This window comes from Nomascus leucogenys, chromosome 10, assembly GCF_006542625.1.
Source record: "Nomascus leucogenys isolate Asia chromosome 10, Asia_NLE_v1, whole genome shotgun sequence".
NCBI lineage: Eukaryota > Metazoa > Chordata > Mammalia > Primates > Hylobatidae > Nomascus > Nomascus leucogenys.
The window spans coordinates 3894227-4011974 of record NC_044390.1 but is presented as its reverse complement, the minus strand read 5'-3'; the positions used below and the strand labels follow the sequence as shown (position 1 = coordinate 4011974).

At 46.2% G+C, this 117748-nt stretch overlaps 3 protein-coding genes across 14 annotated transcripts in view; all 3 read left to right on the top strand.

Annotated features, from left to right (window-relative positions):
- Positions 1–24726: 24726 nt before the first annotated feature.
- Positions 24727–37263, top strand: LOC100593082 (leukocyte immunoglobulin-like receptor subfamily A member 2). Its single transcript, XM_012500030.2, is given in 9 exon segments — positions 24727–24804; positions 24966–25001; positions 25191–25472; positions 25620–25922; positions 26149–26445; positions 26699–27001; positions 36871–36921; positions 37071–37178; positions 37181–37263. Coding segments are annotated over 9 exon segments (1497 nt in total). The 5' UTR covers positions 24727–24770.
- A 6486-nt stretch (positions 37264–43749) lies between these two features.
- LILRB1 (leukocyte immunoglobulin like receptor B1) lies at positions 43750–88046 on the top strand. Of its 12 annotated transcripts, none has more exons than XM_012500019.2 (15): positions 43750–43973; positions 44363–44444; positions 44606–44641; positions 44831–45112; positions 45260–45562; positions 45789–46085; positions 46339–46641; positions 83220–83270; positions 83561–83608; positions 84462–84578; positions 85139–85214; positions 85293–85330; positions 85590–85642; positions 86524–86682; positions 86762–88046. In XM_012500019.2, exons 1-15 carry the CDS (start codon positions 43971–43973, stop codon positions 86906–86908), a joined length of 1995 nt encoding a protein of 664 aa, XP_012355473.2. In that variant the 5' UTR covers positions 43750–43970; the 3' UTR covers positions 86909–88046. The 12 variants fall into 12 exon arrangements, 11 of the variants coding, with proteins under 11 accessions (XP_012355473.2, XP_012355472.2, XP_003281689.3 ...); XM_012500018.2 differs by having other exon boundaries at positions 83558–83608; positions 86527–86682; XM_012500020.2 differs by lacking the exon at positions 83561–83608 and adding an exon at positions 83796–83843 and having other exon boundaries at positions 43855–43973; positions 86527–86682.
- Positions 88047–113092: 25046 nt separating this feature from the next.
- Positions 113093–117748, top strand: part of LILRB4 (leukocyte immunoglobulin like receptor B4) — a 5248-nt gene continuing 592 nt past the window's right edge. The window contains 10 exon segments of the mRNA XM_012500023.2: positions 113093–113341; positions 113801–113836; positions 114020–114304; positions 114452–114751; positions 115064–115114; positions 115395–115445; positions 116056–116172; positions 116479–116554; positions 116637–116674; positions 116932–116987. Of these exon segments, the coding sequence (XP_012355477.2) occupies positions 113185–113341; positions 113801–113836; positions 114020–114304; positions 114452–114751; positions 115064–115114; positions 115395–115445; positions 116056–116172; positions 116479–116554; positions 116637–116674; positions 116932–116987 (1167 nt within the window). The 5' untranslated portion in view covers positions 113093–113184.

Here is a 117748-nt window from a genome sequence, read left to right as displayed (position 1 = left end):
GATGTGAGGGTGAATGGCAGGCACACTCCCGGCATGGCTATTTGCATGACGGCCCTACCCTTACTATTGCATATTCTACAGCTAGGTTGGTCCTGCAGCAATCTCGTTTTGATAAGCAGGATAAAAGTAAAAGACCAAAACCCATCTTCTCTCTGAGCCTCTGCACACAGGATGGTTATGCCACAGAGTCAACTGATGCTAAAGGGAAACTGTGAGAGCCAGAAATGATTTTAATTTTGCTTCCACACTATCCTCTCAAAAATAACAGAAAGTGAGCATTTTTTTTTTCTGGAGTCTCTCTCTGTCACCCAGGCTGGAGTACAGCGACACGATCTCAGCTCACTGCAACCTCCACCGCCCGGGTTCAAGCGATTCTCCTGCCTAAGCCTCTGGAGTAACTGAGATTACAGGCACCCACCACCACACCTGGCTACTTTTTGTATTTTTAGTAGAGACGGGGTTTCACCATGTTGGTCAGGCTGGTCTCGAACTCCTGACCTTGTGATCTGCCTGCCTCAGCCTCCCAAAGTGCTGGGATTACAGGCATGAACCATCAAGCCTGGCCAAAAGTGAGCATTTTTAAAAGTGATTTACAACCAATGATAAATGGGACCTGATATGATAATTCAAGTATTCCATGTTCCTACACTTCATAGTTAAGTGTAGCTTCAACATTTATCTGGTGGAAAAATGAATCAACCAAATTTCCACACATAACAGTGTTTTACTCTTCATTTTCCTTTGTACCAAGAAATATTATGTGCCCTGAGAAATTATAAATTTCATAATTATTTGGGATGAGAATTGTTCGCACTTTTTTTTTTCTTTTTTTTTTTTCTTTTTCTTTGAGACGGAGTCTGGCTCTGTCGCCCAGGCTGGAGTGCAGTGGTGGGATCTGGGCTCACTGCAAGCTCCACTTCCCGGGTTCACGACATTCTCCTGCCTCAGCCTCCCGAGTAGCTGGGACTACGGGTGCCTGCCACCACGCCCAGCTAATTTTTTGTATTTTTTAGTAGAGATGGGGTTTCACCGTGTTAGCCAGGATGGTCTCGATCTCCTGACCTCATGATCCACCCACCTCGGCTTCCCAAAGTGCTGGGATTACAGGCGTGAGCCACCAGATTTGGGAACATTTTGTAATGGCAGTGTGTCCCCAAATACCTTGCCTACAGTGAGTTATATTTTTAGAAATTACAGTGCCCATTACACACACACAGCTGTTCCTTCTCTGCACGCACAGGAAACCCGCAGAGACCCCTCCATAAACACCTCTGTATCTGCATGAAAGTGTAAAACCACATGAAAGCTGAGCTTCCTATTTACTAGTTGTGCATAGGGTTGAGTTTGTGTGTGTGCGTGCGTGTGCGTGTGTGTGTGCGTGCGTGTGTGCATGTGTGCGTGTGTGCGTGTGCGTGTGTGTGTCTTCTAGATATAGTCAGGTTCAACGGCATTATGCTAAATACTTGCCACTTTAATGAATAGTCATCCTCTTGGGGTTTCTGCGGGTCATTTGAATATGGAGACCCACTTCTACAGTATCTCTCCTAAGAATAACCTTTTAACAGGTTCTTAACATCGGCAGCAAAAATATTTTCAACAAATGTTCTCAAAAGCGCCTTAGACTCTGAAGACCTGAAAGGGTATGATGCATTCTTTCAGAGCTGTTGGGGAGATCCTTGGCAAACCTACTTTATACCATAAAGAGTCTCAAAAATAGCTAATTTTCCCATAAGCCCTGAGAGACAGTGAGCTGGGAAGTACCGAGGAGAGTCTGAGGTGTCTGTGAGGAGCCGCCTCCTCCAGTTTCAGGTCTTTGTTCCCTCCAGGAGGGGGCACGTGACTTCCTCCAGCGCCCTGGCCAGCAGCGCCAGGCTGGGCTCTCCCAGGCCAACTTCCCCCTGGGCCCCGTGAGCCGCTCCCAAGTGGGCCAGTACAGATGCTACGTGTGGTGCACACAACCTCTCCTCCGAGTGCTCGGCCCCCAGTGACCCCCTGGACATCCTGATCGCAGGTTGGAGCCCAGTGGGTTCAGACAAGTTCCCAAATTCTGTGCAGAGCTGTGTGAGTGTTTGTGGGGGCGTTTCTGTGTGTGCTTATGTGTGTGCGTTTGTATGTGTTTGGGTGTGTATATGTATGCATGTTTGTATTTTTGTGTCTGTGTATATATTTGTGTGTTTTTGTCTGTACCTGTTTGAATTTGTGTGTTTTTGTTTCTCTGTAGTTGTATTTGCATGCATGTGTGTGTATGTGGGGAGGTGTGTGAGTGTGTGTGAGTATATGTATGTGTGTGTGAGTGTTGTGTGTGCATGTGTGTATGTGTGTGAGATTGTATGAGTGTGTGTGCATGTTGTGTGTGCGTCTGTGTCTGAGATTGTGTGTGCATGTGTGTGTGCATGTGAGATTGTATGAGTTTGCATGTTGCATGTGCATGTGTGTGTGAGATTGTGTGTGAGTGTGCATGAGTGTATGTGAGTGTGTGAGATTGTATGAGTGTGTGTGCATGTTGTGTGTGCATGTGTATGTGTGTATGTGAGTGTGTGTGAGATTGTGTGTATGAGTGTGCATGTGCATGTGTGTGTATGTGTGTGTGCATGCATGTGTGTAGACGGCATAGCACAGATGGTCACGAGAGGCCTGGTTCTTCCGCCATGTCACCGTGTTGTTGGGGAAATGCTGAGTCGAGGGCTCTCCCACAGCCAGGAGCGGCATCTGAGATTCCGTAAAACCCTGCCCACCCGCTCTCTGCCCAGGGCCAGGCAGCCTGGGCTGTGGCAGGGCCAAGACCCTCGGATACACCCCCAGACTGCCTGGAAAAATGATGTCCACTGGCGGGAAGAGACAGACAAGGCTGACTCCACCTCATCCTGGGTGCTAGTGACGTAGCGCCCTGCAGCTTTAGCCCTTTAAAGGACATTGTGGTCCTGTGGCGGACGGGACGGCCCTACGCAGGACCACAGACCCTCTGCTCTCCCCTCACGGCAGACCTGCACCCTGTCCCTCAGAGTCAGGACGTGGGTGGGCGGGCATCTCTCAGTAGAGCCGGAGCTGCAGACATGGACACAGCAGAGACAGGAGCATCATCAAACTGACGACCAGAATGAGTGACCGAGGCAAAAGTCTCAATCAACGGAGGCTTATTATTATTATTATTTGAGATGGAGTTTTGCTGTAACTGCCCAGGCTGGAGTGTAACGGCACGATCTCGGCTCACTGCAACCTCCACCCCCACCTCAGCCTCCCAAGTAGCTGGGATTACAGGCATGCACCACCACACCTGGCTAATTTTGTATTTTAGTAGAAACGGGGTTTCTCCATGTTGGTCAGGCTGGTCTGGAACTCCCGACCTCACGGGATCCACCTGCCTCGGCCTCCCAAAGTGCTGGGATTACAGACGTGAGCCACAGCGCCCGGCCTCAATGGAGGCTCTATTAAACCAGCTTTAAGGCACAGCCGGGAAAAACGCAAGCCACAGACACATCTGTGTCTGCTTTTTCCGAACAGGCTTTCCGAAGATTTATTCTTTACTCATTTCCTTAAAGAAAGACAGGCATGGAGGCCGAGGGGCAGGTAGGTAGTGAGGTGAATGTTAACAGTTACTGCCCAGTAAATCTACCTTTTACCTAAGATAAGGTGCCTGTTTGAAGGGAAAAGGGGGTAAAGGAAAAATCAATTACGCAGACGTCTCTGGGTAGGTGGAGGAATGGCTGATCTCATCTTGTCTTTGTTCTGCGCCTGGGAAGATAAGCTAGTAATGGACATTATCAGTGTGGAATAAAACAGACCTGAGTTTTAGGAGCTAGACTTAGATTGCAGACCTGGAGGCCGGCAAGGAATTTCCTTATGAATGACGTGTGGGGGCCTCGGCGGATGCCTGTGGCCTCTTCCCCTGGGGGAGCTGGCTGATGCCAAATGCCAGCAACCGCTGTCCAACTGGAAGAGGGTGCTGCTGACTCAGCCTCCAGGCTGACCTCCCCTTTTACATTAGGAATTTAGGAGTCCTGAGGTTTTGTTCTATTTTTCCTTTACAAAATGTTTGGCCAGACGCAGGGCTCACACCTGTAATCCCAGTACTTTGGGAGGTCAAGGCGGATGGATCACCTGAGATCAGGAGTTCAAGACCAGCCTGGCCAACATGGCGAAACCCCATCCCTACTAAAAATACAAAAATTAGTTAGGCGCAGTGGCTCATGCCTGTAATCCCAGCACTTTGGGAGGTGAGGCGGGCGGATCACCTGAGGTCAGGAGTTCAAGACCAGCCTGGCCAACATGGTGAAACCTGTCCCTACTAAAAATACAAAAATCAGTCAGGCATGGTGGCTCATGCCTGTATGCCCAGCACTTTGGGAGGCTGAGGAGGGAGGATCACCTGAGGTCAGGAGTTCAAGACCAGCCTGGCCAACATGGTGAAACCCCATCTCTACTAAAAATTCAAAAATTAGCTGAGCCTGTTGGCAGGCACCTGTAATCCCAGCTACTTGGGAGGCTGAGACAGGAGAATCACTTGAACCTGAGAGGCGGGGGTTGCAGTGAGCCGAGATTGTACCAACGCACTCCAGCCTGGGCAGCAGAACAAGAGTCTGTCTCAGATAAAAAACAAAACAAAACAAAACAAAAAGCAAAACAAAACAAAAAAAACCCAAAACGTTATGAGCACCCATTATACCGAATCTTCTTAGCGGATCCTCACAGCATACCTTAGAGGTGGGGAGCAACCCAGCTTTTAAAGTTGAGATCGTTGAGCCTCCACCCACCGAGGTTGGACTCCCAGACTCAGCGTTTTGTGAAGGGTTGTGGTTACAATTCCAGCGCAGCCATGCACCTGGCTCCAAAGCCTGCACGGCCACAGCTGCAACATTCCCCTGCCCTGGCCACGTTTATAGACAGTGCTCCAAGTGAAGAGCGCCTACAGCCAGGGCCGAACCCCGTCGGGGCAGAGGCACTGTCGCTCCATCAGAGTTCACCAGCAGCAGCACCATGGACGCACTCTCCTTGCTGAAGTCCAGCCGTGTTCGTGGGCAGACGCTTCTCAGCTTGTGTGAGCCCTGGGGTCCCTGAGGTGGTTGTTCTGGAGCATTTAGTCCAGCTTCTCCCTTGTTCCTGGGGAATGGTTTACCCCATGCCCCAACTCTGTCATTCTGGAAGTTAGAAGTTTCTACTTCACACAGTTTAAAAAAAAATCTCTAAATATATAAACACCGTAACCCAATTTTTCTGGCAAAAACAAACAAGCAAACACACCCACAAACATCTTTCCAGACATGTAAGCAAAATCTGCAATTACACGCTCTTCTCGTGTTTAGGCGCTATAACCTTCTTCATTTCCTGCAGGTCCTTGGTCCTGTGCTTCTCTGGGGGGTGTCTTTCCAGCAGCCTCTCCTTATGATGTCCTGGGCCTCCTGTATCCACTTCTCTTTCAATAACCTTGTATCTCAGCTTAGGAATCAGAGTGGTCATTTTAATGTCTAACATGCATTTGTTTTTAATTTTTGAAAAGGTTTAATCACAAGTTAAAGAGCTGCTTAGTCAAATACATAATTATATTGTAGATCCATCCGTCCTCTCCTGGCAGATAATTTATCTCTACTAAATTGCACCAATAAATCTATCTACAGGTCTCATGGAACTTAGCTGGAAAACAGGAAAAATCATGGAATCTGACAATGTCAAATACGGCAGAGTTTGTGAATGGAGTCATTGACTTATCTATGTGCCTACCTATTTACCTGTATTCCTATGGATCTGTTCATCAGTTAATCTCTCTATCTGAAGGAGCCACAGGGAATGCCAACAGCCACCCAGGGCTGGAAAGAGCAAGGAAGGGTTCTCCCCAAGAGCCTCCAGAGAGAGCGCTGGCCCTGGCCCTGCCATCACCTTGATTTGTAGCTTCGCAACTCTGAGAGAATAAATTTATGTTGTCTTAAGCCACCCAATAATAATTTGTTATGACAGCCTAGAAAACTAATTGCTCATCTCCCCCAACCCCCACCCCCTCTCTCTGAATTCATACTTACGTAGTATATGTGTGTTTCTATATACACATGTGCCATGAATTTTGTTTGTTTGTTTGAGAGACAGAAAGAACTGAGTTTTGAGCCAGAGCTAAAGTGTGGTTTCAGATAAAACACCACCAGCTGGTATTTGCATGCCCTATTCTCTTCTAGAAATGCCGAAGTTTCTAGTTAACTGGTTTTATTTGTCAGGAGAACTAAGGGAATTGCAAATATTCAGCCTACAAACATTAGGTGGAGGACACATTTCATTTTTGTTCTGCAAAGAGGATCATGATGTTAACAATATTTATGTATTAGTTTGACAAGAGAGCATTGCATGTTCTGAATTGAATAATAGTCATGACCTGCAAAAGGCAGACAAATATGTTAAAATCATCCTATGATCGTAGAGTTTAGGATCTAAATGTGATGTGTTAGATGTGAGGGCTTGTACAGTGATGTGGCTCAAGGCAGATCTTCTGCACCTTCCATCCTCTGGGTGAGAAGGAGACGCTCGTCTTTCTAGATGGTGGGCACTTGTACAGTCTGCTGTGTGGTGACACTGCTCACCACATCCTGTGACTTTGTTTTCTCAGCTCCTGCCCCCTGCCCACCAGAAGCAGTGCCATGTCTACAAATCATCAGCCTCCTGGGGCTTGGTGAGTCCTGGAGGGGAAGCGAGGAGAGGGCTATGGTGGAATCTCTGAGCTTCTTCACAGCACGTGACCAGAATCCGTGGATCGAGGGCACATGGGAGCCTGGGTCCCACTGGGACACACCATCTCTGATGTGGTTTTCCTTCAGGATTCTGTCTGGGCCCAGAGGATCTGGGAACATGTGGGTGAGTCCTCTTCATTCCCGGGCTACTGTGTTGGCCAAACGTGATGGACTTCACCTGCAGCCATGGCACAGGGGCAGTGGAGTTGGGGCAGGTGCAGGTGACACTGACGAGCCCATGGTTCAGGTTTCTGGATATACAGGGAGAGACACATACCTTGTGGATCTCAGTTTCTTACTTTTCCCCGGAGATTCAACCTAGCTGATTCCTCAGGATAATCCCAGCTCTGTATTCACATAAAGGAGGCTAGGAATTTAAAAGGACCCCACAGAGCCCACCAAGGACCAGGACCCCACACCCATCTCCAACCTGTTCTTGACAAGGGATCCACAGCACATCCCCCTGGAAAGAGACAAGCACATCTCCCTCAGGAAAGAGACAGGGCAGCAGGCAGGGACCACCTGGAGCTTGAGCCACATTCTGATGTAGAACTTATGAAAGATCAAAGTTCGTATTTCACCTTAGTTTTAAATCAAGTGAATATTGATCTTCCTCTTGGATAATTTTTTGTCGTGATATAAAATTGTGTTTTGAGACAAACTTTGTTGAATATTTTATCAACACTCGAAGTAAAATGGAAGTCTCTGGAAGACCTGCCACATCCAGGTGGGGGTGGGCTGCGTCCCTGTCTCCCCACCAGGGAGCCCCGGGCATCAGGGACCTCTGCTTTGAGGGATGAACCTTGGAAAAATGTAAACAAAAAAGCCCCCAAGAACAATCGGAGACGGGGGGCGGGTGGCTCCACATGCCTCTCTCTAAGCTGTGCCTCCTCCCCCCAGGCGACCGCCTCCCCGTCAGCCTGGCTGAGCCCTGTGGTTCTCCTAGGAGGACATGTGACTCTTTCCTGTCACCCCCGTCTTCAGTTCGTCACAATCAAACTATTCACAAGAGTTGGGCTGTGTCCCTGAGTTCCAGACTGGCCTTTGGAGCAACTTCACTGTCAGCTTTGTGACCACAGCACACGCAGGGACCGACAGATGTTCCAGATCTTACACTCATAACCTCTCTGTGTGGTCAGCTCACAGCATTCTACTGGATATTGTGGTCACAGGTAGCAGATGTCCACCCCAGCCCATGCTCCTCCTGTGTCCAGACAGCCCTTTCCAGAGTCTGCACCCAGTGGATACCAACAGCCACTGCAGAATTCATCGTCAAGACCTCACCATGGGAAGAGGGCCCACTCTGAGAATTTAAAGAGGATGTATTTAATGGAGGGAGTTAGGCGCCCAGGTGAAGGGAGAATCGGGAAGCCAATAAGTTAGATGCGATCCCATTTGTCTACTTTGCTTTTGTTGTCTGTGCTTTTGGGGTCACCTCCAAATTATGATTGTCCAGACCAATGTCATGGAATTCTTTCCTCCATACTATATGTATTTATATTTTTAGGTTTTTTTTTGGAGACTAAGTCTCACTCTATTGCCCAGGCTGGAGTGCAGTGGCGTGATCTTGGCTCACTGCAACCTCCGCCTCCCAGGTTCAAGCGATTCTCGTGCCTCAGCCTCCCAAGTAGCCAGGATTACAGGTGCCCGCCACCACACCCAGCTAATTTTTGTATTTTTAGTAGAGATGGGATTTTGCCATGTTGGCCAGGCTGGTCTTGAACTCCTGATCTCAAGTGATCTGCCCACCTCGGCCTCCCAAAGTGCTGGGATTACAGGTGTGAGCCACGGCGCCTGGCCTTCTCTATACTTTACTTAGTAAATGTATACCTTTAAGCCTTACATTTAAGACTTTAATCCTTTCTGAGTTGATTTTTAGATTTGGTGCAAGATGAGGACCGAATTTCATTTCATTGTTCTGCCTGTGGAGATTTAGTTTTCCCAACACCATTTATTGAAGAAATTGTCCTTTCCTAATTATATACTCTTGACAGTCTTGCCAAAGATCAATTGTCTATAAATGTGTGGATTTATTTCTGGGCTATTTATCCTGTTCCATTCGTCTGTGTGTCTGTTTTATGCCATGACTATACTTTTGTTTTGCTTTGTTTTATTTTACTTTTTTTGAGAAATTATAATGGAATACCATTATGTTACACAATGATGTCAAGGTTTAAGTATACAGGGTGGAGTGAATGAGTCAAACTAATTAACATGTTTTGATTACTATGGATCTATAGTAGATTTTGAAGTCAAGTAGTGTGATGACTCTAGCTTTCTTTGTTTTTGCTCAGAACTGTTTGGCTAATTGGAGTCTTCTGCTGTATTATATAAATTTTAGATTTTTTTTCTAGATCTGTCAAAGATGCCGTTGAGATTTTGACAGGAATTGTATTGAATCTGTAGACCACTTTGAGTAGTATGGCTATTTAAAAAATATCAATTCTTCCAATCCAAGTACATGGGATTTCTTTACATTTACTTGTGTCTTCTTCAATTTCTTCCATCAATATCTTATAGCTTTCAGTGGGCAGATGTTTCACCTCCTTGGTTAAACTAATTTCTAAGTATTTTATTCTTTTTGATGTTTTTGTATGTAGAATCGGTTTGTTAATTTATTTTTTGTAAAGTGTGAAGAAACACAACTGTTTTTGTATGTTGATTGTGTGTCATGAAACTAACAGTGTTTTTTGTGAAACATTTAGAAACATATATATGTATATCTACATATATACTTCTATACATATATGCAATTTCTAAATATATGTATATATTTCGAATGTATATTTAAACTATATACATATTTTAAATGTATAAATATATACATATACATTTAGAAATATATATGTGTGTGTGTACATACATATATATATATATTTATCACCTACAAGCATACAATTTAATTTCTTTTTTTCCAATTCAGATAAATTAGATCTTGGGTAAAATTATCACTTTTTCCTTCTTTGTAGGCTTAAGCCTCCAAATTTTGGACACAGGAAGGGGAACATCACACACTGGGGCCTGTTGTGGGGTGGGGGTGACGGGGTAGGGATAGCATTAGGAGATATACCTAATGTTAAATGACGAGTTAATGGGTGCAGCACACCAACATGGCACATGTATACATATGTAACAAACCGTTCGCAGGTTGTGCACATGTATCCTAAAACTTAAAGTATAAAAAAAAAAGGGCCTCCTAATTATTCCTTGGCCTATTGCTTCTTGGTATTTTAAATTTAATTATACTTTAGTAATTTACATATAAGCTAAGAAGTAGTTTATTGGTGTTGAAAACAGATGTATATAGAGAGATTCTTTTTTGATCTATAAGATAATTTTATAAATTATTTTTATAGCCAGAATTTTCATATATTGGTCTTTACTAATCTTGTCGGATTCCAATAGTGTAGGTAACTTTTTGGTGCAGCTGCAGAAGAAGACTTTGCAAGAAATTTGCTTGACTTTAGAAAGTACAAGTGGACTAGTTGCTTCTTTTGTCCTGGAAAGTTCAGAACGATCTGGGCATTTCTGATACTCAGGTTCTTCCATCCACACATTTCATCCTATGCAACAAGGTTTTACATATCTCCCAAGAAACTTATTTTGACGTAGAAATATTCAACTATTTTGTGCGATAACTCAAGTTATCTTGCTGCTGGTAAAAAGACGTGGGTTCAAAATATATATATATATATATATTTTTTTTTTTTTTTTTTTTTTTTTTTTTTTTGAGACGGAGTCTGGCTCTGTCGCCCAGGCTGGAGTGCAGTGGCGCGATCTCAGCTCACTGCAAGCTCCGCCTCCCGGGTTCACGCCATTCTCCTGCCTCAGCCTCTCCGAGTAGCTGGATTACAGGCGCCTGCCACCACGCCCGGCTAATTTTTTTGTATTTTTAGTGGAGACGGGGTTTCACTGTTGTCTCGATCTCCTGACCTCGTGATCTGCCCGCCTCGGCCTCCCAAAGTGCTGGGATTACAAGCGTGAGCCACCGCACCCGGCCTCAAAAATATTTTGAATTTATTATGCTACAAATAATATGTGATATTAATGCACTTATAAATTAATTAGTTAGAGTAACTTTGTGTATCGTAAATAGAATATTTACCACTCAGAAAAAGGCTACACAACACATTAAAAAAATAGCATGATTTAGTACAAATGAATCTGGGAATAGTCTTTCAAATGAGTCATAATCAAGAATCCTACATTGAATACAACACAGTGCTTTTAACTGGTGCTTCATGTTCTTTTTGTTTCCAATGAAGTTGAATATATTTGGTTGTTTTAATTAAAAGCTTAAGTGTATTTTCTTCTAACTTATATTTAATGGATTAATTTTAGTTAATTGATTTTATGAAGACACTTGAAAGGTGAACTGAAGTGTATGGTGCAGATATAAAGCCAGTTAAGTCATTGGAAGCATTAACTTGGCTTTTATTGTTATTTCTCAGCCTGGAATTCTCTGAAGCATCTGGTAATATTGACCCTCTGAACTGCTTGATCATTACTCTTTTTCTTTTTTTTTGAGGCCGAGTCTTGCTCTGTCAGAGTGCAGTAGTGTGATCTTAGCTCACTGCAACCTGCACCTCCTGGGTTCAAGCAATTCTCTGCCTCAGTCGCCTGAGTAGCTGGGATTACAGGCCCCTGCCACTGCGCCTGGCTAATTTTTGTATTTTTAGCAGAGATGGGGTTTCACTGTCTTGGCCAGGCTGGTCTTGAACTCCTGACCTCGTGATCTACCCGCCTCGGCCTTCCAAAGTCCTGGGATTACAGGCATGCATGAGCCACCGCACCTGGCCCTGGTCATTACTCTTCTTTTTTTTTTGAGACGGAGTCTTACTCAGTTGCCAAGGCTGGAGTGCAGTGGCGCGATCTCGGCTCACTGCAAGCTCCGCCTCCCTGGTTCAGGCCATTCTCCTGCCTCAGCCTCCCGAGTAGCTGGGACTACAGGCGCCCACCACCACGCCCGGCTAATTTTTTTTGTATTTTTAGTACAGACAGGGTTTCACCGTGTTAGCCAGGATGGTCTCGATCTCCTGACCTCGTGATCCGCACATCTCTGCCTCCCAAAGTGCTGGGATTACAGGCGTGAGCCACCGCTCCCGGCCTGGTCATTACTGTTAACCAGTCATCAAGATAATAATGTTAGGAGGATGGTTTATATTATTATACATTTTTTATTTTTCTTCTATTTCTATCTCAAGATTTCTTCAGAAACTTTGCCATTAATGTTCATTGTTTCAAACATATGCTCCACCTTTGAGACAGCATTGTCGATTGAACTTCACTTTACTAAGAAATTCTTCACCAAAAACTCATCTATAAAACTGCCCAGTGGGAGTTTAGCACTTCTCCTGACTTATGAACGTTGCCAACTTGGTAGTGCCAAGAGATTTCAAAATTTTCACCCTAGAATACCAAGGTCAGGACATCTCTCCTACTTGCAGAAAAGATGAGCTGAACTGGACCTGATCTAGCCTTGGGCAGAGATATGCATGTGAATCTAGAGGGTTTTCCCTGAGACCATGGACCAGCAACGTCTCCCTTACTGCCTCTCACTTTGTGTGGCGATCCTCAGATTGTAACAATGAATTCAGCACTGGGTCTTGGACAGTTCCACTCTGGGATGCCCAGCTCTAAATCCAGCTATTGGCCTGTGAATGTGACATAAAATACGGTATTTATGGCCGGGCACAGTGGCTCACGCCTGTGATTCCAGCACTTTGAGAGGCTGAGGCAGGTGGATCACTTGAGGTCAGGAGTTTGAGACCAGCCTGGCCAACATGGCCAAACCTGATCTCTACTAAACATACAAAATTTAGCTGGACATGGTGACATGCGTCTATAGTCCCAGCTACTCGGGAGGCTGAGGCAGGAGAATGGCGTGAACCCGGGAGGCGGAGCTTGCAGTGAGCCAAGATCGCACCATTGCACTCATTCCAGCCTGGGCGACAGAGCAAGACTCCATCAAAAAAAAAAAAAAAAAAAGTCTTTTACAAGTTTGAAGCTATTTCTTATGGAGTTGTTATTTGTAAAACCATGACTGTAACCCACCTGACTTGGATCAAAGAGAAACGGAATCAATCCCAAGGCGTCCCCTCAATAGGGCACTGGGGAGCTGTGGATGTCATGGGGAAGTTCTCCTGACAGGTGACCCTCTGGGACACATAGCTATGTGGGGAGTTAGAAAAGAAAAAGAAAGACACTTGGGACATCATTAGTCATTAGCTTTCTTTGAGAAACAGCCAGAGAGAACTAGTATATTGTTATGCTTTTGTGTGTGTGTTTGTATTTTACATTTTAAAAATGAAAGAATACATGAAAACCTTTAAAACTGGGTACACTCAGCTACTTGGGAGGCTGAGGCAGGAGAATGGCTTAAACCCAGGAGGCAGAGGTTGCATTGAGCCGAGATCGCGCCATTGCACTCCAGCCTGGGTAACAGAGCAAGACTCCGTTTCAACAAAAATAAAACCAAAACCAGAACGAAAAACCACAACAAAACACTGGGTACTTGTGAGGGAGGGAGAAAACAGCAGAGGAGACGGGATGGAGCTAGACTAATCTCATTGTGCCTTGTTTGTTGTTTCAGTTTGGAAATAGACATATGTTTTCTTGAATAGATGTAGTGCCAAAATATTTTCACATACAATTTATAAACCTAAAGACAAAACCTAAGTAAAAAGAGTAATGAAACTAATCTTATACCAAATTAAGATTTTACTAAACAAAGGTGAATTATTTCCACTGAATTTTAAGCAAATTATTTAACTATATGTTTTATAAGTAATACATATTATACATCATTTTATATTATAGATTTTTAATGTTTTAAAATAATCAAATATGATATATAGATATATAATTATTACTGTAATAAAGAATTTTGACGATTACATATACCTCATTTTATATTATACATTTTTAAAATTTTAAAATAATCAAATAATATACAATATATGATTATTATAATAAATACTTTTGATGAGGTATAGTAAAATACATATATTATCGAAAATATTTAATCTTAAAATATATATAGATAGTCAAATGTTTTTTATTTCTGTTTGAGGAAATAGGTGAGTCCACATTAGGACAGAATGCATGAAATGAACTCAGAACCCCTTATTATACAAGAGAACAAAGGAGTCACAATTACCATCAAATTCATTTGAATTAAACAGAAGTGCAATCATGAAGGATCCCACTGACAAACAATGGAATATTTACAGCATCAAATAATATTTGAATGGATTGAAATAAATGAATATATATAAACCATATATGTTTACTAGTGCTGAAACAAAAGAAAATAAGCCAAACAAACAAAATACTTCATTTGCAGCACCAAATTACCACATTCCGAAAGTCGAAATAGAGGCAAGAACCAGTATCTCCCTTTTCTATCTGAAGTATTCCACAGGAAACATTCTTTTCTTTGTAGAAGATTTCTGCAGAAATTTTCAGACCATTTTTGGTCTGAATAATCTGCACAATCTGAATAATCTACAGATTATTCAGTGGGAATAATTCATCTTTGTTTAGTAAAACCTTAACTTGGTATAAGTTTCTTTATTTTTTACCTAGGTTTTGTCTTTAGGTTTATGAATTATATGTGAAAAAAAATTTTTTTTTTTGAGACAGAGTCTCACTCTGTTGCCCAGGCTGGAGTGCAGTGGTGTGATCTCGGCTCACTGCAAGCTCTGCCTCCTCCCAGGTTCACACCATTCTCCTGCCTCAGCTTCCTGAGTAGCTGGGACTACAGGCGCCCGCCACCAGGCCGGCTAATTTTTTGTATTTTTAGTAGGGACGGGGTTTCACTGTGTTAGCCAGGATGGTCTTGATCTCCTGACCTCGTGATCCGCCCACCTCGGCCTCCCAAAGTGCTGGGATTACAGGCGTGAGCCACCGCGCCTGGCCCCTGGAAGAAATACTATTAAAAAAAAAAGAAAGTGTGCTTAAGACCTGACAAAATGCAATAAACCACTATAGTGCATGGAGTGAGTCAATATCTTAAATAATTTGACCAACAAAATATGTGTGCATCAACAATGTATTTTACAACCAAATACTGACATTCCCAAATGTCCTGTACTGGTCAAAAAAAAAAAAAAAAGACAGAGAAAGAAAATTAATTATAATGTTAAAAATAGTTTTATCTAAGATTTTAAAATTACAGATAAAAATTGGTTATAGTAAACCAAAGAAAAAAACAGTCTACAAAATACTGTGAAGTATTTGATAGGTAGATATGTAAAGAAATAGATGCAGATCAGAGATAGAAATTTTGTTTGATCTTTGAATTCCAAAGATTAGAGACCAGGAGAATTATAGGTATAAAAAAATTAAGAACTTAGTATTTGAGTAAAAATTAATTCCAAAATGAGTTGGAGGAATATTTGTTAAATACATGGATTTAAATATTTTGACATTTAGTTTAAAAACTAAAACCAGTTTCTACAGGATGACATTTAGGCAAATAAAAATATTTATGTAACGGCATATAACCATATAAATTAATATCTAGTAGATTAAGCATATAGAAACAGGTACATATATTTTAAAACATGAGTTGAGGCAAATACTTAGTAAGCAATTTTAAAACATGAGCCATAGAACAATTAAAACATATTACAGTATTTCAAAGTAAAACTTATTTAAGACTAAAGACATATAATACGCAACTCAGAATATTAGAAACATTTTATATACCAAAATTGAAAAAAGGAGGCTGTCATTAATATTTTAAGTGCTCATTCTAAACAGTAAAATAAAATATCATTTGTTATCTAAGCAGGGAAGTTATGTAAACAAGGATTTCCGTGGGCAAGAAAAAAGCCTCACAAATATATGTTTTTCTCGAAGATTATCAACCAAATGCAAAATAAAATTTAAAAAAGATTTCTTTAAATTTGAAATCCATTTTTTGTTACATGTTTAATTTATGGTCATAGCATCACTGTACATAATTCTTCTTCTTCTTTTTTTTTTTTTTTTGATGGCGTCTTGCTCTGTCACCCAGGCTGGAGTACAGTGGCACAATCTTGGCTCACTGCAACCTCCACCTCCTGGGTTTAAGCAAATCTCCTGCCTCAGCCTCATGAGTAGCTGGGATTACAGGTACCCACCATCATGTTTGGCTAATTTTTGCATTTTTGTAGAGACGGGGTTTCACCATGTTGGCCAGGGTGGTCTTGAATTCCTGACCTCAGGTGATCCACCTGCCTTGGCCTCCCAAAGTGCTGGGATTACAAGCATGAGCTACCATGCCTGGCCCATAATTACTATTCTTCTTGCAACTTTGGATTTTTATGTCTGGGTGAAAATTAAATGAAGAGTAATGGTTCCTCAGTTTGAAATGAATGAATGTGAGATGAGAGTGAAACCTTTATATGATACTATGAAGTAGAAGATAGAGTATTTTAGCCATATTTAACTTGACATACTATTTTATAATTACCTAAAAATTTAGATGCATTGCAAAAACATTAGGATTTACCAAAACAAGAACAGTATTTTTATAATATTTTAACTGGTTTAATAATTAAAAAGTTGTTAAGCTACAACGGGATTTAACCATCATTAAAATTTGGAAAATACTAGAATCTTGGTAAAGTGTAGATTAGTTTAGAGAAATAGATGCTTTAGAAAATCAAAACCATTTCTGGAAGGCTATATAATAATGATAACAGTTTGGTCCCAGTGGACAGGGAGAAAAGTAGGAGAGCGAGCAATAAAACCATGCATTTTATGTCGCACATGCACACAAACCTATTCAAAATTTTCTTGGAAAGAAAATGTTTTGTGACAAGTATAAGAAATTTAGCAAATTTATAGTAGACATCGGTCAGCAAATCCAAACAAGAGAAAGAAAAGGGCTATGCATGAATCATAAAGGAAACATAAAACTAAATTTAAATTCCACTAAACTCAGTTGAGCAGCGGTGAGAACAACAAAATGATGGAAAATCATGGAGACAAGAAAATATCTGTGAGTCCTAGACAAGTTGGGATCATGGGTCTCATCTGCCCTTTAAGAACGGCAGTCATTCATGGGGAAATGAAAACCTCTGTTTCATCTCTTATCAAAGTGATTTGCAGAGAGGCACAGTAATAGGCTAAATGAGGCACATCTTACTTCCTGAGATCCTGGCAGGAAAATCCCCACCCCACGGCTCTTCTAGCTGGGATCTTAGCTGTCAGAACAGACTAAGTGCTCACTGTTTTAAGACTGAGTGGAGCAACAGCTTTAGAATGCTTGATCTTTAAATTCCAATGGATCTGGACCAGGTGCAAAGGTTTGGGGTGTAGCAAAGCACTTTTAAAGCTGGCTAAGAGTCAGAGATGCATTTAGACCTGAACACATTTATAGTCCCTGATTATCCCTGCTTCCTAAGCCTTAAAAACAGTCACTCACTTTAAAAGGAGAGATTCGGCTGGGCATGGTGGCTCACGCTTGTAATCCCAGCACTTTGGGAGGCCGAGGCGGGCGAATCACGAGGTCAGGAGATCGAGACCACGGTGAAACCCCGTCTCTACTAAAAATATAAAAAAATTAGCCGGGCGTGGTGGCGGGCGCCTGTAGTCCCAGCTACTCGGAGAGGCTGAGGCATGAGAATGGCGTGAACCCGGGAGGCGGAGCTTGCAGTGAGCCGAGATTGCGCCACTGAACTCCAGCCTGGGCGACAGAGCGAGACTCTGTCTCAAAAAAATAAAAAAAAAAATAAAAGGAGAGATTCTATTTGGTGAAGTGAGAGATAGAGTTTACCTTCTTTACACTGATTCCAGGATTTTCTATGGACATGAAATTATTGTTGCAATTAAGTGCGTGGTAATCCCCAGAACCCATGGGAAAGAGATGGAGGTGTATGGGTTTGCACTTACCACAGAAAGTTTCCGGAGACATATGCCATTGCCAACCAAAGCACAACACGCAACCACCACAGGTATTTTCAAATGTCCTAAGTTGCAGGTGTCATTAGACAGCAGGTGTGTAAGCAGGTGGCAAGAGCTGACACACTCTTAACCCTCATACAAGCAGCAGAGTGAAGACTGTGAGGCTTGGCATATTCACTCAGAGACAGTGTTTCAGATGGGGCTGTGGCAGAAGAGGAAAACAAGAGACACCAGGCAACTCTCGAGCGGGAAGGCTGGGGCAATTCTATGTCTCAGGAACCCTCAGAAAATATTATTACTTTAAGGGTTTTTTTAATGGTCCATGCTGACGCTAGGACTAAACAATACTTTTGTGTACACATCAAGTTTTTTATGATAAACACTCTAATTCTCTGAGAATATGGCTCTGTATCTAAAAAAATTCCTCTTACCAAATGCCATTTCTTGCTGAAGAAGTAGCCGTCATGGTCACAGTCTGAGCACCTGTGCAAAAGGGGACGTCTTGTCCCTGATACAAAGGTTTGGGACACCATGAGGTCGTCTCATTGCTGACAGGTAATTATTATATCATCTGCAAGTACAGTGACAGTGTTTGCATGGGGATTTGAGATGCTCTCGGAAAAACATTTTTGAAATGTTCAAATGACTGAGAGCTAATAGTAGTGATTAGATGCAATCAACTGAGAGAAAGAGAGCAAGAGACAGAAACAGAGATAGAGAGAGACAGAGAGAAAGAGAGACAAAAAAGATAAAGACAGTATGACAGAAACAGAGAGAGAAAGAAAGAGAAAGGAAGAAAGAGAAAGGAAGAAAGGAAGGAAGGAAGAAGGAAAGAAAGAAAGAAAAGGAAGGAAAGAAAGAAAGAAAAGAAAGAAAGAGAAAGAAAAAGAAAGAAAAAAGAAAGAGAAAGGAAGGAAGGAAGGAAGAAAGAAAAAGGAAAGAAAGAAAGAAAGAATGAAAGAAAAAGAAAGAAAGAAAGTAAGAAAAAAGAGGAAGAAAGAAAGAAAGAGAAAGAGGAAACATCTCTGAAATTCTTGGAGAAACCACACGGAAATAAGATATCAGATGAGGACCCTGATGTCTAAGAACTGAGAGAAAGGAGGAGGCAATGAGTCTGGATGTGTTTCTTTCCAACCTTGGGGTCTTGCCTCCTGAATGTTATTCTTTTTCTATTCTGAGAACTTTGTTCAAAAGGCTGCCTGGAAGGGAGAAGAAAAGAATCAAGTTGGAAAAAATTGTCTCCGTGAGAGAAATGAACTTGGCGGGAGTGGAGAAACTCTTATTCCCTGTTTCCATAGGCACATGTGAAGTATCTAATCTGTGTCAAACATGGTGTATGAGATGTCTCAGAATAAAGGACAGGAAAACTTGAAAAGAGCCTGCCTGTATTAAGTCAATACTGTAGTCAAGAAAAGTGGACATTACACACAATAAATAATAGAATATGCATTATGTTAAAAGATAATAAGTGCATTGTGAGAAGGAAAAGAAGTAATGTGCTCCACAGAATAGTAAAAAATTTTGCTAGCAGATTGTCTGGCAGACTGGAGCTGAAACTCTTCCCCAAGTCTTCAGGCTCTGCAGATTTTGGACTCACCAAGTGCCAACAATTACATGAACCCATTCCTAGATAGCAAGATAAGTAGATGTAGATATAGATATGTACATATGTACACATATTGGTTCTGTTTCTCTGGAGAACACTTACAAATACATAATTTGGTCATAGGAATGATTCTAGATGAACTGAATCTTAATACGTTTGTCTACTGCCTCTGAGGTTTATGGAACTGGCTCTCTGATTAGATTTAAAGACATTAAGACAATATAAGAGAAACAGATAGAGAGAGAAAGAAAGAGAAAGGAAGAAAGAGAAAGGAAGGAAGGAAAGGAAGGAAGGAAGGAAGGAAGGAAGAAAGAAAGAAAGAAAGAAAGAAAGAAAGAAAGAAAGAAAGAAAGAAAGAAAGTTCGTGATAGTCCATGGCATGATGTGGCATTAGGGGTACACCACTGTATGCTCCTAATCCTACACTTATAAGGGACGAGAATCTGGGTGGCCTTGCATACACCTTCGGAGATTGTTGTCAAACTAATAAATACAATAAGTTTGGCTGTTTTGTCATTGGATAAAGAGGTAAAGAAAAAGATGAGCCCAGAGATTAGAATTTCCAGTTCAAGCACCACTACATAAATATCTGAGGTTTGTATGTGTGCCCTGAAAGAGACTCTTATCATCTGTAGCTGTAGGGCTGAGATTGCTGAAAATCAAACCCAGAATCTCATACTTGAAGTGGCTGTATTACAATTCAAGTGGAGTCCCCAGCCTCACAGGGTATCTACTGTTCAAGTAATGCCATTGGTTAGGAATGGGTGAGATCTTGAAAGATGGAATGAGGATGTGTGTTAAGACCCTGATACAGCTGAGGATATCGAGCCCCTAACTTTGAATGAGCCTTCTTTGCCAATAGAAGCATCCTCTCTATCTGCAAGGGAGGAGATTAACCCTGTACTGTCTGAGGAAACAATTACTGGCCTCCCCTGAGGCAACTGCCATGCAAGGCTACGCTGATTCTCCTCAGGACACATCCTGACCAACCCTCTTTGCTTCTAGACCTATAACTAGATTCAAGTCTCGCAGGCCCTGAAAAGTGTGTTACAAAATGTGGCGCATGAGAAGTTGTGCTATACTCCAAAGTGATTTATTTTTTTTCTAATTTATCCATACAGAAGTCTGAGGAACACATGTCGGAGTGGATATTAAGGGTTTGGGATAATGGTGAAAAGAACATGAGTTGAGTCAGACCGAATTTATATATATAAGCTCACCAAACAGAGATTGCACATTTCATATTGTATCTTGGAGAACTAGAAATGGTTCTACCAGTTTGTCTGGTTGATTGGCTGAAACATGGAGCAAAAGCTGGCCTGCAGTAAATAAACTCAAAATGCCAGACATGCCTTGGTTTGCTGCAGAGGAATTAACTTAAAGGCTTAGGAAGACTGTAATGTTACCATGCATTTATCAAACCTAGTAACCCACACTAGAAGCAACAGAAGATGTATCTTTCAAGGAGCTCTGGCATCCTTGAGGAGCTCTGTGATTGCTCTTCTCTGGAAGCTGGAACCTACAGTGGAACTGCTGAATTTAAAAAAATCTAAATGTAATGAGAGTAATTTGGCCCCTACCTCTTGGCCCACAGAGAGATAGGGGCCAAGTAGAGGAACTCAACCACCAAAGGCAAGGTGGGTGTGGTTACCATGATGGACAGCAAAGTCAAACCAGCAATCGGAATAGTCCCACAGACTTATGGTGTTGGCTAGTTGATCATGGCATTCTAACAAGGGAGGTAGATAGGAAACCTACTAAATTCTCACTTGACCTGTATAAGCAGAAAATTTCTATGTCAAGTGAACAAAAGTCAACCCAAATCATAAAAGCAGGAGCCACAGTCTCTCAATCAATGGTTAGCATTGAGTCAGTTCACAGAGCCAGAATCCCCTGAATTAAAGGGAAGGCAGGGTCCCCATGAGGGCATTGTCCCTGGTACACTACCAAGAATGTATACTCTTAATCTTTCTCCTGGACTTTTATTAAAGGGACCTGTGGCCTTTTACAATGGCAATGGAGCATTGGGGAAAATAATCAGATAATTTGGGCACTACTGGAAATGGGGTATGAACTGACATTAATTCCAGGAGACCTGAAACGTCGCTGTGGCCCTCCAATCAGTGTAGTGGCTGCTAGAGGCAAGATGATTGGTGGAGTTTGAGCTCAATCTGTTCCATAGTGAATCCAGTGTATCCCTAAACCCACCCTGTGGCTGTATCCCTAGGTCCAGAAGGCAACATTGGAATAGACATATTCAACAACTATCACAACCCCCACAGTGGTTCCCTCACTTGTGGAGTGAGGGTTATTAGAGTGGGCCCAGTGGGAGCCACTAGAACTGCCTCTTCCCAGCTAAATTGTAAACCAAAAGCAGTCTTGCATTCCTGGAGGAATTCCATATATTAGAACCCCCATCAAGGACTTGAAGGGTGCAAAGACAGTGATTCCCACAACCTTGCCATTCACCTCTCCTATTTTGCCTCTACAGAAGATGCAGGAATCTTGGATAATGATATTAGATTATTGTAAGCTTAACCAGGTGATGATCCAATTGCAGATGTTGTAACAGATGTGGTTTTGTAGTTTGAGCAAATTAATACATCCCCTGATACCCAGTATTCAGCCATTGATGTGTTAAATATTTTTTTCTCCATCACTGTTAATAAGAACCATCAGGAACAGTTTCCTTTCATTTGGCAAGGGCATCAGTACACCTTCCCAGTCCTACCTCAGGGTCTGGGAAAGCACCTGGGGGTTGTGATCGGGGTCTCAGTGGCCTTCAGCTGGTGCTCTTCCTCCTCTTCTTTCTCCTCTGACACTGGCATCAGGGCCAACACAGGACATTGGGTGAGTAGGAAATTGGCAGGGAGACCCATGGGCTGACTGAAGGTGGGATCAGGGCACCACCAACCAGAGAGAATCCAGATGGGAAGGGTCAGCTCAGAAAAACGGCTCCAGCATTTCCCAGTGAGAGAATCTAGAAGGAAGAGAATAAATGTGAACATACATGAACGTACCTTATTCTTTTGGTTGCTTCAACTAACGACGTATTTAAAACATCTATGCAAGTGTGTTTTCAGCTTTCCTTCTTTTGTCTTGAGTTCTCTGTGCAGAGCAGGTGGTTCTCATGATCCCAAGGCTGAAGATCTGTCCTTCTTCACCCAGCTCAGAGGGAGGCTGATTTCCAAAGTCCTGTGGGGGCTGCGGAGTCAGAGAACAAGGACAGAGGCCCGTGGAGGAGGTAATTCTGCCTGAAGATCCCAGACGCCCACCTACCCCCACAGCCTCCTCACTGCCCCTCACACTCCCATGTCCTTCCCCAGGTCCAGCCCAGCTGCTGATGTCCAGGAAGAAAACTTCTGTGACAGGAAAAGGGGGACACCTGAGGGTGGAGATAGAAGCCCCGAAGTTTCAGTAGCAATGATAGCAGGGGAAAAGGCTGAGAAGGGCTTGGGACTCTTTTATATAATATATAAATTAATATAAAAATTAATTCCCCTTCACGATGTCTGTCTAATGCATTTGAACAACTGTCTATTTTTTCCTCATACAGTTGTCATTCCTGTGGGGCAGCTCTCCTCCCACGCACCTGGCCTTTCATAAAGAGTTTCTCCCACGGCTGTCCAGGCATCAGCCTGATGAAGGGGATTGTTGCCGCTGCTCCTGCCCCACTCTCCCAAACTTAGCGTCAGCTCAAGATTGTACCCAGCAGGGATGGGACCAATGCCAGCCTCACACTCACCTGTGGGGCAGAGCAGACGCCCATGTCTGACCACCGTGGGTTGAATCTGCTTCTCACACACAGGGGAGGGGCTGAGAGCTGACCATGGCCTCCAGTGAGTGAGCAGAGACCCCCCAGCGCCTGTCCACACACACAGGGGAGGGGGAGCCACAGCTTCCAGCCTCACCCAGAGCCCTGACCCCTCCCTGCCTGGGAGGACCTGGGGTTCCTCTTCTGTCCCACACGGAGGTGGGAACCTCCTCCTCCCTGATGAAGCTGGGTGGTCCCAGACACCTGTGGCCACTCAGCACTGAACTCTGCTCATTGAAGGGGATGCGTCTCCACGTGAGGAACTGTTCTTCCTCTTTCCGTGCCTGTGGCTGTGATGATCTGCATATTTCAGACGGATCACAAGGAGAATTTCACGGTATTTGGAGCCGATGTGGGCTCTTGAGTGGGGGCGTCAATCATCCTCCACTGTGGAGCCCAACACCAGGATCCTCTCCCGTCCCCGCCCTCCTGTCTGAACTGGTCTGGAAATTCACCCTGGCTGAGCCTCCCAAGTCCTGGGCACCACTGACCCCACAGCCACTGTGATGAGTGGGGTTCATGACAACAGGCTCAGAGGTGACATTCTTGTCCAAGGTCACATAAACCTGGATGATAATCAGGAATTGAATGCAGATCAGCTCCCCTCCCCCAGAATCAGATTACAGACCTAACAAATTGTTCTGAAAACCCTGAACATGGACGGAGGTGCTGAGGGAAGGCCAAGGACACAAGGGGCACTGAGGAGGCGGGACCGACTCAGAGGCTCATTCCCAGGGTTGGGGGTGGGTGATGTTGCGACAAAGAAAAAAGGGGAAGCACAGGAGAGGGACTGTTTGGTAGGAAGGAAACACACACTCTCGAAACAGAACAAGTATGTTTTATTATATTTATTCCCTGCATTTCCCCTTTTGAGACAGGGTCTCACTCTGTCACCGAGGCTGGAATGCCAAGGGGTGATCATAGCTCCCTGCAGCCTCCGCCTCCCAGGCCCAAGTGATCCTCCCACCTCAGCCTCCTGAGTAGCTGGGACTAGAGATGTGAGCTGCCATGCCTGGCTAATTTTTTGCTTTTTTTAATGGAGACAAGGTCTTGCTATGTTGCCCAGGACTATCTGAAGCTCCTGGCCTCAAGCCATCCTCCCGCCTCAGCCTCCCGAAGTGCTGAGATTCCAGGCTTGAGCCACCACGGTGGACCCTGCATTACTCCTCTGTACTCACTGCCACACGCAGCTCAGCCTGGACAGCACAGGCAGGTGTCAGGTGCGTCTCTGCTGATCTGAGCCTGCCTGCAGCATGGACCCGCGTCTCCCCTGAAGCATCTCCAGGGCTGGAGAGATGACTGCCATGGTAAGGACCCCACAACGCTGAGCTGATGGACGGCTGAAGTGGGGAGGGAGACCTTGGGGGAGGCTGTGAGAAGGAAGGAGAAGCCTCCGCTACCCTCATCAGGAAGGACAGACACAGGAGGCACCAGTTTTATTTGCTGCTACATACCGGCTCTCAGTGAGATGAAAACAAACCAGACAGACAATGGCTGGGGGTCAGGAAAGGGCCCATTACTGTCTGAAATGTCTGCAGAGGGCCCAGTGCCTGCCCCCACCTCAGCCCTAAAGGTATGAGAGTCAGGCTCCTGGGGAGGGCAGTTCCACTTCCTGTGTGGCTACAGATGACAACACCCCATTACAAGAAGGACCCAGCCCCCAATTGTCCACACCCTGTGTGTCTCTCTGTCCTGCCAGCACCGAGGGCTCATCCATCTGCAGAACAGGACAGTGGGAGGAGACGCCATGACCCCCATCCTCAGGGTCCTGATCTGTCTCAGTGAGATTTGAGGAGGGAGGGAGCTTCTAACCTAGGAGGGACCTCACCCCACAGCCAAACTCTGGTCCCTAAGGAGACCCCAGGGGCTCACAAAGATCCCAGGGAGGGGAGGACCTGCTCAGGCTTCAGGGGCGAATCCCTCACAGGGAACTCTCTTCCAGGGCTGAGTCTGGGCCGCAGGACCCACGTGCAGGCAGGTGAGTCTGTCCCCAGCTCTCCCAGGTCCCTCCTCCTCACTGGGGACAAGGGGCCACCTCTGTGCAGCTGGGGATGGGGAATAGCAGTTCTGGGCTGACTGATGGGGGCGTCTGGAGGGGCCTGCAGCCAAAAGCTGAGATCTGTTGGGTGGGAAATGACTTAGAATCTGACCTCTGATTTCCTTCCAGGGCCCCTCCCCAAGCCCACCCTCTGGGCTGAGCCAGGGTCTGTGATCAACCAGGGAAGTCCCGTGACCCTCAGGTGTCAGGGGAGCCTTCAGGCTGAGGAGTACCATCTATATAGGGAAAACAAATCAGCATCCTGGGTTAGATGGATACAAGAGCCTGGGAAGAAGGGCCAGTTCCCCATCCCATCCATCAACTTGGAACACGCAGGGCGGTATCGCTGTCAGTACTACAGCCACAATCACTCATCAGAGCCCAGTGACCCCCTGAAGTTGGTGGTGACAGGTGAGAGGACACTCAAAGGTCCCAGCCCCAGGCTCTGCCCTCAGGAAGGGGGTCGGCTCTCAGGGGCGTCTGCCTCTCACAACTCAACCCTGGGGATGATGTGGGAGGTGGGAGCCCCATTTAACACGGTGCCTCCTTCTCTCCTAGGAGCCCACAGCAAACCCACCCTCTCAGCCCTGCCCAGCCCTGTGGTGACCTCAGGAGGGAATGTGACCCTGCAGTGTGGCTCACAGGTGGCATTTGACCGCTTCATTCTGTGTAAGGAAGGAGAAGATGAACACCTACAACGGCTGAACTCCCATTCCCATGCCCGTGGGTGGTCCTGGGCCGTCTTCTCCGTGGGCCCCGTGAGCCCGAGTCGCAGGTGGTCGTACAGGTGCTATGCTTATGACTCGCGCTCTCCCTATGTGTGGTCTTCACCCAGTGATCTCCTGGAGCTCCTGGTCCCAGGTGAGACATTCACAGCATTGCCCGGAGTTCCCTGAGTCTCCAGGCAGGTGGGGAGAAGCCGCGTCTCAGGGCAGCTCCAGGGGGGATGATGTTGGGGCGAGAGGGCTCAGGGCTCCTGGGGCCAGAGACACAGGAAGATCAGCAGTGGTGAGGCCCCAGGGGAGAGGGAGGGTTTGTGGGGAAGCCTGAGGGTCGGCTCCTGGAAACCATGACCACCTTTTCCCAGGTGTTTCTAAGAAGACATCGCTCTCAGTTAAGCCAGGCCCTGTCGTGGCCCCTGGGGAGAGCCTGACCCTCCAGTGTGGCTCTGATGTCGGCTACGACAGATTTGTTCTGTATAAGGAGGGAGAACGTGACTTCCTCCAGTTCCTTGGCCGGCAGCCCCAGGCTGGGCTCTCCCAGGCCAACTTCACCCTGAGCCCTGCGAGCCGCTCCCACGGCGGCCAGTACAGATGCTACGGTGCACACAACCTCTCCTCCGAGTGGTCGGCCCCCAGTGACCCCCTGGACATCCTGATCACAGGTGAGGAGCCCAGCGGGTTCAGTCAGAGATCCAGGCTCTGCACAGGCCCAGCCAGGGGAGCCCAGGTGGTGATGGCCGGGATGAGGGGTGGGGTCCCAAGGGAGGGAGAGACAGACAGAGACAGGGGATGGGCAGGGAGGGGGAACTCAGAGAAAACAGAGACAGAGAGACTGAGGGCCCCAGAGAGAGGCCTGGGGAGGTGTCAGCTCAGAACAAGGTGGGGCAGCCCCTCACCCATCCTTCTTCTCTCTAGGACAGATCTATGACACGGTCTCCCTCTCGGTGCAGCCGGGCCCCACGGTGGCCTCAGGAGAGAAGGTGACCCTGCTGTGTCAATCATGGGGGCAGTTCCACACTTTTCTTCTGACCAAAGAGGGGACAGCCCATCCCCCACTGCGTCTGAGATCAGAGAACCAAGCTCAGCAGAACCAGGCTGAATTCCCCATGGCTCCTGTGACCTCAGCCCACGCGGGGACCTACAGATGCTACAGCTCGCTCAGCTCCAACCCCTACCTGCTGTCTCACCCCAGTGACCCCCTGGAGCTCGTGGTCTCAGGTGAGGGCCCTGACCCTGTCCTCTCTGAGCTCAAAGGCTCAGCTCAGGCCCTGCCCCAGGAGAGCTCTGGGACAACAATGAATGAGGGGAGTAAAGGGGGAGGGTCTGCAGGGGAGGGTCCAGCCCATGAGAGGGTGGAAATAGGCAGGGACCTCTCACCCCTGACTCCCACCCCTGAAGTCTCAGTAAAGAGCAGGGAGGGCTGGGAGGAGACAGGAGATGGCGGTGGGTGAACCTCAGAGATGAGATTAGACTGAGGGTGGAAGATGGAGGCCCCACCGCTCCCCTCCTGATGTCTCCACCTCAGAATCAGAGCCTCTGGGGCTCCCAACCCCTAAGTCCTGACCCCATGGGTGAAAAAACAGCCACTCCCAGCTCAAGAGACGTTTCTAGACTCGTCTCAATGCTACCTCCAATATTCAGGGTCTGACTTCCAGGGCAGCAGAGCAGAGGGTGGACAGTAAGGGTGTGGTCTGCATGGCTTCCTGGTGCTCCAGGGATGGGGCAGGTCTTCCCTCCATGGTGTTCAGAGGGGAGGGAGGTGTCTGAGGTTCAGCATTGATGAGTGGAGCAGCGGGGTCTTTCCCCCTCCCCGAGCAGGAGTCCCAGGAGCCGTCACCTCTCATGGGGAGCCAGGGTCAGGGGAGATCACAGGCAGGTGCTTGGTCTAGGAGCCAGGTGGGAGGAGCCCGGGGAGGTGGGGCTGGGTCTGTGATGGCTCAACCTCTCCTTGGGAGATGGAACTCCTGTAAAAGACCGTTCCCCTTGCACCCTGGACTCCCCATCTGAATAAGGGGGAGCTGCCTGGATGTGACCGCCCCAAAGCCCCTTCATTTCTGACCTTCTGGGGCATCTGGGATGTGGCTCATCCTAGACCTGCTCCCATCTGCAGCCCTCTCTGGCCCTCTCCTAACTCTCCCAATAACTGAGACTTGTAAGAATTAAAAAACCAGCGGAGATGGGGGCAGGTGCATGCAGTTTTACGCATCCCTCCTGGAATCTCAGCTTAGTAAGACAAAGCCACAATATTTTGGAAAAAACAAAAGTTTACAAAACCCCGCTGGTTGAGAGTCTCCCCTCTCTCGTGTACAAGAGAAAATTTCTCCAATTTTCTACCAAAATCAACACATGGCACAGCTCTGCAGGACCCCCAGCCCCTGACCTTGTCCTGCAGGATGTGTGATGAGTAGAGGAAGGAGAACAGGCTGGATCGGGAAGATTTGGGGTCCAGGCCTGACTTGGACACCGGGAAGATGCTGTGGCCGATGGAGGAGGAAGAGAGGCAGGCGAGATGGAGAGAGGACAGATGGACAGTCCATTGGCAGCTCTCATTTCTCATTTCCAAGAGCCCCTGAGTATGAGCCCCTCACCCACACCTGCGGGGTCCCTGGGCCATCTCAAGACAAGAGAGGAGGCTGTTCGGGCCTCGGTGGGATCTGACTATGACGAGGCTGGAGTCCACCCCAGATGTGCTCCTTTAGAGAGAAGCACCCCAGCTGTGGGTGCCGCTCACACGGCCCCTCCTGTGCTCACCTGGAGGCCTCTGTGCTCAGGGCACACCTGAGAATAAGGACGGGCCCTGCACCTACTCCCTGGATGAGTTAGGGAATTATTCACGGCGCGTCTCGTGTGTCACTCATGTCTACTCTGCGTTTTCTGTATGCATTTGTCCATTGTTACTTTTTTTCTAAAACTTTTAAAACAGTATTTGAATATATGAATTTAAAATTGTATGCATTTATTATTTAAAAATCCTTAATTATACTCCCCTTTAATTGAGTCTTGATTTAATTTATACATTCAATGTAGAAACAAATTTCTCATTAATATCAAGTCTTCCTCTTTTTTTTTATTATACTTTAGGTTTTAGGGTACATGTGCACAATGTGCAGGTTTGTTCCTCTTTTACACATTAAAAATGAAGATTTTCTTAATGAATTTAAAACACGTTTTAAAATTTTACTCCTAAGAATATTGTATGCTCATTTTAACTTAAAGAATTATTCAACATCTTTAACAATTGATAAGTGAAGTATTTGATTTCTTTATATATATATATTTTATTATTACAGTTTAAGTTCTAGGGTACATGTGCACAACGTGCAGGTTTGTTACGTAGGTATACAGGTGCCATGTTGGTTTGCTGCACCCATCAACTCGTCATTTACATTAAGTATTTCTCCTAATGCTATCCTTCTCCCAGCCCCCCATGCCCAGACTGGCCCTGGTGTGTGATGTTCCCTGCCCTGTGTCCATGTGTTCTCATTGTTCAACTCCCATTATGAGTGAGAACATGCGGTGTTTGGTTTTCTGTTCTTGTGACAGTTTGCTTAGAATGATGGTTTCCAGGTTCATCCATGTCCCTACAAAGGACATGAACTCATCCTTTTTTATGGCCGCATAGTATTCCATGGTGTTTATGTGCCACATTTTCTTAATCCAGTCCACTGATGGACAATTTGGGTTGGTTCCAAGTCTTTGCTATTGTGAATAGTGCCACAATAAACATACGTGTGCATGTGTCTTTATTGTAGAACGATTTATAACCCTTTGGGTATATGCCCAGTAATGGGATTGCTGGGTCAAATGGTATTTCTAGTTGTAGATTCTTGAGGAATCGCCACACTGTCTTCCACAACGGTCGAACTAATTTACACTCCCACCAACAGTGTAAAAGCTTTCCTATTTCCCCACATCCTCTCTAGCATCTGTCGTTTCCTGACTTTTTAACGATCGCCATTCTAACTGGTGTGAGATGGTATCTCACTGCTGTTTTGATTTGCATTTCTCTGATGACCAGTGATGATGAGCATTTTTGCATATGTCTGTTGCCTGCATAAATGTCTTCTCTTGAGAAGTGTCTGTTCATATCCTTTGCCCACTTTTTGATGTTTTTTTTTTGCAAATGTGTTTAAATTCTTTGTAGATTCTGAATATTAGCCCTTTGTCAAACAGGTAGATTGCAAAAATTTTCTCCCATTCTGTAGGTTGCCTGTTCACTCTGATGATAGTTTCTTTTGCTGTGCAGAAGCTCTTTAGTTTAATTAGGTCCCATTTGTCTATTTTGGCTTTTGTTGCCATTGCTTGTGGTATTTTAGTCATGAAATCTTTACCCATGCCTATGTCCTGAATGGTATTGCCTAGGTTTTCTTCTAGGGTTTTTATGGTGTTAGGTCTTACATTTAAGTCTTTAATCCATCTTGAGTTAATTATTGTATAGGGTGTAACGAAGGGATCCAGTTTCAGCTTTCTACATGTGGCTAGCCAGTTTTTCTAGCACTGTTTATTAAATAGGGAATTCTTTCCCCATTTCTTGTTTTTCTCAAGTTTGTAAGATCAGATGGTTGTAGATGTGTGGTTTTTTTTTGAGGGATCTGTTCTGTTCCACTGGTCTATGCATCTGTTTTGGTACCAGTACCGTGCTGCTTTGGTTACTGTAGCCTTGAAGGGTAGTTTGAAGTCAGGTAGCCCGATGCCTCCAGCTTTGTTCTTTTTGCTTAGGATTGTCGTGGCAATGCCAGCTCTTTTTTGGTTCCATACGAACTTTAAAATAGTTTTTTCCAATTATGTGAAGAAAGTCAGTGGTAGCTTGATGGGGATAGCATTGAATCTATAAATTCCTTTGGGCAGTGTGGCCATTTTCACAATATTGATTCTTCCTATCCATGAGCATGGAATGTTCTTCCATTTGTCTGTGTTCTCTTTTAATTCATTGAGCAGTGGTTTGTAGTTCTTGAAGAGGTCCTTCACATCCTTTGGAAGTTGGATTCCAAGGTATTTTACTCTTTTTTGTAGTAATTGCAAATGGGAGTTCACTCATGACTTGGCTCTCTGTTTGTCTATTATGGTGTATAGGAATGCTTGTAATTTTTGCACATTAATTTTGTATCCTGAGACTTTGCTGAAGTTGCTTATCAGCTTAAGGAGATTTTGGGCTGAGTCAATGGGGTTTTCTAAATATACAATCATGTCATCTGCAAACAGAGATAATTTGACTTTCTCTTTTCCTAATTGAATACACTTTATTTCTTTCTCTTGCCTGATTGCCCTAGCCAGAACTTCCAACACTATGTTGAATAGGAGTGGTGAGAGAGGAAATTCTTTTCTTGTGCCAGTTTTCAAAGGGAATGCTTCTTTGCCCATTCAGTATGATATTGGCTGTGGGTTTGCAATAAATCGCTGCTGTTTTTTTGAGATATGTTCCATCAGTACCGAGTTTATTGAGAGTTTTTAGCATGAAGGGCTGTTGAATTTTGTCAAAGGCCCTTTCTGCATCTATTAAGATAATCATGTGGTTTTTGTCATTGGTTCTGTTTATGTGATGGATTACATTTAGTGATTTGCGTATGTTGAACCAGCCTTGCATCCCAGGGATGAAGCCAACTTGATCGTGGTGGATAAGCTTTTTGATGTGCTGCTGGATTTGGTTTGCCAGTATTTTATTGAGGATTTTTGCATCAATGTTCATCAGGGATATTGACCTAAAATTCTCTTTTTTTGTTGTGTCTCTGTGAGGCTTTGGTCTCAGGATGATGCTAGCCTCATAAAATGAGTTAGGGAGGATTCCCTCTTTTTCCATTGATTGGAGTAGTTTCAGAGGGAGTGGTACCAGCTCCTCTTTGTACCTCTGGTAGAATTCGGCTGTGAATCCTTCTGGTCCTGGACTTTTTTTGGTTGGTAGGCTATTAATTATTGCCTTAATTTCAGAACCTGTTATTGGTTTATTCAGAGATTCAACTTCTTTCTGGTTTAGTCTTGGCAGGGTGTATCTGTCCAGGAATTTATCCATTTCTTCTAGATTTTCTAGTTTATTTTCGTAGAGGTGTTTACAGTATTCTCTGATGGTAGTTTGTATTTCTGTGGAATCAGTGGTGATATCCCCTTTATCATTTTTATTGCATCTATTTGATTCTTCTCTCTTTTCTTGTTTATTAGTCTTGCTAGTGGTCTATCAATTTCGTTGATCTTTTCAAAAAACCAGCTCCAGGATTCATTGATTTTTTTGAAGGGTTTTTTGTGTCTCTATTTCTTTCAGTTCTGCTCTGATCTTAGTTATGTCTTGCCTTCTGCTAGCTTTTGAATTTGTTTGCTCTTGCTTCTCTAGTTCTTTTAATTGTGACGTTAGGGTGTCGATTTTAGATCTTTCCTGCTTTCTCTTTTGGGCATTTAGTGCTATCAATTTCCCTCTACACACTGCTTTAAATGTGTCCCAGAGATTCTGTTATGTTGTGTCTTTGTTCTCATTGCTTCCAAATAGCATCTTTATTTCTGCCTTCGTTTCATTATTTACCCAGTAGTCATTCAGGAACAGGTTGGTCAGGTTCCATGTAGTTGTGTGGTTTTGAGTGAGTTTATTAATCCTGAGTTGTAATTTGATTGCACTGTGGTCTGAGAGACAGTTTGTTGTGATTTCTGTTCTTTTACATTTGCTGAGGAGCGGTTTACTATCAATTATGTGGTCAATTTTGGAATAAGTGCAAAGTGATGCTGAGAAGAATGTGTATTCTGTTAATTTGGGGTGTAGAGTTCAGTAGATGTCTATTAGGTCTGCTTGGTTCAGAGCTGAGTTCAAGTCCTGGATATCCTTGTTAACCTTATGTGTCGATCTAATGTTGACAGAAGGGTATTAAAGTCTCCCATTATTATTGTGTGGGAGTCTAAGTCTTTTTGTAGGTCTCTAAGGACTTGGTTTTTGAATCTGGGTGCTCCTGTATTGGGTGCATATATATTTAGGATAGTTAGCTCTTCTTGTTGAATTGATCCCTTTACCGTAATGTAGTGGCCTTCTTTGTCTCTTTTGATCTTTGTTGGTTTAAAGTCTGTATTATCAGAGACTAGGATTGCAACTCCTGCTTTTTTTTTTTTTTTTTTTTTTGCTTTCCATTTGCTTGGTAGATCTTCCTCTATCCCTTTATTCTGAGCCTATGTCTCTGCACATGAGATGGGTCTCCTGAATGCAGCACACTGATGGGTCTTGATTCTTTATCCAATTTGCCGGTCTGTGTCTTTTAATTGGGGCATTTAACCCATTTACATTTAAGGTTAATACTGCTATGTTTGAGTTTGATCATGTCATTATGATGTTAGCTGGTTATTTTGTCCATTAATTGATGCAGTTTCTTCATAGCATCAATGGTATTTACCATTTGGCATGTTTTTGCAGTGGCTGGTACTGATTGTTCCTTTCCATGTTTAGAGCTTCCTTCAGGAGCTCTTTTAAGGCAGGCCTGGTGGTGACAAAATCCCTCAGCATTTGCTTGGCTGTAAAGAATTTTATTTCTCCTTCACTGATGAAGCTTAGTTTGGCTTGATATGAGAGTCTGGGTTGAAAATTATTTTCTTTAAAAACGTTGAATATTGGCCTCCACTCTCTTCTGGCTTGTAGAGTTTCTGCCGAGAGATCCGCTGTTAGTCTGATGGGCTTTTCTTTTTGGGTAACCTGACCTTTCTCTCTGGCTGCCCTTAACCTTTTTTCCTTCATTCCAATCTTGGTGAATCTGATAACTTTGTGTCTTCGGGTTGCTCTTCTCAAGGAGTATGTTTGTGGTGTTCTCTGTATTTCCTGAATTTGAATGTTGGCCTGCCTTGGCATGTTAGGGACGTTCTCCTGGATAATATTCTGAAGAGTGTTTTCTAACTTGGTTCCATTCTCCTCGTCACTTTCCGGTACACCAGTCAAACACAAATTTGGTCTTTTCACATAGTCCCGTATTTCTTGGAGGCTTTGTTCATTTCTTTTCACTGTTTTTTCTCTAATCTTGTCTTCTTTTTTTTTTTTTTTTTTTGAGACAGAGTCTTGCTCTGTCACCCAGGCTGGAGTGCAGTGGCGCGATCTCGGCTCACTGCAAGCTCCACCTCCTGGGTTCACGCCATTCTCCTGCCTCAGCCTCTCTGAGTAGCTGGGACTACAGGCGCCCGCCACCGCGCCCGGCTAATTTTTTGTATTTTTTAGTAGAGACGGGGTTTCACCGTGGTCTCGATCTCCTGACCTCGTGATCCGCCCGCCTCGGCCTCCCAAAGTGCTGGGATTACAAGCGTGAGCCACCGCGCCCGGCCTTGTCTTCTTGCTTTGTTTCATTAATGTGATCTTCAATCACTGATATCCTTTCTTCCACCTGATTGAATCGGCTAGTGAAGCTTGTGCATGCATCACGAAGTTCTTGTGCCATGGTTTTCAGCTCCATCAGGTCATTTAAGGTCTTCTCTGCACTGTTTATTCTAGTTAGCCATTCATCTAACCTTTTTTCAAGGTTTTTTAGCTTCCCTGAGATGGGTTAGAACACGCTTCTTTAGCTTGAAGAAGTTTGTTATTACCGACCTTCTGAAGCCTACTTCTGTCAACTTGTCAAACTCATTCTTCACCCAGACTTGTTCCATTGCTGGTGAGGAGCTGGGATCCTTTGAAGGAGAAGAGGCACTCTGTTTTTGGAATTTTCAGGTTTTCTGCTCTGGTTTCTCCCCATCTTTGTGGTTTTATCTACCTTTGGTCTTTGATGTTGGTGACCTACAGATGGGGTTTTGGTGTGGATGTCCTTTTTGTTGATGTTGATGCTATTTCTTTCTGTTTGTTAGTTTTCCTTCTAAGAGTCAGACCCCTCAGCAGCAGGTCTGTTGGAGTTTGCTGGAGGTCCAGTCCAGCCAGACCTTATTTGCCTGGGTATCACCAGCAGAGGCTGCAGAACAGCAAATAGTGCTGCCTGATCCTTCCTCTTGAAGCTTCATCCCAGACGGGCACCCGCCTGTTTGAGATGTATGTTGGCCCCTACTGGGAGGTGTTTCCCAGTCAGGCTACAGGGGAGTCAGGGACCCACTTGAGGATGCAGTCTGCCCATTGTTGGAGTTTGAATGCCATGCTGAGAGAAGCACTGCTGTCTTCAGCACTGTCAGACAGGGACGTTTAAGTCTGCAGAAGCTGTCTGCTGTCTTTTGTTCTACTATGCCCTGCCCCCAGAGGTGGAATCTATAGAGGCAGTAGGCCTTGCTGAGCTGTGGTGGGCTCCAGCCACTTTGTGCTTCCAGGCCTCTTTGTTTACACTGTGAGCTACTCAAGCCTCAGCAATGGTGGATGCCCCTCCCTCCATCCAGCTGCAGCATCGCAGGTCGATCTCAGACTGCTGCACTAATAGTGAGCAAGGCTCTGTGGATGTGAGACCTGCCGAGCCAGGTATGGGAGGGTATCTCCTGGTCTGCCAGTTGCTAAGACTGTGGGAATAGTGCAGTAGCTGGTCAGGAGTGTACTGTTTCTCTGGATACAGTCTGTCACGGCTTCCCTTGGCTAGGAAAGGGAAATCCTCTGGCCCCTTGTGCTTCCCAGGTGAGGTGACACCCCATCCTGCTTCAGCTTGCCCTCCGTGGGCTGCAGCCACTGTCCAACCAGTCCCAATGAGATAAACCAGGTACCTTGGTTGGAAATGCAGAAATCACTTGTCATATGCGTCGATCTCGCTGGGAGCTGCAGATCTCGCCGGGAGCTGCATTCCTATTCGACCATCTTGGAAGTGACGCCTATGTTTTTTTTAAAGAAGAGATAGGTATCCATGAGAAAGTGACTGGCTTCATTATGTTCTTTTTATTTGTTATTCACCCACTAGAGAATGGCTCCTTTCTAATCACTCTTCAATGATCTCCTTTAATTTCTGGTAAAATTTATAGAAACCATAATGCATGGAAATTTTATTTCTTTATTTCTAAATTACATGCCAATATTTCTCAAATATTAACATGCATATACCTACATAATAAATACATATCTGAAGTTTTACATATATACACAGGTTCTGTACATTACACCTGATGTGTGTGGAGGTATATCTAAATACATTTTTATATGTATTCATCCATAGGCTTCATATATTTGACATGATAGGTCTTTACAGGTTTGTTATTGGTCTTCTCATCTAGATTCACACTTGCTAGAGCAGAAATATTCATTTATGAACATCAGCTAGCACCACCATTTAGCATATGCATATCTGTGTGTGTGTGTGGAGGGGGGTGTGTGCACCTGTATTGCGTTCTAGGGGTTACTGCCTGTATGAGGAATTAATTACCTAAGGATTAAACAGAAGATGAAACCCCAGGTGAAGTGGTTGAGGGCATGAAGGGGAGGCAGGCCCAGACTTTCACCCCTTTGTTCTCCTGACATTCAAGAGCTCCTGAGGTCCAACCCCTCCTCCATGGAGCCTGGGTCTTCAGCTGGTGGATACGTGAAACTCTCATCACTGGAGGCATTGGCTTCTGTGGTCCTGCACCTGCTCCTTGCAGCCTGTTAGGGCTCAGAGAGCACACAAGGTCCCAGGCTGTACAGACAGCACATAAGGTCACAGTTATTTCTGTACTGGGGACCACTTTCCTTATACATGCTGAGCTCCCGGGATGCAGGAAAACTCTCCCGAATCACTCAGGAGCCAAGCTTGGATTTATAGAACACAGGAAGTCTGAAATAATTCAATGAGGAGACTGGAGGGAACCCTGCTACAGCAGAGGAAGGGTTTATTGAGGAACTCTATAAAACTCATGTCGGGAGGCCGAGGCAGGCGGATCACGAGGTCAGGAGATCGAGACCACGGTGAAACCCCGTCTCTACTAAAAATACAAAAAATTAGCCGGGCGTGGTGGCGGGCACCTGTAGTCCCAGCTACTCGGAGAGGCTGAGGCAGGAGAATGGCGTGAGCCCGGGAGGCGGAGCTTGCAGTGAGCTGAGATTGTGCCACTGCACTCCAGCCTGGGTGACAGTGCGAGACTCCGTCTCAAAAAAACAACAACAACAACAACAAAAACTGATGTCAAGAGACACAGGGGAAAAGAAGAATGCAGAGCCCAGGAGTGAGGCTGGGCTCAGGGCTCTTCTCCACTGTTTTGATTCTCAGAAGCAGCTGAGACCCTCAGCCCATCACAAAACAAGACAGACTCCATGACTAGTGAGTGAGGAGATGCTCTCAGTGATGGGGCTGGCACAGAGGGTCAGGTCCTGTGAAGGGGAGGTGGGTGCCCTGGGTGGACATTCAAGGGTCCCGGGGTGATTCTGATCTGCCCTGACCTCTGTGACCTCTTTGTTCACCATCCCTAGGCCAACACCCCCAGGATTACACAGTGGAGAATCTCATCCGCATGGGCGTGGCTGGCTTGGTCCTGGTGGTCCTCGGGATTCTGCTATTTGAGGCTCAGCACAGCCAGAGAAGCCTCCAAGATGCAGTCGGGAGGTGAACAGCAGAAAGGACAATGCACCCTTCAGCGTGGTGGAGCCCCAGGGACAGATCTGATGATTCCAGGAGGCTCTGGAGGACAATCTAGGACCTACATTATTTGGACTGTCTGCTGGTCATTTCTAGAGACAGGAATCAATATTTGAGTGCAGGGAAACTGTCTGGGGTGATTCCTAGAAGATCAATAAACTGTGATATATTTTCTTATCTATGAATGTTGACTTTCCTTGCCTGGATCCCCTTTGTTTTCCCATCCCCAGACATGAGGCTACATCCCACATGGCAGCGTTGGGTCCACACCTCCACACACCTGTGTGCTCTGGTCCATGGCATGTGACACAGTCTTCCTTCTTCCTCATTGTCACACTCCTTGATGTCCCTTACTGAGTCCCCATCTCTTCAATTCAGAGATCCAAACCTGAACCACCAACTAAATCAACGACAGAAGATCAGATTCCAACCAGGAAAACATAAATCCACCCTGCTGCCCTGACACCCTCTCTGTACCCTACGAGCCCTTCTCTCTTTCTCAGATGCTATCTGTGTAATTTCTCCTGAAATATCACCACTTGGAATCATCACAATGGCATTTCAAGTGACACCACAGCTATGCTGATTCTGAAAAAGACATCTTTAAAATGCTGTAGTTAGTGGTATCTACCAATTTCTGTGACATCAATATTTTTTTCATGGCCCAAATCAAGGTGCCAATGGGTTCTCACTGAATGCAGGGTTAGGAAGCAAGGGACAGAACTGTCTTCACTAATGAGCACCAGGGACTTGTGGCACATCCCACTGAGAGCTCACCCATATACCTAGAGTCCTTTCTATTTCAGAGGCAATGATCACTTCTACTTCAGTGTTATGGCACGGGTCAAATGAAATTCTGACACTGTTATCCTAGCATATCCACAAAAGACAAACCTATTAGTATCTGATGTGAGAGATAACACGGCTCACTTAAAAATCCAAGTACATGCTGGGCGCGGTGGCTCATGCCTGTAATCCCAGCACTTTGAGAGGCCGAGGCAGGCGGATCATGAGGTCAGGAGATCGAGACCATCCTGGCTAACACGGTGAAACCCCGTCTCTACTAAATATACAAAAAAAATTGGCCGGGCGTGGTGGTGGGCGCCTGTAGTCCCAGCTACTCAAGAGGCTGAGGCAGGAGAATGGCATGAAACTGGGAGGCAGAGCTTGCAATGAACCGAGATTGAGACATTGCACTCCAGCCTGGGTGACAGAGCAAGACTCTGTCTCAAAAAAAAAAAAAAAAAATCCAAGTACAACTTAAGAAAAATGTTAATAGAACTATGCAGGTTTGAGGAAAGAAATTTTTTTGAGATGGAGTTTTGCTCTGTTGCCCAGGCTGGAGTGTAATGGTGCAATCTCGGCTCACTGTAACCTCCACTTCCCGGGTTCAAGCGATTCTCCTGCCTCTTGAGTAACTGGACTACAGGTGTGCACCACCATTCCCGGCTATTTTTTGTATTTTTAGTAGAGACGGGGGTCTCACCATGTTAGTGAGGCTGGTCTTGAACTCCTGATCTCAGGTTATCCACCCACCTCAGCCTCCCAAAGTGCTGGGATTACAGGTGTAAGCCACCGCGCCCAGCCGATGGAAAAATTCTTAAATGACTCGTCCTACCTTCTGCTGGTCCAGGCACTCCTTGGTTTGGGGCAGCATCCTGCCAATTTCTGCCTCCATCTTCTCAATGCTTACATCTACCTGGGTGCCTCTGTCTTCACACCCATTCTTCTGTGTGTGTCTCTTCTCTTCTTCAGATTATGACACCAGTCAGATCAGATTAGGACCCATCCTAATTCGTTATGATCCCTTGATCATGACTTAAACGCATTTGCAAAGACTCTATTTGCAACTATGTTCACATTTCTAGCTAATGGGGCTCAGGATTTCAACATGTATATTAGGGGAACAAGTCAATTTATAACAGTGTCTACAAGAAAAGTACGCATAGAAATACATTTAACCAAATACAAAAATTAGGTGGGCGTGGTGGTGCACGCCTGTGATCCCAGCTACTCAGGAGGCTGAGACAGGAGAATCGCTTCAACCCAGGAAGCAGCGGTTGCAGTGAGCTGAGATCTTGCCATTGCACTCCAGCCTGGGCAACAGAGTCAGACTCTGTCTCAAAGAAAGAGAAATACATTTAACCAAAGAGATGCAATATGTATACATTGACAATTTTAAAATACTGCTCAAAGAAATAACAAAAGACCTAAATGAGGAAAAAGTCATCCCAGTATTATAAATTAAGAGGCTTAAAATTAGTTATCTCCCTCTAGAGAACCTAGACGAATACACTCACTCCCTCTCCTTGTTCGGAGGTTCTCCTGGCTCTCAGCTTTTCTCCTCTGTGCTTTCCATGTCCCCGTGGTTCTCTGGTGAGCCCCGTCATGCTGTCTTAGAAGATCCACTTAGAATTTTGGTATTTACTCACCATTTTGATTCCTCTTAACGAGAGAGGCACACGCCAGCTGTTCCCATTCGTCCAACCTGAACCTGAGTCCCCGGTCATTTTTTCCACCACTTTTTAGTCCTGGGAAACTCAGTCCCAATGTGCTTGCCATTCATCTGAGAATAATTTTCATTTTCTCCAGTAGTTTTAAAATTACTTTGTATCTATTCTAGATATCGTTTGCTCTATCATAGTTAAGACATTAATGTTATTTATAAATCTGTGCACGTTAAACTCATGATCTTTCTTCATTTCTACAAAAATGTCAACTATTTCCTTTGCAAGTATTTACTGACTAACCTACTCCTTATTTCCTTCATTCTGAAAGTGTGACGCATAGAGATATATCTGTTTCCTCTTCTCACCACATTGCTTGTGTGCATTAATTATCTTTTCTATTTTTTTCATTTCTAGTTTTTCTCCGACGACTAATGAAAAATTTAATAAATATTCTACACCAATACAATGTTTATCATTTCAGCAGTGTCTGGTTCTTGATGAAAGTATTTCTAAATGTGTTAATGTAATTTACTATTTTTCACATCACAATAGCTTCCTAATTCATTTCTACAATTGCCTGTTTTTTCTCTAATGGACTCTTTGATTTTTATTCCTCTGGGGTGGGTTTTTCTCCCACACACCTGATCTTCCATACAAGGTTTCTCCCAGGGCTGACTCAGGAAGGAAAACTGATGAGGGGCATTTTTGTAGCCGCTCCTGCCCTGCGGTGTCCATGCTCCCAAGCTTAGAATCAGCTCTGTGTTATGCCCGGCATGGTGGAGCCCATGAGCCCCTCACATTCAAGTGCCAGGGATGCCCCGTCCAGCAGTGATTAAGCGAGACTGTGTCATGCACACCCGGGAAGGTGGCCCAGTGCTGAGTGTGGCCCCGGGTCACCAAGCTGAGCAATCCCAGATTCTGTCCACAAATACAGAAGAGAGGGAGCCACAGTCTCTCTAGGGTCCCATGGTTTCCTCCACTTTTTCCTTTGTTCTGAGAGAAAGACAAAGTGCCATGACTGCTCTGTGGGCTGGACAGATGCCTGTTTTCACCTGCAGGCTTGAACTCAAGCTGAGGTCTTGAGCATTCCCAGGTACTGATACAGCACCTTAGATTGTTTCTAGAAAACACTGAAAAATTAACCCTTTTGTTAATGATGTAGAAACAAGCCCTGCCCTGAACCAAACTCCTGAAATGCTCAGGTTAAACTTTGTAACTCAATCCCTTCACTGCAGGTACCCAGTAGGAAAGTCACATGAGCAAGGATGAAATGACTTTGGTCAAACTCAGACCCCACAGGGCCAGGAAGGCCTGAAGGAGAGGAGGCCCATGCTTCCAGGTCTCAGATAAGAACTTTTTCTAAGGACTTTAAAAAAAACCCCATAAGAAACTCTTCCATGTCTTTCACCCATCTCCTGCTTTGACAACGTTTATTACTAGATATTCTTTAGGACGTCAGGAATGCAGATAAGATGCTCTCAAGAGAACACTTGCCCAGCAACGGCTTCTCCTCCAATGGACTGACAGCAACTCTGGCTTTGAACCTCTGGAACCAGGGAACTCTGTTTCCAGGCAGCTCTGTCAGCTTCTCCCTTGCTGCTGATAAGTATTTCCTTTACCTCTCTATGTACAGAGAACTCTCTCTGCGGTGCTTTTCGTCTATTCTCACACCACAACAATCATCAACACAGGAGACTTGTAGGATCAGATGTGTGGGATTGTTTCCCAGACCCAGTAGTGAACAGCAGCTGGGTGTTCTCTATGTCAGCTCTGGCGCTGTCTACCCAGACACAGTCCCAGATCCCACAGATTGAAGGTTCAGTCCCCAAGACTGCCACCCCCCCACCATTCCCAAGTCCAGACCTCCAGAACTTCTGACTGACTGGCTTCAAGTTGGGGATCCCATGACTATCTCTTTGGGTTTGATTAATTTGCTGTAGCAGCTCACAGAACTCAGGGAGACACTGACATTTTCTGGTTGAATACAAAGCACACTGCAGAGGACACAGATGAAGAGACACATCAGAGGAGACATGGGGGAAGGGACCAGAGCATCTATACCCTCCCTGGGCATCGCCCTCCAGGAGCCTCCGCATGCTCAGCCACCCAGAAGCTCAGGAAACCCAGCCCTCTTGGGCTTTTAAGGGAGCTTCATGACGTCAGCATTTCCTCCCACAAGGAACAGGGTGAGACCATCTTCTGGGAGGGTCTTAAGATCCACCATCAGAAAGGCAGGGAACACTAGAGCCTTGCCTTGGGGCAGGTGAAGGAAGGGCAGGAGGAGGTCAGAGGCCTCCCCTGGGGCCCAACACAGCCAATGTTATAACAAAAGACTGTAACAAGTGCTATGGAGTTATGAGCCAGGAGCCGCGGGTGAAAACCAGTGTGTATCACAACATCGCACTTCCCTCTCTGGACGCACTGTGTCTTGCCATGCCATGCACTCCAGATCGTAATCCTTGCTTCTCATTCCCAAATACAGGCAAAATCCGGTGACTCTGGAGCAATGCAGCCTTGAATTCCCGGGGTCTCTTGTATGCACACTTTCTTCAACCAAACGGGGATTGTAACTATGGCATTTGTGGTATGTAAATCCTGTGTATAGGAATGGCAGACTTTCCCTATACATGGTCCAGTGGAGCCAGCTTCAGGGCTGGAGTACAGGCAGGTTTTGTGACATGTGGGCCATAGACTGGAACCAGTTCCCTTGTACACCAAGGAACAACTGTACTTAGAGATAATTTTCTGTAGATTTTTGTTTTGTTTTGTTATTTTAGGTGAAAGCATTGGATAGAACACCCAATGTCACCTTGTCTACCTCCAGGACATGCTGCAGGGCCCACTCTATGGAAGCCCCTCTAACAAATGCTCTATGAACACCCTGGTGTTTAGCGCTTCTTTTGTTGGAATCCCAGCAGCTCTGTCACTGGACGGTTTGGTGCACTCCCTTGAGGGAATTCCCGTGGGCTGCTTGGGGTCCACTCCAGCCTCAGGTGTAGCTGGAGGACGCAGCCTCCCACCTTGGTCTGGAGTCCTGAGCCACTCACTGTCATTGCAGATCCCGAGGTTCCTCTCCCGGCTCCACTCAGTGGTGGATCCTCCACCCTAATGAGCCCTTGATGGTCCCGGGACCCTGTGGCCTCTCACCTCCGGCCTCCGTTCTTTCTTACGGATCCATCTACATTGGGAACTTCCACACCTCTTTTTCTGCTCATGACCTTGATGCTCTGGGTATTTCAGAAATAGTACATGTACATCTATCCATTAGGGTCAGATGTGAGATCCAGAGTGGACACATCAACCACCTACGTAGACTGTGGAGTCCAACACCAAGATCCTCTCATGTCCCAAACACCTCAGGTCTTCCCCTGGTCTGGAAATCAAGCACAAATGAGCCCCTCCCAATGTTCGGCACCACTGACCCCACAACCACTGTCACGAGTGGGATTTGTGACAACAGTCAGCAAAGGAAGAATCGGAGCATCAGAGATGGTTCATTACCTCCCGAGGTCACGTAGGCAGTGGATGATAACCAGTCATCGAATAAATATCAACTCCCTCCCCGACTCCCCAAATCAAAGCTCAAACATAAGTCATTGTTCCCAAAACGTTGAACAGGGATTGAGGTGCAGAGGGACGGCCAAGGACGCAACGGGCACGAAGGAGGCAGGAAAGACTCAGAGGTTTGTTCCCAGTGGGGTGGGGGTGGACACTGTAGCAAAATATTTTAAAAAGGGGAAGTTGAGGCCAGGCGCAGTGGCTCACGCCTGTAATCCCAGCACTTTGGGAGGCCGAGGCGGGCGGATCACGAGGTCAGGAGATCGAGACCATCCTGGTTAACACGGTGAAACCCCGTCTCTACTAAAAATACAAAAAAAAATTAGCCGGGCGTGGTGGCGGGCGCCTGTAGTCCCAGCTACTCAGGAGACTGAGGCAGGAGAATGGCGTGAACCCGGGAGGTGGAGCTTGCAGTGAGCCGAGATCGCGCCACTGCCCTCCAGCCTGGGCGGCAGAGCGAGACTCCGTCTCAAAAAAAAAAAAAAAAAAAGGGGGAAGTTGAGAGGGGACTATTTGGTTGAAAGAAAACCCACAATCCAGTGTCAAGAAAGAAGTCAACTTTTCTTCCCCTATTTCCCTGCATTTCTCTTCTGTGCTCACTGCCACACGCAGCTCAGCCTGGACGGCACAGCCACATGCGAGATGCGTCTCTGCTGATCTGAGTCTCCCTGCAGCATGGACCTGGGTCTTCCCTGAAGCATCTCCAGGGCTGGAGGGACGACTGCCATGGTAAGGACCCTGCAATGCTGTGCTGTTGGATGGGCTAAAGGAGAGAGGGAGACCTTGGGGGAGGCTGTGAGAAGGAAGGAGAAGCCTCCGCTATCCTCATCAGGAACGACAGACAAAGGAGGCACCAGTTTTATTTGCTGCTACATCCCGGCTCTCAGTGGGATGAAAACAAACCAGACAGACAGTGGCTGGGGGTCAGGAAAGGGCCCATTACTGTCTGAAATGGTGCAGAGGGCCCAGTGCCTGCCCCCACCTCAGCCCTAAAGGAATGAGAGTCAGGCTCCTGGGAGGGCAGTTCCGCTTCCTGTGTGGCTACAGATGACAAAATCCCATGACAAGAAGGACCCAGCCCCCAATTGTCCACACCCTGTGTGTCTCTGTCCTGCCAGCACCGAGGGCTCATCCATCCGCAGAGCAGGGCAGTGGGAAGAGATGCCATGACCACCATCCTCATGGTCCTGATCTGTCTCGGTGAGATTTGAAGAGGGAGGGAGCTTCTAACCTAGGAGAGACCTCACCCCACCGCCAAACTCTGGTCCCTAAGGAGACCCTAGGGGCTCACAAAGATCCCAGGGAGGGGAGGACCTGCCCAGGCTTCAGGGGCGAATCCCTCACAGGGAACTCTCTTCCAGGGCTGAGTCTGGGCCCCAGGACCCACGTGCAGGCAGGTGAGTCTGTCCCCAGCTCTCCCAGGACCCTCCTCCTCACTGGGGACAAGGGGCCACCTCCGTGCAGCTGGGGATGGGGAATAGCAGTTCTGGGCTGACTGATGGGGGCGTCTGGAGGGTCCTGCGGCTGAGAGCTGAGATCTGTTGGGTGGGAAATGACTTAGAATCCGACCTCTGATTTCCTTCCAGAGACCCTCCCCAAGCCCACCCTCTGGGCTGAGCCAGGCTCTGTGATCACCCAGGGGAGTCCCCTGACCCTCAGGTGTCAGGGGGGCCTTAAAGCCCAGGAGTACCATCTATATAGGGAGAAAAAATTAGCATCCTGGATTACACGGATACAACCAGAGCTTGTGAAGAAGGGCCGGTTCCACATTCCATCCGTCACCTGGGAACACACAGGGCGGTATCGCTGTCAGTATCACAGCCACACTCAGTCAGAGCCCAGCGACCCCCTGGAGTTGGTGGTGACAGGTGAGAGGACACCCAGGGGTCCCAGCCCCAGGCTCTGCCCTCAGGAAGGGGGTCGGCTCTCAGGGGCATCTCCCTCTCACAGCCCAGCCCTTGGGATGATGTGGGAGGTGGGAGCCCCATTCAACACGGTGCCTCTTTCTCTCCTAGGAGTCTACAACAGACCCACCCTCTCAGCCCTGCCCAGCCCTGTGGTGACCTCAGGAGGGAATGTGACTCTCCAGTGTGTCTCACAGCTGGCATTTGACGGCTTCATTCTGTGTAAGGAAGGAGAAGATGAACACCCACAATGCCTGAACTCCCAGCCCCGTACCCGTGGGTGGTCCTGGGCCGTCTTCTCCGTGGGCCCCGTGAGCCCGAGTCGCAGGTGGTCGTACAGGTGCTATGGTTATGACTCGCGCTCTCCCTATGTGTGGTCTTCACCCAGTGATCTCCTGGAGCTCCTGGTCCCAGGTGAGACATTCACAGCATTGCCTGGAGTTCCCTGAGTCTCCAGGCAGGTGGGGAGGAGCCGCCTCTCAGGGCAGCTCCAGGGGGGATAATGTTGGGGCGAGAGGGCTCAGGGCTCCTGGGGCCAGAGACACAGGAAGATCAGCAGTGGTGAGGCCCTGGGGGAGAGGGAGGGTTTTTGGGGAAGCCTGAGGGTCGGCTCCTGGAAACCATGACCACCTTTTCCCAGGTGTTTCTAAGAAGCCATCACTTTCAGTGCAGCCGGGCCCTGTCATGGCCCCTGGGGAGGAGCTGACCCTCCAGTGTGGCTCTGATGTCGGCTACGACAGATTCGCTCTGTACAAGGAGGGAGAACGTGACTTCCTCCAGCGCCCTGGCCGGCAGCCCCAGGCTGGGCTCTCCCAGGCCAACTTCACCCTGAGCCCTGTGATCCGCTCCCATGGGGGCCAGTACAGATGCTCCGGTGCACACAACCTCTCCTCCGAGTGGTCGGCCCCCAGTGACCCCCTGGACATCCTGATCACAGGTGAGGAGCCCAGCGGATTCAGTCAGGGACCCAGGCTCTGCACAGGCCCTGCCAGGGAGCCCAGGTGGTGATGGCCGGGATGAGGGGTGGAGTCCCAAGGGAGGGACAGACAGACAGAGACAGGGGACGGGCGGGGAGGGGGAAACTCAGAGAAAACAGAGACAGAGAGATTGAGGGTCCCAGAGAGAGGCCTGGGGAGGTGTCAGCTCAGAACAAGGTGGGGCAGCCCCTCACCCATCCTTCTTCTCTCCAGGACAGATCCCTGACAGACCCTCCCTCTCAGTGCAGCCGGGCCCCACGGTGGCCTCAGGAGAGAATGTGACCCTGCTGTGTCAGTCACGGGGCCGGATGGACACTTTCCTTCTGACCAAGGATGGGGCAGCCCATCACCCGCTGCGTCTGAGATCAGAGCACCGAGCTCAGCAGCACCAGGCTGAATTCCCCATGAGTCCTGTGACCTCGGCCCACGCGGGGACCTACAGGTGCTACGGCTCACTCAGCTCCAAACCCTACCTGCTGACTCACCCCAGTGACCCCCTGGAGCTCGTGGTCTCAGGTGAGGGCCCTGACCCTGTCCTCTCTGAGCTCAAAGGCTCAGCTCAGGCCCTGCCCCCAGGAGAGCTCTGGACACTAAGAAAAGAGGGGAGTTGGCCGGGCGCAGTGTCTCACGCCTGTAATCCCAGCACTTTGGGAGGCCGAGTCGGGCGGATAACGAGGTAAGGAGATGGAGACCATCCTGGCTAACACGGTGAAACCCCGTCTCCACTAAAAAATAGAAAAAATTAGCTGGGCATGGTGGCAGGCACCTGTAGTCCCAGGTACTCGGGAGGCTGAGGCATAAGAATCGCTTGAACCCGGGAGGCGGAGCTTGCAGTGAGCCGAGATCCCACCACTGCACTCCAGCCTGGCGACAGAGGGAGATTCCGTCTCAAAAAAAAAAAGGAAAAGAAAAGAAAAGAGGGGTGTGAAGGGGGAGGGTCCACAGGGGAGGGTCGAGCCCATGAGAGGGTGGAAATAGACGGGACCTCCCACCCCTGCCTCCCACCCCTGAAGTCTCAGTAGGGTAAAGAACAGGGAGGGCTGGGAGGAGACAGGGGTGAACCTCAGAGGAGATGAGATTAGACTGAGGGTGGGAGACGGAGACCCCACCCCCTCCCCTCCTGATGTTTCCACCTCAGAATCAGAGCCTCTGGGGATCCCAACCTCTAAGTCCTGACCCCATGGGTGACAAAAACCCAGTCACTCCCACCATAGAGAAGTTTCTAGACTTGTCTCAATGCTATCTCCAATATTCAGGGTCTGATTTCCAGGGCAGCAGAGCAGAGGGTGGACAGTAAGGGTGTAGTCCGCGTGGCTTCCTGGGGCTCCAGGGATGGGGCAGGTGTTCCCTCCGTGGTGTTCAGAGGGGAGGGAGGTGTTTGAGGTTCAGCACTGATGAGTGGAGCAGCGGGGTCTTTCCCCCTCCCCGAGCAGGATTCCCAGGAGCCGTCACCTCTGGTTGAGACTCTCTGCTCTCTCATGTACAAAACAAAATCTCTCCAATTTTCTACCGATAGCAACACCCGGCACAGCTCTGCAGGACCCCCACACCCCGACCTTGTCCTGCGGGACGTGTGATGAGTAGAGGAAGGAGAACAGGCTGGGTTAGCAGGATTTGGGGTCCAGCCTGACTTGCACACGTGGAAGATGCTGGTGCTGATGGAGGAGGAACAGAGGCGGGCGAGTTGGAGAGAGGACAGACGGACAGTCCCTTGGCAGCTCTCATTTCTCATTTCCAAGAGCCCCTGAGGATGAGCCCCTCGCCCACCCCTGTAGAGTCCCTGGGCCATCTCAAGACAGGAGAGGAGGCCTTGGTGGGATCTGACTGTGATGAGGGTGAAGCCCACCCCGAGTAGAAATGAGTGATACACAATACGTGCTGTGAATAATTCCCTAACTTGCCAGCGAGCAAGTGCACGGCCCCTCAGTCTCAGGGGTGCTCTGAGCCTGAGCCCACCAGGTGAGCACAGGAGAGGCCCTGTGAGCGGCACCCACAGCTGGGGTGCTTCTCTCTAAAGGAGCACGTTTGGGGTGGACTCAACCCTCACCACCGTCAGATCCCACCAAGGCTCTGTGCTCAGGGCACCCTGAGGCTAAGGAGGGACCATGCACCTGCTCCCTGGACGAGTTTGGGAATTATTCACAGCGCGTCTCGTATGTCATTCATTTCTACTCCGTATTTTCTATACGCCTTTGTCCATTGTTGCTCTCTCCTTTACTAAAACTTTTAAAGCAATACTTCAATATATAAATTTATATTTTTTATTTCAATTATATGAACCTATTATTTAAAAATATTTAATTTTACTTCGCCTTTCATTGGGCCTTGATTTAATTTATATATGCAATGTAGACATCCATTTTTCATTAACCTCAAGTCTTCCTCCTGTACATGTTAAAAATGGAGGTTTCCTTAATGGAGTTCAGAAGTGTTTGGATGTTTCAAAGCACAACGGCCCGAGGGAAACTGACCGGGCGGCTCCCTGTGGCATGGGAAACCCGGGGGAGGTCAGCAGGGGCTACAGTGCAGCTCAGCCCTGGGCCTGGGTGGGTTCATGTCCAATCTTGTCCAATCACTGGATGATTCTAACATCTAACTAAACATCTTTTATATGAAAAAGTGCTTTAAATTGTTAATTTAGATTTAAATTAGAAGGGGGCAATTTGGTAGTGGGTTAATATGAAATAAAATGAATATACCCAAACCAGTAGCTTTCTCATGGTACTTATCTCTTGTTTTAAAAAATGTAAAGGAATCAAATACTTCACTTATAAATTGTTAAAGGTGTTGAATAATTCTTTAAATTAGAATGAATATAATTAAAAACATTTTTTTTGAGGTGGAGTTTTGCTCTTGTTGCCCAGTCTGGAGTGCAGTGGTGCGATCTTGGCTCACTGCAACCTCCATCTTCTGGTTTCAAGCACTTCTCCTGCCTCAACCTCCCAAGTAGGTAGGACTACAGGCACCCGCCACCACACCTGGCTAATTTTTGTATTTTTAGTAGAGACGGGGTTTCACCATGTTGGCCAGGCTGGTCTTGAACTCCTGACCTCGTGATCCGCCCGCCTCAGCCTCCCAAAATGCTGGGATTACAGGCCTGAGCCACTGTGCCTGGCCTGAATATAATTTTTTAAATGTCTACCCAGGACACCCACCTCTCCTTGACAGGGAGGTTATATAAGTTATACATAACCTTATATAGAATTTGTTATATAAGTTACCTCTGTTTTGATTCTCAGGAGCAGCTGAGACCCTCAGCCCACCACAAAACAAGTCCGACTCCAAGGCTGGTGAGTGAGGAGATGCTTGCGGTGATGACGCTGGGCACAGAGGGTCAGGTCCTGTCAAGGGGAGCTGGGTGTCCTGGGTAGACATTTTAAAAAATTACATTCATTCTAATTTAAAGAATTCTTCAACACCTTTAACGATTTGTAAGTATTTCATTCCTTTACATTTTTAAAATAAGAGATAACTATCCATGAGAAAGCTACTGCTTTGAGTATATTCATTGTATTTCATGCTGACTCACTACTAAATTGCTCTGTTCTAACTGCTTTTCAACGGATCTCCTCCAATTTACTAATACAACTTGTATAAACCATAAGACAATGGGAAATTTTACTTCTTTATTTCCAAATTATGTGCCAATATTTCTTACTTTAAATGTCAATATGTATGCAACTACATCTTAAATAAATGTCTGAAGCTTTACATATATACATATTTATGTGCGGTTATGTAAGATACATTTGAATATGTGTGTAAGTATATCCAAATTCATTTGATGTATGTTCATGCATATGCTTAATATATTTGATGTGGTAGGTGTTTACATGTTTGTTCCTGATCTAGATTCACCTAGATTCACCCTTCATAAAAACAAACACTGATTTATGAACCTTGAGTGACACCTCCATTTAGCATATATATATATTTGTATGTGTGTGTGAACGTGGGCACCTGTATCGCATCCTAGGTGTTACTGCCTATATGAGGAATTAGTTAACTAGAGATTAAATGGAAGATGAAACCCCAGGTGACCTGGCTGAGGCTGTGTGAAGCAGAAGCACCCCCAGACTTTCACCCCTTTGTGCTTCTGACACTGGGGAGCCCCTGAGGACCAACCTCTCATGCATGGAGCCTGGGTCCTCAGCTGCTGGATAAGTGAAACTCTCGTCTCCAGGGGAATTGGCTTATGTGCTCCTGTGTCCCTGGCTGCACAGACAGCACACAGGGCTCAGAGACTTCTGTATTCCCTTGCAGATCCTGAGCTCCCAGAGTGCAGGAAAACGCCCTCCCCAAATGCCTCAGGAGCAACGTCTGGATGTGCAGAACACAAGAAATCTGAAATAATTCAATAAGGAGACTGGAGGGAACCCAGCTACACAGGAAGGGGTTATTGAGGAGCTCCCTAGAACTCATGTCAGGAGACACAGGGGAAGATAAGAATGCGGAGCCCAGGGGAGAGGCTGGCTCAGGGCTCTTCCTCTCTGCTTTTATTCTCAGGAGCAGCTAACACCCTCAGCCCATCACAAAACAAGACGGGTGAGTGAGGAGATGCTCTCGTTTACGGCGCTGGGCACGAGGGTTGGGTCCTGTCGAGGGTAAGGAGGTGCCCTGGGTGGGCATCCAGGGGTCCTGGGTGAAGTTGATCTGCCCTGACCTCTGTGACCTCTTTGCCCACCATCCCCAGCCTCACACCCCCAGGATTACAGAGTGGAGAATCTCATCCGCATGGGCGTGGCTGGCTTGGTCCTGGTGGTCCTTGGGATTCTGCTATTTGAGGCTCGGCACAGCCAGAGAAGCCTCCGAGATGCAGCCAGGAGGTGAACAGGAGAGAGAAGAATGTACCCTTCAGAGTGGTGGAGCCTCAGGAACAGATCTGATGATGCCACGAGGTTCCGGGAGACAATTTAGGGCCGACGCTATCTGGACTGTCTGCCAATCGTTTTTAGAGGGAGGAATCAGTGTTGGATTGCAGAGACATTTTCTGGAGTGATCCATGGAGGACCATTAACATGTGATACCTTTCCTCTCTACTAATGTTGACTTCCGTTGGTTGGATCCTCTTCTTTTCCCACCCCCAGACATGAGGCTACACCCCACATGGCAGCGTTGGGTCCACACCTCTGCACACCTGTGTGCTCTGGTCCATGGTGTGTAACACAATCTTCTTTATTCCTCATTGCCACACTCCCTGGTGTGCTTTACTGAGCCTCCATCTCTTCAGTTCAGAGTTCCAAACATGCTTCAGTAACTAAATCAATGGGAGAGTATCAGATTTCAACCAGGAAAAGATAAATCCACCCTGATGCCCTGACACCCTCTCTGAACCCTATGAGCCCTTCCCTCCTTCTCAGATGCTACCTGTGCAGCTTCTCAGATCATTGTGTAACCATCACTGCCATCCTGTTTCGCACATTGTCATCACCCTACACCCATTCAGCAGCCACTCCCCATTCCCTCTTCCCTCCAGCACCTGCTAACCACGAGTGTGCTTTCTGTCTCTACGGATTTGCCTGAAACATTTCAATCTGCCTCTGACCTGTGAGCTTCTCACTTCGTGACTTCCTGCCTTTCCAGGCAGAACCAAAGTACACCATGTCAAAAGCAATGATAGGCATTTGCAGTGTGTTGGTGATCCACGAAAGGAAAATCAGGGAAGTAGGATAGAAATCCAGCTGCAGACAAGACCTCAGGTGGATGAATCTTGTCAAGCAGTTGAGCTGTTTCTTTCTACTCACCTATGACAGTCAGACAGAAGTATGCAAAATGACTGGGGCTGATTCTTTTCTGAATTGTCCCAAACAGCAAGAGGACTTGAGTCCTAGCATTAAAGAGTTCAACATGTCTAGGTCCAAGACCGCTGTTGTGTTTGAAGGATGTAAAACCCTGCTGCATAGGATAGAAGGTTTGGAGGGAGGATCCTGAGAAACATGAGGAGGGATCAAATAGTCCTGAACTTTCTAGGACAAAGGGAGTAGCTATTTACCATCTACCCTCTAGAATAAAGAAATCTTATCATTTGCCATCTACCCTCTAGAATAAAGAAATCTTATCATTGCCATCTACCATCTAGAATAAAGAAATCTTATCATTCCTCATCTACTCTCTAGAATAAAGAAATCTTATCATTCACCATCTACCCTCTAGAATAAAGAAATCTTATTAAGGACATTTTCAAAGCCTTAACAGAATGTGAATGATTTCAATATTATGTTTTACCTATACAGCGTCTTCCAAGTTCTAGTTTGGTTGTGCCAGGCCAAACATTTAAGCCAGATTTCGGCAAGATCAAGCGGGAGACTCTGGCGTCTGTCGCTGATTACCTTCCCGCCATACCCGGCCACCAGCCTTTCCCATGGACCCCCACGTGTGTCTCCTGACTCTCGGGTACGAATCCTGCGAACACACTGACCTCCGCCTTCTACATGACTGACCAGCACTATGAAATTTTCATAAATATGAATAGAAAATATACTGTCCCCACATTCCCTAAAATAAAACTGGGTCCTTGCCCATGGGCTTTTGCTGGATTATACTGAGAAAAGGCAGGTCTTAGAACACACGTTCCATAGACTCACATCTCAGAGAAGATTCGTTCCACAGGCTCAGAGGCCTGAACACACTGCTCCACTCTCGGGGCTCGGAGACACTCTGCATGTGGGTCTTCACCCCATCCGGGAGCCCTCATTCCTTCTTCCTCGGTTTTTCATACAGTGATTTTTCCCACTACTGCTGTCTACTTTCCTCTGCCAGAAATTCCTTGCTGGATCCATGGCAATCTCCTCAGGGCTCCTATTTCATAAAATGGAAATGGAATTCTTCATGTGCCTTAAAAAGGAAAATAATTATCCAAACAATATAAAACACAAACACCCATCTAGCAAAATATTTCTTAGTACATCATGAATTCAAATATATATCGCACAAAATGACTGAGGATTTTATATAGTTTGAGCAATATTGAGGTTTTCTCATAATATCTTTTTATTGTTAACCGCACACTAAATAACAATCGTGTCTGGGAATAAAATGTATAAGATAGCCTTTTAGAAAGATTTGGAGATTTTTCCTTCCTTGTCCAGTAAATACTTAACATTTTATGTGCAATGTATGCCATAAATATGGGCATTCCCCCCTTTGAGGTGTGTGTTCATTAATATACACACATATATACACCCACACACACATATATACTGTACAGTAGCATCTACACATACTATATATCCACACATAATGTATTTGCATGCAATATGTAAATATATACACACATAACACCTAGAGTAAGTGTATGTATACAATATATCAGAATATATATGTGAATTCTGTTTCCATACAAACTGTATAACATTTCTTTACACATCTACACACATATATACCGTGTGTGTATATATATAGTGCTTATGTACATAATAGGTAAATATATACACAAATTAACATATATATGTATACATACATATGATAATTTGCTTTTCTGTATACAAACCCTATAACATATGTAACTAGAAAGTTTACCATATGTATGTAATTCAGATTGAACATTAAGTTGTACACTCCTTCATTTTTTTCTTAACCTCTCAGTTCTTGGTAAATATTTCTTTGAATCGCCAAATATATATAAACTTATGTTGTATATATTTCAATAACCCATGGTTAGATGAATGAAAGTTTACAATTATTTTATCATTTTTTATACCTTCTCTCTTTTTATTTTTTTTTTAACACAGATGAGTCTCACTAGGTTGCCCAGGCTGGTCTCCTGGGCTCAAGTGATCTTCCCACCTCAGTCTCCCAAAGTGCTGGATTACAGGCGTGAGCCACCGTGCCCAGCACTTAATACCTTCATTAAAACATAAAACTGCACTTTTTCCAAAAAAGTTTTGTATTATGTTACATTTTGTGGAATATTAATATTTCCAATAGATAATTTTACCAGCATATCTTTCTTCCCTTACTGATTTTAAATTATGATTTTATATTAGATGATACTATTGTGTCTCATGCCTAATGTGTTATTGGGGGTGTTGGGCTATTTAACTCATCCTGAGTAGGTGAATTACTCTTTAATGTACAGGGTAAAAAATGAATAATTTGGAATAATTTCACGAATTTAGTTAAGTATTCAGTTATATATTTTTGAATGAGGATTCATTTATCCTCATCCTTTAGAAAAGACATGTACTCATATATGTGTGTGTGGTTACATTCATGTGTGTGTGTGTGTGTGTGCAATTTTCAAATACTTGCCTGTTTCCCACTTTTCATCACTGTGGCATCTCACATCCTACATTTTGGATTCACTGATCTGTATATATACTGTATATATCTGTTTGGGTAACATCATTTAAAATTGCTTTCCCTGAGTATGAAAACAGTAATATCTAGTAACTTGCAGCTCAGAACATGCTTTATTTTTCCTCCCACTCTCTCTATCAAAATAGATGAAAACATTTCTGTATTAATTAAAGGGTAAGATATAACACCTGGAAGAGAAAGCACATCTGATGATTGAGGGATCCACCCTCCAATCCCTCCTCAGCCCTCACACAGAGGAAGCCCAACCTGAGGGGCTTCACAGGTCCGCCTTGCCCTGAGCCTTCTTCTGCTTAGGAATTGGTCCCCTGCTGACCCCTTTACCTTTTAGGTATTCACTTGAGTAAGCATAGAATTCCTCACTTGCAGTTAATCCCTTGAGAGTACTTTTTCAACATTTCCTTGCCTTTCATTTTTCTGTTGGGAAGTCAGATCTCAATGATCATGCTATTCTACTGACATGTTGAGTTGAAAATCACAGGACACAAAAATGCATTTTAAACTATACAATTTATGCTAGACAATTTCAATCTAGCATATATACTTTTTAATCTACTTCTGGTATTTTTCAGTTTATCTTGGTAGGTCAAGACTTACATTTCATGTTTAAATGTATGCATCTTAGCACTTAATTAGTCTTTCGTCATCTCTGTCAAATGTTCAACTCTTTAAATCGTGAGCTGTTGCCAGATATCATTCTCCCTTCTTTCCTTCTGACACGTACAATAGATATGAGGTTCTCCCTCCTCACAATATTCCCCCAAATATGGTGAATTTTCACTTTTGGTGTCTCCACAGTGCATTCTGGAAAATTCTCTCAATTTTGTTTTCCAATTTAATAAATGTCTCTTCAGCTGTATCTTGACCTTGATAGAATAAATATTTTGGGTGTGCTTCTTCAACTGAATTTTCGCCTCTAGGATTTCTAACTCATTTCTCTGATGCTCATTTTTTGCCAGTGTAATCCATATTCTTGTCTCTAAAATTTAATTTCTTCTTATATTTTTTTCAGATATTTAAACATGTTTAATTGAAAAGGGGTCTCATGTGTTCCTAGTATCCTATTTCTTTGCACATAATAATCCTTATCAACAAGTATGTAGACTGATGATCACAGCACTTTTTATCATCAGAAGGACGACTCTTGGTTGTCTATTTTTGTTGGACACTCACCTCCCACACTCCTGAGCTACCATGGAGGGATCCTCTCAAGGCTGTTTTTAGTAATCCAGGTCTGAAAATGGGGGATTGTTCCAGCTAGTCATGACACGTGGCATTCGTTTCCCAAACATAGTGTCTGCTCAGGTTGCTCCCAGAAGGAAAAAAATCCATGTGAAATTCACACTCACGGCCAGGCACGGTGGCTCATGCTTGTAATCCCAGCACTTTGGGAGGTCAAAGTGGGCGGATCACTTGATGCCAGGAGTTCAAGACCAGCCTGGCCAACATGACAAACCCCCGTCTCTACTACAAATACAAAAAAATTAGCCAGGCATGGTGGCAGGCGCCTGTAATCGCAGCTACTCGGAAGGCTGAAGCAGGAGAATCACTTGATCAGGAGAATCAGGCAGGAGAATCACTTGGGAGGTGGAGGTTACAGTGAGTGCAGATCGTGCCACTGCACTCTAGCCTGGGCAACAAAAGCAAAACTCTGTCTCAAAAAAAAAAGAAACTCATACCCACACATGATACAGATGCCCATGTGTAAGAACTCTGCAGTGAATGAATTTGTTTCACACACACCCAGGGGAGTTGGCTCAGTGGTGGCCATGGCCCTGGGTCAGTAAACAGACATATTCCATCACAGCTTTCAGCCTTGCCCAGAGCCCTGGCCCTTCTCTGCCTGTGAGGACCCAGGGCCCCTTTTCTGTTCTGCACAGAAATGGAAACTTCCTCCCTAATGACCCCTAATGGCACCAGACACAGATGCCCTCTCTGTTTCACGCGTATCCTTCTCCTTCTGACGAGCTCTCATTTCCCATTTTCTGCACATGACTGTGATAACCGGGGTGTTGATGAAATATTATGAGAAGTATCTCTCAAGGGCAGGAACAAAGGGGCTCTCCTTAGTGGAAACATCAATCTCAGGCCTTGAAAGTGGGCGCCAGCATCCCCTCATGTCCCCACACCTCCTGTCTTCACCCGCTCTGGAAACTACCCATGGCTGAGCCCCCTGCATCCCCCAGGCTCCAATGACCCAGCTCCTCTGTGATAAATGGGGTTCATGACAGGCTCCAAATGAGGAAACCAAGGCTCAGAGATGGGAGGTTACTGCCCAAGGTCACACAGGCAGGGGGTGACACATGAATATTTAAATAAAGACAAGATTTCCCCTCAAATCAGAGTGCTAGCCCCACGTATTGTCCCAAAACCTTGAACACAGGAGCGCAGGATGGGAACAGGAGTGTCTGAAAGAAGATGGGGGCACCAAGAAGGCAGAGTCAGGTCAATTTTGTTTCCAGGGAGATGGGGGTGGATGCTGTTGTGATGAGTGAATGAGAAGTTCGTGAAGGGAACGTTTTTGCATAAAGAAAACCCACACTCCAGTTCTGGGAAAAGGGTCATGATTCCTTCCCTTGTGTCTGTATATTTCCCCTTTCTGTTCACCGCCACAATAAAGCTCAACTGGAACTGCACAGCCAGATGTGAGATGAGTCTCTGCTGATGTGAGTCTGCCCTGCAGCCTGAATTCGCATCTTCCCTGAAGCTTCCCCAGGACTGGTGAGAAGACTGGCCGTGGTAGGTTCCTCACAAGGGTGTGTTTGTGGGTGACCTGAAGGAGAGAGTGAGACCCCATGGCGAGGCTCTGAGAGGAAGGAAGAACCCTCCGTCACTTTGACCTGGAAGGGACCAACTCAGGAAGGCACCACATCCATTTGCAGCTACGTCCTGGCCCTTAATGAGATGAGGACAGGCCAGGCAGACAGTGAAAGGAGATCAGGAGAGATGCCATGTGTGTCTGAAATATCAACAGAAAGCCTGGTGCCTGTCTCAGGCCAAGCCCTAGGAAAACAAGAGCTAGGCTCGTGGCGGGGTCCGGGACAGTACACTACCCGTGAAGATGCTGGTGGGAGAATCCTGTAAGGGAGAGAACCCTTCCTTTGTGTGTGTGTTCTGTGGACACCATGGTCTTATTCACCCACACGGACGAGGCCAGTAGGAGGAGACATCATGACTCTCACCCACATGGCCATGGTCCACTTCACTGAGATTTGACGAGGGGAATGGGAGATTCTAGCATGAGAGGGATCCTGCCCCACAGGTAGGCCCCGGTCCAGTAGGAGACCCCAGGGGATTAGGGAGGATCTCAGGAAGGAGAGGACCTGCCCAGGCTTCAGGGGCAAATCTCTCACTGGGAACTCTCTTCCAGGGCTGAGCCTGGGCCCCAGGAGCTGCATGCAGGCAGGTGAGTCTGTCCCCAGCTGTCCCAGGTCCCTCCTCCTTACCGGGGACAGGGGCCCACCCCTGGGCAGCTGGGGCTGGAGAACAGCAACTCTGGGCTGACTGAGGGGGATCATGGGGGATCTTGGGCTGAAAGCTGGGATCCGAGGGGTGGTAAATGATATAGGACCCAGTCTCTGATTTCATTCCAGGGACCCTCCCTAAACCCATGCTCAGGGCTGAACCAGACTCTGTAATAACCTAGGGGAGGCCCGTGGCCCTCTGGTGTCAGGAGACCCTAGAGGCTCAGGAGTGTGGTCTGGATAAAGAGGAGAGCGCAGTGCTCAGAAGCACACAGAGCTGGCTGAAGCCCAGGACAGGGTGAGTCCTCCATCTCACTCAGGACAAAGCACCATGCAGGGGGATATTGCTGTAAGTATTTCAGCCCTGCTGGCAGGTGAGCACTCAGAGACCCCCTGGAGCTGGTGGTAACAGTGAGGGGACACTCAGGGGCCCCAGCCACAGCCTCTGCCCTCAGGAAGGGGGTCTGCTCTTCGGGGCATCTTGCCTCTCAGAGCCCAGGCCTGGGGGATGATGTGGGAGGTGTGAGCCCCATTTAACACGGTGCCTCCTTCTCTCCTAGAATTCCACTAATAAAGGTCCTATTTGACAGTTCCAACATTGGAAATAAGAGTTCCGACTTCCGCCAGGCACAGTGGCTCACACCTGTAGTCCCAGCACTTTGGGAGGCCGAGGCAGGCAGATCACTTGAGGTCAGAAGTTCAAAAGCAGCCTGGCCAACATGACAATAACCCGTCTCTACTGAAAATACAAAAATTAGTTGGGCGTGTGGTATGCGCCTGTAATGCCAGCTACTGGGGAGGGTTCACTTGAACCCACTTAGCACCTGGGAAGCCAGAGCACGGGCTTGGCTGACCCAGCCCGCACCTGGCTCTGCCCATACCCCCACCCTGGTAGGTTAACACAAAGGACAGAGACTTTCGGGAGCTCTATGGCCTCGCCCTTTGCCTGAGACACCGGACAGCCTCCCTTGAGTAGTATAAGGAAGGCAAAAAGCCCATGAAGACCAACACAGCAAAATTCATAATTGCAAAGATGTGGAGCGCTTTTGCAACCGCTGCCTCTGGGCTGGAGGCAGACTGCCACAGTGCAGGACAGCACCCGCAGGCTCAATAACACGGCACCCAGGAAGGAGAACACGCATGCATGCATGTCCTCAGCTGTCACCATTGCCAGCAACCCCCTGAATAACCAAGAGGTCTTGAGTCTGTTCACACGGCTGGTTCATTACTAATGCTGGTGTTTGAGAAAGCCAAAACCCTAAGGCTATTTATAACTGAGGAAATCTCACAGAGTGTACCTCACTCTTGCAAACCTCACCCGCCTGCCCGCTCCCTCGCCCCACCTCAGCCTCCCCTGAGCCACTTCGCTTGCACTCGCTCGCCCGCAGCCACTGCCCCCAGGGCTTTGCCAGCATTATGTACTCCCGAGAGGACCTTCTCTCCCCTCCCCAACAGCATGCGTGTGCACACGCACCTCGCCGTGCCACAGCTGCCGGTGTGAGTTCACCCACTCACCCAATGACCCCTGAGCACTGGGACTGCTGTCAGAGCATTCGTGGGTACAGAGATTGCCTGTCCAGTGTCCACCTGCCCTCCACCCTCCCCAAGCCAACACTACCACCGGCGTGATCACACACAGGAAGACCAGCGGATCCACCCTCACCGCAAGCAGCAGCTGCCGCCAGCGTGGAAGTACACACAGAGGGTGTACACAGTCCTGTAAGGCCAGAGCCCCGCCAACGTGCTAACACCACTACTGGTGCAAATGTGCACACGAACGCCTGCGGGGCTCCCACCCACCCCACCCAGCCTTGCTGACACCACTGCATTGAACACCGACATGGAAGCCAGCACCCCTGCACCCACCAGCATCCCACTGCAGCCAACAAATGTGTACGTCCCAGAGGAAAAGACATCATTACATCAGAAACACACTTGCATACAAATGTTGATTGCAGCAAAATTCATAACTGCAAAGATGTGGAATCGACCTAAGTGTCCATCAGCCAATGAGTGAATGTGGTACATATACACAAGAAAATACTATTGAGCCATTGAACAAAATGAAATAATGTCTTTTGCAGCAACTTGGATGAAGCTGGGGGCCGTGACACTAACTGAACTAACTCAGCAAATGGAAAGCCAAATACCATACGCTCTCACTTTATAAGTGGGAGCTAAGTTATGGGTAATCAAAGACATGTAAAGGGGTGTAATGAACATTGGAGACCCAGAAGGGAGAAAGGGGGTGGAGAGTGGGTAATGAAATACTACGTACCAAGTACAATGTACACCACTTGGGTGATGAGTGTGTTAAAATCTCAGGCTTCACCACTATACAATTCATTCATACAACTAGAAGCAACTTGTACCCCAAAAGCTATTGAAAGAAAATACATTTTTTTTTAAAAAAAACTATAATACAAGGCTACACTAACCAAAACATGATGGTACTGGTACAAAAACAGACACGTAGACCAATGAAACAGAATAAAGCCACACACCTACAACCATCTGATATTTAACAAAGCCAACAAACATAGGCAACGGGGAAAAGACTCCCTATTCAAAAAATAATCCTGTGATAACTGGCGAGCCATATGCAAAAGAATGAAACTGGACAGACCCCTACATATCACCATATACAAAAATTAAATCAAGACAGATTAAATATTTTAATGTAAGATTTCAATGTATACGAATCCTAGAAGAAAACATGGTGAAATCGCGTCTCTAATAAAAATACAAAAAAGAAAAAAAAATAGCCTGGCATGGTGACAGGTGCCTGTAATCCCAACTACTTGGGAGGCTGAGGCAGGAGAATCGCTTGAACCTGGGGGGCAAAGTTGCAGTGAGCCGAGATCGCGCCACTGCACTCCAGCCTCGGCAGCAGAGCCAGACTCTGTCTCAAAGAAAAAAAAAAAAGGAAATATCTTCCTTAATACAGGCATTGGGAAAGTGTTTACAGCTAAGTCCTCAAAAGCAATTAAACGAAAACAAAAATTGATGAGTGGGACCTAATAAACCTACAGATCCAGCAAAGGTCTAATATCCAGAATCTGTAAGCAACTTACACAAATCAACAGGCACAAAACAAACAGCCCCATTAAAAAGGGGGCAAAGGACGTGAACAGACACTTTTCTAAAGAAGACACACATGTGTCCAAGAAGCATATGAAAAAACTTCAATATGACTAATCCTTAGGGAGATGCAAATTAAAACTATAATGACATACCTACGCCACTCAGAATAGTTATTATTAAAAAGTCAAAAAATAACAGATGCTGGTAAGGCTGCAAAGAAAACGAAACAAGTGTTGGTGAGAACATAAATTAGTTCATCCACTGTGCACAGCAGTTGGGAGATTTCTCAAAGAACTAAGGTGAACTACCATTCAGCCTAGCAAACCCATTCGTAGGTATATGCCCAAAGGAAAATAAATTATTCTACCAAAAAGGCAGATGCACCTATATGTTCATCGCAGCACCATTCACAATAACGAAGATGTGGAATAAACCCTGGTGTCCATCCAACAATGGATTGGATATATGGACCATAGAATACTACACAGCAATGAAAATGAAAATCATGTCCTTTGCAGCAGCAAGGATGGAGCTAGAGGTCATTAGCCTAAGTGATGTAATGTGGAAACAGAAAGCCAAACAGAGCACGTTCTCGTAAACAGGATCTAAACACTGGACACATGTGGACATAGATAAGTGTCCGTTCATGTCCTTTGCACGCTTTTTAATGGGGCTGTTTGTTTGTTGCTTGCTGATTTGTGTAAGTTGCTTCTAGATTCTGAATATTAGGCCTTCACTGTAGGTTAGTGAGGTCCCACTCATCAATTTTTGTTTTTGTTTAATTGCTTTCAAGGACTGAGCTGTAAACATTTTGTCAATGCCTATAACAACAGGATGTTTCCTGTGATTTTTTTTTCTTTGAGACAGAATCTGGCTCTGGCACTGGAGACACTTAGAGTGGGGAGGGAGGGAGGAGGGCAAGGGCTGAAAAACTGCCTGTTGGGTGCTATGCTCACTGCCTGGGTTTGCAGATTCATTCATTCTCCAAACCTCAGCATCACGCAATATACCTTTCTAGCAAACTTATGTTATGTGCTCCCCCCATTCTAAAATAAAGGTTGACAATAATAATAATAATATGGAACTAAAAATTAATAGGCATGCATCTTAGCAATATAAACTCAAGTACAAAATGGAAGAGGCCCACGTTTTAGAGATTTTGAAATTTAAAACAACTATAAATGTGGTTCTATATATAGGTGTGTAGGGACAACTGGGCTTCATCTGTAAGAACTATAGGTGGCAAGTGGAGACTCCTTACTGGCCTGAGAGGAAGGAGAGAACCCTGAGTCTTGATGTCTGAGGAGAAGTATGTGTTTCTGTTCCATTCTTGGTCAGAAAAAGGTGTTAGAAAGAAGAATCTTGGTTCCCTGTCTCTTTTCTCATGCCAGATAATTGTAATAGTAACTATACATGTGTGTACATATGTGTATATATAATTTGTCTTTATTAAAGCTCACATCTCCCAAGTATCACACAAAACCCTTTTTGTCTTTTTTTCTACACCCCATGGAGAAGTAAAAATAGGATGTGATACTCCAATATCACTCAGTTTTCTAAAATAAGTAGGTTGCAATTTCCCATGAAATGAAACTATTCCTAGTTCACATTGAGAAAGTACCAGATTCAGTTTCTCATAGGACCAACAATTGTCTGGACCAAGGGAAATTACAAGTGGTCCGGTCTTACATTTTTCTCCAGCTACCTGTGATGATCTGTAAGAGTTTGTGGTTGCAGGTAAAAAAGTATATCACTCAAGGCAGGGTGCAGTGGCTCATGCCTGTAATCCCAGCACTTTGGGAGGCAGAGGCCAGCAGATTACATGAAGTCTGGAGTTTGAGTCCAGACTGGCCAACATGACAAGACCTCATTTCTACTAAAAATACAAAAATTAGCCGGGCATGGTGGCAAGCACCTGTAATCCCAGCTACTCGGGAGGCTGAGGCAGGAGAATCGCTTGAACCTGGGAGGTAGGAGGTTGCAGTGAGCCGAGACTGCCCCACTGCACTCCCAGCCTGGGCGACAGCGCGAGACTGCGTCTCAAAAAAAAAAAAAAAAAATTGTGTATCACTCAAACTGACACCTTCATGGATCTTAGAACCTTGATCATGTTCCCATGAGAATTCCATTCATTCCATTCAGGAAGATCTAACTTTCCTAAATATATATGCATCCAACACAGCAGCACCCAGATTCATAAAAGAAATTTGTAAAGACCTTCAAAGAGACTGAGACTCCCAAGCAATAATAGTGGGAGACTTTAATACCCCACTTACAATAGCAGACAGATCATCAAGACAGAAAATTGACTAAGATAATCAGGACCTGAACTCAGCACGATAGATATCTACAGAACTCTCCACGCCCCCAAACCAGAATTTACATTCTTCTCATCACCACGTGGCACATGCTCTAAATTCAATCACATAATTGGAAGCAAAACACTCCTCAGCAAATTCAGTTTGTGACAACTGAAATCAGCACGAACCACTCTCCGACCATAGCATAATCAAATTAGAAATTGAGACTAAGAAACTCACTCAAAATCATACAATTACATGGAAATTAAATAACCTGCTCCTGAATGACATCAGGGTAAATAATGAAATTAAGGCAGAAATTAAGAAGTTATTACAAACTAATGAGAGCAAAGATACAACATACCAGAATCTCCAGGACACAGCTAAGGGAGTGTTAAGAGGAAAATGTATAGCACTAAATGTCCACATCACATTAGTTGTGATGACCTAACATCACAACTAAAAGAATCAGAGAACGAAGAGCAAACAAACCCCAAAGCTAGTAGAACACAAGAAAGAACCAAAATCTGAGCTGAACTGAAGGAGATGGGGACAAACACACAAAAAATCTTTCAAAAGATCAGCAAATCCAGGAGCTGGTTTTTTGAAAAAATTAATAAAATAGACTACTAGCTAGACTAATTGAAAAAAGAGAAGACTCGAATAAACACAATCACGAATGACATGGGGAATATTACCATTGACCCCAGAGAAATACAAACAACCATCAGAGAATATAATGAACACCTGTATGTACATAAACTAGAAAATCTAAAAGAAATGGGTAAATTCTCAGACACGTGCACCCTCCCAAGACTGAACCAGGAAGAGACTGAATTCCTCAACAGACCAATAGTGAGCCTGAAATTGGTTCAACATACACAAATCAATAAACAGATTCATCGCATAAACAGAACTAAAACAAAACACCACATGATTATATTAATGATGCAGAAAAGCCTTCTGATAAAATTTAACATCACTTCTTGTTAGAAACTCTAATTAAACTAGGTATTGAAGGAACATACTTCAAAATAATAAGAGCCATTTATGACAAGCCCACAGCCAACATCATGCTGAATGGGCAAAAGCTGAAAGCAATCCACTTGAAAACTGGCACAAGAATGCCCTCTCTCACCACTCCTATTCAACAGTATTGGAAATACTAGGCAGGGCAATCGGGCAAGAGAAAAAAATAAGGCGTATTCAAATAGGAAGAGAGGAAGTCAAACTATCTTTGCTGCAGATGACATGATCCTATATCTAGAAAACATCATAGTCTCAATCCAAAAGCTTCTTAAGCTGATAACATCAGCAAAGACTCAAGATACGAAATAAATGTGCAAAAATCACTAGCATTTATATACCAATAACAGTCAAGTTGAGAGCCAAATCAGGAATGCAATCCCATTTACAGTTTACACACACACATACACAAACACACACACACAATACCTAGGAATACAGCTAACTAGGAAGGTGAACAATTTCCTCAAGGAGAACTATAAAACACTGCTCAAAAAATTAGAGATGAAACAAACAAATGGAAAAACATTCCGTGATCATGAATAGGAAGAATCAATATCTTAAAAATGGCCATAGTGCTCAAAGCCATTTAGAGATTCAGTACTCTTTGTATTGAGCTATCATTGAGATTCTTCACAGAACTAGAAAAATCATATGGAACCAAAAATTTAAAATTTAAAAATTCATATGGAACCCAAAAAGAGCTCAAATAGTCAAGGCAAGCCTAAGCAAAAACAAAAACAGAAAACCAAAGCTGGAGGCATTATGTTACCTGACTTCAAACTATACTGCAGGGCTACAGTAACCAAAACAGCATGGTACTGGTACAAAAACAAACACATAGACCAATGGAACAGAATAGAAAACCCAGAAATAATACCACACACCTACAACTATCTGATCTTTAGGAAACCTGACAAAAAAAAGCAATGGGGAAAGGATTCCCTATTCAACAAACAGTGCTGGGATAACTGGCTAGCCATATGCAGACAATTGAAACTGGACCCCTTCCTTACACCATATACAAAAAAATTAACTCAAGATGGATTGATTGATGGATGTAAAACCTAAAACTATAAAAACCTGGAAGACAACCTAGACAATACATTCAGGACACAGGCACAAGCAAAGATTTTATGACTAAAATGCCAGAAGAAATTGCAACAAAAGCAAAAATTGACAAATGAGATCTAATTAAACCAAAGGGTTTCTGCACTGCAAAAGAAACTGTAAACAGAGTAAACTGGCAATCTACAGACTGGGAGAAAGTTTTTGCAAACTATGCATCTAACAAAGGTCTACTCTCCAGTATCTTTAAGGAACTTAAACAAATTTACAAGAAGAAAACAAACAACCACATTAAAATGTGGGCAAAGGACATGAACAGATGCTTTTCAAAAGAAGACATACATGCGGCCAACAATCATATAAAAAAAGCTCAACATCACGGATCATGAGAGAAATGCAAATCAAAACCACAATGAGATACCATCTGATACCTGTCAGAATGGCTATTATTAAAAAGTCAAGGGACACGTGTTCTCAGGACCTCCTGAGGGCTGATCACTCATACTTGGCTCAAAAAAATCTCTTTTAATATATTACAGAGTTTGACTCTTTTTGTCCACAATAATTTGGTGCCTGAACACGTGAGGCCTCAGATAAGACTCAGGACCCCAAAGGAGTTGTCTCGACCTGCAGCTAAGTTACCAGCAGGGACCCACTGAAAGCCTCTAGGATTTTGAGCTTCTTCTTTGCCGGAAGTGGTAAGTCCTCCTGAGTCCCAACCTCCCTTTGGTTGACGGCCCTTTATTTATTCTGAGCTACTATTTCTTTTTCTTTCTAGGAAGTTGTTGTTTAAGGATCCTACTTCTAGTTGGGAGATACATTCTAAAGGGTCTTCTCCATTGCTTTTCTCCCCAAATTAATCTCGATTTGGCTTGTCTGTTCACATTTGCATGAGGAACTGAACTGCTGTTTTCATAGGGAAACAAGAGACTGTTTCCTCAGCTTAAAAAAGAAAGGGCATTTTGCTCTTCCCAGCCGAAATGTGGGAAATGATGAGGGGGGCTTGTGGGAGTGTCTTGTGGGGGGTGGACCCCACCAGGATGTGAGTGGCCGGCAGGGAACACTCAACAAAATGAGCTTTAAAAAGGTTTGTCCAGGAAGCACGGATGGGAGCTGGTCACTGTGCATTTTGAGCTCTCCTGGAAGTGCTTAGACCATCGGAGAGAGAAACTGAGACACATGAGAGGGGAGAAATGACTCAGTGGTGAGACCCTGTGGAGTCCCACCCACAACCAGCACACCGTGACCCACTGCACAAACCTCTAGGCCACAGCTCACTTCCTCCTTTAAGAAGAGAAGAGAAAAGAAAGGAGAGGAGAGGGGGAAGAGAAAAAAGAAAAGAAAAAGTGGGAAACAAATAATCTAAGAATGAGGAGAAAGCAAGAAGAATGACCCCCTTGTGGGCACTCCATTGGTTTTATGGTGCCTCTACTTGCTGGAGTTTGTGTAAAACAAAAATGTTACGGTCTTTGTGCACATTTACATCAAGGTAAGAGAGCCCTAATGGCGGTTTGCACACTATAGACTTCCTAAATTCTCTCTTTCTCTATTTTCTTTTCTGCCTGCTTTACATCTGCTGTTATCTTTCTACTGAGATAAAAACCACTGTTTAGATCCAAATTTTTTTTGCAAGCTAGTAAATTTATATTAATATCTCATGGCTAGAGTCTTGAAGTAAAAGCTACAGGATGTCTGTGTGTGTGTGTGTGTGTGTGTGGTGTGTTTAAAAGCCTTTATGATCGATTTCTATAATTTTATGATTAATTGGCAATGAACCCATTTTAATTTCCCTCTAACACACCAGACTTCCTCTGTACTTTGAGATGTAGGTTTTGCTATGTGATTTTTTCTCCTAAAAATTGTTTCCTGTAATATGGAAATTTAGGGCTATTTAGCTGACAACTGCCTGGGGTAAGGAAACAGGTTATGAAGAGTTTGAAAGGGTTGGGTGCGGTGGCTCACACTTGTATTCCCAGCACTTTGGGAAGCTGAGGTAGGTGACTCATGTGAGATCAGGAGTTCAAGACGAGCCTGGCCAGCATGGTGAATCCCCATCTCTACTAAAAATGCAAAACGTAGCCAGGCAGTAGTGGCACACTCCTGTAATCCCAGCTGCTTGGGAGACTGAGACAGGAGAATCGCTTGAGCATGGGAGATGGAGGTTGCAGTGAGCCAAGATCGTGCCACTGCATTCCAGTCTGGGTGACGGTGTGAGATCCTGCCTCAAAAAGAAAAAAAAAGAAAAAGAAAAAAAAAAGTTTGGAAGTTTGAGATAGGGAAAAAAAAGAGGTTTTTTGAATCTATAAGATGTACTTCTATCAGCATGCCTAATGCGTCCATGAATCTGTGTGTGGTGTACATAATGTTTCACTACTAAAAATATACAAGAGCTCTAATTAATTGGCTTAAAGAAAATAAAAGTGCTTAAATCAAATACTTTATCAGAACAAGATGCTTCTTCAAGTTCACCTGACTTAAGTAAAATCTTTAATAAATAAGCTGGCTTTAAAATTATGGGTAAAATAAGATTAGAAATGTCTTAAGAATCATTAGCGTTTTCATTTGCATTTATTGCACAAGTGGTTTTGTGCTTATCCCTGCAGAATAGTATGAGATTTGCCATAAGGGTTATAAAACTATAAACCTGGCTGGGCATGGTGGCTCACACTTGTAAGCCCAGCACTTTGGGAGGCCGAATCTGGTGGATCACCTGAGTTTGGGAGTTCAAGAGCAGCCTGACACACACAAAAGAAAATTATAAACCCAGCCCAAAACAGAATGATCTTTGCTTGTATAATTTTTAACAAATAAGCCATGTAATATTGTTGGTTAAATGAAAACAGCAAACTACTGAGATATTGGTTAAAAAAAAAACTTTATATTTAACCATAAGTTCCCTTACTTAGGTAAACATCTGAAATTCATAGTTTATAACATTGGTTAACAGGGAATTAACTTTAAGTGATGACTGTCACAGTGTTCATAAATAATCTAGGTAAACTATTAAATAAATTTATCAGGTAAATGCAATGGAATAAATGCCTGTAAACAAACTTGTCACATAATTTACAATCTAAAGTTATATTAAATAATAGATATTAATTGACTAGCTGGGTAATTTATAATTTGAAAATTATAGGAAAACATTTTTTAAAAAACAATTCTTATTAAAAGATAAATATCTGTGTTTAATTCAAAGCTTTTTTAAAAGTTATGTATAAAACAAGATAAATGGAACCAGGAAATAAGAGATGTAAAGACAGTTATAAATATAAAGAGGAATTTTGGTAAAAAAGATGAAAAGGAAAGTAATTTTACACAAGAAAGTGTCTTATGTAGTGAATTTTTGTCCTGAAATAAAATAACTGATAGTTCAAGAAAGAGGGATATTTAGGACAAAACAGGCAGTTTAAGCATGTTGTAAGTGGTCTCTGTAAGTCACAATAAGACTTTTTTTAAAAAAAGAAAGGTTGTGTAATGTAGTTGGTTATGACTAAGAAATAAATTATAATAGTCATTCTACAGATGGGTCTTTGATATTTAAAAAACACACACTAATACAAAACTAAATAATTGGTTAAAACAAGGTTTTACTAAAATATTAACTTATTCTTAATGCAAAATTTTTAAAATTTTTGAATTCTATAATCTGTCTTTTTGAAATTCTTCCGATGAATATATCAAAGTTCGGCTCTTTCTCTTTTGAAAGGCCTTGGATGATAGCTCTCTCCTTCACCTTGTGTTGGCTTCTGTAACTTTTATTAATTATCTAAAGTAAGAGGAATTTTTATTTAAAAACAGAAAAATGAAATGTCTTTTAGACCTGCTGTTTTTATTCTGTATGCCTGTTATATCTCTATCTTCATATGTGTTATCTGGAAGTGATATTTCACTACCAAACGACATGAAACAGCTCATCAATTGTGTTTTTTTTTTAAAAAAGTAAGTGCTTATCAGATTGGCAGATGCTAGCTCCAATGCTTTTGAATTCTCAAAACTTTAATATTTAGTAAAATTAATTTGGTAAATTTAATCTTAAAACTCCAGTAATTTACAATCTTAGAGCTATGTTATGTTAAACGTTGTTTTTTTTTTCACTTGAAATTTGGGTTACTAAATTTAAATAGTAGGAGCATAAAATGTTTTTGGTGACGCATATAAAACACAAGGATATGGGTTTTGCAAAAAAATGTAGGTTTTTTTCTAGTTAAGAAACTATTTAAGAGTTGCTTTAAAATGAAGAAAAAATTACAGAGATAAAACTAAATAAAAAGAACGATTTAGCTAGGACAACAAAAGTTAACTCTGAGACCTGTGATTACCAAGAAGATAGTTGATATAGAAGAAGGGGAAAAACAAGTAACTATTAAAACCAGAGGGTATAATGCAAAGGAATTGTTCCACTTTTTAGATTGTTATCATCAATTTCTTAAAAATAATCTATGTAGTAGATTGTAAAAAATAACCACTTTAAGGGCCAAATTCTTAATTTTTTTCTTTTCTTTTTTTTTTTTTTTTTGAGACAGAGTCTCGCTCTGTTGCCCAGGCTGGATGGAGTGCAGTGGCGCGATTTCAGCTCACTGCAAGCTTCGCCTCCCGGGTTCACGCCCACATTCTTAATTTTAAATGCTTCAGAATTTAAGAGCTTGTTTGGGTTGACGCAGGACCCATAGCTCACTATTAAACAATCACTAATGAGTATATGTGATCCAAATGCACAGGAGATTATTCCAGAGAGAACGACCAGCTTAGTGGACCAGACAAACGCCACTGAAAGGTCTGTTGGCCCTGAGAAGGGGACTAGCCAACTCTCCCTATAAAACATCAAGTGCAGCACCCCAGATGAAGCAGTGAATGTGCTTTGTATGCGAGCCAGGTGGGGCTGGCGTATGAAGCATATGAACCAAGTAACTATTAAAACCAATCAACCATTGGTGGACACTTAGTTTGGTTTCATGTCTATGCTGTTGTGAATAGTGCTGCAACAAACATAATGAGTGCAGTTGTCTTATTTATTTATTTATTATTTTTTTATTTTTTGAGATGGAGTTTCATTCTTGTTGCCCAGGCTGGAGTGCAATGGTGTCACCTCTGCTCACTGCAACCTCCAGCTCTGATTCTCTTGCCTTAGCCTTCCAAGTAGCTGGGATTACAGGTGCTCGCCACCACACCTAGCTAATTTTTTGTATTTTTAGTAGAGACAGGGTTTCACCATGTTGCCCAGGCTGGTCTCAAACTCCCAACCTCAGGTGATCTGCCTGTCTTGGCCTCCCAAAGTGCTGGGATTACAGGCGTGAGCCACCACACTCGACCCAATTGTCTTTTTAATATAATGACTTTTCCTTTGGCTGGATACCATGTAATGGGATTGCTAAGTGAAATGGTAGTTCTATTTTTAGTTCTTTGAGATAGCTCCATATTATTTTCCATAGAAGATAAACTCATTTACATTCCTACCAACCATGTATCTTGCTAACATCTGTTGGTTCTGACTTCTTAAAAGTAGCCATTTTGACTGGTGTTGATACCCAGTGTGGTTTTAAGTTGAATTTCTCTGATGATTAATGATGTTGAGCATTTTTTAATGTGTTTGTTGGCCACTTATATTTCTCGTTTTGAGAAATGTCTGTTGATGGTCTTTACTCAGTTTTCCATAAAGTTGTTTGTGGTTTTTTTTTTTTCATGTTGAATTCTTCGACTTCCTTGCAGATTCTGGACATTAGTCTTTTGTTGGAGGCATAATTTGCAAATATTTTCCTCCGTTGTGTAGGTTGTCTGTTCATTCTGTTGATTGTTTCTTTTGCTGTGCAGTAGCTTTTAATTTTAATCGTGTCTCATTTGTCTATTTGGGTTTTTGTTGCGTTTTAAAGGGTCTTTACCATAAGTTCTTTGCCTGGACCAATGTTCAGAAGAATTTTTCCTTTTGTTTTAGGATTTACATAGTTTCAGGTCTCACATTGAGGTCTTTAATTCATCTTGCGTTAATTTTTGTAGATGGTGGGAGATAAAGGTCCAGTTTTATTCTTTTGCATATGGCTACCCAGTTTTTCCAGCATCCTTTATTGAATAGGGTGTCCTTTCCCCATTGTTTACTTTGTTGACTTTAGCAAAGCTCAGTATGTTGTAGGCATGTATCTTTATTTCTAGTCTCTCTATTCTGTTCCCTTGACGTCTGTGTATATTTTTGTACTAGTAAATGCTGTCTTAGTTACTATGGCCTTATAGTATAACTTGAAATCAGGCAATGTGATGCCTCCTGTTTTGTTCTTTTTGCATAGAATTGTTTTAGCTGTTCAGGCTGGTTTGTGGTTCCAAATGAATTTAAAAATTGCTTTTTCTCTATTTCTGTTAAAGAAATTACATTTGTAATTTGATAGGAATTGTGTTGAATCTGTAGTGTGCTTTGGGCAATATGGCTATTTTAACAATATTGATTCTTCCCATTTGTGAGCAAGGAATATTTTTCTATTTGGTTGTGTTGCCTACAATTCCTTTCATCAGCATTTTGTCATTCTCTGTGTCGAGGTCTTTCACCTCCTTGGTTAAATATACTCCTCAGTGTGTGATTGTGTTTGTGTGTTCTTAATTTGGTTCTCAGCTTGAATGGTATTGATGTATAGAAAAGCTACTGATTTTTGTAGCTTGATTTTTTATCCAGAGACTTTACTGAAGTCACTTATCAAGTCTACGAGTCTTCTAGAAGAATCTTCAGGGTTTTCTAGGTACATGTTCGTGTCATCAGCACACACAGATAATTTCACTTTCTCTTTCCCAATGTGGATGCACTTTCTTTCTTTCTGTTGCCTGATTGCTCTGGCTAGTACTTCCAGTACTGTGTTGAATAGGAGTGGTGAGAGTGGACATCCTTGTCTTGTTCCATTTCTTGGGAAAATGCTTTCACTTCTCCCCATTCAATTTTAATGTTGGCTGTGGGTTTGTCATATAAGGCTCTTATTATTTTGGGGTATGTTTCTTTCATGCCTAGTCTGTTGAGGGATTTTATCGTGAAGGGATATTGGACTTTCTTGAATGCTTTATCTGCATCTATTGAGATGATCATATGCTTTTTGTTCTTAGTTTATGTCATAAGTCACCTTTATTGACTTTGCATATATTGAGCCATCCTTTCATCTCTGGAATCAAGCCAACTTGATCATGATGAATTATGTGTTGATACACTGTTAGATTCCGTTTGCTACCATTTTCTTGAGGATTTTTGCACCTATGTTCCTCAGGTTTCTTGGCCTGTAGTTTTATTTTTCTGTTGGATCCTTGACTGATTTTGCTATCAGGGTGATACTGGTTTCATAGAATGAGCTAGGAAAGAATCCCACCGCCTTGATTTTTTGGAATACTTTCAGTATGATTGGCACCAGCCCTTCCTTGTATATATGGCAAATTTCGACTGTGAATCCATCTGTTCCTGGGCTTTTTTGCTGGAAGATTTTTAGTACTGATTCTTTTTTGTTACTTGTTATTGGTCTGTTTAGGGTTTCTGTTTTTTGCCTGTGCGATCTTGGGAAGTTGTATGTGTCTAGGAATTCATTCGTTTCTCTAGGTTTTCTAGTTTATGTGCATAAAGGTGTTCATAGTAGTCTCTGATGATCATTTGTATTTCTGTGGTATTGGTTGTAATGCCAACTTTATCATTTCTGATTGTGTTTATTTAAATCTTCTTTTTTTGGTTAGTGTAGTTAGCCATCTGTCAATTTTATTTATACTTTCAAAAAACCAACTTTTTATTGCATTGATTCTTTGTAATGTTTTTGTCTCAATCTCATTCTTTATCTGTCCTTTCAGAGTTTTCATTGTTCTCAGCGTCCATTGCTAGCGAGCTAGTGCGATCCTTTGGTGGTGCCACAATGTTCAGATTTTTCACGGCGTCAGAATCCTTACACTGATTCCTTCTCTTCTGGAGAGGCCTCCACTTACTCTCTTCGAATTTATTTTCGTTTGGATGGGATTTCTTTTGCACATTTTCCCCTGGCCCCGCAGGGAACGTGACTGTAGAGCATGTTGGGAAGGGTCTTTTGGCTTTTCCCATAGCTTTGGGCACTTCTGCAGCAGGGTTCGTGTTGGGCTTTGCAGCTCAAATTGCAGGCCAAGAGCTGGTGCTTAAGGGTAAGAGCCACCCTCAGCACAAGCAGGTGGATATGGACCTGGTGTGTTTCCTGTGAGGTGCTGACTCTTGTTTCAGGGGAAGGGCTGGACCGTGGAGTGTGAGGTGCCCTAAGCTTCCTGTTCCACAGGGGTGAGGGAACACCACTGGGCAGAGCTGGAACCCCTGGCTTGCCTACGGATATCCCAATGATGAGTGCAGGCACTAGTCCTGATGGACACGGCTGGAGCAGCTCCTAGTGAAATGCCCTGAGGTCTCTGCGGGGCGTAAAGGAGCTACACCTGCTTCCAGTCCCATAGGGAGGAACATTATCTGTTTCCCTATCACACCCCTGCTCCAGGGCTCATGAGTCTCAGCTCAGACACACACTGTTGTCTCTCCCCAGGCCACAGTGTGGCTGAGGGCCGTGGGAAACACCTGCCTTGTCACTCTCTGCAGGCATGGTTCCAAGGTAGGGCCTCCTCCCTCAGCCCAGTGGAGACCCTGAGCAGCTGTCTGTTGTCTGACGTGGTAGCTGCTTCATGTAGGTGGGATGTGGGGGTTCTGCCTCTCTGGATGGGAGAGTGGACGTCAGTTGTGTGGTGTTGCTGGCTGGGTGGGCCCTACCTCAGGCTCTGGGGTGAGTGGTCAGGTGCCAGCAGGGTAGGAAAGGGCAGGTAGTTCCCGGATCACAGGCCCCTAGGTGGCCGGCTGGACAGCGCGTGTGAGTCCTGAAGGGGCTTGACTGGGTTCCGGCTACTCCGGGGTTCAGGTGCTGGCTGTGATGGGGAGGGATGGGCTGGTCCCCAGGTCACAGACAGAACCCTCAGGTGGGGCAGGCAGAAGGCTCAGGTGGTGGAGCCTGGGGTCAGATCACAGGCCTGTGGGGACTGGGCTCTCAGAAGGGCTGGGGGCTGCAGCTGAAATGTCCAGGTGGGGGCAGGGCGGCTGTGCTGTGGGCCTGTCACTAGGGAGGGCAGGGCCCCTCGGCTGGGGCACTGGAGACTGGCAGCTGTGGGGCACAGGGCCCGCTCACACTTCCCTCCTGAAGAAGTGTCACTCGGTTTTGCTGTTGGGGACACACAAAAGTGCCAGGCCTCCCCACCCCCTCCCTAGGCCTGGGGCAGCAGGGGCAGAGGCAGAGGTGGCAGTGACTGCAAAGGGCTTGTCGGGGGCCTCTGAGCATTGGGCTTTCAGAGGGCACCGAGCCAGGGCCACGGTGTTCAGGTGGGGGCAGGATGGGTGCACTGGGGCCCTGCAGCTGGCAAGCCCCATTAGCAGGAAGGAAGCCCCATTAGCAGGAAGGAAGCCCCATTTAGCAGGAAGCAACAGAGGTGGGGAGCTGTGTGGTGCTCAGCTTGGCTTCTCCTGTACCCCAGCTGTCATACTTACTCTGGGGCCCACAGACGTGCCTGGCCTCCTCCCTCCCTGCTAAGGCAGGCTGCTCAGGGATCAGAAGCCTGTGGGATTCCACGTGGTCTCCAGAGGCGCCCCTGCACCATCTCTAGGAACTCTCTGTGTGCCTCTGCAGGCCAAGGAGGGTCAGGGGCTCTCCTGCGACCAGCATTGTAAAGGGCCAAGACAGGGGTGTGGATCCCAGGAGCCTCACACCCACTCACCCCTTCCCTCTGTTAAGGAGCCTTTCACTCACTCACCCCTTCCCCATGTTAGGGAATCTCTCACTCACTCACCCCTTCCCCGTGTTAGGGGGCCCCTCACTCACTGACCCCTTCCCCATGTTAGGAGCCTCTCACTCACTCACCCCTTCCCCGTGTTAAGGAGCCTCTCACTCACTCACCCCTTCCCCATGTTCAGGAGCCTCTCACTCACTCACCCCTTCCCCGTGTTAAGGAGCCTCTCACTCACTCATCCCTTCCCCATGTTAGGGAATCTCTCACTCACTCACTCCTTCCCCGTGTTAGGGAATCTCTCACTCACCCCTTCCCCGTGTTAGGAGCCTCTCACTCACTCACCTCTTCCCCGTGTTAGGAGCCTCTCACTCACTCACCCCTTCCCGGTGTTAGAACCCTCTCCTGGCTCCCAGCTTTTCTCTTCTCTTCTCTCCATGTCCTCACGTTTCTCAGGTGAACCCCAGCATCCTCTTGGAAGATCCACTTGACCTGTCGGTATTTACTCACTATTTTGGGTCCTCTTTGTGAGTAGAAACGCTCCAGCCCTTTCCATTCAGCCAACTTCAACCTCGGCCCCCAGTCATTTTCTTGTCACTTTTTACTCTTGGGAAATCCAGTCCCAATGTGCCTGTGTTTCATTGGAGAATAATTTTCATTTTCTCCAGGAGTTTTAAAATTACTTTTAATCTATTCTAGGTATCTTTTACTCTATCATAGTTAAGATATTGACGTTATTTATGAATTTGTTCACGTTAAACTCATGCTCTTTCTTCATTTCTGTAAAAATGTCAACCATTTTCTTTGCAAGTATCTACTGAATAACATACTCCTCATTCCCTTCATTCTGAAGGTGTGACACATAGAGAGGTATTTGTTTCCTCTTCTCATTCTATTTCTTGTGTGCATTATGTTTTCTATTTTATTCTTTTCTAGTTTTTCTCTGATGACTAATGAAAAATTTAATAGATATTCCACACCAATACAATGTTCATCATTTGAGCTGTGTCTTGTTCTTGATGCAATTATTTCTAAATGTGTTGATACGATTTACTAATTTTCACATCACAATAGCTTCCTAATTCATTTCTATAATTGCCTGTTTTTTCTGTAGTGGACTTTTTGATTTTTATTTCTCTTGGGTGGGTTTTTCTCCTACACACCTGATCTTCCATACAGTTTCTCCCAGGGCTGACTCAGGAAGGAAAGCTGATGAAGGCATTGCTGTAGCTGCTCCTGCCCTGCGGTGTCCACGCTCCCAAGCTTAGAATCAGCTGTGTGTTGTGTCTGGCATGGTGGGGTCCATGTGAGCCTCACACTCATGTGTGAGAGATGCCCGGTCCAGCAATGATAAAGCGAGTCTGTGTCATGCACACCCGGGAAGGTGGCTCAGTGCTGAATGTAGCCCGGGTCACTGAGGGGAGCTATCCCAGGGTCTGTCCACAAACACAGAAAAGGGGGAACAAGAGTCTCTCTAGGGTCCCATGGTTTCCTTCACTTTTTTCCTTGTTCTGAGAGAGAGACAAAGTGCCATGACTGCTTTGTGGGCTGGACAGATGCATGTCTCCACCTGCAGGCTGGAACCCAAGCTGAGGTCTTGAGCATTCCCAAGTACTGATAAAGCACTTTAGGTTGTTTTTAGAAAACACTGAAAAATTAACCCTTTTGCTAAAGAGGTAGAAACAAGCCCTTCCCTGAACCAAATTCCTGAAACTTTCAGGTTAAACTTCATAACCCAATCCCTTCACTGCAGACACCCAATAGGAAAGTCACATGTGCAAGGATGAGATGACTTTGGTCAAGCCACACAGGGCCAGGAAGGCCTGAAGGAGAGGAGGCCTTGCTTCCACATCTCAGATAAGAACTGTTTCTAAGGACTCTTTAAAGACCCCACAAGAAACCCTTCCATGTCCTTCACCCATCTCCTGCTTTGACAAGGTTTATCACTAGATATTCTTTAGGACGTCAGGAATTCCGATAAGATGATCTCGAGAGAACACTTGCCCAGCAACAGCTTCTCCTCCAATGGACTGGCAGCAACTCTGGCTTTGAACCTCTGGAACCAGGGAACTCTGTTTCCAGGCAGCTCTGTCAGCCCCTCCCTTGTTGCTGATAAGAACTTCCTTTACCTCTCTATGTACAGAGAGCTCTCTCTACGGTGCTTTTCCTCTACTCTCACACCACAGGAATCGTCAACACAGAAGAAGACTTCTAGGACCAGATGCGTGGGATTTTTTTTCCTACACCCAGTAGCGGACACCAGCTGAGTGTTTAAATGCTTCTTCCCCAGTGCTGTAAAGAAATAGCACTTGAACATAAATTTAATTTACTCAGCAAGGTCATTTTGACTTTCTATAGCAAGGGTACACTCACCAGCAGTCTTGCTGTGAGAGTACACCAAGCAAAAGAGACAGGGTCATTTATAACCTGACACGTCCACCCTACTGCTCTGTCTGGTTTCCACTGGCTGGAATGGGACCTCACACTCTGTATTTGTCCCGATTGGCTGGTAACTTAGAACTTCTGAAAAGAGGCAAAGGTAGAGGAGAACAAAGGAAGGAGGAAGTAACTTGTGGAATGCTGAGAAAGGTGAACACACCTTCAAATAAGGAAGAGGAACAGGCTGTGACCTAATGCTTGCTTGGACCAGTATAAGCATGCCAGGGCAAATATTCAGGCTAAATTGTGGGAGCTAATAACATAAAGTACATTGATTTATTTATCACGGCTAGCAGAGATTTGAGAATGTTAGCACAGGTCTTTGAATAAATTTTGCTTCTAAGAGAAATTATTATTTATTCCTAATTAAATTGGGGAGGAAAGTCTTCGAAGAGGACGCTCTACTTTACTTTTTACATGAGTGTCCTCTGAGTCAGCTCTGACGCTGTCTACCCTGAGACAGTCCCAGATCCCACAGATTGAAGGTTCAGTCCCCAACACTGCCCCCCACACCATTCCCAAGTCCAGACCTCCAGAACTTCTGACTGACTGGCTTCAAGTTGGGGATCCCATGCCCCGCTCTTTGGGTTTGATTAATTTGCTGTAGCAGCTCACAGAACTCAGGGAGATGCTGACATTTCCTGGTTGAATACAAAGCACAATGCAGAGGACACAGATGAAGACACTCATAGGAGGAGGCATGGGGGAAGGGGCCTGGGGCTTCCATACCCTCCCTGGGCGTCGCCCTCCAGGAGCCTCCGCATGCTCAGCCACCCAGAAACTCAGGAAACCCAGTCCTCTTGGGCTTTTAAGGAAGCTTCATGACGTCAGCATTTCCTCCCACAAGGAACAGGGTGAGACCGTCTTCTGGGAGGGTCTTAAGATCCACTATCAGAAAGGCAGGGAACATTCGAGTCTTGCTTTGGAGCAGGTGAAGGAAGGGCAGGAGGAGGTCAGAGGTCTCCCCTGGGGCCCAACACAGCCAATGTTATAACAAAAGACTGTAACAAGGGCCATGGGAGTTACGAGCCAGGAGCCGCGGGTGAAAACCAGTGTGTATCACAACATCGCACTTCCCTCTCCAGACACACTGTGGCTTGCCCTGCCATGCACCCCAGATTGTAATCCTTGTTTCTCATTCCCAAATACACTCGAAATCCAGGCGACCCTGGAGCAATGCAACCTTGAATTCCTGGGGTCTCTTATGTGCACACTTTTTCCAACCAAACGGGGATGAAAACTGTGGCATTTGTGAGAAGCATGACCTGCGTATATGAACGGCAGACTTTTCCTATATGCAGATCCAGCAGAGAAAACATCGAGGCTGGAGTATGGGCATATTTGGGTACATGTAGAGGGTACCGAAACGAATTGCCTGTGTATCCCAAGAAACAACTGTACTGAGAGATAATGTTCTCTAGTGGTTTATTTTTGTTTTTATTTTAGGTTAAGCTTTGGGTAGAATACCCAGTGTCTCCTTGTCCATCTCAGGAACATGCTGCTATGTGGAAGCACATCCCTGAGATGCATAAGCAGTCACTAGGCAAGGAGACAAGGGCGCCCCACTCTATGAAAGTCCCCCTAATAAATGCTCTATGCACACCCTGGTGTTTAGTGCTTCTTTTGTTGGAATCCCAGCAGCTCTATCACTGGACGGTGTGGTGCACTCCCTTGAGGGAATTCCCCTGGGCTGCTTGGGGTCCACTCCAGCCTCAGGTGTAGCTGGAGGACGCAGCCTCCCACCTTGATCTGGAGCCCTGAGCCGCTCACTGTCATTGCAGATCCCGAGGTTCCTCTCCCGGCTCCACTCAGTGGTGGATCCTCCACCCTAATAAGCCCTTGATGGTCCCGGGACCTTGTGGCCTCTCACCTCTGGCCTCCGTTCTTTCTTATGGATCTGTCTACACTTGGGAACTTCCACACCTCTTTTTCTGCTCATGACCTTGATGCTCTGGGTATTTCAGAAATAGTACATGTACATCTATCCATTAGGGTCAGATGTGAGATCCAGAGTGGACACATCAACCACCTACGTAGACTGTGGAGTCCAACACCAAGATCCTCTCATGTCCCAAACACCTCAGGTCTTCCCCTGGTCTGGAAATCAAGCACAAATGAGCCCCTCCCAATGTTCCGGCACCACTGACCCCACAACCACTGTCACGAGTGGGATTTGTGACAACAGTCAGCAAAGGAAGAATCTGAGCCTCAGAGATGGTTCATTACCGCCCGAAGTCACGTAGGCAGTGGATGATAACCAGTCGTTGAATAAATATCAACTCCCTCCCCGACTCCCCAAATCAAAGCTCAAACATAAGTCATTGTTCCCAAAACGTTGAACAGGGATTGAGGTGCAGAGGGACGGCCAAGGACGCAACGGGCACCGAGGAGGCAGGAAAGACTCAGGTTTGTTCCCAGCGGGGTGGGGGTGGACACTGCAGCAAAATATTTTAAAAAGGGGGAAGTTGAGAGGGGACTATTTGGTTGAAAGAAAACCCACAATCCAGTGTCAAGAAAGAAGTCAACTTTTCTTCCCCTATTTCCCTGCATTTCTCTTCTATGCTCACTGCCACACGCAGCTCAGCCTGGACGGCACAGCCAGATGCGAGAAGCGTCTCTGCTGATCTGAGTCTCCCTGCAGCATGGACCTGGGTCTTCCCTGAAGCATCTCCAGGGCTGGAGGGACGACTGCCATGGTAAGGACCCCGCAACGCTGTGCTGTTGGATGGGCTGAAGTGGGGAGGGAGACCTTGCGGGAGGCTTTGAGAAGGAAGGAGAAGCCTCCGCTACCCTCATCAGGAAGGACAGACACAGGAAGGCACCAGTTTTATTTGCTGCTACATCCCGGCTCTCAGTGGGATGAAAACAAGCCAGACAGCTGGGGGTCAGGAAAGGGCCCATTACTGTCTGAAATGATGCAGACGGCCTAGTGACTGCCCCCACCTCAGCCCTAAAGGAATGAGAGCCAGGCTCCTGGGGAGGGCAGTTCCACTTCCTGTGTGGCTGCAGATGACAAAACCCCAAGACAAGAAGGACCCAGCCTCCGAGTATCCACACACTGTGTGTCTCTCTGTCCGGCCAGCACCGAGGGCTCATCCATCCGCAGAGCAGGGCAGTGGGAGGAGACGCCATGACCCCCATCCTCACGGTCCTGATCTGTCTCGGTGAGATTTGAAGAGGGAGGGAGCTTCTAACCTAGGAGGGACCTCACCCCACAGCCAAACTCTGGTCCCTAAGGAGACCCCAGGGGCTCACAAAGATCCCAGGGAAGGGAGGACCTGCCCAGGCTTCAGGGGCGAATCCCTCACAGGGAACTCTCTTCCAGGGCTGAGTCTGGGCCCCAGGACCCACGTGCAGGCAGGTGAGTCTGTCCCCAGCTCTCCCAGGTCCCTCCTCCTCACTGGGGACAAGGGGCCACCTCTGTGCAGCTGGGGATGGGGAATAGCAGTTCTGGGCTGACTGATGGGGGCGTCTGGAGGGTCCTGCAGCCAAGAGCTGAGATCCGTCGGGTGGGAAATGACTTAGAATCTGACCTCTGATTTCCTTCCAGGGCCCCTCCCCAAGCCCACACTTTGGGCTCAGCCAGGCTCTGTGATCACCCAGGGGAGTCCCGTGACCCTCAGGTGTCAGGGGGACCTTAAAGCCCAGGAGTACCGTCTATATAGGGAGAAAAAATTAGCATCCTGGATTACATGGATACGACCAGAGCTTGTGAAGAAGGGCCAGTTCCCCATCCCATCCATCACCTGGGAACACGCAGGGCGGTATCGCTGTGAGTATCACAGCCGCACTCGGTGGTCAGAGCCCAGTGACCCCCTGGAGCTGGTGATGACAGGTGAGAGGACACTCAGGGGTCCCAGCCCCAGGCTCTGCCCTCAGGAAGGGGGTCGGCTCTCAGGGGCATCTCCGCTCTCACAGCTCAACCCTGGGGATGATGTGGGAGGTGGGAGCCCCATTTAACACGGTGCCTCCTTCTCTCCTAGGAGTCTACATCAAACCCACCCTCTCAGCCCAGCCCAGCCCTGTGGTGGCCTCAGGAGGGAACGTGACCCTGCAGTGTGTCTCACAGGTGGCATTTGATGGCTTCATTCTGTGTAAGGAAGGAGAAGATGAACACCCACAATGCCTGAACCATGCCCGTGGGTGGTCCTGGGCCGTCTTCTCCGTGGGCCCCGTGAGCCCGAGTCGCAGGTGGTCGTACAGGTGCTATGCTTATGACTCGCGCTCTCCCTATGTGTGGTCTTCACCCAGTGATCTCCTGGAGCTCCTGGTCCCAGGTGAGACATTCACAGCATTGCCTGGATTTCCCTGAGTCTCCAGGCAGGTGGGGAGGAGCCACGTCTCAGGGCAGCTCCAGGGGGGATGATGTTGGGGCGAGAGGGCTCAGGGCTCCTGGGGCCAGAGACACAGGAAGATCAGCAGTGGTGAGGCCCCGGGGGAGAGGGAGGGTTTGTGGGGAAGCCTGAGGGTCGGCTCCTGGAAACCATGACCACCTTTTCCCAGGTGTTTCTAAGAAGCCATCACTCTCAGTGCAGCCGGGTCCTGTCATGGCCCCTGGGGAGAGCCTGACCCTCCAGTGTGGCTCTGATGTCGGCTACGACAGATTCGCTCTGTACAAGGAGGGAGAACGTAACTTCCTCCAGTGCCCTGGCCGGCAGCCCCAGGCTGGGCTCTCCCAGGCCAACTTCACCCTGGGCCCTGTGAGCCGCTCTTATGGGGGCCAGTACAGATGCTCTGGCGCACACAGCCTCTCCTCCGAGTGGTCGGCCCCCAGTGACCCCCTGGACATCCTGATCACAGGTGAGGAGCCCAGCGAGTTCAGTCAGGGACCCAGGCTCTGCACAGGCCCTGCTGGGGGAGCCCAGGTAGTGATGGCCGGGATGAGGGGTGGGGTCCCAAGGGAGGGAGAGACAGAGACAGGGGATGGGCGGGGCGGGGGAGACTCAGAGAAAACAGAGACAGAGAGACTGAGGGTCCCAGAGAGAGGCCTGAGGAAGTGTCAGCTCAGAACAAGGTGGGGCAGCTCCTCACCCATCCTTCTTCTCTCCAGGACAGATCCCTGACAGACCCTCCCTCTCAGTGCAGCCGGGTCCCATGGTGGCCTCAGGAGTGAATGTGACCCTGCTGTGTCAGTCATGGGGCCGGATGGACACTTTCCTTCTGACCAAGGATGGGGCAGCCCATCACCCGCTGCGTCTGAGATCAGAGCACCAAGCTCAGCAGCACAAGGCTGAATTCCTCATGAGTCCTGTGACCTCAGCCCACGCGGGGACCTACAGGTGCTACGGCTCACTCAGCTCCAAACCCTACTTGCTGACTCACCCCAGTGACCCCTTGGAGCTCGTGGTCTCAGGTGAGGGCCCTGACCCTGTCCTCTCTGAGCTCAAAGGCTCAGCTCAGGCCCTGCCCCCAGGAGAGCTCTGGGCTGGGATGGAGTGAGCAGGGGTCGGAGGGATCTCAGCCAGTGGGAGACTCACCCCTCAGAGGGGAGGAGGAGAACGGCTCCGCCTAAGGCATGCCCGCCCTCAGCGGCATCGCCAGCATCATGAACAGGAGAGGTGGGTGGAGGGAGAGGCTGGGGAGGCCACAGGGCCCATGTAGAGAAATTGGTTTGACGGGGATTCTTCAAGGAAGCCCCAGCTCCTCAGCCTCCTCTCATTCTTTTACCCAGGACCCTCTGGGGGCCCCAGCTCCCCCACAACAGGCCCCACCTCCACATCTGGTGAGTCCCTGAGGCTTCTGGACTCAGAGGGAGTGCGGCCTCCCACAGGGCAGCCCTGAGTCTCCAGAGAATCCCATTCCCCTCAAAGACTCCAGCACGAGCTTCCCTCCAGGGAGCTGGGCAGAGCCAGAGGAGGGACCACAGGCCCCCGGGGCTGTGAGGCTGGGCTGGTGAGGGGCGGGGGGTCGAGGCAGAGGGAGATGTTGGGGCCCAGCCTGGGGGAGGAGCAGCCGGGCTGACATGGGGAGCAGGGCAGCCCCAGCCCTCAGCGCCCTGTTCTGACCCAGCAGGCCCTGAGGACCAGCCCCTCACCCCTACGGGGTCGGATCCCCAGAGTGGTGAGTGGGGGATCTGAGTGGGAGGTGGGCGGGGTCCTGGGGAGGGGGGGTGGGTTCTTTCCTAGGTTCAGGCTCCTCTGGAGGTGGCGATGTGGACAGGCCCCTCCCCTGCCTGGGGGAGGAGCAGCCGGGCTGATGTGGGGAGCAAGGCAACCCCAGCTCTCACCTCCCCATCCTGACCCAGCAGGCCCTGAGGACCAACCCCTCACCCCCATGGGGTCGGATCCCCAGAGTGGTGAGTGAGGGCTCTGAGTGGGAGGTGGGCGGGGTCCTGGGGAGGCAGGGGTCAGTTCTGTCCTAGGTTCAGGCTCCTCTGGAGGTGGCGATGTGGACAGGCCCCTCCCCTGCCTGGGCCTCCGTTTCTCCAAGTGTAAAGGAGAGAGGCCTGCGGGTGGGAAAGTTCCTTTCAGCTCTGACTCCCACCTGTGACCTCCTGGGAGAGGAGGCCTCCCAGGGAACCTCCCAGACCCGATTCCGCGGAGGCCTGTCCTGTCCCACCTGCAGCAGAGACGGTGACCTGGGGCAGGGGAGGGGAGCAGCGCCGTGGTTCAGGAAGGTCAGGCTCTTTCCCTGCAGCTCCGGGGCTCGGCTCTGGTGCAGGAACAAGGGCTGCAGGTCACACTCCCGGGCTCCCTTCCCAGCTCTGCCGCTTCCTGGCTGGGGGCCTGGGGCAGGTGATTCCCCCCTCTGAGCCTCAGTTTTTCATCTGTACAGTGGGTAGGGTGGATGTTTCTGTGCTGCATGAGTGTTGTGGGGGTTGGAGGTGGTGAATGGAAGGTCCAGCAGTCACCTGCATACAGTAGGTGCTCATTTCAATGACATCACCCCCATTCCTGACATCATTGTGCTCAAGGTCTGGGAAGGCACCTGTGGGTTGTGACCGGCATCTTGGTGGCCTTCGTCCTGCTGCTCCTCCTCCTCCTCTTCCTCGTCCTCCGACATCGACGTCACGGCAAACTCTGGACATCGGGTAAGTAGGGAATGGGGGGACCCTGTGGGCCGACCGAGGGTGGGCTCAGGGCACAGCCAGAGAGAATCCAAACCACTGGGCAGATGCAGCTTTGAGAAACTGTTCCAGCATCTCTCACCAGGCGAATGGAGAAAGCACTTAACGTCAGTCCATCTACAAATGTAAAGTGTCCTGCGGGCTCAGTCCATCTACAAATGTAAAGTGTCCTGCGGGCTCAGTCCATCTACAAATGTAAAGTGTCCTGCGGGCTCAGTCCATCTACAAATGTAAAGTGTCCTGCGGGCTCAGTCCATCTACAAATGTAAAGTCTCCTGCGGGCTCTGTCCCATCTACAAATGTAAAGTGTTCTTCGGGCTCTGTCCATCTACAAATGTAAAGTGTCCTGCGGGCTCTGTCCATCTACAAATGTAAAGTGTCCTGCGGGCTCTGTCTGTCTCATGAGGCATTTGGAACACGGAGGCAGGAGTGTTTTCAGGTTTCCTTCCTTACCTTCGAGCTGCGTGTGGGGCGCAGGGGGCTCCAATGTTCCCAGGGCTGAGGCTCTGTCCTTCTTCCCTCAGCCCAGAGAAAAGCTGATTTCCAGCATCCTGCAGGGGCTGTGGAGCCAGAGCCCAAAGACAGAGGCCTGCAGAGGAGGTAATTCTGCCCGGAGAGCCCAGACTCCCACCCGCCCCTGCCCATCCACTGCCCCTAAAGCTCTCGTGCCTCCCCCAGGGCCAGCCCAGCTGCCGACGCCCAGGAAGAAAACCTCTGTGAGTGAGAGGAGGAGGTGCCAGCCAGGAGGGAGACGGGGGCCCCGAAGTTTCCGTAGCAATGGGGAAAGGGGCATCGGCTGGAAAGGGTCTGGGGCTCAGGGTGAGATGATCTCACCCCACACTGTGGGACCTCGGGGACATCGCAGCCCCTCCCTGCATCTCAGTGGCCCCATCTGGGAACAGGGCAGGGGCTGGCGGGGCTGAGAGGTCCCAGGGAACCTTCCCAGGAGACGAACCCCTTGCTCTGCCCCAGCAGATGCTGCCGTGAAGGACACACAGCCTGAGGACGGGGTGGAGCTGGACACTCAGGTGAGACCCTGCCCCTGTCCCGGGCACCAAAGGCCTCCTGGTGCCAGATCTAATCCTGCAGGACTTCTCTGTCCTTCCCCCGGCTCTCAGCATCGTCACGGTGGGCCCCTCCTTGTCCAACACGCTGCCTCCCGCCTGCTGTGACCTCACTCTCTCCTGGTGTCCTGGGACCTCGTGGGCCGCCTCCCGGGTCCCCTTCCTGCTCCTCGTCCTCTGTTTGGCCGTCTGGTTGTTAGAGCGCTCCCCGGGCCTCAGGAGGATGAGGAATAAATGAACCACGCGGTCCCCTGGGCTCCCCTTCATTCATTCATCCAGCGAGTGTTCCCAGGGAGCTCACTGTGGATTGGGCTCCCTGTGGGAGCTGCAGACACAGCAGGGAGCAGAGCCGCCCCCGCCTCCTGAGCTCACCTCGTGCTGGGAGACAAAATGCAAATAGATGCACCGTGTCCAGCAGTGCAACGTGCTGTAAGGAACATAAACCAGGGAAAGGGCAGAGAGTGTGGGGCAGTGGGGCCAGTCTGAATGGAAGGGGAGGGCTGTCTGCTCAGCTGTCATCTGAGAAGCCTGGACTGAGGGGGCCACACGATCTTCTAATGGACAAGCCCCTGCAGGCAGCGGAAACAGCCGTGCAGAGGCCCCGAGGCAGCAGCGAGCTCTTGCAGGAAGGCAGCATGAGGCTGCAGCCAAATGGGCAAGGTCAGAGTAAGGAGTTGAGGCCAGAACCACAGGGAGGGAGCGGCCAGACCCTCCACGGCCTTAGGGCGTCCCTGAGATTCCATGAGGAAAGGGATGCAATTGGATCACCCTGGGAACAGTGAGGAAAATTGACTCCAGGGGGTCAGGGGGACTCAAGGACACCCCCCACCACTGTCTCTCTCCAGCAGAGCCCACACGATGAAGACCCCCAGGCAGTGACGTATGCCCAGGTGAAACACTCCAGACCTAGGAGAGAAATGGCCTCCCCTCCCTCCCCACTGTCCGGGGAATTCCTGGACACAAAGGACACACAGGCAGAAGAGGACAGGCAGATGGACACTGAGGTGAGTGCTTTCCTCTCCAGGCCCCCAGGCCTCCCCCACCCCCATCACGTTCCTTCCCTCTCACTCTCCCCCCCTGCAGGCTGCTGCATCTGAAGCCCCCCAGGATGTGACCTACGCCCAGCTGCACAGCTTGACCCTTAGATGGAAGGCAACTGAGCCTCCTCCATCCCAGGAAGGGGAACCTCCAGCTGAGCCCAGCATCTATGCCACGCTGGCCATCCACTAATCCAGGGGGGACCCAGACTCCACACTCCATGGAGTCTGGAATGCATGGGAGCTGCCCCCAGTGGACACCATTGGACCGCAGCCAGCCTGGATCTACGCCAGGAGACTCTGGGAACTTTTAGGCATCACTCAATTCTGCAGTATAAATAACTAATATCTCTACATTTTTGAAATAAAGCAACAGACTTCTCAATAATCAATGAAGTAGCTGAGAAAACTAAGTCAGAAAGTGCATTAAACTGAATCACAATGTAAATATTACACATCAAACGATGAAATTGGAAAACTACAAGCCACGAATGAATGAATTAGAAAAGAAAAAAAGTAGGAAATGAATGATCTTGGCTTTCCTATAAGAGATTTAGGGCCAGGCGCGGTGGGTCACGCCTGTAATTCCAGCACTTTGGGAGGCCGAGGCAGGCAGATCACGAGTTCAGGAGATTGAGACCATCCTGGCCAACATGATGAAACCCTGTCTCTCCTAAAAATACAAAAATTAGCTGGGCATGTTGGTGGGCGTGCCCGTAATCCCAGCTATTTGGGAGGCTGAGGCGGGAGAATCGCTTGAACCAGGGAGTCAAGAGATTTCAGTGAGCCAAGATCGCACCACTGCTCTCCAGCCTGGCGACAGAGGGAGACTCCACCTCATATTAAAAAAAAAAAAAGAAAAAGAGAAAAAAGAAATTTAGAAGAATAACAAGTTATTGCAAATGAAGGCGTAAGAAAGGGAATAATAATAATAATAAGAGGAGTTGTTCATGAGGAAAAACCAAAGCTTGAAAATTCAACAAAGCCAGTGAAGCTCATTCTTGAAAACATGAATCACACTCATGAATTCTAACTACAATGAGGAAGAGAAAGAAAGAGCAGGCACGCGTTTCCATATGGGAGTGAGCCAGCAGGCAGCCCTGCAGATCCCACACACATTTTCAAAAACTAACAACGGAACAGGCGGCAAACCTATGCCAATATACTAGAAATTGCAGATTAAACAGATGAAATATTCCAAACTGGAGTTTGTGTAATGAACATAAGAGTAATCAGAGAATCTGACTCATTTCAGATGTGTGTGTGTGTGTGTGTGTGTGTGTGTGACAAACACTGACTGTAATAAAAATGTTCCCATGGTATAAACTCGAGTTCACGAAGCTTCACTGGTGATTTCTTACAAATATTAACACACGAATGAAACACACAAACATACCCAGAGCATCAGAAATGTTTCTTGAGAATAGAAAAAGTGGCAATGTGCCCGGGTGCGGTGGCTCACGCTTGTAATCTCAACACATAGGGAGGCAGAGGCGGCAGATCACTTGAGGCTGGGAGTTCAAGACCAGCCTGGCCAACACGGCAAAACCCCATCTCTACTAAAAATACAAAAATTAGTCTGATATGGTGGCGTGCGCTGCAGTCCCAGCTACTTGGGAGGCAGAGGCAGGAGAATCACTTGATCCCAGGAGGTGGAGGCTGCAGTGAGCTGAGATCCCACCCCTGCACTCCAGCCTGGTCAACAGAGCCAGACTCTGTCTCAAAAAATTAAAAAAAAAAAGTCATCACATATAAAATAGAATTTTCCATTCTATAACAGGCATGTTTTAAACTCTACAGTTTTTCTGTTTCAAAATAATATTTTTTTTAATTTTGTTTTAATGTTTTATTTTATTTGGCAATTTAAAATTCTACATATTTAGGGTGTGCAACATGGTATTTTAATATACCCTGTGAAATCGCTAGGTCAAGCTAATTAACATCTGTAACATCACATAGTTATCTTTCTGTTAAGAAAACATTTAAAATCTACTTTCTTACCAATTTTCGCATATACAATCCATTGTCAGCAACTGTAGTCACCGTATTGTACAACAGATCCACTACACTTACTCCTCCTGTCTAACAAACGCGGTATCCTTTGATGCAGCTCTCCAATTCCACCCCAGCCCAGCTCCCGGGAACCACCTTCTACTCTCTACTTCCACGAGTTGAACTGGGGCAATCCACACATAAGTGAGATCAGGCAGCAGGTGTCTTCCGGTGCCTTCTTTATTCCACGTAGCGTGATGTCCTCTAGGCTCATCCATGTTGTCATAAATGAAACAATTTCCTTCTTCTAGAAGGCGCAATAGTTTTTCGCTGTGTATATACTGAGCACTTCATTTTCTGTATCCATTCGCCTGCTGATGGACACTTGGCCGGGTTCCATGTCTTGGTTATGGTGGCTAAAGCTGTCATGAACATGGGAGGGCGGGCATCTCTTCAACGTACTGATTCCATTTCCTTTAGATACACACCCAGCAGTGAAATTGTTGAAACATAGGGTAGCTCTGATCATTAACTTCTGAAAAACATCTGTAGTATTTTTTGGTCATTGTACTCATTTATATTACCACTAGCAGAGTGCAGGGTTCTGTTTTTTCTACCTTCCCACCAACACTTGCTACTCTCCTCTTTTTCACAGTAACCATCCTAACAGATGTGAGGTTATAGCTCCTTAAAGTTTATATGTATGTAAGTGTATGCATATATAGATACACAAATGTATGTATTCATATGTATACATCTGTACGTACATATGTACATATGTGCATACATGTGTACATATATATGTGTATGTATATATGTACACACATGTATGCACATATATGTGTGAAAAGTGAAATTTTGCAGTGAGATATCACCTCACAGCTGTTAGATTGCCTGTTATCAGAATGGTGACACATCAGTGGTGGTGAGCATGGGGAGAAAAGAAAATCCTTACACACCATTGGTGGACATGTAAATTAACACAGCCATTTTAGAAAACAGTATGCAAGCTCCTCAAAAAACTAAACGTGCACCCACCATATAATCCAGCAAGCCCACTGCTGGGTGTATACCCAGAAGAAATGAAATCGGCCACAGAAGAGACGTCCATACTTCTAAGCTCATGGCAGCACTATTCACAATTGCCAAGTTACACAAGCAGTTCTGTATTTTTGAAAAAGGATCCATTTCTCCTCTCCCTGTAGAGAAAACGGGTTCTAATTACACATTAGCTGAGCTCTGAGGACTCACCCACGTGTGTATCTATGAGGGTGCGTGTTCATGTATGTGTGTGTGCGTTTCAGTATGTGGTTTTTCTATTCTGAGTACTCACCCATGTGTGTATCTGTGAGGATGCATGTTCACATATGTGTGTGCGTTTCAGTATGTGTTTTTTCTATTCTGAGTACTCACCCACGTGTGTATCTATGAGGGTGCATGTGCATGGGTGTGTATGTGTGTTAGTGTGTGGTTTTTCCCATTTTTTCTCCCTCAAAGATATCACATTTTATGTTTTGGATTCTTTAATCTTCCAATTAAATTACATCATTTAGAATTGCTTTCACTGAGTGTGAAAACAATAAAATGTTTTTTTAAATTGTGGCTCTGGAAATATCTTCCTTTCCCTTTCACTCTGTATCGAGATTTGTGAATATTTTTTAAAAATTTTATTGTTATTTTAAGTTCTGGAGTACATGTGCAGGATCTGCAGGTTTGTTACACAGGTAAACGTGTGCCATGGTGATTTGCTGCACCTGTCAACCCATCACCTAGGTATTAAGCCCAGCATGCATTAGCTATTGTTCCTAACCCTCTCCCTGTCCCAACCTGCCCTCCTCCAACAGTCCACAGTGTGTGCTGTCCCCCTCCCTGTGTCCATGTGATCTCATTGTTCAGCTCCCACTTGTGAGAACATGCAGTGTTTGGTTTTCTGTTTCTGCATTGGTTTGCTGAGGATAATGGTTTCCAGGTCTGTCCATGTCCCTGCCAAGGACATGATCTTGTTCCTTTTTATGGGTGCATAGTATTCCATGGTGTATATGTATCACATTTTCTTTATCCAGTCTATCGTTGATGGGCATTTGGGTTGATTTCAGGTCTTTGCTATTATGAGTAGTGTTGCAAAAAACATATGCATGCATGTGTCTTTGTAATAGAATGATTTATATTCCTTTGGGTATATACCCAGGGATTGCTGGGTCAAATTGTATTTCTGGTTCTAGATCTTTGAGGAATTACCACAGCATCTTCCACAATGGTTAAACTAATTACATTCCCACTAACAGTGTAAAAGCATTTCTATTTCTCTGCAACTTCACCAGCATCTGTTTCTCCTTGACTTTTTGATAATCGCCAGTCAGACTGGTGTAGGATGGTATCCCACTGAGGTTTTGACTTGCATTTCTCTAATGACCAGTGATGTGGAGCTTTTTTTCATCTGTTTGTTGGCCACATGAATGTCTTCTTTTGAGAAGTGTCTGTTCGTGCCTTTTGCCCACTTATTAATGAGGTTGTTTTATTCTTGTAAATTTGCTTAAGTTCCTTGTGGATTCTGGATGTTAGACCTTTGTCAGATGGAAAGATTGCAAAAATTGTCTCCCATTCTGTAGCTTGTCTGTTCGCTCTGATAATGGTTTCTCTTGCTGTGCAGATGCTCTTTAGTTTAATTTGAACCCGTTTGTCAATTTTAGCTTTTGTTGCAATTGCTTTTGGTGATTTCATCATGAAATCTTTGCCCGTGCCTATGTCCTGAATTTTATTAAATAAAGCATAAGGGAAAAGATGTAGAAGGGAAAGTACATGTAATGGTTAAGGCGTCTACTGCCAATCCCTCCCTGTTCCTCAAGATGAAGCCTGACATGCTGGGTTTAATGTGTGAGACAAGCTGCCAACAGGTCGTTTGCCTTTGTCTTTAATAATTTGGATTAACATAGAAGTCTTCAGCATGAATTTCTGAAGGCATTTCTTTAGTATCTCCTGGTGTTGAATTTGCTGTTGGAAGGTCCAGTCCCAGTGAGCATGCAAATCCATTGGAAATAATTTGCATTTTTACAAATAAATAATTTTAGGATTTCTTTTTGTTTCCAGGCCAGACTTCCTTGTATTTTTTTAATGAGTTGAAAATTATATAATCTAAAAATAACATTTAAAAACCCACAATTCAGGCCGGGCATGGTGGCTCATGCCTGTAATCCCAGCACTTTGGGAAGCCAAGACAGGCAGATCACTTGAGGTCAGGAGTTTGAGACTAGCCTGGTCAACATGGTAAAACCCCGTCTTTACTAAAAATACAAAAATTAGCCAGGCATGGTGTCAAGCACCTGTAATCCCAGCTACTCGGGAGGCTGAGACAGGAGACTTGCTTGAACCTGGGAGACAGAGGTTGCAGTGAGCAGAGATTGTGCCACTGCACTCCAGCCTGAGTGACAGAGCAAGACTCTGTCTCACACAAAAACAAAAACAAAAACAAAAGCAAAAACAAAAACGAACCCCCACAATTCGGCCTAGGATATGTTTATTAAATTTACATTTGTCTTTTTGCTTAAGATTGCTTTGGTATTCATCCTCTTTTTGGTTCCATCTGAATTTTAGGATTTTTTTTTCTAATTCTGTGAAAAAAATGATGTTGATATTTTGATGGGAATTGCATTGAATCTAAATATTGATTTGGGAAGCATGATCATTTTCACAATATTGATTCTTCCAATCCATGAGCATGGGATATATTTCTATTTTGCTGTGTCATCTACGATTTCTTTCAGCAGCATTTTCTTCTTCTTGTAGAGATATTTCACCTCCTTGGTTAAGTATATTCTTAGATATTTTCAATTTTTTGCAACTGTTGTACAAGGGATTGAGTTTTGCAGCAAGTTGGATGAGCTGGAGGCCATTATTCATGACACCACATCCAGCTAATTTTTGTATTTTTTGTAGAGATGAGGTTTTGCCATGTTGCCCAGGCTGGTCTCGAACTCCTGGGCCCAAGTGACCCGCCCACCTTGACCTTCCGAAGTGCTGGGACTGCAGGCATGAGCCATGGTGCCCGGCCCATCATAGCACTTTTGATCATTAGGATAATTCCTTCTTCTTGTCATTTTTGGACACATGCTTCCCACATGCCTCATCTTCTAGAGAGGGTTTCCACCAGGGCTGTGCTGGGAGTTAAGGCTGGAAAAGGGGAGATGGTTCCACCTGCCAGTGCCACATGAGTCCGCTCAGGGCTGTAACCGGCAGGGGAGGGTCCAATGTGAGCCTCAGACTTGCACCTGGGACAGACGCCCATGTGTGACAACGCTGCAGTGAATCTGTTTCACACACATGGAGGAGGCGGCTCAGGGCTGACCATGGACCTGAGTCAATGAGCAGAGATATCCCAGTGCCATCCACAAACACAGGGGATGAGGAGCCACAACCTCCCACTTTCATCCAAAGCCATGACCCCTCCCTGTCTGTGAGGGCCCTGGGGTTCTCCTCTGTCTCATACAGAGGCAGAAACCTCCCCCTTAGTGACCCCCAGACTTTGCGAGTCACCAGCAGCCACTCGGCTCTGACCTCTTCTGCTTCTGAAGGTTTCCTGCCTATGACAGGAAGTTTCATTTCTCATTTTCTTCGTAGGACCGTGGCTACATATTTCAGACACATTATAAGTAGGTTTTCCCAGTGTTAGCAGCAGATGTGGGCTGTTGAGCACATAAGTCACTCACCGTGACTGTGCAGTCCAACACCAGGATCCACTCACGTTTCAACCCCTCAAGTCTTAGCCCGGTCTGGAAATGTACCATGACTGAGGCCCTCCCATGACCTGGACACCACTGGCCCGCAAAACACACAGGACAGGGGTTCATGACAACAAGCTCCAAATGAGGAAACCGAGGCTCAGAGATGGGACTTGCTGCCCAAGGTCATGCAGGCAGGGATGAAGGTGAGCAATTCAGAAAAAATTAACTCCCTATCCCACCCCCAAATCAGAGCTCAAGACAAGTACTTGTTCCCAAAACCTTGAAGGCAGACTGAGATGCAGGGGAATGCCCCAGGAAGCGGGGCTGGGGGTGGGAGGGAAGCCGAGGAGGCAGGAATGACTCAGAGGTTACTTTTAAGGGAGGGGGACCTGAACACTATTAAAAAATAGGAAGAAAAAAAAGAAGAGAAGTCTAAGAAGGAAACTGGAAGAAATAAAACCATACTCCAAAGACAAAAGAAGAGTCAGCATTTCTTTATTTCTCCTTTTTTTCTCTTTGCCAATTGCAGCTCAACTTGAATTTCACAGCGATGCGTCTCTGCTGATCTGAGCCTGTCCTGCAGCATGGACCTGCAGCTTTCCTGAAGCATCCCCAGGGCTGGATGCCATGGTAAGGATCCCGCAATGCTGTGCTGATGGACGGGCTGAAGGAGGGAAGGGGAAGCTCCGAGAAGAAGAAGAAGCCCCCAGTCAGCCTCACTTGGACAGGACAGACTCAGAAAGGTGCTGGGTCTATCGGCTCCTATGTCCTGACCCTTGATGAGATGAGGACAGATGAGGCAAATCACAGAAAAGGGTCAGGGAGATGCCATTTCTGTATGAAGTATCTGAAGAGAGCCTGGTGCCTTCCCCAGCCCCAGCCTTGGGGAAATGAAAGCCAGGCTCCCAGAGAGGGCAGTTCCCCTTCCTGTGGGGCTGCTGACGGGACAACCTCGTGATGGAGAACCCAGGCTCCCAGTAGATTTACTCCATCCAGGAACTGTGGCCTCATCCATCTGCACAGCCAGGGGCTGTGGGAGGAGACGCCATGACTCCCACCTGCAAACCTCTGATCTGTCTTGATGAAATTGAAAGGGGGAGAGGGGAGACTGTAGCCTGGGAGGAATCCCGCCTCACAACTTGGTCCTGATTGAATAGGAGACCCCAGAGGTTCACAGAGATCCCAAGGTGGGGAGGATCTGCCCAGGGTTCAGGAGGCAAATCTCTCTCAGGAAGCTCCCTGACCCCTCCCTGGTGTCGCTGCTGTGCCTCAGTGGGATTTGGAGAGGATGCCTTAGATTAGAGGGTATTGTGTCTTTCAGCAGCAAAATCATCCAAAAAAAACGCCTGATCATTTCACATCAGTGGATAAAGCATATCTTGTGCCAAATCAGGACCAAACTGCAGTGAAATTTAGGGCTCACACTACAGTTAATCACCTTTGAGGAAAGCATTCCAGGTTGGTGCCTATCTCTGTGATAAACGTCTCCCTTCCTGGCTACAGGTAATGGATTAAAGTAACACTGGCCGAACAGACACTGTATTCACCTGATGATTATACCGAAAAATAGCCATAAAATTGTTCCCTCCAAATCCAATTCCCCTTTTGACTTTAGACAATTCTCTAAAGAAGATAACAAATGGCCAACAAACATATAAAAAACATGTATATGTGTGTATATATACATATATATACAAACACACATACACACACACACACACACACACACCATGGAATACTTCAGCCATAAAAAGGAACAAAATAATGGCATTTGCAGCAAGCTGGAGGCAGTTGGAGACCATTATTCTAAGTGAAATAACTCAGGAATGGAAAACCATCATTGTATGTTCTCATAAGTGGGAGCTCTGCTATGAGGATGTAAAGGCATAAGAAGGATATAGTGGACTCTGGGGACCCAGGGGTAACAATGGGAGGGGATGAGGGATAAAAGACTACACATTGGGTACAGTGTACACTGCTCAGGTGATGGGTGCTCAAAAATCTCAAAAATCACCACTAAAGAACTTACACATGCAACAAAACCCACCTGTTTCCCAAAAACTATTGAAACTTAAAAAAATAAATAAATAAAAATAAATTCACCACATTAACAATGACAACAGCTGAAGCCCCTGTCACTCAGGGACACAATTATTCCCATTACATTTAGGTTTATCAATTTAGTGGCAGCAGTTCCCAATGTAAGTTCTACCGTACTGAGAAGAACAATCACAGAACTTTTCAAGGATACTGGGGCTCTACTCAAATTTATTTCTCACAATATTGTTAGAAGGTATATCTTCTGGACCCCTCCACTGTGTGTGAGTAGTTCTTAAATGATAAATTCTTTCTAATATTACAATCTCTCTAATCTGTTGAATTCTTTATTACACAGTAAACCAAGATTGGTCTGGCATTTTGAGCTCATTTACTGTGGGCCAACTTTTGTTCCCTGTTTCAGCCAACCAACCAGACAAACTATTAGAATCATTTCTAACTCCCTAAGATGCAATGGTAAATGCAGAATCTCTTTTTAGTGGGCCCACATTAATAAATCTGGCCTGACTCAACTTTATGTTCCTTTCACCACTGTGGCACTCCCTTGATATCCAGTCCCATATATGTTCCCGCAGATTTCTATGTGTATAAATTAGAAACATTCAGTAGTTGCTTTGAAGTATAGAACATCTCCTCATGGGACACACTTTGCACTACACATTTAGTGTTCTGCAGGATGTAAATCTAGATTTAGGTCTAGAAACATGAGGGGTAGTGTGGGTGAGTCCTGAGGAAAATCAGCACAGTCTTGCATGGCAATTTTCTCAGGGAAGGCAATATTTTTTTCTGAAACAATTCAGGGTTAATCTCTTCACCTGGGTGTGAAGATGAGGGCTTAATTTTTTTCTTCTGCCTGTGGATATCCAGTTTCCACGAGAAAATTTATTGAAGAGACTGTATTTTCCCCATTGTTTATTTTCAACCATGTAGGCCTTTTTCATTCTGTTTTTTCATTTCTCTCTTCTGAGTGAGTAATTTTAAATAAAGATTTTTCAAGTTTGCTGATTCTGCTGCTAAGTCAAGTTGAATATTAAAGCTGTTTATCAATTTTTTAGTCCAATCATTGTATTCTTCAGTTCATTGTGTTCTTGTTCATTGTTTCTATTTTTTATTTAAATTTCCATAATGTTCATAAATTGTTTTTCTGATAACATTGAATTGTCTATGTGTATTCTCTTGTAACTAACTGAGTTTCTTAAAGATGATTGTTTTGAAATTTGTATCATGTAATTTATACATCTCCATTTCTTTAGGGTCAGCCACTGACATTTTTTTTTTCTTTGATGGTGTTATGTTTTCTTGTTTCTTCATCTTTTTAAAATTCTGGTTTTGTTGTCTTTGCATTCAATAAAGCATTTTTCTCAGCCAGTTAGTAAAGACAAGAGAAACACCTTCACCAGCCAAACTAGCTAGAGATTGTGGAGTATATCTGAAGCATTTTTAGGAATAATTTGCCTCAGTTTTCTTGTTACCTTTTGTGGGTACAATCTTAATTTTATTTCTTGTTTGTTTGTTTATTTGTTTGTTTTCAACCTACAAAGTCAAGCCAGGTGCTGGGTGTCTCCTGTTTATCTTCCCAGGCCAGTGCCCTAAGTTTTATAGAGTTGTGTGCCCTCTCTCAATCTGGCAGAGTTGAGCTGGCTGCTGATATCTGTGTGCTGTCTCCGGGATTTGGGTGTGCACTTTGTAGGGCTCACGTTCATTGTCTGCAAAGTCTCATGGGGCTCATCTTTGGAGAGCACGCAGATTGCTGAGGACCATGCCAGCCAGTTCTAGGGGCTGCAAGGGAGGCATTCCATTTGATTTATGCATGGGTTTTTTGGTAACTTTTGCAAGTCAATTAGCGAGATCTGCAGCCTGTTTTTGAGACCTGTGTGTTGGTTGCTGTGAGCTCTTGCATCTTCTACTGCTCGTAGCCCCTCCAAACTATTCAGTCATGCCATTGCCTTCAGTGATCTGGGTGGGGCATGGATGGAGTGGGTATCCTGGGCAATTTCCCCTGAGACTGAGTAAGCAGGGTGCTCAATCTGTTCTCAATTTCCCCTGTGGGAAGAGTTGCAGGCTGTAGGGCCTCTCTTGACCCCACAAGCAGTGCCCCTTGGGGAAGAGAGGATGCATGCAAATTAACTGTTATTTTTACCTTCTTCAATAACATATTATTCAATTTCCTATTCAAACAGAGTGCTGGAATATCTCCACTGGACTCCTGGATTCTCAAAGAATTATTTCTGTTCATGTATGGTAGTAAAAATTGATGTTTCTGTGGAGGTATGTTGGCCAGAATCATGTATTCCACCATATTAATGGTGTCACTCCTCTTGCCTTGTGTTTTAATTATAATTTCCTAAGGAAAACTAATGATTTTGAACAAATATAGATTTGAAGGTGTGGTAACACAAAGTTATTTTGAAATGTCAGAACTGAGACACAATGACTCGTTTGCTTGTGTCTTGCATTCTCCACTCTGCAATTCTGCCCTCTTGGCTGTAGCTTCAGTCAGATCCACCCATTTTCATATTCACCATTGATCTGTATTTTAGGGGTTTTAGCAGCCATTCGTGTTTGTTGCTTACAAACTCGATGTACAGATTATCCAAGTCTGTCCTGCCTTTGTCATTATTAGGTGGAAAACCTCTACAGAGAAAAGAAAGTTTCCTAAGGAATATTTTGGACAGAAAAGAGAGATCTTGATCCTTGCATTCATTTTCACCTTTTCAATGTAGTAATTTGGTTATTTACTATTACTCAAATGTGAAGTGTTGTTAGTTTGCTTGTTTTATTTTTAGCAGTAGTAAACACATAGGGTTTGCATATGTTCGTAGTTTTAATCCATTACACGTATTTTTTGATACTGTAAATATCCCACCCTTTGCCGTTTGAAATCCTTCATGATAGTCTTTCTGTTCTGGTTACAGGAATTAGATGGTATTTGGTAACTTCTTTTGCTTTCTTGTACGATAAGAGGTTCTAAAATAATCTCCTACATTAACTGTTTTAAATGTGAATTGAGCTATTTCTTCAGGGAGAAATTTAAAATTTTGACTGCATATATTTTTAATATTAAATGTTTGATGATATACTCATATGTTTACTATATATAGACAAAATTATCTAGTTATTTAAATAATTATTATAAATTATTATAGAATATGTTATACACATACTATGCAATTTGTTTATTTTTAAAATTATAAATTTATAATACAATAGGACATAAAGCATAATATGTCATGTATAAAACATATAATCAAATAAATTTGCTTAAAATTCAATGGAAATAATTTCTCTTGCTTAGTAAAGCCTTAATTTGTTATGAAGTTAGCTTTACTTTTTTTCTATTTAGGTTTGTGTTAAGTTTATTAATTATACCTGAAAATATTTTTATATCAGATATATTCAAGAAAATATGTATATATTTCCAAAAGAAAACAACAAATAAGACACAATAAGATGAGTCTAGTTTCATCTTGTTTCATCATCTTCTCTCTTTTTTTTTTTAAATGGAGTTTCACTCTTGCTGCCCAGGCTGGAGTGCAGTGGCGCGATCTCGGCTCACTGCAACCTTCGCCTCCCAGGTTCAAGCGATTCTCCTGCCTCAGCCTCCCGAGTAGCTGGGATTACAGGCGAGCGCCACCACATCTGGCTAATTTTGTATTTTTAGTAGAGATGGGGTTTTGCCATGTTGCCCAGGCTAGTCTTGAATTCCTGACCTCAGGTGATCCACCTGCCTCGGCTTCCCAAAGTGCTGGGATTACAGGTGTGAGCCACTGTGCCTGACCCATCTTGTCTCTTTTGTGCTGTTTCCTCTCTCCCTCACAAGGTTTTGAGGTATGATTTAATTTTTTTAGTAGAAAAATGTAGACACACACACACACACAAACATAACAATATACTATTTACCTCTAGTTCATCGTAAACCTAATTGCACATGATGTTCAGAGTATTTTGTTGCTGTTCTCATTCCTGCCTCCCATAATCGTGAGGGTCAGCTGTAAAATGAACATCCTCATCACGTCCACAGCTGCTCAGTGCTCCATTGTGGGGACACCCAGGGGTTTATTCAGTCTCTCTTTGATTGACACTGCGTGGGATCCAGTCATGGTGGTGTTACAAATAATAATTCGGCACGTAATAGCTCTGTATTCTGAAAGTTGCTCTTAATGTTTGTATTCCCTTGAGATAATCAGTCTTGTAAGAAAAGGCATTTTATGGATGCAATGAGAATAACCCAATTTTCTTTTTTACTTCTCTAGCTTCCTCTGAATCAAATAAAATCAAATTCCAACATCAAGATAATTAATATATTAATCACCTCAGTTATTATTTCTGTGTGCATGCGTGTGTGCAGTGAAAATACTTAGGATCTACTCTCAGCTAATTTTAAGTGTACAATATAGTATTGTTACCTATAGTTTTCGTTCCATACGTTAGTTTTCCAGAATTATTCATCTCGGAGAATTGAAACTTTGCACCCTTTGACAACATCTCATTTTTCCCATTTCCAGCCCCTGCTAACCACCATTCTACTCTCAGCTTCGATGAATTTTACTATTTTAGATTCCACAATTATGTGAGAGTATAAGATATTTATCTATTAAGAGCTGGACTCATTTCACTTAGCATAATGTCATTTGGGTCCAATCCTGCTATCACAAATGATCTGATTTTCTTCTTTTTAAAGACTGAATAAAACTTCATATTTATTATACTATGTTATCTTAATCTGTTCCTCCATCAATGGCAATTTATGTCATTTATTTACCTCGGCTATTGTGAATACTGGTGCAGTGAATTCATCAGTGCGGATATCTCTTCTAGATCTTGATTTGAGTTCTTTTGGATAATTATCCAGAAGTTGAAATCTCGTGTCTTGTAGTTCAATTTTTAACATTTTGAGGAAATGTGATACCGTTTTTATAATGCATGGATTGGTTTCTGTTACCTTAAATTAGGGTATTGCCTTTCTCACTCAGACTGCTGCTGGAATCCTTGGAAATTCTTCACTCCTTTACTTTTTTAGCTTTACTTTTATCACCTCACAGATATTGAGACCCAGAGACCTGATTCTCAGCCAGCTGTGCTTAGCGAACAACCTGGTTCTTTTCGCTGAAGGAATCCCCCAGACAACGGCAGCTTTTGGAATGAAATCCTTCCCGGACGAGGCTGGATTAAACTTGTCTTCTATCTATACACAGAGTGGCCAGAGGGGTTTCCCTCAGCACCACCTGTCTCCCCAGTGGCTTCCAGGCCATGAAGCTTCACCTCAGTATCTCCGGGAGGGTGGAACTCTGAATTGGGCCCACAAAGTGCATTGTTTTCTGCTGCTCCCTCTGCTGGATCTTGCAAATTGTGGCAAATACCCGTATCGCAATGCATGTAACTGGCCCAATGAATAGCAAAAACGTGAGTATGGAATAAATGTATAGGTACTGCTCCTCACCCATTCTAGGACGATTGCTCTTCTTAGTAAAGAGCAGTTATTTTCTCCCTCATGGATGGCATGTCTTTGGCCCTCATGGTCTACACCAGCAGCTCCATGGTCCTCTTCCTGTATAGACACAAGCAGAGAGTCCAATACATTTGCAGCCACAGCCTCTCCCCAAGAAAGTCTCATGAAACTAGGGCCACACACACCATCCTCGTCCTGGTGAGCATGTTTGTCTCCTCTCATGGTCTAGCTGGTATTTTATCATTGTGGGTGACCTGGATTCAGAACCCAACCCATTGGCTGAGAAGCATCTCTTTCCTGGTGTCTGCAGGATTCCCGACATTCAGCCCCTTTGGGTTCATTGTCAGTGACACCCGCGTCTCACAGTTCTGCACTGTCTGCTGGACAAGGAAGACAAATGCTCCAAGTGTGATCTCTGGGCTCTAAGTTCCCTCTGGACAATTGCATCCTTTATTTAGTCACTTCTCCTCACAGTATTTGTTGGATCATACATTATGCCAGCTAATATGCAAGGACTTTGGGACTCAGTATTGAATAAAAATGATAACCATAGCCTCATATTGCTTCTTAGACTCTCAAACAATGAACACGGTGTAAAAATTACCCAAATGTATGTCAGTTCCTCAGAAGATTAAACATAGAATTACCATATGACCTGGCAATTTCTGGGAAAATTAAAGCAAGGATTTAAAGGGATGCTCATATACTCATGTTCATAACAGCGTTATTCATATTAACAAAAAAGTAGAAACAACCTAAAGATGGATAAATGGATGAACAAATGTTTTACAAGCTATGAAATGCTGTTCAGTCTCTGTGCTGCAATGATAATCCAAGTGGGTGTGTTCTTGAGTAGAATGATTTATTTTCCCTGGATATACACCCAGCAATGGGATTCCTGGGTCAAATGGTAGTTCAATTCCTAGTTATCTGAGATATCCTCAAACTGCTCTCCTCAGGGACTGTTAATCCCAGCTCTTTGAGAAGCCAAAGTGGGAGGATTGCCTGAGGCCAGGAGTTTCGGGCCATTCGATTCTCTAACTACTACCGCGGCTGTATAGAAATGTCATTGATTTGGATTTGTTTTTATTTTCTTATAAATCCTAATGGACTTTGAATTTTCTATTTAGAGAATCTTACTGCCTACAAGTAATGAAAAAATCTCTCTAGCTCTCATATATCTTATTTTTAGTTTTTTACTTTTATTGATATTATTACATCAGTTAGCACACCTCAGTAGATCGTGGAACAAAAGTGGAGAGAGCATTAAACCTTGTTTTGTTCATATTTAGTGGAAATTGATCTAAGCTTCATCATTAAATATAATATTTGCTATTGGTTTGTTGCTGGGCATCTTTTAACATGTTTATGATGTCTCATTCTATTCCTAATTTATTAAGATTTTTTAAACCATAAATAAGAAGTGCAGATTATAGTAATATTGAGCAAATATTTTCTTCTCACCTCCAATGGGCCATCCTCATAGACCCCCTACCCTCACCCTCATCTCCCCTACCTCACTGTGGGTCTCTCTCCCCAGACCCCTGCTGCAGGGGACCCCCGGAGGTGATGTATGCTCAGCTGGACCACCAGGCCTTCACTCGGAGGACAGCCCAGGCTGTGTCCCCAGAGTCCACGGTGGCCATGGCCAAGTCTAGCACGTACACAGCCCTCGCCAGGCACTGACTCTGGGACCACTGCCCCCTGCGCCTGAGGAAGTCATGCTTGGAAAAGCCTGAAGAAGCCACCTGGAGGGCTTCCCCTTGGAATCATCCTGGTCTGCAAAACCAGTCAGCTCTTCTGGAGATAAGAGGTAGAGCCCAAAGTTCTCTAGTCGGCATCTAGAAAGTTCATTAACCAGGTGATTCCTTCCACAACTGACCAGCACCTCAAAGAGGTGGTGGTGCAGCTACTTCTAGAAACCCAGCTGCAATCACCTGGCTGTTTCCAGACACCTCGTTCCAGTCACCTGGTTGTTTCCAGTGACCCAGCTGCTGTCACTTATCTGTTTCAAGACACCCAGCGCCAGTCTCCCGGCTGTTTGTTGAGTCTCAGCTATAGCCATCCCAGCCGATTCCATTAACAATGTTGCACCCTCTGCAGTTTCCAAATGTCTTCTGTAAACGCCCCCAGCTGCCCCAGCAATCGTCTACTCAGCGGATCCTGAACATCCACCTAGAGTTTAGTTGTGGATCTTGAGAATGAGCTATACATACGGATCTGAGAGCTGAGACCAGTCCTCTGGGTCATGCTTTACTTCATGCACCAATTAATAATTGAAAGACCCCACATCTGGCAGTCCTGTGTCATGTTCTGGGGCGTACAGATCACTTGGACCCAGTCTCTGCCTTCATGTTGTTCAAGGTTACACGGGGTTAACAAGAGCTACAAAGGAGGTGTATTTTTTTAAGGATTTCATTGGCAGTGATTGCATATATTCAAGATGCACAAGGTGATAATTTGATATACATATACATTGTGAAATAATAGCCATGATCAAATGAATCAGCACATCCATCACCACCCACGCTGTACATAAGATCCCCTGAGCTTGCTCATCTTAGGCCTCCGAGATGTAGCATATAATCAGGGATGAATTAAGGTGTCTTAGGGGAGGCATGGATGGGTGAAGACAGAGAGCTAATCCCACTTATGCACTTACACACATATGCACATGTACCCACACATTCACACATGCACACACATGCACAAACATGAACGCACTCACACATGTCAGGAGACCTCTGAGTCCTCTGTGCACTGGGACTTGGTTGTCTCCACCCGTCTTAGAAAGTTAGATGCTCTCCCTATTCAGATTAAAACGGAAAATTACTTGAGAACCACTAGGGGGAGACAGTGTCTTATTTGAATTAATTTCTGTGCACATTTAAAATAAACAATAACACACTTACCATGGGCATGCCTTTGGCCAGATTGCAAAGGTAAACATATATCAAAGCAACTCATGGTACCCAATAAATATATACAATTATTATTTTTCAATTAAAATACCATAATAAAATAACAGAAAAGAAACCTGCATATTTGTAACAGGGTGGATTTTTAAATGTCATTTTATACAAGAAAAAGAATATTTTTTTAAAAACTCAACAATAACTCAATCAGCTCACCCTGTGGAGCAATTACTAGCTGAATACCACGCAAACATCAACACATTCACTAGTCTTACATATGCCCCACAGCTTGTCCTATTTTTTTCCCCACTTGCGGGGATTTTGATAGCTGTTGAGTATGTCTAATCCAATTATACATTCCAGAGCTACGAATAAAGCCACAGGATGCCTTTGGTGGCCAAGAAAATTCAATAGGAGACAAATTTGAGCTAAAGCTTCATTGATTACCTGACCTCCATAAGCTTCAAATCTGACTGGAGGGTCACCATGATGTTTTGGGTCTTCTGAAGTTAGTGTTAGCTCAGAGCCAGCGTCTAGTTGTACCCAAAATATCTGATTATTTCCTTTACCCAGTGCACAGTTACCACGATAAACGCCATAGGTCCATTTAAGGGAAGCTGAGAGAAATATAATTGTATAACTTTTTATAGTATATACCGGGGCAGCGCCTTCAAGGATACCTGGTCTTCCCTTTAATTCAAGGGGTTCTGGGTCTATAAACTGGTGAAATTGGAGTAATTGAATTTCACATTCAGCGAACAACACTAAAGGGTTGCATGAGACAGTCTATTCTGATTACTGCTTTGATTCTGCTGTCCATTATGATCACCACACCCAATTCAACACACCAGATTCTCACCTTTGTCGACTGACTTCTGACACTTGAGTCCTGCCACTCTGGGATCCAACTACTCCCCTTACATTTAGGTTTCTCAGTTCGGTGGCAGCAGTTCCCACTGGAAGTTCTGGCCACTCCTAATACACCCTCTGTCCTTTCCCACCTTGTCTGTGGCCTGGAGGCTGACTCCATGGATTGCATCACCAACATCTTCTTGCGACTAGTGTCTGGTTGAGTTCAGCCAAGGGTGGCGCTGTCAGGAGAGCAGAGGGTGAGAGGAGAGAGAGGCGGGGAATCTATTCCCACACGTACGCCCTGCCAGGCAAAAAACTGTGCTCTTCTACCCGTGACATAAGCTCCCACGAGGCACCTCCCATCTCCCAGCTCAGTCCTCAAGGTGACTTTCAAGGTGACTTTCCAGAGACCCAGTTACATTCGGCTGTCACTAAAGAGTCAGCTACAGTCATCTAGCTGTTCCCAGTGACCACCCCCAATCCCCCATAGCTGCCTGCCTGTTTGCAGAGACCCAGCTACATGCACCTGGCTGTTTCCAGAGACCCGGCTACATCCGATGGCTGTTTCCAGAGACCCGGCTACATCCGCTGGCTGTTTCCAGAGACCCGGCTACATCCCCTGGCTGTTTCCAGAGACCCGGCTACATCCGATGGCTGTTTCCAGAGACCCGGCTACATCCGCTGGCTGTTTCCAGAGACCCGGCTACACCCACCTGGCTGTTTCCAGAGACCCGGCTACATCCGCTGGCTGTTTCCAGAGACCCGGCTACAGCCACCCAGCTGATTTCTTTATCACTGATGCAGTCCCCAGCTGCTCCTATGTCTCCTGGAAATCCCCAATTGCCTCAGAGACTTTGTTGTAATTTTCTGCTCAGCTGACTCTAGGGATCTTCCTGGAGCTTAATTGCTGACCTTAAGAATGGGCCATATTTACGCAGCTGAGAGCGGAGCCCAGTTCTCTGGGCCATGCTTTCCTTTGTACATCAACAAATAATCCTAAAGACCTAAAGTCTGGCAACCCCATGCCGGGTCCTAGGGTGCACAGGTCACCTGCATCCAGTTTTTGCCTTCACGGTTGTTCAAAGCTGAGCAGGGAAAAAGAAGAGCCACAAAGAAGTTCAGGGTTTTCCTTTTTATCTTTTTAAAAAATCCTTTTTTTATCCTTAAAATGATTTAATCAACCAAGATTGTGTATATTGAGGTGTACAACATGACGATTTTATATACATATACATTGTGTAATGATTGCCACAATCAAATTAGCACACTCAGGACAACCAATGCCCTAAGTAGATCCCCTGGATTTGTACACGTTATGCCTTAAAGTTGGTGCCAGAGTTCCATCTATTCATTTTTATCCATATATGATAGTTGTATATAGGTTGGGGGTACTTATGATATTTTGATACTTGTATGCAATGGGTAATAATAAAATCAGGGTAATTAGAATATCCATCACCTCAAATATTTATCTTTTCTTTGTGTTGAATGTATTATTGTTAACTATACTTTCCCTACTGTACTGTCAAATACTCAGTTATTTCTCCTATCCAGCTGTATTTCTATACTCCGTAACTAACATCTCCTTATCCCCCACCCTTTCCAGCTCTAGTAACCACCAGTCTACACATTTTTTTTTTTTTTTTGAGACAGAGTCTTGCTGTGTCACCCAGGATGGAGTGCAGTGGCGTGATCTTGGCTCACTGCAACCTTTGCCTCCTGGGTTCAAGCGATTCGCCTGCCTCAGCCTCCTGAGTAGCTGGGATTACAGGTGCGTGCCACCATGCTGGGCTAAAGACAGGGTTTCACCATGTTGGCCAGGATGGTCTCAAACTCTTGACCTCAAGTGATCCACTCACCTTGGCCTCCCAAATCACTGGGATTACAGGCACGAGCCACCACACCCGGCCAACCAGTCTACTCTCTCTGTTTGGGAATCCACTTCTTTAGCTCCCACGTATGAGTGAGAACATTCGAGATTTGTCTTTCTGTTCCTGGCTTATTTCACTGACCATAATGACCTCTGGTTCCAACCATGTTGCTGTAGATGTCAGAATGTCATTCTTTTTTCTGGATGACCCCTCTTCCATTGTGTATATATACCACATTTTCTTTACCCTTTTATCCACTGATGGACACTTAGGTTGATTCTGTATGCTGGCTTGTGAAGAGTGCTGCAATAAACACATGGGTGCAGGGACTCTTGTGACGTCCTGAGATTTTTTTCCTTTGTGTGGATATTCAGTAGTGAACTCACTGGATTTTACGATAATTGCAGTTTCGGTATCTTGAGGAATCTCCACGATTTTTTTTTTTTTTTTTTTTTTTTTTTTTTTTTTTTTTTTTTTTGAGACGGAGTCTCGCTGTCTCCCAGGCTGGAGTGCAGTGGCGTGATCTCGGCTCACTGCAGGCTCTGCCCCCCGGGGTTCACGCCATTCTCCTGCCTCAGCCTCCTGAGTAGCTGGGATTACAGGCGCCCGCCATCTCGTCTGGCTAATTTTTTGTATTTTTAGTAGAGACGGGGTTTCACCATGTTAGCCAGAATGGTCTCGATCTCCTGACCTCGTGATCCGCCCCCCTCAGCCTCCCAAAGTGCTGAGATTACAGGCGTGAGCCACCGCGCCCAGCCGGAATCTCCATGTTTTCCATAATGGCTGTACTAATTTATATTCCCACCAACAGTGTATAAGAGTTATTTTGTCACCACATCCTCACCAGCATGTTGTTATTTTATTTTATTTATCTATTTATTTAGTTGTTTAGATGGAGTCTCTCTCTGTTGCCCAGGCTAGAGTGCAATGGCGCCACCTCAGCTCACTGCAACCTCCAGCTCCTGGGTGCAAGCGATTCTCCTCCCTCAGCCTCCTGAGTAGCAGGAGCCTCCTGATTACAGGCGAGCGCCACCACGCCCAGCTAATTTTTGTTTTTTTAGTAGAGACGGGGTTTCACCATGTTGGCCAGGCTGGTCTCAAACTCCTGACCTCGTGATCCGCCTGCCTCAGCCTCCCAAAGTGCTGGGATTACAGGCGTGAAGCACTGTGCCCAGCCCAGCATGTTTTTATATGTTTCTTTGATAATAGACATTTTAACTGAAATATGATGATACTCATTGTGGTTTCGATTTGTATGCCAGTGATGATTGTGGGTTTTTGTTTGTTTGTTTGTGTTTTGAGATAAAGTCTCGCTCTGTCACCCAGACTTGAGTGTAGTGGTGTGAACTTGGCTCACTGCAACCTCTGCCTACTGGGTTCAAGTGAGCCTCCTACCTCAGCCTCCTCAGTAGATGGGACTACAGGTGTATGCCACCACGCTCAGCTTTTTGTTTGTTGTATTTTTGGTAGAGATGAGGTTTCACCAAGTTGCCCAGGTTGGTCTCAAACTCCTGGATTCAAGTGATCCACCTGCTTTGGCCTCCCAAAGTGCTGGGATTACAGGCGTGAGCCACCACGCTCGGCCGATGATTAGTGTTTTGAACACTTTTTATATAGCCGTTGGCCATCTGTACATTTTCTTTTGAGATACGACTATTCAGATGCTTTGCACACTTGTTAATGGAATTATCTGGGGATTTTTTGTTGAGGTGTGTTTTTTCTAGGCCTGATTTGTTCATAGTTTTTATGATGAAGGGATATTGAATTTTGTCAAGTGCTTTTTTTTAACATCTATTGTGATGATCATATAATTTTTTTTTTTTGACAGAGGGTCTCTCCGTTGCCCAGGCAGGAGTGCAGTGGTGCGATCTTGGCTTACTGCAACCTCCGTCTCTCGGGTTCAAGAGGTTCTCCTATCTCAGCCTCCCGAGTAGCTGGACTACCGGTGCACACCACCACACCCTGTTAATATTTTGTATTTTTAAGAGAGACAGGGTTTCACCATGTTGGCCAGGCTGATCTCGAACTCCTGACCTCAAGTGATCCACCCATCTCAATCTCCCGAAGTGCTGGGATTGCAGGTGTGAGCCACCGCGCTTGCCCATGATTATATGTTTTTTTGTTCTTCCTTCTGTTGACATGAGGTATCGTATCTATTGATTTGAGAATGTTGAAATACCCTCCCTTCTGGTTGCTGCGTGGAGTGTGAGCTCTCCTACCCTCCATGGCCTTCTAATCCCACTGTCCCCAGGCCAACTGCTCCCAGACTGTGCAGTAGTCTCATGTGCATGGAGCAGTCGTGATTGATCCTGGTGGTGACGGGGGGTTGGTGTTTCAGGCATGACACAGTCAGAGGAGGTCCCAAGGAGAGACCAAGAGGTAAAGTTAAGTAGAGCTGCACCCCATCCTTGGCATCTGTAGAACCCTGGATAAAATCAAACATGCCAACCCAAATGCCCATCATTGATAGACTGGATAAAGAAAATGTGGCACTTATACACCATGGAATACTATGCAGCCACAAAAAAGGATGAGTTCATGTCCTTCGCAGGGACACGGATGAAGCTGAAAACCATCATTCTTAGCAAACTAACACAAGAACAGAAAACCAAACACCGCATGTTCTCACTCATAGGTGGGAGTTGAGCAAAGAGAACACATGGACACAAAGAAGGGAAAGTCACACACGGGGCCTGTCACGGGCTGGGGGGCTGGGGGAGGGACTGCATTAGAAGAAATACCTAATGTAGACAACGGGTTGATGGGTGCAGCAAAACACCATGGCACGTGTACACCTATGTAACAAACCTGCACGTTCTGCACATGTATCCCAGAACTTGAAGTATAATAATAAAAAAAAGAAAAAGAAACAATGAAACATGGGTTCTTATGAATCACAGAACACCCGTGACCCCAAGTTGAGATGGAAATTTATGATTCATTCCAACTAGGTCCTGTTTTCAGTATCTCACAAAAGCTTGACTCTAGAGTGAAATATACTTGGAAATGAATGAAAGACTCTTGTGGTCTTTTTACTTCTTGTAAGGCGTTAGGAGCCATGCGTTTGAATACCTTTGACCAGGACCACCTGCAATGCTTCTCTCTCCACCCCCAGGCGTCCCTTCATTCAGATAATACCAACACATCATCACCATCTGACCTCTCCTTCAGCTTCTTCACCACCCTCCATCTCAAAGCCACAGAATACGTTATTGCTTTCTCTTTTTCTTCTTTAGTTTTTGAACTTCCACTTTTATTTTAGATATGGGGATACATGCTCAGGTTTGCTACATGGAACTACTGCACCCAGGTGGTGAGTGCAGGACCTAGTGGGTATTTCTTTTATCCTGTCCTATTGTGTTAGATCTTTCCTTCCCGGGACTGGTCCTATCTCTAAACTTTTTGCGTAGTGATTTTATCAACTTAGTTTTTGCTAGGATGCTAGATTTCCCAGGAGCGGAAGTAATTTGAAATGAAGTCTGGGTTACGTGAATCCAATATATCTGCTTTGCTTGCCTTTTTATCTCTTGTGTCCTGGGATGGCCACAGGTTGACATGTTTAAATGTTTCTTAAGTGAGGATGGATAAGATTTACGGAATGGTGAGCACACGAATACAAAAGCAAAATGAGGCCGGGCATGGTGGCTCACACCTGTAATCCCAGCACTTTGGGAGGCCAAGGCGGGCAGATCACCTGAGGTCAGGAGTTCAAAACCAGCCTGTCTAACATGGTGAAACCCCATCTCTACTAAAAATACAAAAATTAGTCTGGTGTGGTGGCAGCTGCCTGTAATCTCAGCTCTCAGCTACTCGGGAGGCTGAGTTAGGAGAACTGCTTGAACCCAGGAGGCCGAGGTTGCAGTGAGCCAAGATTGCACCACTGCACTCCAGCCTGGGTGACAGAGTGTGACCCTGTCACAAAAAAAAAGAAAGAAGAAGAAGAAGGAGAAGGAGGAGGAGGAGGAGGAGGAGGAGGAGGAAGAAGAAGAAGAAAGAAGAAGAAGAAGAAGAAGAAGAAGAAGAAAGAAGAAGAAGAAGAAGAAGAAGAAGAAGAAGAAGAAGAAGAAGAAGAAGAAGAAGAAGAAGAAGAAGAAGAAGAAGAAGAAGAGAAGAAGAAGAGAAGAAGAAGAAGGAAGAAGAAGAAGAAGAAGAAGAAGAAGAAAGAAGAAGAAGAAGAAGAAGAAGAAGAAGAAGAAGAAGAAGAAGACGAAGAAGAAGAAGAGCAAAATACAAGAAGTCCAGGACTGGTAAAGGCAAGGCATGTTGAGCGGTTAGAAAAGGGGTGATGACATCGAAAAACCTCCTGGCATTCCCAGTCCTTGCCTAGCACAGCAGGACTTAAGACAAAGATATGAGCACAGGTAACTGATTTGGGAACCAAGTTTAAGAGAATAGGGCTCCCTTATGAAAGAGAGAAGGAAAGGAATTTCTGAAATCAGCATGCATCACGGACACCACTACAGCAGGTAATATGGACAGGTCCACACCAGGATCTCAGATAGTGTGCAGACCACCGTCCAGAACTGCCCTCCAAAACAGGAGATACTCGCCAATATGTGTATGGCTTTCTACTCCCCATTTCTGGGAGTTTCTTTCTCCCCAGCAACTGTCAGACGCATCAAGCTTTGGCTGAAATAGCTTCCAGTAAGGTCCTTACACACAAATGTGGAGAGACACATGGAAATCCTCGAAATGAGATACTGTCCCCGTGATTCTGAGAGTGACCCAAAAGGATATGGAATGAGATACTAAAAGCAGGTGCTTGGAAACCTGAAGGCAGTGGTGTTCATGTGTTTCCCAGCCTCCTGCAAGCCTCCTTCTTTGCCTTCCTGACCATTAGACACGATTTATTTTGGGTTTGTTTTTTCTGCTTCCTCTTTCCCCTCCCACCCTGTTTCAGTTCTAAAATTAGAAGGTCCTCTCATCCTTTTAAGAAGAACAGAGACAGAAAATGATTAGTCACCATCTAGGATAGACTACAATTCCAGATCATTGCAGGTGAGAGCTGGCCACCTGAGGTGTTTTACACAGGTAGCGGTCTAAGGGTTAAGCTAACACAGGCAGCGGTCTAAGGGTTGAAGCTATCTGGCCTTTTTGCTTGCTTGTTATGTATTTATGGCTTTTTTCCTTTTCAAAATAATTTTACTAAATATTTAATTCACCAACTATATATATTTATGGGGTACAATGTGTTGTAAACGTATACACTGTGGAATGATGGAATCAAACCAATTAACATGTCCATCACTCCACGTACTAACATCTGTGAAAACATTTAAAATCTATGCTTGGCTGGGCGTGGTGGCTCATGCCTGTAATCCCAGCAACTTTGAGAGGCCGAGGCGGGAGGGTCACCTGAGGTCAGGAGTTCGAGACTGGCCTGGCCAACATGGTGAAACCCCATCTCTATTAAAAATTAGCTGGGAGTGGTGGCAGGTGCCTGTAATCCTAGCTACATAGGAGGCTAAAGCAGGAGAGTCGCCTGAACCCAGGAGGCGGAGGTTGCAGTGAGCTGAGATCACGCCACAGCACTCTAGCCTGGGTGACAGAGCGAGACTTCGTCTCAGAAAAGAAAAAAATATATATATATTTTGGAGCTACCTCGTGCTAGCGCTGCAGAGAATGAGTTTTGTTTTGTGACACAGTTTTTAGATGTCTACTGGGCTCTGGTAGAGATGGAATGTTTGGCCTCAAGTAGGCAGAGTCCCATGGGACATCGGTAGCCGACCATGACCTGGCTGAGCACTGACCCACCAAGCATTTAACTGGCGTGCCCAGCCGCTCTCCATCATCATATAGAAGTGCTTTCTGCAAGATTTGGCTAAAGGAGTCCCTGAAGGTCTGTGGGAGACAGAATAGTGACCTCCCAGAGATGTCCGGCTCCAGAGCCCCAGACCCTGTGAATTGGGGAAACTTGTGTGGCAAAAGGGACTTTGCAGATGTGATAAAGTTAAGGATCTGGGGTTGGGCAGATTATCCAGGTGGGCCTGATATAATCACAAGGGGCTGAGTAAATGACGGAGGAAGGCAGGAGGGTCAGAGTGAGAGAAGGAGGTGAGTGCATGGAAGCAGAGGGCAGATAACGGGACCAGTGGCTTTGAGGATGGAGGGAATGGAGAGGCAGGAACGCAGAGCCTGCAGACGCTTGAACAGGCGAGGGAACAGATTCTCCCTGGAGCCTCCAGGAGGACACAGCTCTGATGGCAACTTCATTTTAGCCCAAGGAGACTCATTTTGGACTTGTGACCTCCGGGACGGTGAGTCAATAAACCTACATTCTGTTAAGCCACTAAGCTTGTGGTGATTTGTTAGGGCAGCAAAAGGAAGCTTTATGGTTCATCTGTACTCTGAAAACGCAGGTTTGTTTTTTTTTTTCACTCGTTCAATGATGTACCCCCAGCATCAGGCACGTTGCAAATACACGATACATACGGGTTGATGTTTGGGCAAGAGAGGAATTAAGATCAGGCAGACAGCAGGCTGGGATCAGAGAGACCCCATTTCTGTCTGAAATGTCTGCGGAGAACCTGGTGCCTGCCCCAGCCCTAGCCCTGGGGAAATGAAAGCCAGGCTGGGGTTCGAATGAGAGCAGTTTCCCTTCCTGTGGGTTGCGGATGAGACAACCCCATGACAAGAAGGACCCAGCCTCTGAGCGGCCACACCCTGTGTGTCTCTCTGTCCTACTGGCACTGAGGGCTCATCCATCCACACAGCTGGGGCCCCTGGGAGGAGACGCCATGACCCCCACCCTCACGGCCCTGCTCTGCCTCGGTGAGATTTAAAGAGGGGGAGGGGAGACCCGAGTCTTGGAGGGACTTTGCCTCACAGCCAGGCCCTGGTTCTTTAGGAGACTCAAAAATCTCAGGGTACCTGGGCGCGGTGGCTCCCGCCTGGAATCCCAGCACTTTGGGAGGCTGAGGCGGGCGGATCAGGAGATCGAGACCATCCTGGCTAACATGGTGAAACCCCATCTCTACTAAAAATACAAAAAATTAGCCGGGGTGGTTGCAGGCGCCTGTAGTCCCAGCTACTTGGGAGGCTGAGGCAGGAGAGTGGCATGAACCCGGGAGGTGGAGCTTACAGTGAGCCAAGATCGCGCCACTGCACTCCAGCATGGGCGACATAGCGAGACTCCATCACAAAAAACAAAACAAAACAAAAAATCTCAGGGTAAAGAGAGGACCTGCTCAGGCTTCAGGGGCAAATCTCTCACAGGGAACTCTCTTCCAGGGCTGAGTCTGGGCCCCAGGACCCGGGTGCAGGCAGGTGAGTCTGTCCCCAGCTATCCCAGGTCCCTCCTCACTGGGGACAAGGTCCACCTCTGGGCAGCTAGGGGTGGAGACCGCAGTTCTAGGTGACTGATGGGGACATCTGGAGGGTCCTGGGACTGAGAGCTGGGATCTGAGGGCTGAGGGAGGTCTTGGGATCCAGCCTCTGATTTCCTTCCAGGGCCCCTCCCCAAACCCGCTCTCTGGGCTGAGCCAGGCTCTGTGATCAGCTGGGGGAGCTCCGTGACCATCTGGTGTCAGGGGACCCTGGAGGCCCAGGGGTACCATCTCAATAAAGAGGGAAGCCCAGCATCCTGGGACACACAGAACCCACTGGAACCCAGGAACAAGGCCAAGTTCTCCATCCCATCCATGACAGAGCACCAGGCAGGGAGATACCGCTGTTACTATCACAGCCCTGCAGGCTGGTCAGAGCGCAGCAACCCCCTGGAGCTGGTGGTGACAGGTGAGAGGACACCCAGGGGTCCCAGCCCCAGGCTCTGCCCTCAGAAAGGGGGTCGGCTCCCAGGGGCGTCTCCCTCTCACAGCCCAGCCATGGGGATGATGTGGGAGGTGGGAGCCCCATTTAACACGGTGCCTCCTTCTCTCCTAGGATTCTATGCAAAACCCACCCTCTCAGCCCTGCCAAGTCCTCTTGTGACCTCAGGAAAGAGTGTGACCCTGCTGTGTCAGTCGCGGAGCCCGATGGACACTTTCCTTCTGATCAAGGAGGGGGCAGCCCATCCCCTACTGCGTCTGAGATCAGAGCACCAAGCTCAGCAGCACCAGGCTGAATTCCCCATGAGTCCTGTGACCTCAGTGCACGGGGGGACCTACAGGTGCTTCAGCTCACACAGCTTCTCCCACTACCTGCTGTCATACCCCAGTGACCCCCTGGAGCTCATAGTCTCAGGTGAGGCCCCTGACCCTGTCCTCTCTGAGCTCAATGGCTCAGTTCAGGCTGTGCCGCCAGGAGAGCTCTGGGCAGGGATGGAGGGAGAGGGGCTCAGCCAGTGGGGGACTCAGCCCTCAGAGGGGAGGAGGACAACAGGGGCCCTCCCGGGCATGCCCATGCTCTTCTCCCTCACCTAGGGTCCAGAAGGTGCCAGGTGGGCAGAGAAATGGTCCTTGGGAAGCTGCAGGGCAGATATAGGGAGAGGTTCAATTTGATGTGGAGACCCAGGGGCAACCCCAGACTCTCAGCTCTGCTTGTCCTTCTACCCAGGATCCTTGGAGGGTCCCAGCCCCTCACCCACAAGGTCCATCTCAACAGCTGGTGAGTCTCAGAGGCCTCTGTCCAGAGAATTTCCAAAGCCCGAGGCCGTCTCAAGACATGCTCAGTGGATCTCAGTCCTCGTTCCAATTCTCAGCTGGGCTTTGCTTCCACGGATGTGGGAGTCGGGCAGCGACTTGGGAGGCACCACAGGCTCCCAAGGCCCTGAGGCTGGGCTGGTGAGGGGTGAGGGGGTCAAGGCTGAAGGAGATGTTGCGGGGAGAAGCCGAGCTGATGTGCGGAGCAGGACAGCCCCAGCCCTCACATCCCTGTTCTAACCCAGCAGGCCCTGAGGACAAGCCCCTCATGCCTACAGGGTCAGGCCCCCACAGTGGTGAGGGGGGGCTCTGAGTGGGAGGTGGGCAGGGTCTAAGGGAGCCAAGGGTGGGTTCTGTCCTAGGTTCAGGCCCCTCTGGAGGTGGTGATGTGGACAGGTCCCTCCCCTGCCTGGGACTCAGTTTCTCAAAGTGTAAAGGAGAGAGGCACGTGGGTGGGAAAGTTCCTTTCAGCTCTGACTCCCAGCTGTGACCTCCTGGGAGAGGAGGCTTCCCTGGGAGGGACCGATTCCGCAAGGGCCTGTCCTGTCCCACCTGCAGCAGAGACGGTGACCTGGGGCAGGGGAGGGGAGCAGGGCCGTGGTTCAAGACAGTCAGGCTCTTTCCCTGCAGCTCTGGGGCTCGGCTCTGGTGCAGGAACAAGGGCTGCAGGTCAGACTCCTGGGCTCCCTTCCCAGCTCTGCCGCTTCCTGGCTGGGGGGTCTGGGGCAAGCGATTCCCCTCGCTGAGCCTCAGTTTCCTCCTTTGTGAAATGGGTGGAGAGAGGGTGGCAATCTCAGGTTGCACAACTGCTGTGAGGGTTGGAGGGAATGAAAGAAAGACCCAGTACACACAGTAGGTGCTCACATCAATGACATCATCCCCTTTCCTGACGTCATCACGCCCAAGGTCTGAGAAGGCACTGGGAGGTACTGATCGGGGTCTTGGTGGTCTCCATCCTGCTTCTCTCCCTCCTCCTCTTCCTCCTCCTCCAACACTGGCGTCAGGGCAAACACAAGACATCGGGTAAGTAGGAAATTGGGGGACCCGTGGGCTGATGGAGGGTGGGCTCAGGGCACCAGCCAAAGGGACTCCAGATAGGAGAGGTCAGCTTAGAAACTCTGCTCCAGAAATTCCCAGTGAGAAAATCTAGAAAGAAGAAAATAAATGAGGGCATAATGGAAGTGCTTTATTCTTTCGGTTTTTCTAAACTTAGAAAGTATTTAAAACATCCTTGCAAGTGTATTTTCAGGTTTCCTTTCCTCTTGAGTTGCATGTGCAAGGCAGGTGGTTCTAACATTCCCAGAGCTGAGACTGTCCACCTTCCCCCAGCACAGAGACAGGCTGATTTCCAACGTCCTCCAGGGGCTGCAGAGCCAGAGCCCAAGGACGGGGGCCTACAGAAGAGGTAATTCTGCCCAAAGACCTCAGACTCCCACCCATCCCAACGGCCACCTCACTGCCCCTTACACTGCTGTATCCTCCCCCAGGTCCAGCCCAGCTGCTGACCTCCAGGGAGAAAACCTCTGTGAGTGAGAGGCAGAGGGGGTGCACCTGGGGTGGAGATGGGGGTCCCAAAGTTTCAATAGCAATGGGGGCGTGAGCACAGGCTAGGAATGGTCAGGGACTCAGGGAGAGGTGGTCTGAAGCCACGTTGTGGGACCTCGGGGACATCACAGCCCCTCCCTGCATTGCAGTGGCACTAATGGGAACAGGGCAGGGACCGGCAGGAATGAGAGGTCCCAGGGAACCTTCCCAGGAGACGAACCCCTTGCTCTGCCCCAGCAGATGCTACCATGAAGGACACACAGTCTGAGGACCAGGTGGAGCTGGACACTCAGGTGAGACCCCGCCCTTGTCCCGGGCACCAAAGGCCTCCTGATGCCAGATCTAATCCTGCAGGACTTCTCTGTCCTCCTTCCCCCGGCTCTCAGCATCGTCACGGTGGGCCCCTCCTTGTCCAGCATGCTGCCTCCCGCCTGCTGCGACCTCACTCTCTCCTGCTGTCCTGGGACCTCATGGGCCTCCTCCCGGGTCCCCTTCCTGCTCCTCGTCCTCTGTTTGGCCATCTGGTTGTTAGAGCGCTCCCCAGGCCTCAGGAGGATGAGGAATAAATGAACCACCCGGTCCCCTGGGCTCCCCTTCATTCATTCATCCAGCGAGTGTTCCCAGGGACCTCGCTGTGGATCAGGCTCCCTGTGGGAGCTGCAGACACAGCAGGGAGCAGAGCCGCCCCCGCCTCCTGAGCTCACCTCGTGCTGGGAGACAAAATGCAAATAAATGCACCGTGTCCAGCAGTGCAACGTGCTGTAAGGAACATAAACCAGGGAAAGGGCAGAGAGTGTGGGGCAGTGGGGCCAGTCTGAATGGAAGGGGAGGGCTGTGTGCTCAGCTGTCATCTGAGAAGCCTGGATGGAGGGGGCCACACGATGCTCTAATGGACGAGCCCCTATAGGCAGAGGAAACAGCCGTGCAAAGGCCCCGAGGCAGCAGGAAAGCCGCGTGATGCTGCAGCCAAATGGGCAAGGTCAGAGTGAGGAGGAGAGGCCAGAACCACAGGGAGGGAGCGGCCAGACCCTCCATGGCCTTAGGCGTCCCTGAG

Coding starts and splice junctions, on each gene's coding strand:
- LILRB1 (XM_012500017.2), top strand. Junction 45,563..45,788: donor CCTGGAGCTCCTGGTCCCAG/GTGAGACATTCA, acceptor ACCTTTTCCCAG/GTGTTTCTAAGAAGCCATCA. Junction 46,642..83,219: donor CCTGGAGCTCGTGGTCTCAG/GTGAGGGCCCTG, acceptor TCTTTTACCCAG/GACCCTCTGGGGGCCCCAGC.